Below are 127,940 nucleotides of genomic sequence, written 5' to 3'. Positions count from 1 at the left end.
TTATCCATCTATTAAGGTAAAGGGTAAAGGGACCCCTGACCATGAGGTCCAGTCGTGACTGACTCTGGGGTTGCGGCGCTCATCTCGCTTTATTGGCCGAGGGAGCCAGCGTGCAGCTTCCGGGTCATGTGGCCAGCATGACTAAGCCGCTTCTGGTGAACCAGAGCAGCACATGGAAATGCCGTTTACCTTCCCGCCAGAGCAGTACCTATTTATCTACTTGCACTTTGACGTGCTTTCGAACTGCTATTATATAGCCATAATAATTCCATCTATTATATCACCATAATTACCATAAATAATTCCACATTACAAGTGTCATTGCATCCCTGCCAAAGATTTTAATTGTTTACAGTGGTCTTTTAAATAAATTACAAATTGACTCCAATCTTTAGAAAATACTTGATCTTCCTGGTTTTGGATCTTCCCCGTCAGTTTCACCATCTCCGCATACTCCCATCAAGTTCATCTGCCATTCTTCTTTTGTTGGTATTTCTCCTTCCTTCCATCTCTGGGCTAGTAGCATTCTCGCTGCCATTGTTGCATACATAGAAAGTCTTTTATCTTCTCTTGGTAACTCTTCACATATACCTAATAAGAAGGCTTCTGGTTTTTTAACAAATGTATTTTTAAACATTTTCTTTAGGTCCTTATATATCATTTCCCAGAAAGCCTTTACATGTCCACCACATATGATAAAAAGTACCCTCCTTCTCTTTACATTTCCAACACAATTTTGAACTCGTTTTGTACATTTTAGTAATTTTACTCTGTGTTAGATACCAACGAAGCATCATTTTCATCTAGTTTTCTTTCAACGAACAGCATGCAGTAAATTTTATTTCTTCTTTCCAAAACTTTTCCCAAGATGAAAGTTGGATATAATACCCAAAATCTCTAGCCCAATGTATCATCACTGCCTTGACTTCTTTTGTAACCAACATCTTTGGCATATAGCAACTAGGAAACTGATGAAGGATTAGCAGCTGTTTTGCCTATTTTCAGGAGTCCACTTGTTTCCATAATGCTGTTGGTGGATTTGTAAATAGCCAGACACCACAAAGGCATCATAAGTCTCCCTAAGGGAGACTTTGGGCTGGAACTTGGTTTGAGGGGTACCCAGGCAAGGTCACCTCTGCATCTCTGCATCTTCACATCACCTGGCGGGTCCTCCAAAGTCACAAAACCAGGGGGTGAGGATGGTAGCAGGCGGCTGCAGGGATGGATAGCAATGTAACCCCTTGTTCTCCCTACCTGTGCTAAGAAGTGCTGGGCCAGACATTGGCAGCCATCTCCATTTTCTGTTCTTTTTTATAATCAATTTTCAATTGAGAGTTTTCAACATAGAATATAATAAAACCAAAATAATCTAGATAAAACTAAAACAGAGAGAAATGTCTTTCTCTGATCCAATATGATAAGTTTCTTTCCAAGGGTTCCAACAAATCCTAACAGCATATTCGTTCACAATTATTTACTTGTTATGTCTTCATTAAGTCATACCCAATCCCATATTTTCCAGTCCCATTTAAAAGAGGAGAGGTCCTTCTTTTTCCATTTCCCCCCATTCTTTTTCCAAACCAATCACCATAAGCTTAGAGGCTTTTTCTTCTGTGTTTACTTCAACTTGTGCACTCTCTGCCGACAGGAGGGTCAGCAGCTGATGACCATTCCTTGTGGTCACCACCAGTTTCATTTCCCCAGAAAACCTGTCAACCCAGATGCAGCTTTTCAGAGGGACGTGATGTTGTGGCTGAACCCACAAGCACAGGAAAGATGGTAGCATCTGTGGCTGCTGGTCTGACAGGTATTTTTTCCTCAGTATTGGGTCCTAATATACGTATTTTTAAAACAAATAAAACAAAACAAGGATACTGGTGTGAGCTCTGACCATGCTGGGCCTGTGCCCTCTCATTCACCCCCACTTTGAGACAGGGGTGGTGAACCTCAGGCCCTTGCCCTCAGGACTGCCACTGCAAGGCGTACCGCCTCTCTCCAAGCCACCCCCCCCCCCCCATTCTGCTCTTCACTGCATTAGTTTTGCCTGGCTGGAATGTGTCCTTGGACTCTTTTGCTTGTCTGGATGGAGAACTGTATATACAAACCCATCTACTGTCCAAACAATTTTTTTTACATTTCTTGCTTTGCCCATTCTTGGTTCTGGCCCCCCCTATCCCTGGCATGTGGCCCTTGGAAAGCTGACCAGAAGGGAGTGCAGTCCTTGGGCTGAAAAAGCTTCGCCATCCCTGGTTTGAAACCACACTTATTTAAACTAAAGGGGGAAAGTATAACATATCTAACTGGGTGGTCGACTTATGGTAAAATAGCTACGGTACTGCTCATTCTCAGGCTGGAGAGAATGTTGCAGGCTCCATGTCTTTCTTTCAGTTTTGTATTTCTCTGGAACCCAAAGAACTGTAGTCTGATGGATCTCTAACAGAATTCTTAGTGGCATTACCAAGCAATTGCATGTCAAGGTCCCCAAGCCACCCCCTAAATAAATCACAATTCACACAGAATTTTTTTTTTTGTGAGTGGTTGCTTAGGCATTGGTTCTGGCTATTTTTTTTAAAATGATATTTATTAGAAGTTTCAAAAATTACAGAAAAAAGAAAAAAAGGAAACAACAAAAAATTTAACAAAACATACATAACAATACATCAAAAAAGGAAAAAAACCAAAAAAAACCCCATAAAAATCAATACAACAATAAGAATAATAAAAAAACACACATCCAATATTCCATATCTTTATCTTTCATTTACTTGTTTCATCGACCTCCTCACACCTCCCTTTTTGTATTCTAGTTTAATTATTTGTTTCAGCAAAATCTTTCCATCTTTCTCAATTTTTATTGAGTAATTTGTTTCAACAGTCTAACCTATTAATTAACTCAGCAAATCCTTTCCATCTTTCACTATATTCTGTCATTCAATTTACCTTAATTTATTTTAACCTTATCTTACCATAAAATACCTTAAAGCTTAAAACTTAATATTTATTTGTACATAATTCCTTATATCATTTCTACTAAAGCCAAATATTTTCATTCCAACGTTTTTCCTAATGCTCATTAATTTTGCACTAATTCCCAAAATAATTTTTTTAAAAATTTTTCTTCCAATCTTCCTCCAACGTCTCTTCTTCCTGGTCTCGGGTTATGTCAGTCCTTACTGTCCATTCCATCTAGTCCATCAACCTGGTAATCTTATGTCCGAGGCTCTTAAGTCTTTTCCATGTCCCTTCTGTAGATCTTCTTCTTGTTTGTACCTGCACTTTACCTTGTCTTTTGTTGATCTCTTTCTTAATTTCTTTTCTCTCTCGTTGAGGAGTAGGTCTCGGGGATGTTCCAACTCAAAAATAACTCCGTCTCTCCTCAACAGATCAGCCCATTCCCCACAGTCCCATTCCCCACAGTCGGCTGTGTAGTCCAGAAAATATTTAAAAGCATGTTTCAAAGTCCCTCCAAAATTGAGGGCCCCCACATCTCCAGACCCCCCCTGGCCCACTCCAAATTCAGTCTTCAAGGATAGCGGCTTATGCTCCTGCAGGGCCTCGGGTCTCTCCATTTGTGTTACTTGAGGTTCAACAGCAACCTCCTCCATTATCTTCTGCATTTGCACTTGCCCTGTCAAAACAGGTTCCTGCGTTGGCTCCTGAATGGTTTCTGTATAAATATTCACTGTTTGTCCAAAATTTTTGACTGCAACAGTCATCAAATCCATCTTCTCATGCATCTGCTCCAACAAAGCACTTGTCTTGCAAAAAGCAAGCACCAAAATTTCTTCCAAACACATTTTAATTCAAGGTCAAAGTCTGGTCCCACGATCTTAATCTCCACAGCTGTGAAATCCCCAGATCGACTCCAGCAACAATTTAACAAGCTCCCTCTAGGGGAGACAATTTCTATTTGTATCCATCTTTTGACAGCAGGTCCAACAAAAGAGAATTACTTTCATTTTTCAAATTCTTTGTTTCTTTTAAATGCAAAAGGCAACATTGGAATCAATTTGTTTCTCTTCTTTAACTATCTGTCAAAAGGCGTTCCATTCACAGTCAATGAACTTCCCCAAAAATCTCTGTCTCTGACACCGCGTTCCCAGGTTTGAGACGGTGGAAATTTTCCTTTCTTTACTCTCTCTCCTGCAGGCTTGAACAATCAGAATTCCCCCTCTTTACTCCTGCTTCCAAGAGGGGTTTTGGTGGTTAAAATACGACTTTCCTGACTTTAGCTTGCACAATTTTTGCTTCAGTCTATTTACAAAAGTGGAAGGCGGACTTCCTATTTAGAACCTTCCCGCTTCAGTGCCAAATTAAAATGTTTCTTAATCCAATTTTCTGTTCTACTCACGGGTACTTGTTTAGAGTCCAATTGTCCACAGGAAAAAGTCAGCGCTCTCCGGCAACGGCTGTGCGGCTTCACTCCATAAAAATAGCGGTCGATTCAAAACACCGCACCGCTCACCTCACGTCGCTTTGGATCCCCGAAAAAGGGGTTTCCTTGCGAGTAGGGGGGGGCGCTCATGGTGTCAGCCGAATCCCACATTTCCAGGCTTCCTCCGCCTGGGATTTTTAAAGGGTGTCCGCCTTCGCCGCGGCGGCAAGACCCGATTTTCGCAGAGCGGGTTCCTCTTGATCAGAGGAATTCCACCATTGCCGATGGCGCTAACCCAGAAGAGGTTCCAGCTATCTGTCTCTGTCCAGGGACAGAACTGACTTCCAGATTCCAGCGAAAGCCAGTAAGGGAAAACAATATTGGGGAGAAAATGGAGCTGAGCCCCAGGCCCTCATCACCCTGCAGGCTCTCCGGGGCTTGCCGGCCCTAGCCCCATTCCAGGGATTCGGACGAAATCATGGCAAGCCCCTGGATTCCTTTAACGGAATTCCCTTGCAGCAGCAGCAGCATTGGAGGGGAGGCACTGCCAACCACATCCCCTCTACCAACCAACAATTAACCTTACAATGCCTAACTGCAACCTTACAAGTTGTGACAATTTGCTACGCAGTAGGCAAAACCAAATGGCACCAGCCAATCTGCCAAATGGACAGAATTCCTACTAGGCCCCTGCCCCAAAAGCAGACAACCCCATGGCAGGCATAGCAAGGTCAAATGCAACAGCCCTAAATTAGGGAGGGTAGGCGGGCGATGTGATGCACGCAGCAAAAGAGACTGAAAAAAGCTGTGTGCCAAGAATATATAACCTTCGGGCCAACCCTCTAAATGGTAACATCAAAATCTCCCCAACAACTCAAATTGGCCCAATCACAGTCATGGCCATCCAAACGGTCCTGCGCAGTAACCAAGAGAGGGTGACCTGTTAGATCCCACCGCAACACGTGCTCTCCATGAAGGAGAACACGCTTTCCCAGAATTCTTCAGGGGAAACCTGGGGCCTCCTCTCTGCTATTCCCCGAGCTAAACCTGCCCCAGAGGGTTGGGGAACCCTTTGGAGCAGATTTATGGGGTGGGGTGGGGAATTGCAGAGAGAGGAAAGGGAAGTTCTTTGGGGCAAGTGGGATGCCATTAGTGTCATGTTGAATACAGCCCTACAACAGTTAAACTGGTATAATGAAGATACAAGTTTAAAAAACTGACAAGGACATAGAGCTTTCAGACATTTCTGTTTTCTGATCAATGTTTATAACTTAATTATAATTATATTAATTGTAGCCGGGGTTTTTGTTCACTGACTCATACCACCTTGAATCAATATAGCCCACTTTCAAATGCGAAACTTAAATTATGCCTCACATGACATTAAGATAAACCCACATAAATTTCTTGAAGCGAAGCACATTCTGTTTACATGGCAGCATGGCAGATCCTTGCTTTGAAAGAAAATGGCTGACTAACGCAGCCTATCATCTGTTCAGATGACCTGTATTCTAAAACAGATTGTGATTTTGTTCCTGCCAGCCCCCCGCTAAAGAAAATGAATGGTTGATTTAAAAAGGGGGTGAAGAGAGAGATGTAACTGAATTAACCATACAAACTGTAGAAGATATTTGGGCTTTGTTTAGGAAACCAATTTATGGATCATTCAAGTACTTTAATAATACCTGAATAAATTTAAGACTGTGTGGCACAGTATATTGTTGGCTGTTTCTGCTGTGCAAAGTGAATCTGTGGCTTTTCAGGAGAGATTTAGTTAGGATAGGGCTAAATGTGTTGCCAAGCAACCATCTCTGGTGCTAAGGCTTATAATCACCGGGGGGGGGCGGTGCTTTAAAAGTTTGCCTTCCCCAAACAAAAGGGAACTGGTGAGTCATTTTCAGATGCTGGTAAATAGGAATTTCCCAGAAAATTGTTCTCTCTGTTTCTGAACTCCCATTTAGGATGTTTGGCACATCCACATCATCTCCTAATGCTGGATTGAATCAGATTTGCAGTCAAGATCATGAATCCTGTCAGGCTAAAGGCATCCAGGGTGACGCTATGGGAAGCTACCCTCCTTCAAGGCAGCAAGATGAGTGGAGTGAAAGCGCTGACTTTCCAGTGGTTTTCCCAACCGAAGATCCAGAAAACAGTGATGATGACAGCCAGGACAAAGTCTTCATGTGCGCTTGTACTTGGAGATGTTCTATTTAACATTTAGAGCCTTGAGATCCAGCAATTTAAAGCAGGTAACAGAAGCACGAAGCTGGAGGTTGGATAAGACTTTTGTTAATATTCAGCAAAATGTGGCTGAAATGAAATTGCTAGCTAGGCTTGGATTGTGAGTGGCCATTTCACATTAAGATACATTCTCTAATCATGGAAATAATGCTGTTCTTGTTTTATTAAAAGAGGCTTTTGTGGAAGCTGAAATAGTACCTCAGCAAACAGATGTACTCCCTGCAGAGGGCCTTGCGTATTGCCTGAAAAAGACTTTTAACATTGAACATTTGCAAAACAATTGATTACTATTAATTGGTATTTATTTTATTTGGGGTCACTTTTCATTTAGGACTGTTCTTGAGACAGTTAGGCAATTGCTGTACTAAACTGGAATGCTGTGTTGAAGTCTAATAAGTCAGCAACTTTAAGCATGGAAAGGAATGCAGAACAGAAACCTTTTTCTTTTTCAGCCAGGGCATATTAATTGAATGCTTTGATATATTTGATTATTGAGTAGGTAGTGTGTAATACAGATGGGTGTTATTTTGCCAATAATCTATAATTTGCTTCAGCTGTCTTATACATTCATTAAGTGGAATTCGTATTATATAGTACGCTATTTATTTTTATTTTTCTGCCAGATAGCACTTCTGTCTCAATCACATTGATCTCAGTGGAACCTTTCTTCTTGAGCTTGAAGTTGATTGCATCATGTACTGATTTTGTATAAATGGATAAAAATCTGGCTCTGACCTCCAGAAACTGGAATATTATTAAAAGAGTTTCAGGTTATTTATGCTATATAGATGAAATTTGTATGCTTCTTTCTGAGCGTTGCTATTCAGCCTGTTATTTGTGCTGGACTTTCTTGGGCACAGTTGCATCAAAATAAGGGAAATGGATTGTGGGGGGACTATATATATAAATATAAGTGGGCTGGTATTCAACCCCATAAAAATCCAGTGTGTTTCCACAGACTGCAAAATCTGTATGTATAAGAATGAGATTGGTCACTTGACTCTTCCAGCACTGGCAGAATCCCATGAGATGCAATTAGGTTTAGGGCAGAGCAGTGAAAAACAGTCTGAAAATGTGGCAAGAAGTGATGTTTGTTCATAAAAGTTTTGCAGATTCAAAATGCTTCTTTGGTATTGTTTCAAAGCCGTTCTATTCTGGGTTTGCTTTCAAATGAGAAACTTGTAGTTGTCTCTCTTTAAAATGATAAAACAGATACAAATCTCTTTGACTTAATCAAGCTGCTCACCAGTTGCAGTTTTGTGTCCTGTGGAGTCGTCTTTCTTCTTAGGTGCAGGACTTAATGCTGAAGAACACTTGTCATTGGGCATACAGTGACACGCATGTGTGTGCACACCATCAAGATGCAAGAAAAAATTGATTCAGTTTGCATTTAAAGGCAAGAATGTGTCATTCACATTTTCCAAAACAACACGAACCAAAACACAGCCATCCTTCAAAATTCACACGCCTCTCATTTTTTTAAGGCAGTTTGCCACCCAAGTAATGACTAAAAAATGTGTATACTATGGTGAAGTGTGCATATATTAGTGAAAATTACATACATGATGAATTTATATGGAGATTTTAGGAAAATCGCAAACTGATGTGGAGAATGTTAGGCAAGCCCCAAACAGTTTGGGTTTAAGTGCACATAACTTAGCCTTTGATTTGGTACCCAAAAGCAGATAAATACAATTTAGGAACATGTTACATATCCCTCTCCCCTCAGACTAGAATAAAATGGCTTTTACACAAATGAAACTCCTCAACATTATCCTCAATCTTCCCAAGGGGTGGTTGATTTAAAAAGTTGTTATTCTCTCATAGTACTCAGAACTGCAAAATAATTTTATATCGCTACATGCTACTGATTTAGAATTGTAGAATCATAGAACTGTAGAGTTGGGAGGGACCATAGACATCATATAGATTTGTTTCTTTTAGGAAATGAAAATACATGATAACTAGTAACAACAAGGAAAAAATGCTGTAACAACTTAGCAACCCATAAAACTAATTCTCATCGTGACTAAAAGGAAAAAGTGTCCTTAAGGAAAAATCCTTCTGGTTAACTCAAAGTCATAACCATAATCATTTTCATTGACAGAGCAAGTAGGCCAATCTACTCAAAGTAAATGCCAGCGATTTTAATGTGTTTTGTTTACTCCTTGGTAAGTGAGTGTTTCCTAGGTGCCGTGTGTTAGAAGTTATCAATGATAGCAAAATGACTATCCAATGTATATGTGACTAGGAATGTAGACTTACAGCACAATTACGTATTTATGCCTTTTAGGAAAGAAGTCTCATTAACTTCCAGGAATGTATAGATCTGCAGCCTTAATCTGTGCTAACTGTCCATGTTAACCAATTCAGATTTGTGCACCAAATGCGTTCTTACATTTTAGTATTGCATGCTGTAGGAATGTGGAAAAGGGGGAAATAAATGATTACAAGTGTCATGGCAAGCAATCAGTGTCAGATTTACACACAATTTACATAAACTACAATTTAGGATTTCAGATTATGAGTTGCCTCCTCATACAAAAAAAAAAGTTTCAAGTTTTACATTATAATTGTAGAGTTGGAAGGGACCGCGAGGGTCATCTAGTCCACCCCCTGCAGTGCAGGAATCTTTTAACCAACATGCGGCTCGAACCCACAAGCCGGAGATTAAAAGTCTCATGTTTTTCCAACTGAGCACACTAGTTTTTAGGTGCACCCTTGACTGTGTATGCAAATATTTCTATTTCTCTTTTTATTGTCATTTCAGTAAGAATAATATACATTTTTGGTAATACTATAGGGCTTCTTAAACTTGGGATAGCTTAGGGCCACATCATGTCTTCACCCAGCTCTGAGAGCTGTTCCCTGTATCCTGAGCACTCCTCCGTATGCTGGGCTCTCCTTCCAAAATGTTGTATATGATGCTGGAGGCAAACATTTGAGGAACATCAAAAGATTCACCACCTTGGTGTGTTCACTGTGTGATGTGAACTTTCGGGTTGATCAAAACTCCTGTTTTGATGCCCCTGAAAGAATATGAAATGAAAAGCTGTTTGATTATATTTTGAGTTACTTCTCTCCCCCGCTCTGCATGATAACAGCTGTTATTGGAAGTGAACAAACTAGAAGACACAAAGCAAAGTAAGAATGTGATATTTACTCCTACAGATACCAACATTTTGTATTTACAAGGGAATGATTTGTTAACTACGAAAAATGGCTGCTAGGCTCATGTGAGGGAGATATCCGTGGGAAGCCAGAACCGTCCCTTGACACAAAAGCTCACAACACTCAAGAAACAAGCTGCTATTTAAATGCAAGATCAGCCTGTTTTTTTCTGCAGTGGAAACAGGTGTGACAGAAATAGCAAACATAGGGTTGCCATATGTCTGGGAAATCCCAGACATATCCTCTTTTGGGGGGCCTACATGCCCTTCCAGGGGAATTTTACAATTCTAAGCAAATGTCCAGGTTTTTGGGGGGGGGGGTTTAAAAAGTGTGTGTACGTGGGCAGCTCAGGCTCTGGTGCGGACGGCTCTTGGTGGTAGCAGCAGCCAGTTGGGGGCGGCAACTTTGTTTGTCCAGATCTCCCCCCCCCCCCCGAAAATAGGTAAAAAGGGTAAAGGACCCTGGACAGTTAAGTCCAGTCAAAGGTGACTCTGGGGTTGCGGCGCTCATCTCTGCTTTCAGGCTGAGGGAGCTGGCGTTTGTCCACAGACAGCTTTCCGAGTCATGCGGCCACCTTCTGGATATGGAGCCCTAATTAAACACCTATCACTTCTTTGGCTGTGGTCTAAATTTACCAGGTCATAAATTTGATTCATTACCTGTTATACATTGATGATAAAAATGCTTTTATAGTCCTTGGTTCATCCAAATAAGAGCTACATTTTGCGGATGCGGGTGGTGCTGTAGTCTAAACCACTGAGCCTCTTGGGCTTGCTGAACAGTAGGTCGGCGGTTCGAATCCGCACACCAGGGTGAATTCCCGTTGCTCGGTCCCTGCTCCTGCCAACCTAGCAGTTCAAAAGCACGCCAGTGCAAGTAGATAAACAGGTACCGCTGTGACAGGAAGGTAAACAGTGTTTCTGTGCGTTCTCGCTTCCATCATCGTGTTCAGTTGCACCAGAAGCGATGTAGTCCTGCTGGCCACATGACCCAGAAAGCTGTCTGTGGACAAGTGCTGCTCCCTCGGCCTGAAAGTGAGATGAGCGCTGCAACCCCATAGTTGCCTTTGACTGGACTTAACTGTCCAGGGGTCCTTTACATTTTACCTTTACCTTACATTTATATTAACAGTGAGAATGTGATTATATGCATTTTTTAAAAATTAAACCAGAGTCCCGGTCTAGCGATATACAACTGTTCCATTGCACATGTGAAGAGCTTCATTCATTCCAATATACCATGGCTGTCCATAAATGGGAAAGCTCTTTTTGGTGAACATGCTTCTAAAAATTACTGGACCACAGTCTAGATTTCAATGATCTTGTTATTTGGGTTTGGATAATCAGTAAAATATATTTAAGCGACTATGTACTGCATTTCCCCCCTTTATCTTTGGTACAAGGACAATATCTGCAGTTTATTTAACTTTTTGGAGATCATTCACTGCAGCATTTTCTTGAAGGAAACCTCATTGTATTTTGTAAATAATGAAAATCTATGTCTGAAACTCCTGAGAATTTTATTACATTTCTTCTGAGTAAACCAAATTATGTTTTTCAAATTAATCTCATTCCTCCGTGTTTTGACTCCCTTGCTTTAATATTGCTGTATTTATATTTTGAATTTTTTTTTACTATAACTTCCTTCTGTTTGCATCAGTCTTCTATTTAATTACATTTCTAAATGCAGAAGTGTTATAGAATGGTTTGCAGTTAAGAAGCATTTTCCCTTCTACCATAGATGCCGAAGTTACTTAATCTGATAAATCTCCTAAATTTTTCTCACTTTTGTTACAAATTGGGGGTCTTTCTTCCTTCTTGTTGACCATTGGATGGCATGTCTTTGATACTGCGAACCAGAAGCGGATTGTGGGGTGAAACTGGTATGCTTGCTTTCTGGCAAGTGCGTTGCTGTTGCTTAGAAGGAGGTCAGCATGGCTCAAACTGGCTCTACTAGTGACTTTTCACCATCCTGACCTCCTCACCATCTTTCCCTTTCTGTCTCACAGTAAACAATAGCCATCCACTTGCTGGGAAGGCAAATGAGAAGCTCTGACCCACCTTCAGCCGAACACAATTTATCAATCAATCAATCAATCAATCAATCACCTTTATTGGCATACAGAAGATACAAAAGTATATAAAACAGAACATAAAATTGGCATCTGTTCCTAAAAGGAGTTACTTTAAGATAAAGCTAATACAGACATAATAATGTTAAAAAATGCCTCTCAAGTCTCATGGCGACATAGTTTCATGGCATCTCTAATAAATTTTGCTTCATTCTCCGACTGTTGAGTAGAAAGGAAACCCTGCAGAGGTCAGGACAATTTAACCTTTTTACAGCATGGAGTTTAAATGTTTATCATGGATTTTTGTGTAAAATGGGCAGCTAAATAGAACATGTGCAATGGTTTTGACCTGTTTTATGCATTTCTAAGTATGAATTTTTTTGAGAATCTTCCTTGCAGAATTGCTGATGGCAAGATGTTAGGATTTATCTAGATGGCAGGACTTTACAAGCAGTTCTGCAAGGTAAAATATAATTTACTGAGTTCAATGATGTGCCAAAGAGAGTGATCTGCTTTGCGTGCAGAGAATCCCAGCTTCAATCCTCAATATCTCCAGGTAGAGTTGGGAATGTTCATCAGAAACCCTGGAGAGGGGTTGTCAGCCAGTGTAGGTAATAGTGACCTGAATGGGCTGTTGTTTGATTCAGTATAAGGCTGTCCTCAACTATTTACTCATTCAATTTTCTTTTTCAGAAATTTGATCTGATTTGTGTGTGTGTCTTTCAGAGATTATGAGGAGTGGTAGATGGGGCTGAGTGCATCCTTTTGAGGTGCAAGAGGGGTTTTTGTGAATATCCATTATTATATACTACAAACCATCTCATTAGTGATCTGCAATTTTCAGCCTCCCTAGCTTCAACCAAAACTCATGACGCATTTCCAGATCAGTAAGTGTGGGCAACCAGAGAGGCTGCAGAGTGCTGGACAAATGTTAACTGGAAAGAAAAACACCTTTTGCCCTTGACCACTTTGCAATGACAGGCAAGACAGACAGGTGGAAGGTATCAAGGAATGCCCTGTGCAGTTCCTTATCTTGGATAACCAAGGTAATGTGTGCAGGTAGCACATATTAGCAATATTGGTCAAATGTGATATATCACCTTAACTTGGAACAAATATATAATGCCAGTGCTTTTTCGGGGGGGTACAGAGGTACGCATACCCCTAAACATTTTGTGAATCTAAGTTTGGCCTCATTGAGGGACAGTATTTCAATATGAGTAGGAAAATGAGAGTACCTCTAAACATTTTTTTTTTAGAAAAAAAGCACTGTATAATGCCATATTACATTGGACATTGGTGTGTTTGTGTGTGTGTGTTTGTGTGTGTAATTGATGAACGCTTAACTGGAATATGTTTTTCTATAATGGCTACAGATTTTCTAGTTGAAGCTTCAAATGCAGGGCCGTCTTTACCTGGGGGTGCAAGGGGTGCGGGGCACCTGGTCGCCGAATTCAGGGGGGCGCCAAATGCATACCTACTGTATACTGTTCCCTCTCGATTGGCAGCAGTGAAAAGCAATGGAGCAAAAGTCCCCACCCCCGCCATCGTTCTGTTACTCCGTAGCCTCAATATTCCCGACGAGTCAGGAAACAAAAGCAGGGTTTTTTCCGCTGCGTCGTTGTTACAGGTTTTAAACCTTGCATTTTTTCCCTTTCCTTTTCCTTTCCTCATTGCTAATCTGACCATAGTTTAATCTCATTTCCTCTGAAGTGTCATGACGGACACCATTTATTTGCAGGTGGCCTTGTGTTGTGTGATTTGTATACTGTATTAAAAAGTGGGGGATTGAAGTGCTGAGAAACCTGAGGAAAAGAGCTGCCGAAAGGAGGACCACTCACGCTGGGCAACCAGGCCACCAACGCCGCCTCGATCCCTGGGCCTGGGTGAGCGAGAGGTGGGTCCTCCTTCTCCGCCCCCCAAAGGGGCTGCTACCAGGACCCGGCGGCGCTTGGGCACAGGAGAAGGGCCAGCCAAGCCGTTTCTGTGAGGTGGTGCTGAGGCAAAAGCGGGCACTGGGGCTGCCTCCTCCCTGGCCTGTTCCTGCCGCGTGAGGATGGAGGTGGCGAGGCCCATCCGCCTGAGGCCGCCATGGCTGCGCCTGCCAAGCCCAACTGTGGGATGGGACTTCAGCACCCAGCAGGAACCTGTGGCAAAAAAGGACACAGCGCCTGCAGCTGCCTCGCCCTCCGCCCTCCCTCCTGTCTCTGCCATGGCTTCCCCCTCCCCCAAAAAGCTCAATAAAAGTTCATTTGGGGGCAGCTAAACTACATTTGGGGGCGCTGGGTGAATCTTTGCACCCCGGTGCCACATATGCTAAAGACAGCCCTGTTCAAATGCATCTCTTTTTAGAATATATGTAATTCCCACTCTTTGGACTTGGGAGTCAGAGCTTTCCTCTCATCTTCCCTCTCCTCTCTGCCTGCTTCCTATCAGAATGCTGGGAGAATATGATGAGAACGTCATTTAATTGTTGCGTCCAAATTCTACGCCTGATTTCAAAGTAGCATATTTCCTGATATGATTTTTGTAACACAGCTATAATTGTCCTAAATCCAAAGGAATTATATTTTTCTATACTTTGTAGAATATAAATCACATTTCTATATTTTTGCAGGGAAGTATTTATAGAAAGGAACCAAGCTAAATGCTTTAAAATATTTCAATTGCACAGATTGACACTTTTAATTTATATTTTACTTCATGAAATTACAAATATACAATTCTAATAATAATAATAATTTTTTAAAAACCATGGCTTGAATCCCAAGATGCATTCTAAGTGTAGAGGGATACCTTTGGATCCAAACCTACATATTTCTATAAGTTTTAAAAAGTAGGAAGGTGGTGTTTTTTTCCAAAAAGATTTATTGTTTTCCTCCCACTGTTAAACATATACTTAAAATTTAAAAAATTAAACAAATGCCATGACTAACAATCCAAAATGAAGATTTCTTACTATTCATCCCAGGCTACTTAAAGCTGTCACTCAATCTTTAAATAAAATAAAATAAAAAATCTGGATTGGCAAATGGGATGAGCAGACTTGTGTATCAGTGCCTGTGGGCTCTGCTGTGCCCCTGATCTAGTGGTACGAGGTCTGCGATTTCCAAACCATCCCAGACTTGGGAGGGAGAAACGCCAGGGAAATGTGGCAGGATGGGTAAGTAATAATCATCATCATAATTTTATTATTTGTACTCCGCCCATCTCACTAGGTTGCCCCAGCCACTCTGGGCGACTTCCAACATATATAAAAACATAATAAAACATTGAACATTAAAAAGTTCCCTATACAAAGCTGCCTTCAGATGCCTTCTAAAAGCTGTATAGTTCTTTATCTCCTTGTCATCTGATGGGAGGGAGACATCACTGAGAAGGCCCTCTGCCTGGTTCCCTGGTTCACTTCTCACAGTGAGAGAAGCTCCAGAAGGTCCTTAGAGCTGGACCAGAACGATGGGGGTGGAGACGCTATTTCAGGTAGAAGTCCCACTAGAGTCAATGGTGGTGGTGCAGTACTTGTGCCAGCTCCTGTCTTGGTGTATATTTCTGTTGTTTGCAGGCATGTTTGCACAACAAGAGGGGGTTAGGAACCAGCATAGGTGTGTTTCTCCCCTGTGCACCACACCAGACTCTGCCTACGAATCCAACCCATTTTTAGGGGGAGCATGACCAGCAGAGAGGCTTAGCTGGTTGAACCATCCTGCAGTGCTCACAGACATTTTCTTGGGTATGTTGCTGGTGGCTCTTCACTTCTGCTGATGCCAAGAGCCTCTCACCTCATTCTAATGATGACCTGGTGTAATATAGGACTGCACCTATACTCCAGGAAAATAGTTCTAAGGGGGTTGGAACCATATGTTGCTTTTTCATTATCATGCATATAATGGAGAAGGTACTGCATATGCCTCCCTTGTATACCACATTGATTCCTGTGCTGTGCAGTAGAGGACCTCCCATAGACAACATCCTTTCAGGAGGTTTGTTCTGTATAATATAGGAATCGGGCCTTTAGCGTTATGGCAGCAACCTTTTGGTATACTCTCCCATGACATATTAGGTACCGTTTTTGTTGTCTTTTTGACAAATGCAGAAGATCATCCTCCTTCAACAAGCCTCTTAAAGGAAGATCTTTATCCCATTTTGATTCTGTAGTGGAACTATTTTGAACTGTTTTTATATATTGAATTGTTTTTTAATTTTTGTATTATTTTATATATGGAACTGTTTTTAATTTGTCTTGTTTCATGGTGGCAACTGCTTAATTTGTTTTATAATCTCATATATATATATATATATATATATATATATATATATATATATGGTGTAACCTACCCTGGTAAAGGGCAGAAATCTCATAAATAAAAGACACCCCCCCTTATTTATTTGTTTCATAAACTTTATACACCGTTTGATTGTAAAAAAAACTACAAAAAGATAAAACAAGAAAATCTAGAAAAAAAATCCCAAACATATCTTGAGGATATAGAAGTTAAAATACTAAAGCATATTAAAATTACCTCAACTTTCTAAGCATCTGGGTAGATATTCTTCAGTCTGAGAAATACCTTGGAAATACCCTGTCTATGCAAATTTAGAAACAAACACTTGCATTTTTTGTTTTTGAAAAATCATTAACTCCTAAGTACTTCTGCATTACTCAAGTCTTTTGACAGATTAGTCTTTGAAAGGAGAAAATAAATAAGAAACTTCAGATACAGCAGCACACTTGGAAGACAACAGAAACTGAGGTCCCTGAAACAGAAACCTTTTAATAAGGAGTGGTGTAGAGTTCAGAGTTATCCATTTCAAAAAAAAATATTTGAGCATTCACTCTGTTTAAACTTTTGTTGTACCAACTTGGGCTTTTTTCTGAATTATTCGAAGATGTTAATTGGGGGAGTAGAGATTGTGCCTTAAGTGCCTTTAAAAAACAATCTACCATCCCAATGTGAATGCAGTGCTGCTCCCCACAATGCAAAACTTTTGTCTGATCTTCTAGAATTACAGTGACTATTTCTTTGATTTCTTCATTGAATTACTACCAGCTAAAAAAAATTAAGAAAATAGGCTCACTCAGTCTTTCCCAACCTGGTACCCTGTAGTTGTTGTTAGACTGGAACTCCCATTAGCCCCCACTAGCATGGTTGGTCATCAAGGATGCTGGAGCTCCCAGTACTGTGAGCACCAGGCTGTTGTGCTTCGACTTCTCTTAGGCCTCCTTTCTGCACTGGCAGGAGATGCTTGCTCTGTTCTGCAGTCCCTCCTCATCTTGGTTTTGCTTCTCATGTTCACAAAAGAGAGGAACATTGAATGCTTCATTATGGAGCATTCCTTAGTGGGTGGTGCTGGCCTTTGGTGCATAGTGGTGTGTAATGGTGCTCTTCTGATAGTGGTACCTCTGTCTCCTCAATGGGCTGCTGGCTAGTTTGGTACCCACACACAGTCACTCCAAGTCACTTAGGTCTATTTTGTAGAATACAAAAGTGGCTTGTGGTGAGAGGGTGGGGAGGAGGGGCTCTAGTCTGAGTTAGTATACAGTCATACCTCATGTTGTGTCCGCTTCAGGTTACGTGTTTTCGTGTTGCGTCCCGTGGCAACCCGGAAGTACCAGAACAGGTTACTTTCGGGTTTCGCTGTGGCGCTTCAGCTTGCATCAGTTCCGTGTTATGGACAGGCCTCCGGAACGGATCCTGTCCGTAACACAAGGTTCTACTGTATACTGATCCTGGAGACACTGCGAGGGGTTGACATCTTTATTGCAAGCAGGTTTTGGTGGTGGTGGCTGATGATCAGTAGTTCTTGACAGTGGTGGCCTTCACAGCATTGGCACCTGTCCCTATAATGTGATTCCCTGAGTGGGAAAAGGAGTGTATCAGAGAAAGGCATCATCCTGCATTCTATTTCCAAGCATTTGTTGTGGTCGAAGATCTCCGGTGGGCTAGGGGCAGAGGTGAAAGCTGTTTCCTGCTCCTGCTGGATCTCTCAGTGGCTTTTGATACCGTTGACCATGATTTCCTTCTGGACAGTCTAGAGGAGTTGGGAGCTGAGGCACTGTTATGCTGTTTATGTTTCTACCACCCAGTTGCTGTGCTGGGATGCGGGTGGCACTGTGGTCTAAACCACTGAGCCTCTTGGGCTTGCTGATCGGAAGGCTGGCAGTTCGATTCCCTGTGATGGGGTGAGCTCCCGTTGCTCGGTCCCTGCTCCTGCCAACCCAGCAGTTCGAAAGCATGTCAAAGTGCAAGTAGATAAATAGGTACCCATCCGGCGGGAAGATAAACGGTGTTTCCATGCGCTGCTCTGGTTTCACCAGAAGCAGCTTAGTCACGCTGGCCACATGACCTGGAAGCTGTCTGCAGACAAATGCCGGCTCCCTTGGCCAGTAAAGCGAGATTTGCACCGTAAACCTAGAGTTGTTCGTGACTGGACTTAATGGTCAGGGGTCCCTTTACCTTTAAGTTGTTCTAATGAGTTACATCATAGTAATTTTGAGAATCACTGTCTCCTGATCATTTTACATTGCTGCGGTAACATTTATCCCTTTATATATCTTAGCTGCGTGGAGTGGTCTGTGATCCCTTGACATTTTCTTCTACTCACAGTGCAGCAGCTGCAAAGCAAGACTGACTGTCTTGCAGTGGGATGTAAAATGGTCAGGAGACAGTGATTCTCAAAAGGTAAAGGTAAAGAGACCCCTCCTATGGACATTCTACAGTGTGCCCCCCCAAAAAACAATATGCATAACTAAATTACATGTCTGAGAAGGCTTGTTGAAATAAAGGTGTTTTCAGCAGGCACCTAAAACAGGAGATGCCTGCCTCATGCTAACAGGCATGGAGTTGCCAAGGTGGCTCTGTGAACAAGGAATGCTCCCTTGCCCAGGCACAAAGGCGATAAAGCTTCCCTGGCTTTGCTCTCATTACATCAGATCACCACAGTCACTGCCGAGACACAATCTTTTCTTCATGTAGTGCAATGACTACAGGAGGGAAGATTGGTTTGAGATGGGGGTATTTGGGCCTCCCCACTGTGGCAGAGGCCCCTCTGGTCCTGTCCATGGTGGCAGAGGGCCTTGTCAGGCCTCACAGCCTCCTTCCGACACACATGACATCACACGTGTGTGTCACACGTGTGACATCATGCACATTTGATGAGCCCTCCTAATTCTGTGTGGAACTTGGCGCCTCTGCTCAGCACCAATCAATTGGCCCTCAAGGAGTGGGAGAGGTAAGGATCCGTCTCACCAGCTCCAGTTCCCCAGCCCTGCTCCATAAATGGTATGCACATTTATCCCCTGGATATGGATACAGACTGTGAGGCAGGAAAAGGGGTTTGGCAAAATTAGAGGCTGGAAAGAGGAAAATGAGGAAAATGAGGGGAAACTGTGTCTCCCTCAAAACAGGCCATACTGTTAACTTTCAGAAGATGCAAAGAAGGACTGATTTAAAACTAGTTTCTTTTTTTAAAAAAGAAAACACGTGGAGCAAGTGCATCTGAGCAAATGAGGTAAAATGGCTATTCTAAGCAAGGATGTGTTGCAGTGGAAAAGTATCAATTGCACCTCCTGGTGGCAACCCAAAAAGTTTTCTTTAAGAGAAGTCAGGATCTTTTCTGCACAGGGAGGGTGTGTTTGTGCATATATATGTTGAAAATAAGCTTTCAAAAACACTATTGAAATCTCAAACTTGGCAAGGTGTATTTTCTTTTAAAATATTTTATTTAAACAAGAACATACAGTTCAATAACACAGAAGAACAAAAAGAAAAAAGAAAAAGCGGAGAGTTCAAGTAGGAAAGGGTGGGCGTAATCTGGATTCTCTTCTGCAGGCCGACCTGGGGGGGGGGCTGAGAGGGGAGGACCAGAATTGCACAGGGTTCCCGATCGTGTGGACATGGAGCACATGAAGGTTAAGAGCGGAGGGCTCGGGGAAGGCACGTGCACACCCACAACCTCTACTCACATTGACCCACCCCCATTATTTCAGTGTCCCAAGAGGGATATTTTAACAATATGTTGACACCCTGTAGAGTGTCCATAGGAGGGCAACCTAGAAAAGGAGTCCTTTGAGGAATGGTTGAAAGAGTTGGGAATGTTGCCTCACAGGGCAGGCCTAGAAGCAGTGGGTGCCTCCTGCGCAGAGCGGGGGGGGGGGGGACTTGGTGGCCTTTAAGATGCCCCTCTGTGAATGAATACATTGATTTCCCCACTTCCAGCTGTCTTCAGCTCCTGCTTTATCTTATTGTTCCAAACCATGTAAAGCAACTGGTAAAGCACATTGTGCCCAGGTCACATCAGTCAAGAAATTAAGATAGAATCATAGAGTCATAGAATCATAGAGTTGGAAGAGACCACAAGGGCCATCGAGCCCAACCCCCTGCCAAGCAGGAAACACCATCAGAGCACTCCTGACATATGGTTGTCAAGCCTCTGCTTAAAGACCTCCAAAGAAGGAGACTCCACCACACTCCTTGGCAGCAAATTCCACTGTCGAACAGCTCTTACTGTATATGACAGCTATAAAATAATAATAAAAGATTAATGTTCAACTTTTGTGCCTACTGCACCTGGGATATTGCCATTCGATATTTTAAAATGCTAAATATGCGTTACTATCATACCAACTCTAACCTGCATAATTAGGAGATAAGTGTCCTTATCTGATCTCTATGGGTAAAGTTCGTTTCCAAGTTCTCCAGCTCCCATGCTGTGGCATGTTTGCTGGATATGCGCCAAGGCAAATCTCTTTCCTGAAAAGTATTTGGTGGGTTATATAACCTGCGGAGAGAAGAATACGCAGAATCAAGACAGTATACCAGTGGCAACCTTTGTAACTCAGGCAATGTGTTATGTAATTGCCAGTCCCTTACTATTTGAAGAGTAAATATCAGGAGGCACCATGGATGTTCCAAGCAGACGTTAGTGCAGTCATAGGAATGAAAAACACACTCATATAACCAAAGTTTATAGGCAAAGTCTCATCTGCAAAGGAAAAAGAGGCAGCAGGAAAGGGGATTTTTCAAAAAGCCAAAAAAGTGGAGCCTAGCTGAAATCAGTGGGCCTAGACCATGCGGAGGCAAACTAAGGCCTGGGGGCTGGATCTGGCCCAGTCGCCTTCTCAATCCGGCCCATGGACAGTCCGGGAATCAGCGTGTTTTTCCATGAGTAGAATGTGTCCTTTTATTTAAAATGCATCTCTGGGTTATTTGTGGGGCATAGGAATTCATTCATCCCCTCCCTAAATATAGTCTGGCCCCCCACAAGGTCTGAGGGACGGTGGACCAGCCCCCTGCTGAAAAACTTTGCTGACCTTTGGCCTAGACATACAGCACAATAAGAAGTCCTACTGAACTGAGTGCGTTGAGTCAGGATTGCTGCCTAAATCTAGATCTAACCCAACATGCTCAAAATTATGTGACTACATAAAGACTACCATGAGGTTACCAAATGTCCCTGTTTCCCAGGGACAGTCCCCGGAGTTACAGCTTTCTCAGCATTCACATGTATGTAGTGAACAAGAAGTGTCCCCAGAGTCACTGAATTTTTTTGGGTAACCTGAGACTACCACCAGCCTGGTAAATATTTCTTGTAGGTAAAGGATGGAGAACTTCTGGCTCTCCCGTTTCTCTGGACCCCAGGTCCCCTCAGCTCAGCCAGTGTGGCCAGTGGGGGGAGTTGCAGCCCAGCCATGTCTGGAGGGGAAGGTGAATTTAGAAACTTGGATGGCAGGACTTTGAGGCACTGTGCTTTCTTTTTTCTTTTTTCAAAAACAGATTGAATTCTGTCCACGTTGAATGGGTCTTTCTACGTTTCCAGCAGCTCTTCTTTTGATATGGAAGTCGCCTTGAGTCCCGTCAGAGGGAAAGGCGGGGTAGGAATATATGATGCGGACGAGGATGGTCAGGCCATGCGAGAGGTTCCCGCGGGCACACAGCGCCCTCTCGTGGTCCGCGGGCAGGAGCCGCACGCGGCAGCGCCCCCCCCCCCCCCCGTTTCAAACGCGGCGGGGCCGGAGGCTGGCGGGCTGCGCTGGCGCCCTCTGCTGGAAGCAGCTGGAAGCGCCCTCGCTGGGCTTGCTGGGCGCGCGCGGAGGCGGCTCCGCAGAGCGGGAGAAAAGGAGGCGCGCGAAGCACTTCTGCTGCGCCCACGGGCAGGTGAGCCGCGGCAAAGGGGGTCTGGCTTGGAAGGGGGGCAGAGCAAAAGGGAAATGAAGAAGAAAACCCTCGCTTTGCTTTGGAGAAATGAGAAGGTGAAGAGCCGCGCCTTTGAGCATGTGCAGAGCCGCGTTTTGCAGGGGGCCAAGGGAGTCGGGCAAAGGCCAAGAGACCACGCGAGTCCCACGCGGCTTCTGGTCCCTGGCGGGGTTAGGAAGGCGGCCTGGAGGGAGCGGGATGGGCTGGGGGGGGGGCTGTCCTGGATATATGTGCCAAATGCCTTTTCCTCCCCACGGAGTGGCCACGATGAGTCTGTAGCCTCCCGAGGTTTGGACTCCAGCTGGCATCAGCCCCGGCCGGGATCCAGCCCCGTTGGAGTGTCAGATAAAGCCAAAATAAAGAGCTCAGAAAAAGGCGAAGGGTCCTCGCACCCAGGGGGACCCCTTTGCAATAGACAAATGTCTTCACAAGTCATCTCCAGAAAAGATACCTTTGACACGATCTCCCGTTTTCTCTTTTATTGAAGAACAGGATATTTTAGTGCCACCATCATCACAGAGGTGTCTGTGGAGGGGGTATATTGAATGAAAATGCATTGTATTGTAACTTTTGAATAAATGTGGGGGGAAGTGTGAAAATGGTCAAATACATTTCTGTCTCTTTCAACCCTGATATTTCTCTATTGGAAAACGTTGTGATAGATGTAAAACCCAAACATGTCTTGCTTTAGCTCTTTAGAGGAAAGCTTAGGTGTAGCTAGGAGAGGGGAGATTTAAACTACTTGTTTATATTTTGAAAAGCAATGAGTTATCCAGAAATACTGTCCTTAAATTAACTTTAGTTTCTTCACACGCCTCTTCATGATTCAGTTTATGGGAGAGAAGCTGAGACTGATTCCAGGAATTCTACATTGGAGAAGGGACAGTTTGCAGTAAACAATTCTTGCTTTAGAGGCACAAGTGGGGGAGCCAGAACTTGGTTCAAAGTGCACACTGTTGCAACACTGCCATAAATATTTTTAGAGGTGGAATTCAGCTGAATCATTGCCAAAGTCCAGACTTCTCCATCCATAAATTAAATAACGACATGTTCTGGTTTTTGGATTTTTTAAAAAGAAAATAGTTTGGGATGAATTTGCCACTTACTATGCTTTCCCCAAAACAATTACATCTCATTCCATTTCTTAAATAGCCAGCCTTCTGTTTTGCCTGCACACATTCTCAAAGGAATCACCCCATGTTGTTTGTTCTGATCATCTCATTTACAAGATAGCCGCTTTCAGCAGGTGATGGATGGTCCTCGTCTCCCCTGCTGGAATCCAAGCAAGTCTTATTCCACCACCATTGCACCTCCTAATATCCCCACTGGCACTGAAAGGCCAACTTACATTCTTTAGAGCCCGGGCTAAATCCAGCCTACCACTTGCAGATCCCTAGTCATGGTTTGTTTTCATGGAACAAGGAGGAGACCACGTTTAGATGACCAAATCCTGTCTAACCAGGATGTGCACACACTTCAGGCAGATTAACAGTGCAAAAATATGGGTTGGTATTTTGATGCTGACAGCATCGTATGGATGCTGTGAAAAGCTTGTTTGCTTGAGCAAGACTGATCCCGCAATAAGCAGCCATCCGGAGGTACTGCAGGGTTGCTGGCTATATATTAAGAAGAACTTGGCTTTGGTGAAACATTGCTGTGTTCCCCAAGAGACAGCTAAACACATTTAATTATTTGGCTCTTCTGTAAGTATTAGGGTGCTCTACTAGAAGAGTGACTAGTGGGGTGCCACAGGGTTCTGTCTTGGGCCCGGTCTTATTCAACATCTTTATCAACGACTTGGATGATGGACTCAAGGGCATCCTGATCAAATTTGCAGATGACACCAAACTGGGAGGGGTGGCTAACACCCCAGAGGACAGGATCACACTTCAAAACGACCTTGACAAATTAGAGAACTGGGCCAAAACAAACAAGATGAATTTTAACAGGGAGAAATGTAAAGTATTGCACTTGGGCAAAAAAAATGAGAGGCACAAATACAAGATGGGTGACACCTGGCTTGAGAGCAGTACATGTGAAAAGGATCTAGGAGTCTTGGTGGACCACAAACTTGACATGAGCCAACAGTGTGACGCGGCAGCTAAAAAAGCCAATGCAGTTCTGGGCTGCATCAATAGGAGTATAGCATCTAGATCAAGGGAAGTAATAGTGCCACTGTATTCTGCTCTGGTCAGACCTCACCTGGAGTACTGTGTCCAGTTCTGGGCACCACAGTTCAAGAAGGACACTGACAAACTGGAACGTGTCCAGAGGAAGGCAACCAAAATGGTCAAAGGCCTGGAAACGATGCCTTATGAGGAACGGCTAAGGGAGCTGGGCATGTTTAGCCTGGAGAAGAGGAGGTTAAGGGCTGATATGATAGCCATGTTCAAATATATAAAAGGATGTCACATAGAGGAGGGAGAAAGGTTGTTTTCTGCTGCTCCAGAGAAGTGGACACGGAGCAATGGATCCAAACTACAAGAAAGAAGATTCCACCTAAACATTAGGAAGAACTTCCTGACAGTAAGAGCTGTTTGACAGTGGAATTTGCTGCCAAGGAGTGTGGTGGAGTCTCCTTCTTTGGAGGTCTTTAAGCAGAGGCTTGACAACCATATGTCAGGAGTGCTCTGATGGTGTTTCCTGCTTGGCAGGGGGTTGGACTCGATGGCCCTTGTGGTCTCTTCCAACTCTATGATTCTATGATTCTATGATTCTATACCCAATAAAAGGTGCTTTTGGTTGTAATTTAAGAGTCAGAGTTGTATACGGATTCTTATCTAAAATGTAATGAGTTGGGAGTGTGCTTTGCCACTAGATAGATAGATAGATGATAGATAGATAGTGGTTTTACCATATGATATCACTAGATACAAAAGTGTGGGAGAAAGATCCTAGAATCACTTGTAGATGGAGAGATTGTGGCAACCAGAGAAATCCTCTGAATTGCATTGGGAAGGGGGGGGCATGGACATAATGCGCCACGAAGCAAATGGGTTCTATTGTGTAGAAGGGTCTGGAGTTGCAAAATGCCTTGCCGGAAATCTATGTATCTACACATGTCTGTAAGTTTTATTTTATTTTATTTTAAAGGAGTTTCAGTCTGCCTTTTTTATTCTCAGGTATTTTCTTATTTGAAAATGAATTTTACAGCTGAAGAAGTTTCCTTTTCAAAAGTGACCATTGCCTTCTTTACGGTGGCTTCCATTTTAATTTCTATACGAATTTTTATGAAGAGCAGGCAACCTCGGCCACCAGGACCTTGGTCTCTGCCAATTGTGGGGAATCTTCTCCAGCTGGGAGAGTATCCCTACATTTCATTTGAGCGCATGCGGAAGAAATACGGAGATGTGTTTCAGATAAAGCTGGGAATGGTACCAGTCGTGGTAGTTAATGGACTGGATGCAGTGAAACAGGTGCTGCTTAGAGATGGGGAGAGTTTTGCTGCCCGACCTGACATGCACACCTTTTCTTTTTTTGCTGAGGGAGAGAGCCTGTCATTTTCTGTGAAGTACGGAGAAAGCTGGAAGCTTCAGAAGCAAATTGCCAGCAAAGCTTTAAGGTCACTCACCAAATCAGAAGCCACGTCTTCCACTTGCTCTTGTCGCCTCGAAGAGCATGTTTGTGCTGAAGCTTTGGAACTGGTGAAAACCTTCGTGGAGCTCTCCAAACAGGCTGGTAGCTTTGACCCTGTTGCCTCCACTACCTGTGCAATTGCGAATGTTGTCTGTGCCCTCTGCTTCAACAAAAGGTATGACCATGATGACGAGGAGTTTCAAGGCATGCTTAAGGTAAATGATGATTTCATAAAAGCATCAGGTGTCTTCAATCCAGCTGATTTTATACCATCCCTTCGTTACCTCCCGCTTCCTGCTGCAAAGGCTGCTCGAGAGTTTTATAGGAAGTTCAACAACTTTGTGGCAAAACGTGTAGAAGACCACTACACCACATACGATAAGGTAAGCTTTCAGCCGTGGAGGCGGAAAACCCGGGGGGTGGGGGTGGTTCTTCAGGTAGCATGACACTTATCAAACCAAAGCATGGCAGGAGATCACGCCCGCCAAAAACATGGAAAGGGTGAATACAGGAATGCAGAATCTTTCTGTTCAAACACTGCATCTCTGCAGTTTGTGGCAGAGTAGAATGGCAACTTAGATCACATTTCTCATATTAACATTCCTAACATTCCAGACATGTGGAAGGTTGACATGTGTTTTAATCTAGTTTTCTGCTTATCATTGATTTTAATCACTTTTGAATGTGATAAATAGCTGTTTTAAAAATAATTACATTTTTTTGTAAACCACTTTGAGGATTTATTACAGTCAAGTGGTATATAAATCTTGTGAGGAAAACAGAACTATTATTTCCTGGGCATGCAGATATTCTATCCAGTTTCTCTAACAGCTAAAGCATATTCGTTTTCAACAAAATATTTTTAAAATTATTTTTACAATTCTGATCTTAAAAAAATGAAATGCATTGTAATGAAGTGGCTCACCCCTCCCCAAATAAAAACAACTTAGTTAAAGAAAACTCAAAATTAAAAACGCATTACAAATGGAGCAGTAGCAATTAAAAGAAAAAAAGAAGCAACGGGGCAGAGAAAAACAAGAGGCAGCAAATCAATTGGGCTTAAAAACCTCAAAGAGCCAGGTGTTAACTAGACACTCAAAGAGCAAAACACTGGAGCCCCACAACCAAAATGGTTGCATTCCATATGGGGAAGGATTCCCTGCCCCACCACTTGGGTTCCTAAACCATTTAGGGCTGTAAAAGTAAGAATCAGCATCTTGATTTGAGCCTAGAAAGTAATAGACTATGCAGATAATGGGAAGTTGGAGTAGTATGCTGTGTATGACTGTTGGTAGATGCTAATTGGGCAATAGCATTTTGCAGCAGTTGATGCAAAATTGTACCTCCAAAAACTGCTATGAGCTCTGGAGGGGAGACTGCACAGGCACAATGCTGGTATCCCTGCCCCCCCCATCTCCACCCCCTGGAGTTCTGGGATACTGATTTTGCATCAGGAAATCTGAGGAGAGGGAATGTTGCATATCAGTTCTTGGCTCAAAAAACATACCAAAGTACTGTGTCCACTTCTGGGCAACACAATTTAAGGAGGATATTGACAAGCTGGAATGTGTTCAGAGGAGGGCAAGCAAGATTATCAAGGGTCTAGTAGCTCTGCGATTCTATGATACCTGCTCCAGAGACTAGGACCTGAACCAATGGCTTCAAGTTACAAGAAAGGAGATTCCTACTAAACATCAGGAAGAAATATCTGATGGTAAGAGGTTGTCAAGCAGAGGTTGGATGGCCATCTGTCATGGATGAATTCATTGAGATCCCTGTGTTGCAGAGGGCTGATCAAGATGACCCGCAGGATCCTTTCCAACTCTACAGTTCTGTTTCTGTGTGCATTGTAAGGGGAAACATTTTGAAATGCACATTTTTATATACGGTGGTACCTCTGGATATGCACACCTCCGGTTGCGTATCCTTCAGGATGCGAATGCGGCAAACCCGGAAGTATTTTTCCGGGTTTCACTGCACGTGCATGCGCAGAAGCGCTCTACCATGCACAGAAGTGGCACCTCCGGTTGCAAATTCCTCAGGATCCGACCAGAGCTCCAGAATGTATCCCATGCACAACCGGAGGTACCACTGTAGTTTAAAACAGAAGTTACAGATTAATGTGACTTCTTTCCAGCCTTATGTGAGATTGGGAGAAGATAACACCCTTGTACTGTCAAGAGAAATACCATTAGCAGCATTCTTTTGTGTGTATTGACTTGGCAGTAAATTCCTGTGACTTTAATGTTACTTAGGCCAATAGCTTGCAATGAAGTCAGGCTGGGATTGTTGCCTAAGGAATTTATCACTATGCTTGACATTTTTAACAGCTGATACTTGCTGCTTTCTTTTCCAAAATAAATTTTGTCCAAAGAGTCTGAAGCCCTTGATTTGGCTGGGAGGGGGAAAAACAAGATAGACTCGTTATATGTAGGATTAAACAAATTGTAGGTTGCCAAGTAAACAGTGATTGGTTGAAAATAGCATCAAGGGTTTTGTTTGTTTCCTTTAGAACCATCTCAGAGACATCACAGATGCCCTCATTAGTGTTAGCAATGAAAAAAGAGAGGAGGGGAAAGCTGCCGCTTTATCTCATCAGAAAATAATAGTTACAGTCAATGACATTTTTGGGGCTGGTAAGTATGGAACATTTTTGCCACTCTGAGTTTTTAAACAGGACCCTTAAAACACAGCTGCCTGCTGTTGACTGACAGCTGATCTTTTAGGTGAAGAGCAGGTGAAATTTTTGTAGGCACCATATAAAGGCTCCTATCTTGGTTGGTGGGTAGATTAGTGTGACTTAAAATTCACGAGATTTTTAAAAAGTATACATTAATTAATTGTAGACCTCTTGCCCAGTGTCTTCTGTGTAGATGGATTTTGGCTTTTTTTAAAATAGTATTTATTGAAGTTTTAAGGTTACAAAAAGAAAAAAGAAGAAACACCAAATTAAACAAAAACAAAACAACACATCACATCACAATAAAAAACAGAAAAATAGAGACAAAAAACAACACAAAAAAAACAAATCGAACCTTCGCATAACTTGTCTTTCATTTGCTTGTTTCCCTGACCTCCTCACATCTTCCTTTTTTGTATTCTAAGTCAATTATCCATTTCAGCAAATCCTTTCCCTCTCTTCAAATTTTTATCCTGAAAATTTATCTTGATATTAATGTAAGTTTACTTTCCCTCCTTTCACCAATTAACAGTCTATTTTCTTAAATCTTTGTTACATTTTTGCTAGAATCACATAAGTTCATCTGTGTAGATGGATTTTGTGTCATTGTCAACATGGACAAACTTCAGCAAAGTGTGTTGATTTTTTCCAACACCTAAAATATGGAATTGGTTTCACCCCCTAAAATGAAACTCAACATAATCCACTTTAATGTTTGATAGGAAAGTACTGTATGACTGAACATTTTCTTGGGCCATTGCAAGGGGTAGAATTGCAAAATTGACTGTCAAACTGGGACTGGTTGTAAATTTCAGCAAAAATGGATCTGAGACCTGAATTAGGCATCCGACTAAATAAAATTATGGCCAGAAATTGAGGACCTGATGACAAAAACTCCACCCTACAAAGCATTGCAACTGTGGGGAACAGAAGCGTTGAGTTGTGCCCAACATTAGGGGAGTCTGTCACGCATACGTGATGTCCCATGCACGCCATCCCTCCCACCCGACCAGGGCGGCTCAGCTGCTCTCCCCCCCCCGCCCACCACCTTACCTTTTGAAAGGCACCCTGGCCATTGTGAAAGGGACGCACAGGGCAAAGACGCCTTACCCTTTCACAGCCCTGGCAGAAGATGCGTGTGGTTGTGGAATTTTGAGGGTGCCCAGCCCCCTCCTTGAAAATTTTGCGGGTCCTCGGCCCCCGTTACAGGGCACGCCTGGTGTGGAAAATGCTCGTGCAGGCATGGAAATATCCAGGACCTGGATTTAAGTGAACCATTAGCAATTACCAGTAGTACCAAAACATGTCAAATCATAACGATCTAGTCAATTTTATATGGAAATGTATGGATGTATGCATTCCATACATTCATGATGGAATATCTCTTGGGATTTGTGCATTATGCCTACAACGGATTTCAACATATAGAAATACCAATGTGTTGTTTGCAGAATAATAATTTAACCACCACATATCCTGACACTTATTTTATTTTGTAGGCTTTGCTACACTGTCAGTATGTTTGCAATGGATATTTCTGTACCTGATAAGCAATCCGGAAATTCAAACGAAAATTCAAGAAGAAATTGGTAATGTTCTTGATTAAATTGATTAAATGGCAAATTGAAACAATCCTGAGGTCCTTATCTGTGAAGCACATTGCTTGAAACATGTTCCATTTTGTTCTGTGCAGATGCAAAGATTGGAGAAAGACCATCAAGGTTTAAAGATCGAAAAGTTATGCATTACACAGAAGCTTTCCTTCATGAAATATTTAGGCATGCCTCCTTCCTGCCCTTCACTATTCCTCACTGGTAAGAAGCAGAGTTGGAGAGTGGTTTTGTTTCAGAGTTCTGCTCATAAGACTACTTCATGTTTTGCATGGTGCTGCCAGCACAGACAGAACTGCCAAGTTGCCTTAACTGACTGCATGGATTCTGCATCTTCCTTGCTACAAGGCGTGGGGTGTGGATGGTCAGGCATTGCGGGTGGATTAGGGTAGAGGTGATGGGGAATGAGGGGGTAACTATTTTGGGATTCAGTACTCATGGGGTTTGTTACAAATCTGCTGAAATACCTTGCCTTGTATATTTCTGACGGACTTGTAACAAAACCCATGTAAAACCCAAGAATAGTTAGCACTCTGCCCCCCCCCAACCTTCCCTAACTTCCCATCACTGGATTCTGCCTTATCATTAAATACTGGGGCTTGACCACAGAAGTAATATTCCAGATAATTTTTGCCGTCATCGATTGAATTCTGTGTCCAGTAGAGTACTGAAGACAGAAGTGTCTTATTTTATGAGGAGTTTCCCTAGCTTGTAGGTAAAAGATGTGGCTTAGGATATTTGTCCACCCTGCTACAGTTCCCTTAGATCCCCCAGCCATCCCCCAATACTATAATGCTCTTAGCCCTAAAGTGACCAATTGCAAGAAAGCCACTCAGGCAGAACTGTTTAAAATTCACCACCAGCACCACCAAAAAAGATTTATTTGTTTAAATGGCCTATATTTAAATTAAAATTAAATGGCCTATACTTCATTAGATCCCTTAGACCTATCCAATTACCGCCCAGTTTCAAATCTTCCATACCTGGGTAAGGTAATTGAGAGAGCGGTCACTGAACAGCTTGGTAGTTTTCTGGAGGAAACATCGGCATTAGATCCATTTCAGTCCGGTTTCCGTCCTGGTTTTGGGACGGAGACGGCTCTGGTTGCCCTAACAGATGATCTCCGTAGACAACTGGATCGAGGCGGGTCAGGACTGCTGATCCTTTTAGATTTGTCAGCAGCCTTTGACATGGTTGATCATGATCTTCTGGACCACCGCCTCGCAGACGTGGGGATACAGGGCATAGCCCGTAACTGGTTGTGCTCTTTTATCTCTGGTCGGGGACAGAGGGTGGCACTAGGGAGGGAAATGTCGTCGCGCCACTCCTTGGTGTATGGAGTGCCACAGGGCGCAATTCTCTCCCCGATGCTTTTTAACATCTTTATGCGCCCCCTTGCCCAGATTATCTGGAGCTTTGGGCTGGGCTGTCACCAATATGCTGATGACACTCAGCTCTATCTGCTGATGGATGGCCACACCGACTCGGCCCCAGACACACTGACCAGATGCTTGGAAGCTGTGGCTGGATGGTTTCGTGGGAGCCGATTGAAACTAAATCCTTCGAAGACAGAGGTCCTCTGGCTGGGTCGGGATGGCATGGGGATGAGGGACCAACTCCCTTCTCTTGCGGGTGCCCAATTAGTGCCATTGCCTTCCGTTAAGAGTTTGGGTGTAATCCTTGACGCCTCCCTTTCCATGGAGGCGCAAGTTACAGCAACAGCCAAGGCGACATTTTTCTACCTTTGCCGCATCAAGCAGTTGGTCCCTTACCTTTCCCGCCCCGACCTGGCCACAGTGATCCATGCGACGGTCATCTCCAGGCTTGACTACTGTAATTCGCTCTATGCGGGGCTGCCCTTGAAGCTGTCCCAGAGACTCCAGCGGGTACAGAATGCTGCAGCGAGACTCCTCACGGGGTCTCTGCCATGGGAGCATATTCACCCAGGGCTTTTCAAGCTGCACTGGCTCCCGGTGGAGTACAGGGTCAGATTTAAGGTGCTGCTTTTGACCTTTAAAGCCCTTCACGGCCTAGGACCCTCGTACCTACGGGACCGCCTCTCCCGGTCTGCCCCACGGAGAGCCTCAAGGTCCATAAATAACAACACCCTAGTGGTCCCAGGCCCTAAATAAGTTAGATTAGCTTCAACCAGAGCCAGGGCCTTTTCAACTCTGGCTCCGGCCTGGTGGAACGCTCTGCCTCATGAGACCAGGGCCCTGCAGGATCTGATTTCTTTCCGCAGGGCCTGTAAGACAGAGTTGTTCCGCCTGGTCTTTGGCTTGGAGCCAATTTGATTCCCTCCCTCCCTCTCTTTCTTTTTTCTTTTCCTTCTCCTCCTGCGATGAGGCTACATTTTAATATTTTAATGTTCCATTATTTTAATGTTGTATTTTATTTTTGTTTTTAAGTTGTTATCATTCATCTTGTTTTTATTATTGCTTGTAAGCCGCTCTGAGCCCGGCCTTGGCTGGGGAGGGCGGGGTATAAATAAAAAATTATTATTATTATTATTTATTTGTAAATAAAACACATCAATTAACAAATAATAATGCAGGGGTTGGACATCTTTAATCAAACAATTTGAAGAAAAAATGAGTGCCACCCAAATTCAAAATCCACCAGGATGAGAGTGGATCTTGTGCTTTCCCGGCTGAGCTGGGACTCAGACAGAGATATGCTAGCAAAGTCCATTACCTCAACTCAGCTGACAGTATTTAAGCCCCCCAAAATGGGGTGGGAGAGGGAAGAGAAACTTGCACCAATTCAAAATCAATTTTGTCATGTGACTTAGCAACCTTTAGGAACTTAGCAAATTTATAAAAAAGATTAAGTGGGAGAGTGAAATTTGAGGATGAAAGCAAGAACATGGGAGAATCAGCCGGTCTTGTAAGCTGCCTTATAAACTTCTTCTCTGGCAGCCTCACCAAGAACCAAGCTACATTCTGGATCTCCTGATGTTTTCAGCTCTTTACTTTAAAGTAGAGTTTGGGAGGAGGCAGCGCTGAATCACCCTCCCCACCCAGATCTCTGCTGTTAGCCCTCTCAGGCGAAAACTCCACAGGTGCATGACAGAAGCTTTGAGGGCAGTTTAGATGGAGAAAATGTTCATGTTCAGAATTCAGAAAAGCTGTGTTAAGGTGAAACCCAAAATGCTTCAGGAGATGTAAGCATGCGATGCTTATACTACAAACAGGGCAAAATAAGACACCATTGCTCAGCTCAAATGAAAAACGGGTTGTGGGGTTTATTTCTTTTTTCGTTCATCTTGTTTCCTTTATTTTAACAATGAATAAGGAAAACAGTATTTCATTCACATGAAATGTTCCATGACATTTGGAAAGCTCTTAAATCCCCAACTGGAGAAGCCAAGATCTGTAATGCTGGTACATAACAACATAACATCTAAGTGACCCTTTATGTCAGCAGTGATGGACCCAGGCCATTCTTGGTGGCTCCTTTTGTTTGTACCACGACAATCGTAGCAGGAAGTGTAGATCAGTCTGGAGCAATCCTAAATTATATTTCTGATAGGTGGGGCCACGGGTTGATCTCTCACCACTATCTGCAGATTGCTGTGAAGCTGTTGTGCAGCTCCATATCACAGTGTTGAACAAAAGTGATGTGTATGCGCTTGTGTGTTTGTTTCCAGTACCACCAAAGATGCCACTCTGAATGGGTACCATATTCCCGCAAAGACTTGTATCTTCGTTAATATGTATCAAGTGAATCATGATGAGTAAGTAACAATACTATTTTTAAGAAAAGGCATTATAGTCAGGGTTTTTTTCCCCTTGTGTCTGCCGTGCATAAGCTTAGAACGTAGGATGGAGAGGGCATGACGGAGAGGGACTTGTCTTGGGGGCATGATGCATTTCTGAGCATGGCAGCTAGAAGCTCCTATTGGACCATTGGGCAGTAACACACACCTGGTCTCCGAGCAGAGACATCCCTGCTGCTTTCCAGGCAGAGAGTGGAAGAGGAGAGGTGGCAGGGAAGTCAGTGCTGTGTGGTCAGACTTGCAGGAGTGCCACGTTGGCTGTGCTAGTGCACTGGCAACCCCATCCCAACCATCTTAGCAGCTGGCAAGCGTGCCACTACCAGGAGGCAAGGTGCACAGTGACGTCCCTCCATGCTGGCTGCTCTTGACTCCCACCTTGTGGCCTCTTGTCAGTGGAAGCCATGCATCTTCCCTGTTTGGTTGCTATCAGGGATTACCTTTGCTTGTTAGGGATATTGCCTGTGTCCTCTCTGGTTGCAGCACTGCAAGACCTCCTCTCCCAGCAATACAAGTGGCATTTCAAGCATCTCCCAGTCCAGGGGAGGGCAACCATTTTTCTCTTGGGGGCATATTGTTAGAGGACATCAGTGGGTCAAAGGCAGTGGTGAGCAGGACTGAAACCGAATGCTTTCTCTCTTTCTGAGCCCATCTCTCTGTGCCCCACTGATAGGAACATTGGAAGGTGCTTTATACCCAACTGCTCCATCGACTTCAGTATTGTCTACAGAAGGGCAACCATTGGTTGTCCAGATGTTGTTGAACTACAACTCCTGCGAGCCCAAACAAGCAGTGGCCTCGGATGACGAAAGTTGTAGTTCATCAACATCTGGAGGGCCAGAGTTTCCCAACACCTGCTCTGCACTGACTGGGAGCAGCTCTCCAAGCACATTCCCAGCACTACCTGTTGGGGGTTGAATTTGGGACCATCTGCATGCAAGAAGTGCTCTGCCACTCTCCTATGACACCTGCCTTTGTGTGTATATCCCATGGATGGGTGACCTAATCTCTACTTCCTGTTTGCTTTTGAGTATTTTCAGCAAATAAAGCTTAGGACTTTTATCAGTTCCATTTCAAATTCATCTCTGCCTCCACAAGGGACATTGTTTTTTTTTTCATTTTAAAAGTGGGCTTCCAAAAATTTGAATTAAAAATCTCAGTGGAATATTGCTTTCTTCATTGCTTAGGTGTGGCTAAATTATGTGAAGCATAACTTAAATTAAGTGTCCTACATTGACTACAGCAGCCAGCTTTGCTTCTTGTAGGAGTTGGGACCTCTGAAATATGGTGTGTTCCCCCCTTTTCACAACAGATCTTTATGGGAAGACCCTTCCTTGTTTAAACCAGAAAGATTTCTGAATGAAAATGGAGAGCTCAACAAGAGCTTGGCTGAGAAGGTATTGATCTTTGGAATGGGAATACGAAAATGTTTGGGAGAAGAAGTCGCCCGCAATGAAGTCTTTGTCATCCTCACCACCATCTTGCAGCAGCTGAGGCTGGAGAAACCTCCTGAAGATCATCTAGATCTGAATCCAATTTACGGGCTGTCCATGTCTCCTAAACCATACCGAATTAAAGTATTATTGCGCACTTGATTGTGATGAGGGCAACAGCTTTGCTTTCAAAACTCAATGATAATGCAGTATGAACTAATGCAGTGAGAACTAATCCATGAACCTTGTGCGACTATATTGCATCTGTCAGGAGAACCATGCTGGGTTTTTTGCTTATTATGATTTTTTAAAATCACTCTGATGACAGGTATGAGATTAGCTAGAGAGTGAATTTAATCCAGGCTCTTCATGAGGAAGTTGCCCATATATCTTTGATGTTTTGTCTTGCAGGGCATAGAACTATGGGAGGAGGGGACATGCAGATGAGTGAAAGGGTGAAAGGCTCTTCTGCAGTACCAAGACCCTGAGCTGGTGGAGGGAATTGCTGCTCTTAACTGGGTCTCCCGACAGGGGTGCCAACTTGAATAAAATACTGTGGGGGCCCAGGTAAGCCCCACACCGCATAATCGATCACATGATGCAGTGCACACACACCATTTGAATGGGAAGGCCCATCAACTTTGTGGAGCCCCCCTCAAATATTTTATTGTGGGGGCCGAAGCCACCACAGCCCCTAGGCGTTGGCTCCTATGTCTCCTGATGTTACATCTAATGGCTTCTGTAAGAAGGTGACCCAGAGGTTTTTGAGCCCACAGCTTGACGAACCACATTCTTTCTGTGGCTCCCCTGTTGAAGCCACTTACACTGGGATTCCATTACAGGAAGTGGGGATTTCCCCATAAGAGAGAGAACGAAGCTAAGAAATAAGCATAGGGGAATGTGTATCTAAGCAAAGAGATGAAAGCGAGAGGCTGTTGCCTAGCATGTGAAAGAGGGCAGAGAAAGAGACTGAGAGATCTTACTCTCGAAGATATTGGCACCATTCCAAAACCTGGTGCCTGTGCTGAGCTGATGTCAGCTGCAGTTGAAACCATCCGGGCAGCACCAGTTTGGGGAAGAGGTTGCAAGGTGTTTGGCCTCAGGACTCTTCTCCCCCCATGCCTTCTTCCTACCTTGCAGTTTTTCTCTGGAGAAATAGCATTAGCAAATGGATATACTTCCCCACATAAAAAATTCATTGCTCTTGTAACGGAACAAGGTAGCTGTAAACTGTTACCTAAACAACTTTCCATGGTTTCGTTATTGTTGCCAGAATCGGTTATGGCTGATGCAAGTCTGTTGCTTCTTGCATGCATCTGACAACGTGCGCTTGGGTCCTCTATAGGCTAGGCCCAGAGCTTTCCCCCCCAGGGGGTACTCAAAGATACGCAGTACCAGCACCTTTTTTGTTGTTGCTGTTAAGAAGTGTGACACTTAGTGTTAACAACTTCATGGTGACTACTTGCACCTATTTTTCTAGGAAAAAAAGCACTGGTTGGGCCAAAGAAATTTTTTAGATTTTTGAGATGCCACCAGTCTTGTCATTATTTTAAACTATGTTTGCCTTATTGTTTTACATTAGTTCATTGAACAATTGCTAGACACCAGGGCCCGCTATATCTATAATGTAAGCCTAGGGTATTCCACTATTATTATGCGGGTATTCTTATGAGGCAAAAGCCATTCACCTGGCCTGAACAAAAAGTTCATTTAAAAAGCAAGTAGGTGGCAGAGGCAGTCACAAAACACAATCTTTGACTTCAACCAGAATGAACGAGGAAAGAATTTTCAAGATAGCTTCTAAAATAAAATGTGTTGGCAGTTCTTTATCCTCCTGAGGCTTGTTGAATGCTTGAACCAGCCTTCCTCAACCTGCAGATGTTTTGGACAACAGCGCTAATCATTCTTAAATAATCTCTAACAAGCACTGTCTGTTTCCTTATGCTCTGGTTTGGATCACTGAGATCGTCTGATGGGGCACTTCTGGTGGTTCCCGATGCCCATGGAGTTTGATTGGCCTTTAGTAGGGACTGAGACTTTAGTGTGTCAGCCCTGCTCCGTGGAACTCCTTGCTAGTAGAGACTTGGCAATTTTAATTCCTGCTGCCTTTTGGATGTCTTCTAAAAATGATTTTAGTCAGACCTTTGCCACGGGAATTTCTTTTCACTAACCAGTATTGATGTTTTACCTGATGTTTTTATTGACATTTTTATTCTCCTTATTGTAATTCTGTATGCTGTATTCCACCTTCTGTCCTGCTGTGGAAGTGTAGCCTATAAATATTTCAATAAATACACAATTGACAATGCTGGCTGTGGCTGACGTGAATTCTAATTCAAAACACCTGCAAGGCACCGGATTGGGGGAAACTTGCCTAAGTTTAGGAAGGGGGTAGCAATTTGGGTGGGGGAGGAAAGTTTGAGAATAGCTTGTTCTCCAACTCCAAGGACAATCCTTTTCAGATCAGAAATTTATATTCATTCTCAGCAGACAGGGACTGTTATCAAGAACTACTTCACATTAATTTTGAAAGGAATGAGCTGAGAGCTTCAACGTCCAAACTCATGTTCCATTTGTGTGAGCCCAGGTGGTGGGCAGGCTTCTTTCAGTCCACACTTGAAGCAGTAATGCAGAAAAAGGAAAATTCTGTAGCGATTTTCTTGAAACAACATATTGAAACAACTTGAACATCTCTTACAGCAAGTTCTTTTCTCCAACTCAGCTGAACTCTTCTGCTTTTAAATGCTTTTCTATATATTTTTAGCTTAATCTCCACTCCTGAGTTTCCTGCTTTGTTGAACTCCTGGCACTTAACTGTCCCTGGAACTGTTGCATTCGCTGTTTTGAAAAATGTGGGGGAAATAATGTTTATTACTTTGTACATTCAAAACAGGCATATTTCAGTGGATTTCTTTTCTTTCGGTGTTGTGTGGTTTGCAATTTCACATGAAGGCTCTCATCTCTGCTATACTTTCTGTGCTTAGAACATAGAATCATAGAATCATAGAATTGGAAGAGACCACAAGGGCCATCGAGTCCAACCCCCTGCCAAGCAGGAAACACCATCAGAGCACTCCTGACATATGGTTGTCAAGCCTCTGCTTAAAGACCTCCAAAGAAGGAGACTCCACCACACTCCTTGGCAGCAAATTCCACTGTCGAACAGCTCTTACTGTCAGGAAGTTCTTCCTAATGTTTAGGTGGAATCCTCTTTCTTGTAGTTTGGATCCATTGCTCCGTGTCCGCTTCTCTGGAGCAGCAGAAAACAACCTTTCTCCCTCCTCTATGTGACATCCTTTTATATATTTGAACATGGCTATCATATCACCCCTTAACCTCCTCTTCTCCAGGCTAAACATGCCCAGCTCCCTTAGCCGTTCCTCATAAGGCATCGTTTCCAGGCCTTTGACCATTTTGGTTGCCTTCCTCTGGACACGTTCCAGTTTGTCAGTGTCCTTCTTGAACTGTGGTGCCCAGAACTGGACACAGTACTCCAGGTGAGGTCTGACCAGAGCAGAATACAGTGGCACTATTACTTCCCTTGATCTAGATGCTATACTCCTATTGATGCAGCCCAGAATTGCATTGGCTTTTTTAGCTGCCGCGTCACACTGTTGGCTCATGTCAAGTTTGTGGTCCACCAAGACTCCTAGATCCTTTTCACATGTAGTGCTCTCAAGCCAGGTGTCACCCATCTTGTATTTGTGCCTCTCATTTTTTTTGCCCAAGTGCAGTACTTTACATTTCTCCCTGTTAAAATTCATCTTGTTTGTTTTGGCCCAGTTCTCTAATCTGTCAAGGTTGTTTTGAAGTGTGATCCTATCCTCTGGGGTGTTAGCCACCCTCCCAGTTTGGTGTCATCTGCAAATTTGATCAGGATGCCCTTGAGTCCATCATCCAAGTCATTGATAAAGATGTTGAATAAGACCGGGCCCAAGACAGAACCCTGTGGCACCCCACTAGTCACTCTTCTCCAGGATGAAGAGGAACCATTGATGAGCACCCTTTGGGTTCGGTCAGTCAGCCAGTTACAAATCCACTGAGTGGTAGCATAGTCAAGACCACATTTTACCAGCTTCTTTACAAGAATATCATGCGGCACCTTGTCAAATGCCTTGCTGAAATCAAGGTAGGCTACATCCACTGCATTCCCTTCATCTACCAGGCTTGTAATTCTGTCAAAAAACGAGATCAGATTAGTCTGACATGACTTATTTTTCAGAAATCCATGCTGACTATTGGTGATCACAGCATTCCTTTCTAGGTGCTCACAGACTGTTTGCTTAATGATCTGCTCCAGAATCTTCCCTGGTATTGATGTCAGACTGACTGGGCGGTAATTATTTGGGTCCTCTCTTTTCCCCTTTTTGAACAATTTCTGTCCTTTTCGCAAAATGGGTACAGTGCATATTTTCCTAACAAGCTTCATTAATTAATCAGCCAAAAGCATATTCCATGTACAGTAACAAGCACAATGTAATTCTGAGAGAAAAATGGCAAAACTGGTAATGAAATAGACAGGACAGCAAGAAAGGTCATTGATAACATTGAGAGGTAATGAATGTTGATGGCAAGGACCTGTTCTTAGTTTACCTTGCTTGAAATAATATATCAAATTCTCTGTTAGACTGCCAAAGTTGTTTGACTGTTACGCCCCGGGAGGGATGGGGATTGGACAGATCAGTCTCTATCATTTTTGCACATCTTCATCAATCCTATTCGCCCTCTCCTGTTTTTCATCAAAAAATTAAGAATGAAAATTATCATATTTTCTCACAAAATGTGCAGTTCTAATTTTACCACCACCGCCCCCCTTCTCACAAAATACGCAGTTCTAAATCCCCCTGGCTCTAAACTAAGTATTTTAAATGTATATTTGCTGCTTTATTGAACCAAGAACTGAAACACAAAATTTGGAGAAGTGCAAAATGCAAAGCATAACTATGTTCTGATCTGCACTTTAGTGTGGGATGTGGTGGCATGAGTTAGTTCTCGCTGGAATTCAGAAAGATTTGCTACAGGATCAGAGTTTCAGGTGGTAGGTAAGAGGGCAGGCACTGTTGCCTGGATGCCTCTCACTAGAGGAGATGGTTAGTTGAGGGAAAAGACCAGCCCATGAAGACTGGCTCTTTTTCTCTCATCTTAATTCCAGCCTGGGAGAACTCTGGCCAGCTGCTTCTCATCTCACTTTCTGGAGGCCTGATAGGTGGCACAGCACCATAACAGGAGGGAACAAGACAGTTGCAGTCTAAGCCGAGGCCAGATCCATGAAAGGATCCCAAGTATGCAGAGTGGACAGTGTGGGAGGGAGGACTGGGTAGAACTAGTACAGTTGGGCAAAGGGCAACAAGTTAGAATGAAAACAAGGCATGGAGCCAAGGAGCTCTGTACCTTTACTGCACAAACTGCCATCAGGAAGAGAAAGTGTGTGTGGAAAGAGCAGATTTTACATGTTCAAAGTAAATAACTTTAGCTAACTATATTTGTTTTAAACTTTTATTTATCAGTGCTTGAATCATCATTTTAAGTATATTTGCTTTTTAATTGGTTTGTGGATTTTAGCTATATGTTATCTACAGTTTTATTTGTACTCTGCAGAGTTCTTTGATCAAGCAGCTTATCAATCTTATGAATAAATCTTGAAAATGGACCTTCTTAGTAAGTGATCATACAGAGAATATGTCAGCAACATGCTTTGTGGTGGGAAGTAGGATTTTAAAAAATGTAACAACCAGTATCTTCAGCTTCTTTCTATTCAGACAACAATCATATGTAGACAAAATGTGCCATGTACTTATAAGAAAAAGATATCACTTAAAAGTGGTCAGTTTTGAATCCCTGTGGTATGTTTTGACTATCATTTCATTTACTTTTAGTTCTAGCCAATAATGGCATTCATGAGTTATTTTCACATCATTCTTCCTGTTTAGCAGAATGAGCTGCAGCTCTCACGCCTCACAGGAGAAAAGGGTTCAAAAAATCTCATTTCTGCTTTTGATTAGCCACAGCTTGCTATGTTATTTGGGCCTGGAACAGTGGTTAATATTGATTATTATAAGTTTATACAAACTCAGTCAGTAGAGCAAGAGACTCTTAATCTTTGTGTCATGCGTATGGGGCAAACAATTCCTGCATTACAGGGGTTGGTCCTCAGTCCCTCCCATCTCAACAATTCTATGATTCTAAGCTGGATTCAGTAACAGTGGTTTGAAGCTGCCTAGTTTGGAACAAACCACAGTTGGCAGGCCGTGACAACCGATGGCTAAGGAAAGTAGGGCAGGAGGGGTGAATATGTGAACCTGAGGTTCACGGTAGCTCACTAAGCCAGAGATGACCCCTTTTTGGACCAAGGGCTGCACTGAACTGTACCCAATGCTCTGGGCGGCACATGTCAAAGGGGTCCTGGCCCCAGAACAAACCTGGCTGCGGCCAAAGGAGGTTTTAAAAATGGACACATCTGGGGGGGCTTTGGGGGACGCAAAAAACTTTTGGAATCACAACCTCACTTTGGGGTACCTGTGGAACTAGTCAGCTTTTTTTTAAATGGACAAATGTGGGGGTTGGGGTTGGAGGACAACAAATATATTTTGGCACCACAGTGTCACAGCAGGGGACCTTTGAGTGCTGTCAGTAAAACTAAACACGTTTTATTTTTATCTTTAAAAGGAAAAAGATGAGGTAAATGTTCTGTAAATGTTTGTACTACACTAGGATATTTCATATTGTTATCAGCGACTAACCTGCTCAAAGTTTAGTAAGTCAAGGTACCTAGATATCTGTAGGCTGACACGGGCCTATTCAGTTTCCTTACTATGAACAGATGGATATATGATAGTACGAAGAGCAGCAAATTGCAGCAGTCAGATAAGACTGGTTAGAGATTTCAACAATCTGGGGACAAATCAAAAACCTCCCCCCTCCTATTTGAGAAAACATAAAGAAGGCATATCAAAAATAAATATAAATAGCATTTAATCTAAGTCTTTATGTCTCTCTGTATAGAACATTGAAGCAGGTTTTCTGAGAAATTTTGAACAGGATAATTTTCCTGTGCAAATTAGGCTAATTTGCATTGGGTACTTTGCATTGCAAAATTTTCAGTTGTTAAAGTGCTCCCTGGTCCTGAATGGGGTGACTGTGCCCCTGAAGGACCAGGAGCACAGCCTGGGAGTCATTCTGGACTATCCATGGAGGCACAGGTCAATTCTGTGTCCAGGGCAGCTGTTTATCAGCTCCAACTGATACGCAGGCTGAAACCCTCCCTGCCCGCAGACTGTCTTGCCAGAGTGGTGCATGCTCTAGTTATCTCTCGCTTGGACTACTGCAATGCGCTCAACGTGGGGCTACCTTTGAAGGTGACCCGGAAACTACAACTAATCCAGAACGCAGCAGCTAGACTGGTGACTGGGAGTGGCCGCCGAGACCATATAATACCCGTCTTGAAAGACCTACACTGGCTCCCACTTGGTTTCCAAGCACAATTCAAAGTCTTGGTGCTGACCTTTAAAGCCCTAAACGGCCTCGGTCCAGTATACCTGAAGCGTCTCCACCCCCACCGTTCTGCCCGGACACTGAGGTCCAGCACCGAGGGCCTTCTGGCGGTTCCCTCGCTACGAGAAGCCAAGTTACAGGGAACCAGACAGAGGGCCTTCTCGGTGGTGGCACCCGCCCTGTGGAACGCCCTCCAGATGTCAAAGAGAAAAATAACTACCAAACTTTTAGAAGACATCTAAAGGCAGCCCTGTTTAGGGAAGCTTTTAATGTTTAATAGGTTATTGTATTTTAGTGTTTTGTTGGAAGCCGCCCAGAGTGGCTGGGGAAACCCAGCCAGATGGGCAGGGTATAAATAATAAATTATTATTATTATTATTATTATTATTATTATTATTATTATTATTATTATTATTATTAAAGGCATGGGAAGAGTAAACTCACTGAATCTAACTTAGTCATGCTTAGTAATTTCATTGGGTCCACGCTCACAGAGCTGGCCCACCGATGAGGGAGGGGGAAGCACCTGCTTCAGGCAGTAGACATGCAAGAGGCAGCGCCCGCCTGCCCCACTGCTGCCGCTGCAGCACCCCCTCCCAGGCAAGAGGGAGGTGTTCCAGCACGTGACATCGCTGCTCATCTTCCCATCCCCAGGGCAGAGAAGACAAGCGGCAATGCTTTGAGGAACACTCTGGCTCTCACCCAGTTCATGGAGATGTTGAGGGAGCAGAACATTCCTGTTTCGTTTTAGGGCAGATCCACACCAAACATTTAAAACTTTAAACCTTCCCTCCAAAGAATCCTAGGATCTGTAGGGTGTTGTTGAGGGTGTTTGGAATTGTAGCTCTATGAGGGTAAACTATAGTTCCTGATATTATTTTGGAGAAGTCATGTGCTTTAAATGTCTGGTGTGGATCTGTGTTCAGAGACCAGTTTTGCTCACTATTAGAGACAGACAGTGTAAACTAAATCCTAGTCCAAAGAGCATTTAGGATAGAAGCACCAGCCCATATCTGGTCTGTGTCTTAACTAAGCAAATGTATCTTCACTAGCTAATATACAATAGACTCTGTCAACAACATATCTGTAATTTGAGAGTTACACCAATGTCCATTTTGCAGAAGTTCACTGATCTCTGTCTCCCGTTTGTGTAAAGACCCTTTGACCAGCTCCAAGGTGGTTTTCACTTCCAACAGAAGTTTCTTTTGTGGCAAACCATTATGTGCTTCCTCCATCTCCACCTGAGGGAGAGGAACAAATCTTGATCACCATCTCAGACAATTGAAGTACTGTACCTGGCATAATGTGCGACAATGTATCTAAATTACCAAGACAGGCTGAAACTACACTGAACCTTCTAAACCTTCTAAACCTTGTTTAGAAGGAAATGAAATAAACCACACACTATTGTAATCTGAAGTAGCTCTTTCTTTGACTGCACTCTCTCAGGACTTTCCCAGATTTTCAGGTGTACAGTGCAATAAATAAAGAGTTGGAGCTTATTATTTGTGTGAAATCCAAATATATTCCTGCCTGGAAGAAAGTACTTCTGTTTTAAGGGTGCCACATTTTCCTTGTATTCACCCCTAAATCTGAGTCCTGGCTCCGGGCACCAGTGCAATATGACGGGCAGTCTGGAATGTGGCTGCCTGAGTGCAGTCAAGATCTCTGCATAGTGCCAGCAACATCACTGATTAGGCACAGCACAGATCCCCAGCCAAAATCCATGATGGGACCCAAATATCCATTGCTTGGCCTGAAAAGAGGAGACTCGTATCAATACGCTGAGCCTATTTGTCTAAAGAGAAAGTCTGGTGAAGCCACCCTCCTGTCCTCCCAAATCTGTTTCATTACTGGTTTTAAAAAAAAAAGGTAAAGGACCCCTGGACGGTTAAGTCCAGTCCAAGGCAACTATGGGGTTGCCGCGCTCATCTCGCTTTCAAGCTGAGGGAGCAATATTTGTTCACAGACAGCTTTCCGGGTCATGCGGCCAGCATGACTAAACCGCTTCTGGCACAACTGAACACTGTGACAGAAGCCCGAGTGCACGGAAACACCGTCTACAGCAATAGGCTTCATGGAGTGGTGGCCCTGCACCACTGCTCTTCCATGAATCTAAAGTAAGATGACTCAGAAACCCTGCGGGCTGCCCTGTTCATGGGAGAAGGGCACCCACGACACTCCTCCACCCTGCAGAGCTTATCACTGGGACAAGAATCTCTTTGGTTAATGAGACCAGAATCTTTTTGCTGTGATGCTTGAGCAGGACTTGCTTTTTTCAGATTTTACCCATGACACTGCAGTTTTAACTCCCGTATGAATCCCATTTTTGAAGGCTGAGCATGCCAATGTGCTGTACTTCACTTAGCAGATATGAGGTCCAGGCTCTTGAAGCAACAAGAGCAACAGAAGTGACAAGCAGCAAGTTTATTACTCCTGCACCAACCATATTGCCATGCATATCTGTGATTTAATATGTTCTGGCAAAAGGAAAGTGGATGGAAGGCTTACCACAACAGATGTAGACCTCTGAGCAAGCTCTGTAGTCTCTGACTCCTGTATTGTGACATTAGACTTTTCCACCCCTGCATTATGGTCTGTGATTCCTTTTTCTGTTATCTGAAAGAAATTTGCTTTTTTACACATTCCAGTTTAATCACACCCGTTTTGCAACCAAAAGAACATTTCCATTTACTGCTAGTATAACTGTTGGCACTGCAGAATGGAATTTTGCCTCCAAAGGAATATTTGACATAATATCTGCTGTTTTTCTCCCCTGATTTCAATCAGATTTGGGTGAACAAAACAGAAAGTGAGCTTGGTGAAGTTTGCAAACTGAATCCATAATCAGCCCACATTAAACTCATATATTTTAGAACACTCCCAAATCATCTGCAATTGAGTTCTGCTACTACAGAAAACACTCTAATCCATCTCTCTCCCAGTTAAGTGATTTATAAATGGATCAAATATGTAAAAGGAACTTATTTTCAAAACAGAAAAACTGACCATTTATTCTATTTCATCATCTGCAACACAAAGAAGTTTACCTCATCTGATATAATTAATGCCCTTCGTTGATCACAGGGTAAGTCCATTTGAAAATCTACAATTTTCTCCACTTTTTCAAGGTTTACTCTACTCCGCTGAAGTTCTTCAATAGCTGGGAGGGGGGTGAAAGGAGAATGTAACAACAACAAAGATAACTTCTAAAGGGGAAAAAAACAGTTCTAACAAAAGAATTGTAATAATAATTTTGAATAATTCTCCAGAGTTGTACACTTACTTGCCTGTAGCTTCTATCATAGCAAATAGAACTATGATCCAACACCATTCACACAAAGAGCAAGTGGTATATTGTCTGGTTTGGGCTTTGCGATGCACACAGGCATGTGAAAGACAGCATTTGGGGGGGGGGCTGCAGCATAGTTTGCATGCTCACTTATCAACCAGGGCTTCTAAAATGTGATAAATGAAACCTTGTGCTTTGGACATTGTAGGAGTCCTTTTGTCAACTCAATTTTTCAATTATGACATGATTAAAAGTCCACTGAGACTTCCCATTGAGCAAGAGACATTAGTTTGGAGCTACAAATGAAATGCAAGGAAGAAATAAAGGGCACGTTGTCTGTAATTCATTCAAGCAGTCATTCTTTTGAAGGGAAACACTTACTTAAGGTGTGCTGCTTATGCAGGCAGTCTAGCTTTTGAGTGGTGCTCCTGAGCAGCCAAGCCTGCAAAAGATCATAACTCTTCAGTTCTCAATTCTTTTGCAGATCAATAGAAGGATGTCTCATATATATTGTGGTTTATTTATTTATTATTAAAATATTTATATATTTCCCTTCATTTCACACTTAAATAGTTTATAAAATATAGTACAATGTATTAAAACAAAAATAACACTGAAAACCAACACAAGAAAACACCATGGAAAAATAGAACAACATATTACTAAAGGTTAGTTTTAAATCCAGGAAGTCCTAGTTCTGATGTCACCTGCTCTGAAGCTTCAGGGCAGGATGGGCTTTAATATAAATCACTTATAATACTGCTTTGCAAATAATACACACTTTAAGTGAGGAGAAGAGCAATGCTATGTGCTTCTCCTGCAGAGCACCAGAGAATGATGATGGCTGCTAGGCTGAAGGTCAAACATTGGCCCTAGAGGTGCAGGGACCTGCCTATTTACAGTATGTGTCACTTTCACAGGTATTTATTCATTACTTTGTTCTGACCAAATTCCAAATTAAACTCTGTTTGCTTGTTTTTTTTAAAAAAACCTCCATGGAAATTCACATATTTGAACATATTTTTCACAAAATATGCATTTTTTGGTAAGCATTTAATCAAAAAATGCCAACTTGCCCAGACACCCCCTCCTGCTATTGGCATCAACTGCTTCTCTTGCCAGCTCAAGACATTTTTTTTATTCACCTGAGCTTATGGTGGACCTCGTTAGCCTGCTCTGATGTTGTAGGATTGCGTTTTACCATGATTCATCTGTTATCTATTGCTTCAGTGCAACTGGTATATTGTGCAGGCATCTCAGATTAACTAGGTACATTTAGGCAGGCATGCTTCCCCTGGGTCAGCGCCACTGTGACCAGGAAAGTGCTAGATTTGGCAGGGATCAATGTATTTATTCACCTGATCCTCAAAGCAGAGAGAACATTACTTTGGTTGAAATCAGAAAATGCAATGCCAGTGGACTAATCTAAGGACCATTACTTTAATTTACAGGTCCTAATTACATAATCTATGTGTGCAGACATCTGTTTAAATTTGCTAGTCAAAAAAGGAGAAAACTTCATACAATTTCAGTTGGGTTTTTTGAAGTCAAATTACTCCAAACTACTTCTGAGTTACCTTTTCATCACCCCATTTTTCCTTCTGCAGTGTGATCTGATTTGCCAGTTCTTCTTTCTCTTGTCTCAGTATTCTATTTTCTTCCTTCAGTTTCTGGGTGTATAATTATACAGAAATGAGACTATTATCTTAACCAGACTGGCAAAGAGAGAAACCTGCTTGCTTGCTCTAATTGCTACAGTAATCATACTGTAGAAATGGAACCTATAACAAAAGGTTGCAGTATACCTGGAGGGGCGTCTCCGCTCATTCAGCCTGAGGTCCAAGTCCAAGGGCCTTCTGCTGGTTCCCTCACTGTGAAAAGTGAAGTTACAGGCACCCAGGCAGAGGGGCTTCTTGGCAATAGCACCCTCCCTGTGGAACACCCGCCCATCAGATGTCAAGAAGAAAAAGATCTACACAATTTTTAGAAGACTCCTGAAGGCAGCCCTGTATTGGGAAGGTTTTAGCATCTGATGTTTTATTATATTTTTGTATTCTGCTGGAAGCCATCCAGAATTATTATTATTATTATTACAGATCGAATAATAGCTTCTCCGCAGGACTCCAGCCACCCCCCCATTCAGTTTCTGTCTCCCCCTCCCAGCAAAAGCCAGTCAACATTCCATGACCACAGAGCACAATCTGGCTTCATTGGGCTGCCCCCCCGACCACCATCGTTTCTTTCAAAAGATTTTTTGCACATCTGCAAATATTGGGTCACAAGTTCATGCCTGTGAAGTTGTGATGGTGGCAAACCTCACAGGATCTTCATGGCTCATAAGAAATGAAAATGTTTTTGTGCAAAGTGGCTTACCTTTTACTTCCTTAATAAAGAGACTAGTAGATCAGCAATCTGCAATTGCACATTTGCCCTTTATTTATAAACTTAAAGGGCAAATGTGAAATTGCAGATTGCTGATCTACTAGTCCTAAATATTGTTCATATAGCCTCATGAAGTTTTAGGGGGAAAGTTGTATCCCATCCATTCAAGGTGACAGTATTTTCCTTTTTACCTTTGTTGTGTCTTGCCAGTATTGGTTTTTCTTGTCTACTGTCTCTTGGTAGACCTCCAGCTGAGCTCGCAAGTTCTTCATTTTGTTGCTATACTGATTTTTCAGAGCCATCATAGCTTGTTCCTATCCAAAATATTATGATTAAGAAAATAAGCTAGCTTTAAAGGCAACTAAAAAAGGAGTAGCAGGTATAAGCCAAAACCTTTGAATCATGGTTCTTGATACCTCTCCACCTTTCTATGTTAGTTTTCTTTACTTGGTTGAAGCTTAGGGCATTGACTTCAGCTTTGAGCAAATGCTAACAGGAGTTCATTGGTTTCTGGATTTTTCTGTACTCAGCATAAAGACACTTGATAGCCTCTAATTGCTATCTAATTGCTAATTGTTTGGATATAATGCTAAAGTTTAGCAGCCAAGCCATGGTTTAGCATTGCAACAATGAGCCTCAGAGAGCTCTGGGCTTGCCTGCTGCTCAATCCACTCTTCTTTTCTAGTGGCCATGAGGAGGAGATCAGAAGGCTCTGTTTCTATTTTAGACTTACTAAAATTTAGAGTGCCATCTGAATCCTAAACTATTGCTGGTCTTAACTATGGCTGATTCGAACAAGCAAACTTCATTAAACCCTAGTCTGAAGTTGGCTTGTTTCCACCAACCATAGATAAGATTAACCATAGTTTGCCAGGTTTAGTCACTCTAATGGTTATAATGGAGGAGCAGGGAAGGAGAGATGCACAAGCTACTCTGTGGGTTGTTCTCATAAGAGTATTACCTTTAAATAAGCCAATGAATTGGACAAGAGGGCAAAACAATGATCACCATTTTACAACATTTTCATAATCAATCATTTCAAGAATAATTAAAACAAAGGGTTGAACCGTCAATGAAAAAATGACAGGAATAAAGCTAGCCTACATCTTAGAATGAGGGTGTGATATAGAGGACCAATGATGAAACAGTTATATGTCAGGACAAGGAGTCAACACAGAGCAATTGTGTGAAGGAAGAATTGTGTTTGGCTCAAGAGCTGATAAGATTTCTATGGCATCAGTTTCAAATGGCATCTACAAACAAGTTTGCATGTAAAAGGTAAAAAAGGATAAAGGACCTCTGGATGGTTAAGTCAAAGATGACTCTGGGGTTGTGGCACTCATCTTGCTTTTCAGGCCAAGGGAGCTGGCATTTGTCCGCAGCCAGCTTTCTGGGTCATGTGGTCAACATGACAAAATCGCTCCTGGTGCATGGAGGACCATGACAAGTGCCAGAGTGCGTGGAAATGCTGTTTACTTTCCTGCCACAGCAGTAAGTCAAACTATGGCTTGGTGTGATCACACAAATGTGTGGGCTCCCAGAAAGGAACTCACAACCACTTTGCCCCTCCCATCTCAAGCTGAGCTAAGCTAAGGTTTCGTTGGGAATTTGAGGTGAGAGATACCCACATGGTGGAAGTTGTCCTAGTTCCAGTCAACACAAAGAAGCAGAGTAAGGTCCAAAATACTTTACTGCTGCAGAAGGTAAGGCTCAGTAAAACAGTTCTGGGTGTAGAAACATATATACAGCTTGTAGGCTTTTGCAAAGACAGATAGCTAGCTAGCTAGCTAGCTAGATGATAGATGATAGATAGATGATAGATAGATAGATAGATAGATAGATAGATAGATAGATAGATGATAGACGGATAGATACACAGAAGTACAAAGTATCTCTGTTGCTCCAGCAATTCAATGCATAACACAGACTCTGATTCACAGACAGACTCATTCACTCACTGACCTCAGACAGACCAACAAGACTGACTAATGAGCTGGCATGCCTTAATCACATATATAATTGGCACTGGGCCATTGCTGTAGCAACTGGCGTGGCTGAACAGGCACTTGTATTAGCTCATCCATGGGCTTTTTAATGCTTATGAAAGAAATCAACCCCTTCCCTAATTTTAGTTACTCCAACAGGTTTAGTTTAGCATGTTGAAGGTGTCTCCTCATCAACCATGAGCTATGATGAAGAACAGACCTTGGCTACAGTCTGTGGTCAGTGAGGAGAGAACTGAACCATGGCTTGGGGTTCAATAGGGCTATAAGAAGGCACTGGTTTCCATTCCAACCCATGCATGCAACACTATTTCCATTCTGCTGCAGTTTGTCTTCTGAAAAAAACAAAGTTATTAGTGATGTGCCAGAATTTATGCAGCTAATTACACTATTATTATTATTATTATTATTATTATTATTATTATTCAACACCATTCATTTAAATGCAAATGCCATTTGTTTCAATCCAAAGGAAAGACAGTGGAAATAGGAGTGAGTGGGTGTCACTGTTAACATAAAATTTGTGGGAAGAAAAAAGCAGCAGCAAATGCTGGATTAATTTCTGTTCTAGACATGAGACAAATAAGCAAACTCTGGCAATTTCTGCTCCCATGCCTGTTTTCAGAGAAATTGTCTGACATCCCTATGGTTCTCCAACCTAGTTTCTGCTAGGTTCTAAAGGATCTCTGAATGGTGTGGATCAAGAGACATAACTTATGTTGCTCCTCCAAAGACTCTCTCTCCCTCTTTCTGGTTTTTTGCTTGGGCCAGGAGCTCTGTACTCCACTGATACCACACAGCTAAGTGACAGAACATTTGCTTTGTACTTAACAGAAGGCAGTTGCCTGTTGCAAATTTAATCCTTGCAACTGCTCTGATTTACGCACCTAAAACACCACCAGAGGGAGCTACCATCTAATACAAAAACTGTTTTAAACACTGCCATGTAAATTGCACTTAGCATTCAGCCGGGTGTTGGAAGATAGCAAATACAGCATTTTATATAGAATAAATGCAGATTAATATAGTGGGGACTGGTCCACTAGGGGGAATGGGGCACTGACCCACCAGCCTAATCAAGTATAGTGTCCAGATCAAGATCAGTCATATTCTGCCTTGGTCAGACCACACCTGGAATACTGTGTCCAATTCTGGGCACCACAATTTAAGAAGGATATTGACAAGTTGGAACATGTGCAGAGGAGGACAACCAAGATGATCAAGGGTCTGGAAATCAAGCCTAATAAGAAATGGTTGAAGGAGCTGAGTATGTTTAGCCTGGAAAAGAGGAGACTGAGAGGAGATATGAAAGCCATCTTCAAATATCTTAAGGGCTGTCACATGGAGGAGGGAGCAAGCTTGTTTTCTCCTGCTATGGAGGGTAGGACTCGAATTAATGGCTTCAAGTGACAGGAAAAAAGATTCTGACTAAACATCAGGAAAACTTTCTGACAGTAAGAGCTGTTTGGCAGTGGAACAGACTCCCTGGGGAGGTGGTGGACTCTCCTTCCTTGGAGGTTTCCAAGCAGAGGTCGGATGGCCATTTGTCATGGATGCTTTAGCTGAGATTCCTGCCTTGCAGGGGGTTGGACTAGATGACCCCTGGATCCCTTTCAGCTCTAAGATTCTATAATCTATGATTATAGGTCAAAGCAAATAATTCCATCTGCTCATCCAACATATATTTAAACCACCTGAGTTCCCTCAAAGAATCCTAGGAACTGTAGTTTCTCCATTACAGAACCACAACTTTCAGCACCTTCAACAAACTAAGGTTCCCAGGAAATTTTGAGGGAAACCATGTGCTTCAGCATGTGCTGGATGTGCTTTAAATGTATGGAACTGCCCAAGTTCAACTGAACGCATTCTATTACCTTCCCAACTGCATGAAACATGAATAGCAAATACACCCAGAAACCAGGCTGTGTGTTGTTCTTTGTGGGCTTTCAGAGCATGACATTTCATTGTGCATAAATTCCTTCTGTTTCTGGGAAATCTACTCAGGTGTGGATCAACTGTGTGTGCATCATCAGGTATGAAGCGAGCACAGGTGATGAAACAGGTGTGGTGTCATGAATAGACAGAGAGTAGGGCAGTATAAGTTGTGATTATTCCTTTCTTTCCTATTCTGCATGATTGTTTACTTCCTAGAATATTTATGAAGAATAGACAAATACACCTGTTTATCTAGTGTTCATCTTCACACTTTCATAATAAATCTGACTTTGCACACATTTTAAAAAGGAAGCAAGACTATTGTAGAAAGTTAGCTACACCTATGCCAAATTCAACAAGCTAAATCTATTTTTCAACAGGCTAAGGGATGTCCATCTCTGCATATAATGTAGTTTAAAATATCCTTAATCTTAGGGTGGCCATCTTGTATCATAAAAAATAAAATTAAAATTAAAAATGAGAGAAGGAAAGGGAAAGAAAACTCAAAGCCAGATTTGCATAAAAATTACAAATTCTAGTTTATATGTAAAGATGTGCACTTAGGAAATAATTACTATAATTTACAGAGCAATACAAAACATCTCACCAAAGTGGGGGCCTGTATGCCTGCTCAGTCTGTCCAGGCACTAAGTGTTGATGGGCAACTTCAAGACTCCTCCTTGCCCTTCTTATGGTTCTTGATCTTTCATCTGGACTTGGATCTGACAGCCCGTCCAACAGAGGACTGTCCTCTGTAAAGCTGGATAGAAGCTACCCTTGCAATCATAAACATGTCTACCCAGAAGTAAGTCCTATTGAGGTAATTGTGTGTAGGACTTCTACCTGAACAAATAAATTATCTCTACCTCCCCCCACACTACCCTCTTTGATGCATCATGTGTTAGTCAAACAAAGGTAGAACATGGTTTGCTGAGCCTTGTTTGTTCTCACAGTAAATGGAAGAATTGGACCCCTGGAGTTTATTTGCAACTTTAGAAAAATCACCTGGTTTTCTTTTCCTACATGCTCCAGCTCTTTGATTGCCTTCGTGTACCCAATTTTCATCTGATGCATGTCTTTAGTAATCTAAAAAGAAGAAGAAAAAAAGAAAGCAGCAACAGATTGGAACATTTTATTCATCCCTCCCAATAACCAGCACTTACTGCAAAGTAATAAACAAAGTACAGTAGACAGATGCAAAAGAAGGCAGACTTTTGCACCTTTAACAGCTGTATACTCAAGGAAATTTCAGCAGGAATAGTAGTTTGCATGACAAGCTGTACCTAGGAACCCCCCTCTAACTAACAAGTGATAAAGGTGGACGAACCCTGCCCTCTTTTTCATGTGTCAGTGCAAAGAATGAGTGTGTTGTGGACAAACATCCATTTAAATGTTGACAGTAGTATAAGAGAAGCAATGAATGAATAAAGCTAAAGCACTAAAACCAATCTGTAACATCAGAATAATGAGTCTGTTTTACCATGCCATATAATTTAGGGTATTTTATAATACTGTCCTTTTCTGGGTCAGTGTCTGATTTTTAAGATTTTGAAATATGCATTTCATTCTTTGATGTTAAAAAAAGTAATGGTTTTAACAAGTAGCTGTTGTAAGCAAAAGCTGATCATATGTCTGTTTATTCAGAAATCAGATCCCGCCAAATTAATTGAGAATGATTATTATATATATGTGCAGGAATGCAACCTTAATACAACCTGTCCAGACCTTGGACAGGTAATTGCAGTCACTTTGGCATGCTGTGCCATCCCTTTAATCCCATAGGATGGTGAGGCTCTGTATGGGCTTTGTTGTTTGTTTCTGAAACTGGCAGGAAGATGTGAAGTGAGGCCTGATAAAGAGTGTGGGTGAAGTGAACAAGACTTTTATTAGAGTTTGGGAGGTCACTGCCCCTCTGGCAGAATGCGATGCCTGCTGCCAAATTCTGGTTTAAGCAGACACTGGTGTGCTGTGGGAAGATATTTACATGATGTCAGGCTTCGGGGAATCCGATCCCTCCCACGGTAGCAGTCAAGAAGCAGAGAAACAATTAAAAGTTCTTACCATGTAATTCATTAATATTCACAGAGACAATGGAGAATTGTTTGCTTTCTCTTGAGTCTTAGCTTCAAGACCTGGGGAGCAATCCCAACCCCTGGCCAGGATAGCATGGCTGACCAAGGTGGTGGAGCCATTTCACACCGAAAGCCCTGCTGCTCACACTGGCCAGGGCAGAATTGTGTGGGAGACCATTTTGTCCCCCTGTTTTGGCTGCACTAGCTCTAAATTGGGCCCAGCACCAGTAGCTGGAGCAACTGGGAAGAGAGTGGGGCTGGATTGCTCTCCTTTCCCCCATTTAGGCATAGTTTTATATATACCTTTCTTTGGATGAAGTATAGCAACTGAGGTTGCTATACTCTACTGAGGTTTCAATTATTATAATATAAAAACTATGAGAAGGTTGCATTATGGTATTATGAACTTTGCTGAGAAAAAAAGAAAGCTTATTCATACAGATAACTTCAATCCATCCTCAATTCTTATGCAAACCAGAATGCATGATGCTATATGGTGGGTGCCCAGTCTGCTCCTTCTCTGCCTTGTTTAGCTTGGAACAATGTTATGACAGAAGATGTCTCTTAGTGGATGAGCACACAAAGCCACCCTTCTCATCCGACCTCAGATGCCCTGATCCCAGGACAAATGTATTAGTTTGGATAAGCACAGTGTATTGGATGCAAGCCAGGCTTCCACCAGAGTAAACATTAAAAATGAAACAAAATATGCCTTGCCAAAGGATCAGGACCTGAACATATTATCATGTTTGAACAATTTTAACAGTCAAAATTATTGCGATTATTATTTTTACTGTATTATTATTCCTGAGGAAATTGAAATAAACTTATATTTTCTATGTTTTCTAGGGACATCACTTACAAAGCACAAAAACTGGTAAACATCTGTCATGGCTAACAGTGCAACAGACAATTTCTCATGTTGGCCTTCCCTTAAATGGAGAAAATGATTTAACAATAAATTAATTACCTGCCCTAAGAGAAGTACCCTCCAGTAGGAAAAGTAGATGAAAGACTCTTTTCTCTACATTAGTGTGTTTATAAAAAGAAGTAATGCATTAGCAGTTATTTATCTACTGAAGTCAATTCATATCAGAAATTTCTTTGTTTGTTTGTTTACCTTGGTAATATATAATTTTGCTAGTCTGTATGGAATGTAAAGCTGTTCTTCTTTGGACAGGCATCCATCCAGTTGATTGTCATGAAAGAGCACTCTAGGAGCACTGGGGTGACCTGTGATATGTATATATAAATATAATTCTTGACTATGTAAGGCATGAAGCAAAATGAACCAGAAATGCTCATAGCTGAAAACTTCCTCTACCATTATCCAATCCCACTCAATATTAACCACTAAACATAAAGAATGCATTATTATGCACTCACCAGCAGAGAGAGGACAAAAGCACTTTAAGTAAGGTGAAGTCAGTCAGACCATGCAAAATATGTTAGAAATCCTGACATAGCACAGGAATTACTCAAATTTGGCTAATTCGGGGATGGGGAACCTAGAGGTGCAGCAGATGTTGCTTGCTTACAACTCCCATGGTCTCTGATCATTAGCCATGATGGATGGGCTGATGGTTGCTGGATTCCACAACATCTGTAAGGCCACACGGTGACTTATGAAGGCCCCAGGTTCACCAGTCCTGACCTAATGTGTGTAAAGTTAATGTTGGTGTGAATTCTGACTTAGTGAAGCTTGATACACAAACTCCCACACTTATGAGACAAGCATAGATACTCCAAGATTTGCCCCTGGGCTTGGTTTGGACCATATTGTATTTATTATATTTCATAAAATTTATATACCACTTACCATGCAAACAAAAGACCTGTACTAAGCAGTATAGAAAAGACAATATAAAATGTTCAAATAAAAAATCTTTTAAAATGCTAGTAAAAACAAACATTTAAAGCAAGTTGCCTGTTCTTTTAACAGTTCTTTAAAACAATTGTACTTATTAAAATCATATGTTAAAACTGCACACTAAAGTTACATACCTGGGTAGGTTTGCTGAACCAAAACGGGTTTTTAGCAGATTATGAAAATAATACAGTGAAGGTACCCATGTAATGTTAATGGACAGGTTAGTTGTTGTCTAAACTTTAGGATTTTCAAATGTTTGAATGAACATTATGTGGACTTGTAAATGTGCTAGTTCCACAGATCTAAGCAGGCGGCATTGCTGCCTGCCAATCAGCCTCTGTTCTTCCTTCAGCGTCTCATTTCCTGCTGCCAACCGCATCCCTTCTTCCCAATTTGCAGCAGGCAAGTCACAGCAGTGGCAGCAAGCTCTTTCCCTGAACTCAGGAGCCCATGGCTTCCTAGGAAATTTAGTTCTCCAGAACTCCTGAATGACTACTGGGGTCACAGACACAAAAATGAGGTGAGTCAAGAGGAGTTTACACTTACCACAAATAGGATATATTTCTAAGGAAACACCCATGTCTCACCGTGGGAATTGTACAATGGAATGTATGTCAGGCAGAATATATGCTTCAGCCTATGTTGTCGAAATACCTTTTTGTGCAGTTTTGTTTCCTTTCCTTTCATTCAGGCATGTTACAAATGAGAGCTTGTTCTTGTTGAAGCTCAGTTTGTTCAACCAAGATTGGCCTTGCCCAATTTCACCTGTAAAAACAAGCCTTGTGTAAGAAGCCGGAAACATTCCTTTTAGGAATTATAACAAATGACAACCCAAAAGACATGAAAAGAATCTTTTTATATGCAACAGCTGCCGCAAGGTTACTGATTGCAAAAAACTGGAAATCAGAAGAAGTACCAACATTGAAAGATTGGCAAAATAAATGTTTTGAAATGATTGAATTAGCAAAAATGATGGCAACAATTAGAATGCAATCTAATCAAAATCTCAAACAGGAATGGAAATGTTTGGAAGAATACATGACCAAAAGATGCTCCATCAAGAATTTATTGATGTGTATAGACTGATTTCACAAAGTTAAGTTAAGCTAAGCTAAGCTAAGCTAAACTAAGCTAAGCTAAGCAGATATATAAGATTAAATGTTTAATTATTAAGATACAAAATTACAATCTCAATAATAAAGTTACAAAATAATAACAAGGAAGTCACGCACGGGTGGAGGGAAGACACAGGCCAAGAAATAAGAAATGGATAAATGTTGGTACATAATGAAATGTGAAAATGTGAATTTACGAATATAATGTATATGTATCACTATGTAAAGATTTCATATATGTATTGCAACATTAAAAATAAATAAATTAAGTGCAAAAAAACCCCAAGCCTTTTGTGATTCTGTAGTGAATTGTCACATTATTATTGAATGGAAAGATCCCTTTGGTTTTCCAATCTCTGTTCTTTGGGTTAGAGTGTGTTTTGTCTTTGGCTTAAACAGAAAAGGGGGGAAATGCACTCAGACATTTTTGTTTGCAGTTACATTTGAGAATAAGCGTTCCTCTGAAGTTTGAAATGCTTATCATGCATAAACTCCAGTGCTGATGAAGCCAGCGAGGTCACCTGCAGAAGCTGCTGGACCCCAGCTCCCACCAGCCCCACACAGCCGGGCCCACGCTCAGGGATACTGAGAGCTGCACTCCAGCAACATCTGGAGCTCCCCACACTGGCTTCTCCTGCTCGAGGACTTACAACTTTGGAAAGAGTTTAAGGCTGATATACTTGCCAGTGACATTGAGTAGCCATGATAGTTGGGGTCCAGACTGATTGACCCATTGCAACGAAACATGTTCTCAAAACAAGAGACACCATTGCTGTCAATATGAAGTGCTTCCCACTTGGGCTGCTGTTGATAACAGTCAAACTCCTGTGCACTGTGGAGGAAGAGGAGTGTGGGGGAGCGCACCGTCCCAGGCAGCGCAATCCCGGTGGGGTGCCATCGGAGCTGTCCCCCCCCCGTGCTGGGCACCATGCCCCCGCAGGCGCCACACCACACCCCCGCGGGCAGCGTGCCATGCCCCCAGGACACCCGCCAGCCCTGCCCCCGCTTGCTCTCCGCCCCTCAGGTGCCAGAGCATTAAGCTCTGCCACTGGTCCTGTAACACCATCTCAAAACCACATTAAGGACAGAAGAAAAGCTCAGCTGAATTGGAACAAGATCCACCTATTGCAGCATCCTGTTTTCATAGCAGCTAAATAATAGACACCTCTGGGAAGGCAGCAGCTGAGTGCAAGGTCATTCATCCCACTTGTGATTCTCAGCAACTTTCTTTTGTCTGCCCTGAAGCTCCCAACATTCAGTTTCATTAGATGACCCTGAGTTCTATTATCATGAGAGTGGAAGCAAAGCAGCTCCCTCTCCACTTTCTCTACATCCATTGAAGAATGTGGATTCAATGCTGCCTCTGTCTGGTAGCAACATAAATGTACAGTGGAACCTCACGTGACAGCAGGGATCTGTTTTGTAGGGCCCGCCATAACCCGGAAATGACACATTTTTGTACTCATTATTTGCTTGGAGAACTGCATCACAAAATTGAGAGAAGTGTGCAACAAGGGTTGAACATATTCTTCACAGGAGGCCGGGAGGAGGCTAAGTGGAAAAACAAGTACAGTGGTACCTCGGGTTACAAATGCTTCGGGTTATGTGTTTTCAGGTTGTGGACCACGGGAAACCCAGAAGTACCGGAAAGGGTTACTTCTGGGTTTCGCCACTCATGCATACGCAGAAGCACCAAATCATGTCACGTGCATGCACAGACACAGCACTGCAGGTTACGAATGCTGCGGGTTGCGGATGTGCCTCTGTCACGGATTATGCCCACAACCCGAGGTTCCACTGTAAAGGCCATGGCAAGAGGTACAGTCACTGCATAAACTAATTGTGTCTTACTGTATTAACATTCATATTAGGTTCTCCACATTGCAACCTGGCAACCTTATCTATATGAATGTATTTCCAAGTTCTTTCATTGCACACAAATGTATCAAACGATGGCATCAATGTACTGTATCTTATTCATTATGTGATACAGGGTAACAGCCTAATACTTCACTCTTCCCTGCTGATACTTCATTGGGTTCTGCAGAATGACTTTAATTATGGTCATAGAAGGTTCCCTGTGAGAATCTAAAATAGTTGCCATGACTGGGAAATCTCCACCTAAAGGATTATGCAGATCTGCATGAATAATGATGAAAAATATGGCTGAATCCAAAGGAGCTTCAGCCAATGGAAGAACACTCTGGATCCAACCCATCCAATCCATGGACTTCAAACATTTCTTGGTCATTTGTGTCAGATGTTAAGGGGCTTAATGTGTACAATACGGAAACAAATTGTGCGATTTTGTTGGTGTCAGGGACAGAATGCTTACCACGTCCAGCTTCCTCAACAATGGCAGCGCTTTTTGCAGCACATGGAGGATGCACTTGCAGCTCATCCATGTAGTCCATAATACTGCCCGGCAGAGGGATAGATGAGCTGATGGTTGTTTGTGATTTGGGCTCAGCATCACTTCTCAATGACTCCTCTGTCACTTGGGAGCCTGATGGGATAACTGTTTGCACCCAGGCCTCTGGAACAGCATGACATGAGTCATTCATACAGAAACAGGAGCAGGGCTATAAGAGGAAGGCTACAACATAAAGAGAATTACAGTTTGCTAGCATATATAAACGAGTATGTTTCAGACCGTGGCCATAGTAAGATGCAAAGATGGACCTGCCAAAGCTCCCACTTCTACTAATGAAGCCCTAAAGTTCAAAGATTGGCTCCGCTGGCTTAAGGCAGGGCTGTGACACCCCACAGCCCCAGGGCCATGCCTGTTGCTGGATTTTAAAGTTGCAGGCTTTTCAGTTTTCATTGGAAACGCCTTTTACCTTCCCGCCGGAGTGGTACCTATTTATCTACTTACACTTTGACGGGCTTTCGAACTGCTAGGTTGGCAGGAGCAGGGACCGGACAATGGGAGCTCACCCTGTCACGGGGATTTGAACCACTGACCTTCTGATCAGATGCAGGTGGTGCTGTGGTCTAAACCACTGAGTCTCTTGGGCTTGCCCATCGGAAGGTAGGCGGTTGGAGTAAGCTCCCGTTTCTCTGTTCCAGCTCCTGCCAACCTAGCAGTTTGAAAGCACACCAGCGTGAGCAGATAAACAGGTATCTGTGGTGAGAAGGTAAACGGGGTTTCTGTGCGCTCTGGCTTCCATCAAGGTGTCCTGTTGTGCCAGAAGCAGTTCATTTTCTCCTCATTTTCTCCTGGCTTTTTTGCATTGTTTCCCCTTTGTAACGTCAGAACAATTGTAAATTCAGAACAGCTATTTTATCAGATAAAGATATATTTATGTTTAAGAATTATATGGCTTTGCAACAGTAACAAAAGGCTCTGTTGTTTTAATCAGATGGTCAGGTCATGAGGCCAGCCATGTCTCTTGTAGTTCATGTCACGGCAGGATTCTTAACTATATGACTTGGTAACATTGTGATTATCTTGCTTCTTGAAGGAAATATTCAGGGTTTTACCCCTCTGCACGGATTTTCATATGTGGAATGCATGCATAAACCCAAATTTGTTCATAATCCAAAACATACTTCCCCTATTTTGGCTCAAATCCCTTTGGGAGAAAACTACTTGGGTTATCTAATAGAAAAACAGGCACTCCACACACAAAGCATCTATTATAATCAGAGTTCATATGCCCCAAAGATTTTTAGATGACAGTAGAAAAAAATTCATAGGTTTGGAAGAAGAAATTTGGAATTTGATGTAGCTCATAAAGTAACCACATCCCTTTCTGCTTTACAAGTGAGACTGAACAATTTGTAGAAATTGATGTTCTCAGCTTGGGAATTAAAGATGTGTGATTTCTGACTTTCTTGCTCCCTATTCCAATATCCCCATTAAAAGCAGAAGCCTACCGAATGTCCCTTACAAGAAACTATTAACTAAATTTTGAAAGATGTACATTTTCAAATACTAAACTTACAAAATGAAAATGATATAATAATAATTGAAATCAGTGGAACTAACATGATTATGCTCATTAACTTCAATGGATCTGAGTAAAACTCAACGTAACATTGCCTTCAAATGGTACTTGCAGTGGTAAAGTCTCATTGCAAACAGGAAAGAAACGGGAGAGTGAGAGACACAGCCAGGACAGAAGGGGCCTGAGAGATGAAGAGAGAAGGGCAAGAAAGGAAGAGGCAAATGAGAGAGAAATTAGCCAAGAAGAAAAGGTGGGTAAAAAAGTGGGGGGAGGAAGAGCTGAGTGAGTATGGGGTGGGGGAAGAGATGGGCCAGAGAGGATAAGAAGGTAATAAATGGAATACATGTTGAGAGAAAGAAACAGAAGGTGGGGTGAAGAGAAGAAGGTGTGCATCAGTGCATATGAGAGAGAACAATCTGAGTACAGATGAGAGAAAAAGAGAAACTCCCGTGGCTCACTGAGTAAGCACCTAGATGGTATGAAAGATTGTTCAGGAGTTTATCAGCCAAAACACTGCCTGCAGATTATTCTTCAGTTAAATCCATAGTGAAGTTTTGGCAATGAGGGCGATATCACAGGATTGCACCACTGCCCCCAAATAGATTCAGGCATGCAGCAACTATACTCCCTTGTTATCTTTCTCATGAAGCTCTCAAAACATTTACTAGATTCACATGGGAGGACTTTAGATGGAGAGAATTTGCTGTCACGATTTATTGTTGCTAGAAGCCAAAATTGCTCTTATACTGTCACAGCATAAAACTGTCTAACCTTTCAGTCACCAAATATACCATGGAAATAATGGCTTGCCTTGTTACTACAGGAATGCAAGAGATCTATAGCTTCCCTTCCCCATAAATCTAATCCTCATACTAAGCTCAGTACTGGTTTCTAGCTTCAAATTGTGAAGTTCATTCACATATGTTGTGTAACCATGAACCATTACATTTCCTGGCCTGTTCCATTTTCATCTCCTTGTTGCTGCTCATCTCCAGCAGTCTGAGGGCTGCAGCCTCCACAATTGCCCTCCTCACAATCTTTTCATTCTGCTGCCTCCCAGGAATAGAGGCTCCCATCACTAACTCCTGAAAACAACCCTCATTCCAGGACCAAACCATACATAGAAAGTGTGCTGAAAGCACATTACTTTGCCCAAAGAATTCTGGGAACTGTAGTTCACCCCACATAGAACTTCAGTTCTCAGCATCCTTAACAAGCTAAATCAGAGGGCCTAGCTGGAGAGAGAAATTTCAATGTGCGAATCGCACAGGTGGCATGGTTAATTGGGCAGTATGTAAATGCTATAGATGAATGAATGTAGTGAGCTCCCCCTGTATTGCTTCATGCCCTTAGTTTTTGAACTCTCTCTCTCTCTCTCTCTCTCTCTCTCTCTCTCTCTCTCTCGCTCTCTGTGTGTGTGTGTGTGTTATGTACAGTAAGGAGGGATCCCTAAATTCACCAAAGAGCCATATAACATAATTTATTTGCTTATTCTTTCCACACAATCACAAGCATTGTAAACAGTAAAGCTTATTTGCATTGAGGCCATCGGTTGTGATCCTATGCATGTTTGTTTAGTGGTAATTCTGTTGAACTCAATGTCTGTTGTTTTCCAAGAAGGTATGTTTATGACCATGATATAACAGTTTCTTGCTGTCTTCGGGTTTCACAATTTCCTAACAGTCATTTTGTAACTTTGCAACTATGAGGTTTGGAAAGACACTGGGTTAATTCGTACCTGTTTTGTTTTGGCTTTCTGCAGCAGGGAAGACAGAATTTCTTTTTTTCTTCAAGAGCCAAGACCGTGAAGACATGGGGATATGTTCTTGAGATGTAAGGTACATGCCTGAACAGAAATAAAATACCTGTATCATTTTTACAACCATTCATTCATTTGAATCTCTGTTTATCATAATGGCCATTTGAATGAGAAACAATAATCCAGACCTAGCTAGTTAGCTTGACTGAGACATACATGTTACTTATAATCTGTTTTGCAGTTAATACAGAATAAACAGATTAATGAGCTGCACATCAGCTTGATGTCTGAAAGGTTAACCCAGATGTTAAATATCCAGAGTCTGTTAGACCCTGAGCAGTTTCTACGTTCTGACAAAAAGCAACACCTTTCTGCCAAGAGAGCCAAGGCAGTTTACAATGTTAAAAATATTGACACAAACAAATAGTACAAAATATGTAACGGTGCATGTTGGACTTCTTGGGTTGCTCTGGTGGAAGAGACAGCCAAGAAAACTCAATGGATGCCACAGACACAAAGGGGGGGCTCCATAGTCCTGCCCCCACCATGCTGACCACTCCATTCAAGCCTCCTTTCAGGAGAGCGGAGAGGAGACAGACTCCCTGCCAGGTTCCTGCTGTGTGAAATGCTGGCCTTGGCGTTTGCTCTGGCTAAGGCGGCCTGTTTCTTGCTGTTGCTTTCCTGTCTCAGTTTTGCAGAGGAGGAGATGGAGCAAATGCCATCAACACAGATGACTTGTGGAGGCAGGAAGAAGCTATCCCTCCATGCGGCATGTATGTATGAATGTATGGATTTTTATTTATTTCATGGCAATTATATACAGCTTGATTGTAATAACATCTCAAAGTGGATTATGAAAATATGAAAGTATGGTTTGGTTTTGAAAAAAAATTGATATAAACTAAATCTAGAGGTTTAGAGTAGGATTAAATTCAGGTGGAGGCAAAACAGGGTATGTTCCAGGCAGGGCAGAACAACCAACCAAGATGAGGCATGCCAACAACATGGCTGGGGAGCGGCAGAAAGTTCAGGGACATTCCCACAGAGGGAGCAAGCCAGCAAGAGGCAAAAGTTTGAGGCTGGTTTGAGGATAGGGCTTGTGACAGGCTGAGCATGGCCTCTGCTTGTTTCCAACTGCATGGTCCCTGGCAGAGGGACCTGCTTGGATGCTGAAGGTCCCAGGTTCAATCCCTGGTGTCTCCAGGCAGGGCGGGGAATTGTCCCCTGTCTAAAACCCTGGAGAGCAGCTGCCAGTCAGTGCAGACTGAGCTAGATGAACCAGTGTCCTGACTTGGTATGAAGTCGGCTTCCTATGTTCCTGTGACCAGTGAAGTCAGGGGGAAACCAAATGAGCTTTCAGGTGTGCTCACTAGAGCAGGTGAGTGTGAGGGAGGAGAGGGGACCTCAGTTTGCAAAATGCACACAGTGTGCCCAATGTGCCTCTAGCAACCTGACAGGACAGACAATGATGATATAACATAACTACTTAGTTTGTACAGCTCTATATGCAGGTGCAATGTTATTTCTGTACTGCCTGCCCTAGACCTCTCCTCTAGCATCTTGTAAATCATTAGTCCTCCTTCCTTCCCCAGTTTTCAGCCACTCCTTGGCACTGAGCATCATTTCCCTGTCCCACTGACTGTACAAACCTGTAACACAGGCCCACCTCTGCCTGACCTTGATTTGTACATATGATCCCCTTAAAAAAATAAATAAAATATTATTAATAGTGGGGAAGACACTTAACTGAATATTAAAAACACAATGCAACATTAAACATTAAAAACTTCCCTAAACAGGGCTGCCTTTAGATGGTTTTTAAAAGTAAGACAGTTGCTTATTGCCTTGACATCTGATGGAAGGGTGTATGTGTGCCTGCTCAGTCTGCTGATCAAATTGTTGAATTTCCCCCCCTGTTTTGTATCCTCATTGTCTAACCAGCATCCTATGCATAAGACAAACCTCTTTACCTTGGCCTTTAACAGCAGAGGTATTTCTTTCAGACCGGCTTTTATTCTCCATTTAAAATGCATTTTTAAAATTTTATATTAAACATTGGTTTTACCTAATTTTAATTGTACCATTGCTTTGCTGTAACCTGGACTGGGACCTTTTGGTAAAGGGTGGAAACCAATCAGGAGAGATTCAAACACACAAATCAGGGTCCAGTAAAAGCCTGGACAAAAGGAGACGTCTTGACAAGCCTTCGGAAGCAATGGATGGTGTGTCATGCATGGCAAAGGGAAGGGGCTGTAGCAGAAAATGCTCATTTTCGAGTCACGTTATCCTGAAATACAAACTCCTTAAAGATAAGTCCCTTATCTTCAAACCATATAAGTTTGCAACATTACCACACAAATATACATTAAGACTTTCTGTCTTCCTCCCAAGCTCAGCTGAAGCAATATTCTATTGCCGCCACATTATTTTACATATAATTTGTTTTCCACTCTTTTTTAACCACATAGTTTCTTGACTGTTCAGGTTCTTGGGCAATAAGGTTGCCTAAAAGCATCATCCAACTGTGTTCTTTATCATATCCCTCTGAACTGTTTCCAAACTCATAGCTAGCTGTTGGGTTTTGTAAAAAAAAAAAAAAAAACCCACAAAAACCCACAGAGAAAACACCATATGCCTTTAGGGCTGACTGCCTTCTTATTCTTACTTTTATGATAGTAAAAACAATTGAAGGCAAATTTATATACAAGGAGTGATATATGAATACAATTAACAGATAAAGCAGAACAAGAGCATAGCAATTAATACCTCCCATTATTACTTTCTGTAATTTATTATGCTTATGTTATTTCTGAGCCCTTTGGCAGCACTGCGCTGTGTTCCAACTGATCAAATTAAAATTAAACATGTTGAGGGAATAAATTTCAGAACCGTTCTAGCTGTCCAATTTACCCTAACAATTATCCATGGTATATTGAGTGGTGGTGGGGAGGAACTTGTTTTACTAATTAGAATATTGCTTAAATTATGTTAAGGATTCTTAACATTTCAATACAGGTGTCAGGTGTTTAAAATGATGCACGGATAATTGACCTCCCACAAACCTGAGTGACAGTGAGACTGCAGTGTTATGGTCCCAGGGCTCAAAGGATAATATGGACCTCCCAGTCTATGCTTGGAGAAGGAAGTCCACAGGCAGAAAAGGAGGTCTGTCCCTGTAGGTTTCGTCCTTTAGCACATGGAGTCCTCTGCAGCTGCCATTACTCCTGTGCTGTCAATGCTCCAAAAGCAGTAAGAGTGGAAAGAGTTCAATAGGCATCAGGGGAGGGTCAGGAGAGGCACTGAGCAGCAGCAGAGGACTCCCATAGGGGCAGGGTGCACCATGGGGCCTCTGGAGTCTGCCTGCCTCCTCCCACTCAGCCGCCCTACAGCTGGGGCGAGAGGCAGGGGGCGGACCGTTTGGGCAGCAATGAGCCTGCAGGAGCCCAAGCCACCACATCACTCCCAGGAGAGACACGTGGCTCGGGCGCGCTGCAGGCCCTGCGGTGAGTGCTGCCCAGCATTTTGCCACCCCCTCAGTGGTGACACACAGGGTGGATCGCCCCCACTGCACCCCCTTCCTCCGCCCCTGGCACTGAGTCCATTGGATCCAAAGCCTCTCCTTTGCTGGAGTCCTAAGCCATAGTCACACTATACTTTAAAGCACCATGGGACCACTTTGAACTGTCATGGTTTCCCCCCAGAGAATTTTGGGAACTGCAGTTCCTTAAGGATGTTGTGCATTGTTCCCCTTACATTCCCTCTTTCCAGGGAACTCTGGGAAATGTAGCTCTGTGAGGGGAAAAAGGGATTCCTCTGCCCAGTACACTAAGGAAGAAACAAGCCTGGTCCACTGAACACAGGGGGATTTCCCTCTAAATAAACATGCATAGGATTACAATGATTTCTTGTTGTGTTTACTCTGGATTTCTCAGTCATAAATGATGGCTTATACATAGCAGATTTGCTCTTTATTTCTTCAGCAAATCCTACAGATGCCTGAGGAATAGGATCTTTGTGAACTGTGCTCTAAACTGACCTGATTTTGTCCTCCCATACAAAGTATTTATTGCCTAGTAAGTAAAGTCATGGCCCGTTTAATTCAAAATACCCCAATATTTTTTTCATTCTTTTTTCTTTGATTACTGTTTTGATTCCTTTCTTTCAGTTTTGCACCATATTTGCAAATACCTGCTTAGAGACCCACACAAATTAAGAAAAAATCCTACTTATATGGGTTTAAAAAGAGTTTTCAGCACTACTTTAAATTGTACAGCCCTATTAAAGTGTATTATTTCTCACCCATAGAACTTAAATTGATGACTTCTGTTCATTGAATACTGTTAAACAAGACTGAGCACATTAATGGAAATATCAGTCTGATACACACCAGTGACCAATCAGGATGACAAATGTTGCTTTCAAATTGGAATGTAATTTGAGTTTTGTTCTCTGTTAATGTGTGCCCAGTGCTGAGGCCATTAAGGGATATTCTCTTTGATCTCCAGTTCTGTACACAGGGACTACCACTGATCTATGTGCAGCTTTTAATTTGATAATGATAATACAGCTAATATAATTTTTGGAACAAAGTATATTTCATTGATATTTACTAGAAATATTTGTTATATTCACTAAATATCATACTGGAAATGATGCCTTATGAGGAACGGCTAAGGGAGCTGGGCATGTTTAGCCTGGAGAAGAGGAGGTTAAGGGCTGATATGATAGCCATGTTCAAATATATAAAAGGATGTCACATAGAGGAGGGAGAAAGGTTGTTTTCAGCTGCTCCAGAGAAGTGGACACGGAGCAATGGATCCAAACTACAAGAAAGAAGATTCCACCTAAACATTAGGAAGAACTTCCTGACAGTAAGAGCTGTTCGACAGTGGAATTTGCTGTCAAGGAGTGTGGTGGAGTCTCCTTCTTTGGAGGTCTTTAAGCAGAGGCTTGACAACCATATGTCAGGAGTGCTCTGATGGTGTTTCCTGCTTGGCAGGGGGTTGGACTCGATGGCCCTTGTGGTCTCTTCCAACTCTATGATTCTATGATTCTAGGTATGGTAAGTTATTTGTAGTTACTTTGGCTGCTTCCACACGATGGTCCTTTAGTTCTTTTGATACATTAGTTTTCTTCTGTCATCTGGAAATGGCAATAAAACAGTGGCTCCACACAGCTCTTGAAATAGTGCTGTATCATCATCCTGCAATGCCAGTCTATAATGTTTATTCAGAAGAAAGAGCAAAAATCTCCTGCATTTTTTATTAGAAGCTTTCTCCTTCCAGAATCTGCCCTGAATGTCCCTTAATGAGACGGCTCATGTTTCCTGCCACTGTGTTTTAAATGAAATATATTAAATCTAGGAATCAAGAAATGGCCAATTAAGATGCAGTTGAGGTTATTAGTAACGCTACTGCTCCACTGAACAAGAAGAAATTATAGGGGCAGAAAGGAAAAAGAAAACTACTAATTAATGCTGCAGATTCTTTTGCTGAGCAGGACTTCCTGTTGAGTAAACATTATAGAAATACGGTGACCATTGGGATGGGAATTCCTTGATAAGACAGTGCTGTATTAAGCATCATGTGGAATCACTATATTATTATTACTACTACTACTACTGAACAAGAATGAATTTCAGGGGCAGAAACTGTAAAGAGTAAAAGCAACCTTAGACTACTTATCTGCTCCCCATCAAGAATAGATAAATTGCCTACTTCCTGGGCTTAGGAGCCCCCTACCTACAAGGCCTCCATCTTAATCTTTTTGGTCCTCATCCAACCCACCGGTGCATCCAGGCACCTGATCAGGACTTGTGTGGCCACACCTCAGATGCGACAAACATAAAGTGCTGGGTGATTTCACTGTGCTCCAGATCTCCTAATGACTGCTCCCAACAGCTTATTGTTGGGAGGAGCATAAACACTGCAAAACAGTGCCTACAACTCCCACTCACTAAAATGGTCCAGTAAGATATGAAGATTCTGTCGCTCTCCCAATCCATCAGGGAAGTCTGATGGAGTCCCTTATTCAGGCCTGAATCCATACTGAAATGGGTTCAGATAAATTGTTTTCTCCAAGGGTGTCTGCAGCTGATCTGCCACCACTCTTTTGAGCACCTCATCCCACAAAATCTGGTGTTGGTGACCATACGGGAGGGAACTGGATGGAGAAGTGCATCAGGCACTTCACTAGTCAAACCTGTAACAACAACAGTATTCAAGTTATCACTATTAATGCCTCTTCAAACAGCTCATGGAAGAGCAGTACCTCAAGTTCTGATGCTGGCTCTGCAATTCTGTGTATGTTTTAAATGTCCTCCAAAGAGGAAAAGAGGATGCAGAAAATGCCAAAATGCAATGGATTGGCAATAATATGATCTGGCCTTGCTTGAAAAAATGACTGAGTGGAGAATCAGATTACATTTATTCAGTCTATGATTTAGTTCACACAAAAGAAGTCCTGGAGCAATTATGGAGCAGTTATTGTATGGTACTGGGTGATTTTTGTGGATGAGCATTTTTAGTATATTACTTTTGTTTTAATTTTTATTGTGTATTGTTATTTTATCCTTCTAAAAATTAAAACAAAAATAATATACTAAAAATGCTCATCCACAAAAATCACCCAGTACCATACAATAACTGCTCCATCCACACAAAGTTGAATACTAAAAACAAACGACCAAAAACTGGATTGCTAGCACTGTCCAAATACCTGGAATTGCAATTTCAGATAAAATTGTTAGCATGGAAACAATTTGTCCAAATCAAATGTTGTAGTCAACTGAGTTCTACTCAAAGTAGACCCAGGAAAACAAACGAACCTAAGTTAGACATGTCCATTAACTTTAATTGGTCTACTCTGAGATGGCTAGCACTGAATACCACTCCAAGACAGGTAATTAAAAAGATACTAGTCCTCTTCAGACATTCTGGCAATGTTCTACCTGTGTGGTGTAGTGGTTAGTGTTGGTTGAGGACCTTGGGACACAAGGGTTCAAACCAGCCCTTGCCCATGAAGCTCACTGGGTGATCTTGGGCCAGTCACTGCCTCTCAGCCTAACCTGCCTCATAGGGTTGTTGTGAGGGTAAAATGGAGTTGATGAGAACTATGCATGTCACCTTGAGCACCTTTGGGAAGAAGAAGGTGGTATATAAAGGCAACAAACAAATAAATGTCCCTATTATGTGGAAAAGGTGCCTATACACATACAAATCTATGAGAACAAATATTTCTACACTGAGTACATTTTTGAATGTGTGGAATACCACTGGAATGTGGGAAGAGGGCTTTTGTTGCTGCCAGCTTTGTAAATAGAAGGAAGGGTGAAAAAATTGCACACCTTTGTGCTGCAGTGTGAGAAGGATGGGAAGCTTCTCCCATCTTTGATCTTGCAGTGTCGGCAGCAGGACATCACCACACAAACACCTCCCTGGGCTTAAACCCCCAGCCAGTGGCGTAGCGTGGGTTGTCAGCACCCGGGGCAAGGCAAGTAATTTGCGCCCCCTAACCCGTGGATTTGCGCCCCCTAACCCGTGGATTTGCCCTAACCCCAGATGTTGCGCCCGGTGCGGCCGGCCGCCCCTGCACCCCCTCGCTACGCCACTGCCCCCAGCGGAGGCTAGTTTCACCATCCCCTCAGTACACCTCTGCCCATGTTGTGTCTCACCTTTCCTTTAAAGGCCAAGAGATATGCTTTAGCTTTATAGACACCCTGTGAGGAAAGGGTGTGTTTGTGTGTGGTGTTGAAACCAAACCACCTAGTGATCTATATATCTAATCAAGGAACTGGGGTTTAACCATCATCAAATCTTCTGCTCTAGTCCTTACTACTGCATCACACCACTTCTGTCCACATCTGTTTACCATCTAAGGCCAGGAAGATGCGTCAAGGTCATTTGAAGCAAGGAGCAGATGATACGGATGGCACCCACCTCTCTGTTAAATCCAACATCTGGCTGTCTGAGACAGTGTCTTTGAAATTAAGGCTACCATTCTAGGCATTAGTTTTGACCTTTGAATGCTTACTTCACTGTTTAGTTCTACCAAGTGCCTTTTGTTAACACTTTGGGCAACTCTGCAGTTAATTTAAAGCTAGTTTGATTTTGTTGTGCCAGTATTTCAATATACATTTAAAGCTGAAAGGTCTCCAGTCTGCCCTGCTCTCGCATTATTTTACTAAAATACTTTGGTTGTTGCTTACTTATAAATCAGATGAAATACCTCACTGAACTTTTACCAGCATTTTTTGCAAATAGAAAATTTTGCTTGGTTTCTTGCCAAGTGGGCAAACCACTATTTCTGTAGATGTTCATATTTCATCATTATTGTTAAGCCATAGTGCAAATGCAACACGCTTGTCTCTGACCAAAGAGACATGGAGGAATGGATTGCAGCATTGCTGGTTGGGGGGAGGAGATGGGAGGGGGAAAGCACCGTGCAAAGTGACCTTTTGAAATAGTTTAAGCATATTTCAGATTAAGGAGCAGCTTTATTTTGGAAACATTCCAGTAGATGATAAGGGCTGGATGTTCTCCCACTAAATCAATCTGAAATTAACGCCTTTCCGAATACTAAAATTATAAAGTCCTTGCAAAGTTTAAACAAAAGTTTAAACAAAACTTGTACTTTTGTTTAAACATTCTAACTTCCCAGTTTTGGTGCTAGAAAGGGCAAAGTTCCTGTATTTTTCTCTCTTTTTCTCACATCTATGCAGTTGGGAAGTGTGGCTCAGTCTCCCCCCACCCCAGCAGCAAATTAATGTTAATTTAAAATATAGGTAATTGTATCTCTCTTTTTGCTCCTCTGAGTATGAGAGCAAAATCTACATTGTTTTATGAGCCAGTTTCAAGCATTTTATAAACAAGCAATCACATTTAAGCCACTGAACAAATATTGATCATGCAGGTCACATTTGCCACTCCCAGGAAGCCTTAACCTGGCTTAACAAAAGATTTACTTAAAAGAAAATAAAAACTTGAGCAAATTTACCTTCTTCCATGGTGAACAAACAGTAGATTCAGGATAATGAATTCACTCAAGAGCTTTTTTGTTTTGTTTCTTTAAGAACAAGCTGCTTCATGTGGAAGAATCTGACACAGAGCATGTTTAAAAATGCAGGAGCCTTTTGACATGGACTAGGATATGGTTTCCTGTGGAAATGAAGCCATGCTTCTGATAGGGAATCGGGTTTCTTCTTTGGCCAGGAGTCAGGCCATTAATTAAAAGGGCATCACTGCAGCCCTGTGTTTCTTCTGTACACCCTAGGGGCTCATTCAATTCAAAGTTCACAAAAATCGCACGTGGGACTTAGGGTGTCTCAGAAGTCTATCCCCAATGCTGAAATAAACATGGCCAATCCCTGCTTGAGTGATGCTCCCCAAGGACAACAGAGCCAGATGGAGCAGTGTCTGGACTAATGCCTGCCAGTAGGTGACTCCTGTGCTCTTGCCCTGGCATATATGTCAGGAGCAGGAGTGTAACATGTTGTGCCAGTAAAAGGAGCGCATAATGCAGAAGAAGAGAACCCACTGGCAATGTCGTTCCTGCCAGGATGGTGACTGTGTCTGACTGCAGTTGACCATGCCTGCAATAAAGAATGTTATCAGACAAACAGCACAAGGTTATGTTGGTCTCAGTGTGCCCCCAGAAGCACATAGAAGCATATATTTTTAAAAATAATATTTTATTAAAGTTTTCTTGGTTTACAAAGGTATGCTCAATGTCTCTTTTTAAAAGTTACATTTTCCATAGGTCAGTTTCATTTGTTGAGACATTAGGGTTATATTACGAAGGAAAAAAGGGGAGAAGAGGTGGAGGGGGCCATGGTGGGTGGGGGTGGGGTCGGGATGCGATATTCTATTTTGCTTAATGTATGTGGGGGGTTTTGTGTCAGTGTCGTTTGTGCAGGTTCTCTTTTCTATTCGCTTGTGTTCCTTTGGTGGTGAGAGAAATGGTGGTTGGCCTAGGGTGCGGTTGCTTGTTTGTGATTGGCTGTGTTGAACTTTGTTTTCGTGTGTGAGTGGGGTGGGTGAGTGTTTTTGAGTCAGGTTAGCCATGTTGATTCATATGCTGTTGGTGGATTCTTGTCATTGTCTTGTACATAGAAGCATATATTGATACAGTATATGGGCCATTTGTCTAACAGTGCATTTACATATGCAAAACTTTCCAGGAATAAATACCGTATTTTTCACACGATAGGACGCACCGGTCCATAGGACGCACCTAGATTTGGGGGGGGAAATAAAGGGGAAAAAATTTATTCCCCCCCCAGGCGCGGGGCTGGGGCGGGGGGAAGCCCGAGCTTCCCCCTCCCCCAGAACGGGACCCAGAGCCATGCCGAAGCTGCGCGCAGCTTTCCCATCGCTCTGGGAGCTTGCGGGACTGGGGGAGGAGGAAGCCCTCCGCCAGCCTCCAAACCATGTCGGGAGACAGCGGGATGGCGCGCTGCGCCTCTCCCGCTGTCCCCCGAGTTTGCAGGGCTGGCGACAGGGAGGAGCAGGCTTCTCCCCGTCGCCAGCCTTCTAGCCAAGTCGGGGGACAGCGGGAAGGGCGCGCTGCGCCTCTCCCGCTGTCCCCCGAGTTTGCAGGGCTGGCGACGGGGAGGAGCAGGCTTCTCCCCGTCGCCAGCCTTCTAGCCAAGTCGGGGGACAGCGGGAAGGGCGCGCTGCGCCTCTCCCGCTGTCCCCCGAGGTTGCAGGGCTGGCGACGGGGAGGAGCAGGCTTCTCCCCGTCGCCAGCCTTCTAGCCAAGTCGGGGGACAGCGGGAAGGGCGCGCTGCGCCTCTCCCGCTGTCCCCCGAGTTTGCAGGGCTGGCGACGGGGAGGAGCAGGCTTCTCCCCGTCGCCAGCCTTCTAGCCAAGTCGGGGGACAGCGGGAAGGGCGCGCTGCGCTTCTCCCGCTGTCCCCCGAGTTTGCGGGGCTGGCGACGGGGAGGAGCAGGCTTCTCCCCCCCGCCAGCCTTCTAGCCAAGTCGGGGGACAGCGGGATGGCGCGCTGCGCCTCTCCCGCTGTCTCCCGAGTTTGCGGGGCTGGCTACGGGGAGGAGCAGGCTTCTCCCCCCCGCCAGCCTTCTAACCAAGTCGGGGGACAGCAGGAAGGGCGCGCTGCGCCTCTCCCGCTGTCCCCCGAGTTTGCGGGGCTGGCGACGGGGAGGAGCAGGCTTCTCCCCCCCGTCAGCCTTCTAGCCAAGTCGGGGGACAGCGGGATGGCGCGCTGCGCCTCCCCCGCTGTCTCCCGAGTTTGCGGGGCTGGCGACGGGGAGGAGCAGTCTTCCCCCCCCCGCCAGCCTTCTAGCCAAGTCGGGGGACAGCAGGAAGGGCGCGCTGCGCCTCTCCCGCTGTCCCCCGAGCTTGTGGGGCTGGCGGTGGGGCTCTCCTGAAGCCTGGAGAGCTAGAGGGGTCGGTGCGCACCGACCCCTCTCGCTCTCCAGGCTTCAGCGAAAGCCTGCATTCGCACCATAGGACGCACACACATTTCCCCTTCATTTTTGGAGGGGGAAAAGTGCGTCCTATAGTGCGAAAAATACGGTATTCAGAAAGTTCAGCTTGTCACATGCTAAGTAAGAAAAAGGTAAGAAAAAATGTACTTTCAAATATACTACCTTTGACATAACAGTCAAAGTTGCAAGTTTCCTGGCACTGTTGATTGCCCCTGTTTGGGAGGCTTTTCAGGCATCCATTTATGGACTATCTCCCTATAAAGCCAGCAATTGCTTTCTTCTGGCAGTGCTGCAGGGCAGATCATTTGACCACAAGGAGCTTCATGTTTTCCTTCCTTTGGGGCCTATGACGCCATCCAAGTCAGCTTTCGCTGGAAATTCTTTCATAACTGCAACTAGGGAAGAGCACATCCCACACAAAGAGCTATTTTGCAACCAGCCAGAAAAACTTGTAAGGTTTCTGTAGGCACTCTGAGATGCTATCATGTCATGCCTAAACCTCTAGTCTATAGCAACCTGTGATTATTATTCACCACATTTTTTTTTTAACCTGGAGGGCAATGTTGCTGGTTTTGACCATAAAAATGGCCAGATGTCATGAACGATTTAGCTGAAGTGGTAATTCATGTTGTTGTTGTTTAGTCGTTTAGTCGTGTCCGACTCTTCGTGACCCCATGGACCAGAGCACGCCAGGCACCTCTGTCCTCCACTACTTCCCGCAGTTTGGTCAAACTCATGCTGGTAACCTCGAAAACACTATCCAACCATCTCGTCCTCTGTCGCCCCCTTCTCCTTGTGCCCTCCATCTTTCCCAGCATCAGTGTCTTCTCCAGGGAGTCTTCTCTTCTCATGAGGTGGCCAAAGTACTGGAGCCTCAGCTTCACGATCTGTCCTTCCAGTGAGCACTCAGGGCTGATTTCCTTAAGAATGGATGCGTTTGATCTTCTTGCAGTCCATGGGACTCTCAAGAGTCTTCTCCAGCACCATAATTCAAAAGCATCAATTCTTCGGCAATCAGCCTTCTTTATGGTCCAGCTCTCACTTCCATACATCACTACTGGGAAAACCATGGCTTTAACTATACGGACCTTTGTTGGCAAGGTGACGTCTCTACTTCTCAAGATGCTGTCTAGGCCTGTCATTGCCCTTCTCCCAAGAAGCAGGCGTCTTTTAATTCCGTGGCTGCTGTCACCATCTGCAGTGATCATGGAGCCCAAGAAAGTAAAATCTCTCACTGCCTCCATTTCTTCCCCTTCTATTTGCCAGGAGGTGATGGGCCCAGTGGCCATGATCTTCGTTTTTTGATGTTGAGCTTCAGACCATATTTTGCGCTCTCCTCTTTCACCCTCATTAAAAGGTTCATATAAACCTGTTAATTATTAGCTGCTTGCCCAATATCTGAAACACTTTTTCTGTCACCTTGAATGAAATGGTAGATGACTTAGGCAGACATGTGATGTCTGCAAATAACTTCAAATTAAGCAATTTTAATAATTTACCTTCTTCTTATGCTCTTGCTAGTACGGTAGTTCCTACGCTCAGAGGAGCCAACTCCATGGAGCCGAGGGGTCTTCACACCCCAATAAAACATTTGAGGAGGCTGGGGGCCCACAAAGTTGATGGGCATTGCCATTCAAATGGTAGGTATGCACCACATCATGTGATCAATTATGTGGGGCGGGGCTTACCTGCTCCCCCAATATTTTATTCAGGTTGGCACCCCTGGCTATGCTGCAGCTACACCAGTTGCACAGGCATAACATGGGTGTGATCTTATGAACTCCCAGCTGCAAAGTAGAAAGCAAAACAACGCAAGTAGAAACAAGACAGAGCATAACAGCATTGAAAGACATCCTTGCAGCTCCCTCGATCAACTCTCCAACAGCAACCAATCACGGTGCTGCATGCTGATGCCTTCCACCCCAGCACCCATTTATTTAAGGCATCAATCAGCATGTGGTGATGACATCAATGCCATCATGATATCCACGTATTCTCCCAGGCAAAATCTTTAAGCAGACCTGATTCTGCAGCACTTCCCCTACCAGGGGTCTTTCCTCAGACAGGGGTTTGACTGCAGTGGCAGATGAAACACAGCAGCCAGCAGCCTTGACACTGAAAATGGCTACAGGATTGCACTGCAGTATCTCTTCTGGTTGCTAGATAATGGGAAGGTTTTCATTTGCAGAAGTAGCACAGGGAATGATCCATCTAGTTTGTTACTTTTCCCTCTCTAGTTTCACAGGACACAATGCATGTCATCCACACACTCACAATAGACTGGACTCCTAGATCTCAGCATAAGAAATGAGCTACGTAGACACTAAGCCTGGCAATAGCAAGAGTCTGATGGGCTGCAAAGATGAGCTGGCAAAAGGAATGCTGGAATGTGTAGCAGACCAAAGAAAGCAGTTTCTTATTCCCCCAGAAGGAAGGAGAGGCCGTGGGGGAGTGCCTCTGAGTCACAGATGCTGCTCCTTGTCAGGGCCAGGCTAAAGATATGCAGATTGTTCTAAGCAGAGTGGAAACTTGCTCTGATTTCTTATTCTTATTCTATATTTGTTGCCCGCCCTTCACAGAAACAATGCAACAACAACAACAACAACATAATAATAATAATAATACAATCACACCTACATTCTGAAAGCATTAAACAACAATCCAAGTAAAATAGTACAGAACCAGTGAAAATTCATATTCAGCCAACCCTATGCCACCACATCTCAAATCTACAAGTGGGGACAGAATTTCTAACAGAGCCTCCCCAATGAATGCAGTTTGGTTGGTATGGGTGGAACTGATCTTCCAGGTAGGTTTTCTTCAGGATCACCTGCAGCACAAATCTAGGCTAATTTAATTGTAAGCTCCACTGTGCTCAATAGCACTTACTTCCCCAGTTAAGTGTGTATAGGATTGTGGTCTTTAGCAGAAAAGATATGGATTTTTAAAAACCCTCCCAGGAGCAGGGTTGGGCAGATAAAGGAGACAGCATCTGGAGACTTAACTCTTTTGAGGGGTGCAGTTGTGATCATTTTTTAAAAAATCAACCACCACCAAGCTCTTCTTAACTAGAAGCTGATATGTCACAAACTAAAAGTCTTGTCTCCCTCCATTTTGAGTGAGGTGAGTTAGTTCTCGTGTGTGTGTGTGTGTGTGTGCGCGTGTGCGCGCATCAACTGCCTCCTTCCAGGCTGCGGCCCTGCAAACAGGAGCATGGGGCAACTGGGAGCATGGTGGTTGTCTTAAAGCCTTTTGCAAGTTTTTCTTTTCTTTTTTTTAAAAAAGATATTTATTAAAGTTTTCAAAGTTAATACAATAAAAAAGAATCAAAAAGAAAAAAATAACAAAAATAAGAAAAATACAAAAAAGTTTAAAAACACATAAAGTTCACAATACTTATTTTTCATTAACATATTTTCCCGACCTCCTCGTATCTCCCTTTTTTGTATTCCGGTTCAAATTGTTAGTTCAGCAAATCCTTATCAGTAATTTTTAGCCTATTTCTGCACCTTTCCCCCCCATATCACTCAAAACATTACAGCTGGAAACCACTTAATTTCTATCCGACATCATTCTAACATTCATTAATTTTACAATATTTCTGTAAATAGTCCTTAAATTTCTTCCAGTCTTCTTCCGCCGACTCTTCTCCCTGGTCAACTCTTCTCCCTGGTCAAGTTTTCCCCCTCCCTCTTTAAGTCTCTAGTGTCTAAGACATAAAAGGGAAGTGGAAGGAGACTTGAAAAGGGCATTGCAGGTCTCTTCCCACTTCCCCTTAAGCCTTTGACATTGGAGCACAAGGGATTTTTACAGTTGGGCAGCCCCACCCAGCTGTCAAATTAGGCCTGAGAAGCAGCTCCTGATAAGGATCTGGCCCATGGAGCCTAAAAGGTTCCCCAGCCCTGAATTAAAGGGAGGCTCTGATGCACACCCTCAATAGCTTGGTCACCCTCAATAGCTTAAACTGAGTCAAGGTGGCTATGTTGCTTGGTATGGCAGATTGGTATGGCAGAGAGTGACTGCAGGACTGAATATAACATTTCACTAGCAGGTGTTGATCTGAGGCAACACCTGAGGAGAAATAACAGCCCCCAAGAGGAGAGATGCTGTCAAGAGAGCATTATTGCTTGCATACCCCTTAAAATTGCTACATTAAGCCCAGAAATTTCAACACCTGTGAATAGGGTGGAGAAAGTGGGTGTTGGCTCAACTTGGGCTAGAGTGCATAGCAAACTGATCCTGGATTCTACCTGGGTGTGGGCAGAAAACAGCAGATGGGGAGACTGCAGCTGTTCAGTGTGTGGAAACGATACTCTGTACATACTCCTGTATTTTGGGACCCAGCCCTTCTACTGAAATGGGCTATCCTAGCATATCACATCAAGTGGAGGGGTAGCGGTAGGGGACTAGGTAAACTGTTGAGCCCAAATGTCCCTCCGAATTGTGTTGCCCTATTCACAGGAGGTGAAATAGTAGCAGAGGGCTATCACTAGAGCAGTCTTGGCCCACCTGGTGCCCTCCAGATGTTTTGAACAAGCTGTGCTGGCTGGGGCTGATGAGAAATGTTCCAAAACTTCTGGAAGGCACCAAGGTTGGCAAAGGCACACTTATCCAGAACATGCTTGCTTCCAGATGGCACCTCCTTCCACCACCATAAGAAGTCCCGCTTCATCAGATGGTATCATTGTGTGCACACATAGCATGCAACAATTATTGAGTACAGTGGTACCTCGGGTTAAGTACTTAATTCGTTCTGGAGGTCCGTTCTTAACCTGAAACTGTTCTTAACCTGAAGCACCACTTTAGCTAATGGGGCCTCCCGCTGCTGCTGCACCGCCGGAGCATGATTTCTGTTCTCATCCTGAAGCAAAGTTCTTAACCTGAAGCACTATTTCTGGGTTAGTGGAGTCTGTAACCTGAAGCGTATGTAACCTGAAGCATATGTAACCCGAGGTACCACTGTACATGGATTCACCACAGCCTGAAATGTGTAAACACCTGAATGTACTTTTATATATCCAGTACAGAAAGCTGAAGAAAGACTTCAAATAATTCAGGTAATATACACAGCAACGGCTATTCCATTGCCAATGATGTAATTGCGTGACCAGGCATAGCCCCCCCCCCCCGGAGCCATACCTCAGGATCAAGGAGTAGACATGACAACATATTTGGGATTAAAATGACCACAACTTTATTACATTTCAGATGTAGGAAACCTTGGCTTAGGCCAGGCAATGCCAAACTTGGCCCTCCAGCTGTTTTGACTCCCATCATCCCTAGCTAATAGGACAAGTGGTCAGGGATGGTGGGAATTGTCCCAAAACAGCTGGAGGGCCAGGTTTGGCCATGCCTGGCTTAGGCATTGAGCGTGTATCCCTCTCAGCCCCTTACTGGGAGTCTGAGGCAAGACAGGGTCAATTGGGAATATGGGGACATTGCAAAACATGCATTTACACAGCTGGCCCCCTTCCAGATTGCTGAGGAGAGTTCTATAGCCCACTGCTGTGTGCTTGTGGTCAGAGACTCCCCTCAGAACCCCTCTAATGGGGAACCCTGATATCACCGCCACAAAAGGGGTGAGTCACCACATCACCCCTTCTTTGACTGTTAGACTAAAGGATTCCACCCAAGGCCTTAAATTGCCAAAGCTGTGACAATTGCTACAGGAAAGGCAAAACCCGCAGAGCAGGGGATATTCCTTCCTGGCTCTGAGAAAAACAGCAACCATCGTCCGACTGTAGTAACGCCCATGGACCTGGAAAGGAGAAAGGTTAGCCTGTAAAGAAGGATAAAATTAGGAGGAGGGCTGGGTGGGCTCTGGGGGCCGACTGCTCTTCTGGCACCAGCTCTGGCCCTCTTTCCCACTTTAGGAGCGGACCAGAGTGAAGCCTGCTCCAACACAGTCCACTCCTCTTACCCTGCCCCTGAAACCGCCGCGGATAGGTCAAATTTGAATTTTGGGTTTGGCAGGAACCCCAGCAAGCATCGCTGTGACCAAGGGAAAGGAGCAACAGCCAGTGGAGTGGTGTGCCTTCAAGAGGATGGCAGGGCTGGCGCTAGGTCGCGAACCTTGCCCACCAATGAGTGGCCATTGTTGACCAGTTTAAGCAAGTGAGCAAACTGCTTCAAAGGGTGCTTTAGCACAGGGCTTTAATCCTGCTCAGCTGATAAATAAGGATTCAATTCCTGCTGTGCCACCTTGTTCCCTGCTGATTTCCTCAGTAACATCAAACATATGGATCATTCTTGTTGATGATCTAGAGAGGGGATTATTTAAAGAAAAGTCATTCTAGTAAAAATGTTTCTCCCCTACCCATTAATCTGTCCAGTCTATTCATTCAGGTGTCTAGTATCTCACTTGTTTGCATTTGACTCTATGCCTGTGCTCACAACCCACACTGGCTGGATCTTTTCCAGAGGAAGGGCTGAATGGCTTACCAATCATCAATATCCTTCTTCATGTATGAAAATCATAATGGGTGGATGCCTTGAGCCAGCCATGCATGTAGCAGCCACTTATGTACAGTGCAGGTCCATCCTGGAACAGGATGGTGTGAACCAGCCTATGGCAGAGTGTGCATGCATGTGGCATATTTCTGTGCTCATTTGGGTATATGAACCATGACAATAATGGCAGTCTACAAAGAAACTGCTTTTAACAGTACAAAAAAGAAACTGACTTTGACATGGCAATCCTAAACGGGTTACCAGTTTGAGTAATCTGTTAATTTTTGAACAGTTAAGAGTGTCTAATTTGCAGCTTAGTTGTTAACACCATTGACTTCAATGTCTCAGGATTCAGCCATCTCAGTTATTCATCTGGTTCTAGCAGTTTCAGCATTAGCTCACTGATCTGTTTCTTCACTGCAGTGGACAGTTTGTTTCCAAAATGTTTGGGTGTGAGTTTTGCCTAGATTCTTAGCCTTCCCCCACCAGGCAACCAATCATTTGAGTTGTAGAAGTAAGCATTGGTTGCTAGGTGTGGCTTCCTGGTAGCTTTATAAAAACCACAAGTCGGCAGCCTGATTCTTCCAGTCTGTAGTTTTCCAGAGCAAAAAAGAGTCTTTCTGAGTTTGGAAATCAAAAGGTATGGCTTCTTCATTCCTTGCTCTTTACTGCTTGTTAGTTGTAGAAATGTGTAACTTATGGGCTGACATCCTGTGCAAATTTACTTTCAGGTATTACGTACTTATTTTCAACCAAATGTGCTTAGGAACAAGGCTTTAGTCTGTTTAAAAAAGTTGTTTGCTTGCTGTATTTTTTCGGGGGGGGGGATTGTGAAAAAGCAGCAATACTTCTAAAGCTGCCAATGCAGGTTTTTTTTTTTAGTTTGTCTAAAACTAGCTCTTTTAGGACTGGCTTTTGTGTGGATGTGTGTGACCATGGAAAACTGAATTATTTTTAACCACCAAAGAGTGAGTTAAGAGGGGGGGAAATGTGACTTCCTTGTATGGAAACTTTTTTTGAAAAACATGCACCCTGTGGTTATGACGTTGCTTAACTGTTTTAATAACAGCCAAGTTGTCACTTCTTGCAAACATTACCTAGGTATGAAATTAAAATGTGAGCTCTCCTTCAAGAAAGAAGGCAGGGGAGCCAGTAATTAGTCTCCTTCCTTTTTTAAAATTGCAGACTGCTCCTCCTGAGGGTGTATGTATGAGTAAGAGCTGCAGAATCTCACCCCTAGTCTATTCATACTTTCCACAACTGCTTTCAAAAGAGGGTGGGGCTGTTTCTTTCTGCTTGGTAGTTCTTTTGAGTCAAGGGACAAGTTTTTCAAGATTTTGATGCATTCTGGACATGAGGGGAGATTGCCTATGGGACATGAAATGCCCAAAATAGCTGTGTCCTTGTGAGAGTACTTTGATATACTTGATCTGGTGTATGCCTACTTTTGATAAAGTGGCATTAAACATCATATGATTTATTTCTTAGTAAACACGTTGGAATGTTGCAAAAGAGGCTCTTTGAAATATACTTAAGCCTTTGTATCAGGTTACATTTTTGTAGACACAGGATTATTCCTCTTGTTATGCAAGTATTGCATGTGAACTCTGGTTTTTTGCAATGATCCCCAAAACATGGCTTTGGAACTCTTGGTTTTATACATCTAACTAGCTGGATTTGTGTGTTTGCCAGCGCTGCATTGAGGGCAGCTGTCTTGTATAAACTGCAAAGCATGCAGAGCAACTTCCGACCTGGCTGGTGGCACAGGGGGCAGCCAGACATGCAGAGCACTGCATTACTTTTCCTGATTGCTAGCACTTCAGTTCCATTTTCTAACACTCCTTTCACATGGCAGTACTATGGAGCCATGGCTTTTTGACTGATATACCAGCAGGTTGAGCTAAATTTCACCAGTGATTCCTCTCTGATTCACTCATGAAAATAGCAGGAAAGACCTATATACTGTACTGGTGGTACATTGTCTAGCCCCACTTTATTCTCACAGTTTTCTGGGTTAATGGGCTTGCAAATGGATTAACATGGAAATGAGTGCTGAGCTTCCACCATATTCCACTAGATTTCCAGAAGTGGCCTTTACTGTATGTGTTCTGCAGGGGTGGCAACTTGAATAAAATATTGGGGGTGCCTAGCAAGATGTGACACATGCACACCATTTGAATGGCAATGCTCATTAACTTTTAACATATGTTTTTATTTTCAGTTTTCAAAAGTTTACAAGTACACACCTTGCAAACACATACATCCAGTACAATTATATATATGACTCCCCTCTCCCACTTTTGTGGTTTCTTTTCTAATTTAAAATTTTAACACTGCATTTTCCACTTTACTCCATTTTTAAGTTATTCTTCCTTTTCTCTTAATGATAATTTTAACTACTTGATTTAAGTTAACCCTACTAATGAACTTACTTGTGTGCCAGAATTTTTCAGATGTTCCCCACTTTTTAATATTTTGTTTTCCTCTTGGTTTCTTATTACACCCACCCATTTTGCCATTTTGGCATAGTCCATCCATTTAGTTAGCCCCTCTTCTTTGTTTGGTACAGGGCAATGCCCATTAACTTTGTGGGGGGGGAGGCCTCCTCGGCCCCAAGGAGTTGACTCCTGTGGTCTTGTGGAACATAACATGGAGATTAGCACTTAGGGGACTGGGGAAATGGAATAAACTGTCGTGTGAAAACCACCAGAGAGATGAGATATAAAAGGTTATTTGGTGGTACCTTCGTGGCCAGTCCCTGGATACATCCTGCTTACTTCCGGCAAACTTTGCATCACTGGAACGCCCTTCAAGTAGGCCACTGGTGACAAACTTTCTAGCTGTCCTATTTTTGGAATTCAATGGGAAATTAGTCTTTCACAAAGTACCAAAATAAATAAGTAACACTAAAAGAAGGACTTGGCTGAAATAATATCTGAATGGAAATGTGATTGAACCAAGAAGATTAAAAGTATTGAATCTTGATTTCTTAACCTCTCAAATCTTATCTCAGCCCAGCTTAGTGGTTTTGAGTAAGTGCTTCTGAGCCTGAGTTCCTCCTCTGTTGCATGAAGCTGAGGATTGTTTTACTACCCTATTACTGCCTCCCCAAACTCTAGTGATACGGTGTGTATGTGTAAGAAATAAGAATATACTATGGGTTGTATCTGATTAAATCATGCCAGGACTATACCTAATTAAACCAATGGACTAACGGTGGTTATAACTAACTTTTGCCCAATGATTTCAATGGGCCTTCTCTGAATATGCCTTGTTTGTGTCCCTAAGGAAGGTCCAGCGTGGGGATGGCCTTCTGGCGGCCCATGGGTCTCTTTTAGTGAACCCCTGGCTTCCTTCTGCCTCTCTCACTTCATCTTAGAAGTGGTGTGTGACTCATATGCTATGTTTGGGCTGGGCACTTCCTCTATGGAAGTAGCACTGCCAAGAAGGGATGGGGGAGAAATTCAATTCAGTTTGTATTTAAAGGCAATCATACAAAATTCAGTGAACTAAAACACAGCCACCCTTCCAAATCCGCATCACTCTGAATTTTGCAATGTAGTTCTTAGCTGCGTGATGTGTACAAAATTGCATGTACTGGAGTAAACTGTGCATATAAATGTATATATTAGTAAAAATAAAATACATAACATGCACCATACTACAAAAAATTGTTTTGCAAAAATGTGTATATTGGGCAAAATATCATGCCAAAAAATGTAACATTAGGAGAAATTCTCACCCAAATGCTGATGAATTTTCTAAACTGAGAACTGAATTTAAGATTGGAAAAATGAGAAATTGAGAGAAACAGAATTTGACCCCTCCACCTATCCCTTTGTGCCAATGCTAAAATCAGCATGTGAGAAGCATATGTGATCTTTTTGACCTAGTCACCCTCCTCCCAGTATAGAATGAGAATGTCATAGTCTCATTTGCTTCAGAGGGCTGTTGGGAAACATTAATCTTTTCATGGCTTTCAGAAAGCCCTGACAATATAGATGATTATTGACCTTAGAAAACATGAAAAGAGACTGCTGTAACATTTCATTATAATCCTTGCTTTCTCCCTGCAGAACCTTGAAACAACATGGCTTTTGTGCAAGAGTTTCTGAAACAGGCCTGGTTTATTGAAAATGATGAACCACAATACGTGGTAAGATTTTTCAAACAATATGTGCATAAAAAAAGAAAAGTAGAAGACAGAGTTAATCACACAGGGTCTGCAACAAAATGTTCCAATGTGGAATATGCTGCTGTTCAGGATTCCTGCCAGCCAGCCATCTGTACCATTTTCCAGAATGCATTATCCCCACTCCCACTGCCAGCATCAGGCAGCCATTGGTCTATACCCACTAAACAATGCTCAGTCTTCATTGGGGTGTTTTTCCTTAAATATATTTTATACTTTTGCAAACCTTGGAGTTTCCCTAAGTTTGCAAATCCATCCCTCTTTGTGTGGGTGATACCTTTTGGCCTGTGGGAGAATGAATTCGTATTAGGGTGTCAACACAAATAGATTTCAGAACATGGGTGTGGCATGTCAAAGTGTCTTGACATTGCTGCTTAAGCAAGAGCCCCTTTCATGCACTGTCCATCACTTGTTGGCCACACCCCCTTTGTCATGTCCCTATTTGCCTGTCTTTGCCACCTTCTATGCACTGGAAGGGAAAAGCTTGTTCTATGCATGTAGGTTCTTTGTACATGATCATGCTTCTACATTATACAGGGGGCCTTCCGTTGTAGAGCAGGGTCTAAGTTTCAGGTCACTTTCCCCAGGCCATTTTTGAGCTTCTTTTTAATGGAAAATCAGCAACATGGGCTGCCATACACCTGGATTTTCCCGGACATTTCACCGATTTCCGCCCAGACACTGCTAGAGACAGAAGTATTCAGTATATGTCCAGACGTGGCAACTCTAGTTAATATGGAATTAATGCTATCCTTGGTACTCATAATTGTCCCTTAGATCCGAGCCTTAATTGTCATTGAAAATGTAGGGGCAATATGTCAGTGGAATAACTGTAGCATGCTATATATATATATATATTATTTTGCATATTTTGGTAATTTATACTTCAGTTACCTGGTTCTAAATGCAATTCATCCTGAACCTCAGAGGATAGAAAATTAAAGCAAATGTAAGTTTCTCATTCAGTCCTTTTGTTTCATTTAGAAAAACACTAAAAGTGGCTCTGCAGTTCATGCTTATCCTAGCTTCGATCCATCTGTTGATGCTGCCGCCCTGGAAAAGGCCATAACAGCTAAAGGTAAGATGGGCCTGTTCATCATGCACATGGAAGCAGTTTGAAACTGTCCTCCACTGACATGTCCCTAATATAGTGAGGACTACTATTTTGAAGACCAGATTAGATCACCAGTCCTTTTTCCAAGTTTGTCAATGGAAACTGATTTTTCATTCAATTTGTTACCCCAGTCTTCTAAATTGTTCTGGTATGTCCATCATGGTTCATGGGATTCAACGATACTCCTTTATCTGACTGGTATGTGTGAGATTTTTCCTACAAACTTCAGCCTCTGGCTGGATAGTCTCCAGTTCCAAAGTTTGGTCAAAATTAGAAATCTTAGTTGGGTGGAAAATTAGGGCTCAGTTGACTTCTTTCTTACAGTTAAAAACCCCCAAATTTTCCTAATCCCAATCTGAGTTGTTGGAGAATTTCAGTCTTCACCTGGAGAATATTCAGCAAAATGGCCTACCCAATTTTGGCAAAAGTGTGCATTAAGTTTAAATATTGTTTCATCTTACACCAAAATTGCTGAATAAATCAATGGGTTTGACTTCCTGTTTTCTCCAGCCTTCTCCTTTCTCTGCTGATTGCTATTAGGATGAAGGAAGTAACAGCTGATCAAGCCAACATTTCTCAGGAGAGGTTTCTGCGAAAAACTTTTTTTAACATTATTTTTATTTGGTTTTACAAATACAAAGTTATAAAAATCCAAATATTTATTCATTCTGCCTCCTCCCTATTCCAATAATTTTCAGTGGAACCCCCTTCCACACATGCCTTCCCTACACTCAAATATCATTTTTTACTAACTTTAATGAAGAATTCTCCCCTTTAAATAGTCTGTAAACATTCTTTTAAAAATCTGTCATTATTTTCTCCTGGCTGCTGTTTCTTCCTCTTTTGCTTGATGCCACCCGATGAAGTGTTGTGAAGGGGCTGATTTCACAGCTCTGCATAGGACATCAGATATAGCAGCATGATTATAAAATGCAGGGCAAGTAAGGACAAAACATAAGTGAATGGCTTAAGAATGAGTAGTGAAAACCCATCTTTTCAGCACCGCTGAAAATGTTCATGAAAAAAGTGACATGGGCCAGTTATGGCTGAAACTTTATTTGTCTCTCAGTATTATAATTAGGAAAAATGATCTGCACACAGTGATACAACAGCTTACAAATACTTCTTTGCATTTCAGGAGTTGATGAAGCAACCATCATTGATATTTTGACCAAGCGAAACAATGCCCAGCGCCAGCAGATCAAAGCTGCCTACCAGCAGTTAAAGGGAAAGGTACAGCTGCTAATAAAGGATCACCCTGAAGAACTATCTTGTATATACATGTTTGCATCATGAAGATCATGATGCATCATTTCAGAAAAAGGAAGCGAGATTTTAAAATCCTCATGGTTTTTGGTGGTTTGAAGAGGTGGATGTCAATGTGTCCCAGATTTGGCATGGGGGAGGGATATTGGCCCCCCCCCCCAGCACCATGGTTCTGATTTGAATGGAGGGCCTTTCCTTGGCTTCTTTGTGTTTTTTTAATAAAAAAAATCTGAAAGGGATAATGCCGTGCCACTTTCTAACCATAAATGAATGATAAATGAATCAGGAACAACTGAAGGCAGATTCCATCAGCACCCGTGAGAATGGGGTATAGAGAGGAAGCTATGGCCAAGTATATGGAGTGTTTGACGCTTGAACAATATTCTTCTTGGCAGAGAGGGAATTGTTCTCAAAGGGGGGAAGTAGATTAGATATTTATTTTATAATCCAAATAACTCTTTAAATGGGTAGTTTACACTGATGTTGCTTTCGGTTACAGCCCCTGGAAGACGCTTTGAAAAAAGCACTTAAAAGCCAACTAGAAGATGTTGTCCTGGGTTTGCTGAAGACTCCAGCCCAGTTTGATGCTGATGAGCTCAGGTACGCCATGAAGGTAGGTCTCTCTGCTGACTGGGATAAGCTGGGTCTTGTACCCAAGCAAGAGCTGGTCTTCAGCATTATTGAGTCAAAAACAAATCTAATAAATGTGTATAACCTCAAGTGTGAGAGTGGAGCAGGGCCAAGAAGTTCATTGGCTCCACTCATGTACAGGTCAGTTACAGGCAGAAATATTGTTGTGTAAACTGCATAGGTAGATTGTGGCTGACCATTTCTTCTTTCTGGTCCCTGTGGTTGTTGCCCAGCCCTTCACCATGAGATTCCAGGGTGATTTACAATAGTTTATAAATACAATAGTAAAATCAGTTAGAACAAATTACAGTCAAGAGAATAGGGTGGGTCCTAAATATATACCTTTTACCTTTACCTTACATACAGTGCTTTTTCTGGGGGACGCAGGAGCAGTGGCAAAGCTGAATGCTCCGCTACTGGGGGCGGAGAGCAGGAGGGGGCGTGGTGCGCATCCTGGGGGCATGTCACACTGCCCATCCCAGGGCGTGGTACACCGCCCGTGAGGGTGTGACGCGCATTCTGGGGGCATGATGCACTGCTTGTGAGGGTGTGATGCCTGGGGTGTGTGGGGGGTGCACAGTGCATGTCCGGGGGGCTGTCGCGATGGCACCCTAGTGGAATAGTGGTACCAGGGGTGGTCCGCTCCCTCCGCACTCCCGTTCCTCCGCCAGTGCGCAGGGGTACGCATATCCCTAAACACTCTGTGAATCTAAGTTTGGCCTCATTGAGGAGCAGTATTTCAATATGAGTAGGAAAATGAGAGTACCCCTAAACATTTTTTTTCAAGAAAAAAAAGCACTCCTATATATATATATATATATATATATGTCATAGCTTGGTTGCTGAACACATTGGAACTCGTATGTTTCGGCTCCCAAACATCAAAAAACAGAAGTGACTGTTCTGGTTTTTGAACGATTTTTGGAAGCTGAACATCCGGTGCGGCTTCCAATTGGCTGCAGGACACTCCTGCAGCCAATCGGAAGCCGTGCCTTGGTTTTTGAATGGTTCCGGGAGTCGAATGGACTCCTGGAATGCATTCTGTTTGAGAAAGGTCCAACTGTATACATGTACGTATACATGTCCATGTGTATGTATTTCCAGTGCCAAAGTTCAGGGTATGGAAACTACAGAATGAAGGAGCCAGACTGATGTCTGGGGTGGTGGATTAAATAGCTTAGGGTCTACCACAGAGAATGTTCTATTTTGGGCCAGCCCCACAAACTTCGGAGAGGCCCCCTCTCTGCCAATCCTACTGCCTGAGAGGGATTATAGGAAAGGCAGCAGTCTTTCAGATATTATATATTAGGTCCCATGGACTTTGGGTCGCCAGATGACATTGAACTCAAATTTCCATCATCCCTGACCATTGGCTAAGCTGGCTGGGGATCACGAGAGATGTAGCCCAGCAACATATGGGCATCCAAGGTTGAAGATAAACTCTTATTTTGTGAATGCATGACATGGCTGTGATTTTGACTGGATATACCACCTGTTCCTTTATTGTTCTGGGTCCTTTATGCACTTTTTAGATTAAAGTCATTTTAGAGGAATACATATTATTGACTTACTTCCATACAGGGTCTTGGAACTGATGAAGACATTTTAATCGAGATTATGGCATCAAGGAACAACAGAGAAATCAAGGAAGACACCAGAGCATATAATGAAGGTAACTTAGTGTTTGGGTTTGTCAGTTTAATATAAAATGCTATGCAAGGGGGAGAACAAAATGCTCGGAGCTGCTTTCTTTGTCAATGTATCTTAAGATAGAAAAATCAACTTCTTGCGTTTTGTTCAGGGTATAGAACTAAGAGCAATGCATGTATCTGGCCTTGTGCCATTCTTGGAACACAGACAGCAATCTAACAATCCAGTGTTCCATCCACTGTGATCATGGCTTGTAGGGAACTAGACTATATGCTGAACTCTCCTCTCCCCACTCAACCCTTCAGTTTTAAACTGTGAGGCAAAGTCGTTGAACAGCTACTAAGCTGCAAATGTTTGTCTACATGGATAACGTTCCACTAACTCTATAAAAATGTGTGTGAAAATTATGCCACATCAACAAGAAAATAATGTCTGGGTATGCATCTGCTTCTGTAATTGGTGATATTACCTTTCAAATGCCTTGTTAGAAGGATCATGTAGGCAAATCACACCTATTCCCCCCCCCCGTCCCTCTCTTCTTCTTGCCCCCCCTCCCCAGTCTCTCAAATGAAGGAAGCACTGGGACTCTTCACACGTCATTTGCAGGTCCTCTTTGCAACAAGACAGAAATAAAAACACATTGAGGCTGCGATTCTATGCAGCAGCAGCTCATGTGGTGGAGGGAGCTGTAGGGCTGCCCTCCTGACTTACTGGCTACGCAGGTGTTGTGCTCGTAGGAGTTTTGAATTGGCTCATTCAAAAATGAGCTCACTGCCACGGTAAGTTTAGCAGTGCCTGGGGTGGGGGCTCCTAGCCTCTGCTCCACCACTGGACAAAGTGAGACATGTGTCTAAGCAAGCATGCATAGGATTGTGCTATAGGATTTCCAATGGAAATCTGTCATTGGGTGTAAAACATCAGTCAGTTAACTATGGAATGAGAGAGTTATCTCACCACAATGAATATTTTGTTGTTAAAAAATGGATTTCAAAGGTTTATTTTAATTGCTTTGTACTTTTTGCAGCTTATAAGAGGGATCTTACCAAAGACATTGTCTCAGATACATCTGGAGCCTTCCAGAAGGCTTTGGTTGCCCTAGCAAAGGTATGCACAATTTGATTTTTTGAGAACTAGAAGTTAATGTTTGTTTGCTGGTAGTAAGCCAGGATTATAGTCTGCAAAGTGGTAACAGGTGAACTCGATCTTTTGCAGGGTGACCGTGATGAAAACCCTCATGTGAATGAAGAGCTGGCCGATAATGATGCTCGGGTAAGAGCTGGCTTGTGTCTATTCTGAATGTCCTCCCCTCCATGCCCACAGAAGCACAAGCTTTTCCCTCTTGCCAAGGACTAATGAGAGCACCAGATCTATTTCATAGTGCCAGAGCTCTGTTATCTATCCAGCCACTCCCCTCAAAGCCCCAAATATTTTATTAATTTTTCATTAATAAAATCTCAGGACTCACAAAGAGATGGTTCTAACGTAGGGTTGACATATTTCAAAAGGTGAAAATCTGGACACAAAAGTTGTTGAATTTTTTAGTTTTGCAAGATCTCAAAAATAAAAAAAAATGTTTTTGAGCTATTCTTAAGGGAGTTCACCAAAATCTACACTTCCAACATGGGTTGCGCTATGTCTGGATTTTCCTGGACATTAAAGCAATTTCCACCCGGACACTGTTTCTGACAGCCGAATCCTGGCAATGTCCAGGAAATTCTGGAATTATGGCAACCCTAGAATGTAACGGAAAGAACTAGGTTCCACATGACACCCCCCCCCCATTAAACAGTCCTCCCCCAAGTCTTGGAGGAAAGGCAGGGCTGGGCCTGACTGAGGCATGGGCCTGCAGTGATCTGATGTGAGGCAGGGCTGGGTCTCTTCCCTTCTGTGTAGCCTTTGTGCCCCAGGAGTTCATTCATGGGGGGAGGGAGAAGATTGTTCTAGGCCACATGCCATAAGTTTCTATCTGGGCACAACATGGCTTAGTATTAGGTGCAAACAAGGGTAAGTGTGTGTGTGTGTGTGTGTGTGTGTGTGTGAGAGAGAGAGAGAGAGAGAGAGAGAGAGAGAGAGAGAGAGAGAGAGAGTTATACGAGTGGGGAAATGGTCAGCAAGGAAATAAGCAACTCCTTCCATTCCACCAGCTCTCAGCCATAGTGTATATGTGATTCTGTGGTTCACTTAACTGCAGGAATTCTAAGGTACTGTCAATTTACAGAATGGACAGAAAATCATTTGACCTGCAGGTTGAATTCTGCTGTGCAGTTGTTTGCTTTTGACTGAATCGGATTATACACAATATTTTGGACTCCCACACTACATAATCTAATTTATTCCCACAGGCCTTGTATGAGGCTGGAGAAAGAAGAAAGGGGACTGATATTGATGCTTTCATTAAGATCCTCACTACAAGAAGCATGCCACACCTCCGAAGAGGTAGGTAGAAAGCCATTTAATCCTGTATTCAGTCAAGAATTGCTTCAGCCACTTTGGTGTTCTGCGAGGACAAAGCATAACAGCAAAGTGCAAAATAGTGACCGCTTAAGGATAAACAGAGGAGCCCCCATAGCTTTGTTAATAAGTCTGCATTTCTACACTACAGTTGGCTGCTTCTAAAGTAACAAAAGCTGTTTTGAAAGAGTAACATAGGACATTGCGCTGTCAGCATTCACAGAACATGCATGAAAATTGCATATCTCATGGCAAGCACAGCCTTACATTTCCCCTCACACCTTTGTTTTCAGTTTTCCAGAAATACACCAAGTACAGCAAGCATGACATGAACAAGGCTTTGGACCTGGAGCTGAAGGGAGACATTGAGAACTGCCTGACAGCAATTGGTATGTGACCCTGTTCCACAGTTAAAACTCTGTTTCTTAGTTCTGTCCCCCCTTATATAAAAAGTATTATTAGGTGAACAATAGTGTGATCCTGTCTACTCAGAAGTAAGTCCAACTGAGCTCAGCCTGACTATATATAGTAATTTGTGAAATTCACATTACTTGCCTAAAAAATTTCATGGAGGATGCAGTGGGTGTAGGTGTGCGGAGACTATTATTATTATTATTTATTTATTTGCATTTACATATCACCTTTCTGTCAAGGCACCCAAGGCTTGCAATTTGTGTTTAATTAACTCCCAATGGTGACTAAAGCCCAATGAGTTTGAAGTCTTCACAATCTGTGCCTGTTCTTTCCCTCATATCTTGTTTCTGTTATTTTGCTGTCATAAATAATCACAGTTCTGTTTGATTTCCAGTGAAATGTGCCACAAGCAAGCCAGCTTTCTTTGCGGAAAAGCTCCACTTGGCAATGAAGGTAAAATATACTTTAGTGGCAGAACTCTTGTTCTAAAGGGGTAGGCTAAAATCAGAGTCCCTAGGCAAGGAAGCCCAAGGTCTGGCCCTCTTTATGATGAAGGGGGTAATTTAATCAGTGGAGCATTCCCAATAGGACCGGCCCAATATAATATAATATAATATAATATAATATAATATAATATAATATAATATATTACTTAGGCAAGTAGTGTGTGTGTGTGTGTGTGTGTGTGTACACACACACACACACACACACACAAAATACATTTGTGATGTATCCCCGCACCCTGAGAATATTGATCAAAATAGTCCCCCTCCCAGCTTCTGACATGTGAATCAAGTTGACAATGTCTGGAACAGCTGTGGCTCCAGTCCTAGTTGAGCTGAAATTTATCAAAGAGAACGATAAATTATTGGTGATCCTGGGCCTGTTGTGGAATTCTACTACTTCCAGAGAACATCTGGTGAATCCCTCCCACCCCAATTTTAATGCTAGCATGTGGGGAGCTCTGAAATGGGGCTTTTGGGGATGCGGGTGGGGTGCCAGTAGTTTATTCAAAGAATATGGCCAAAGGACATTATTCACTGCAGAGAAGCAAATGTCCTTGCACCTTCACTTTAAAAACTGATGTTACAATGTGTTCATAACACCATTTTGAAAAATAAATATGCAGGAACATTTGTTTGCCTGCAGTGAATGCCCATGAAATATCCTTTATCCTTTTAAGAGCTGTGGTGATAGAACCAGGAAAGTCTGGCGAGCAGTGCTAAGCCAACTACAATCAAAATGCCTATATTAAAGTTTTATTTATTTAATTACATTTATATTCCTCTTTTCACCCTGTCATGGACCACTGGGAGGCATACATGTGACTCCCAGGCAGTAACCCATCCAGGCACTGACCAGCCTCTTGTTTAGCCTTAGGATGGTGCTGGCCTCATCTGCCAACAGACTACAGTATAAAGTGAATTTACTTCCATTTATTTTTAACAGGGTTCTGGAACACGCCACAGAACTCTGAACAGGATCATGGTGTCACGTTCTGAGATTGACATGAATGAGATCAAAGGATTTTACAAGTCAATGTATGGCAAATCCCTCTGCCAGGCCATCTTGGTATGTAACTTTTAAAAAGTGCAGTAAACTTAAATTGCACTAAACTTGATTGAGTGGCTAAAGAGTTAGGTCTGGAGCTCTGACAGGTTGGCTTGCAAATGTAGATCCTGACTTGTTTATGTATATATATTTATCTATTCCTGTTGACAAACTACTTTCGGGGCTTCCAAACAATTATGTAGCATCAAGGCTGCAATCTAGGCACATTTATCTAGAAGTCCCATTGAACTCAGCGGGAATTGCTTCTGAATAGATGCACACAGGGTTTTGCTGTAAGACTCCCTTCAATGTCACACAACTGCATCTTGTAGGTATGCACTGCATTCTGAGTAGCCCTGTTTAAGAAACCTAGCAGTCCTTCCTTCTTAGCTGTTACTGGCTGGGCTACAATAGGATTTTCACAGCTTGGGTACAGTCTCTCAACATACCGTATTTTCCGCTCTATAAGACACACCAGACCACAAGACGCACCTAGTTTTTGGAGGAGGAAAACAAAAAAAATATTCTGAATCTCAGAAGCCAGAACAGCAAGAGGGATCGCTGCGCAGTGAAAGCAGCAATCCCTCTTGCTGTTTTGGCTTCTGGGATAGCTGCGCAGCCTGCATTCACTCCATAAGACGCACACACATTTCCCCTTACTTTTTAGGAGGGAAAAAGTGAGTCTTATAGAGCAAAAAATACGGTAGCTCCAGAATCTCCACCCCCCCAAACTTGGGAGAATACTCCATTGCTTTCAGTGGAGCAGCATTAGCAATGATGTATGTTCAGTGCCATGAACTCTGGGATGAGCCAGGACACTTTCCTCTTTGTGAAGCTGCCATCAGCCCCATGGAAACAAGCCCTCTTCAGCCATTTGTTTGTTCACATTATTGAAGTCAGCCCTCCATCAGCATCCCTGCTGTCCTCCATGAGTTGAAGAGGAGCCACTTGTAGCAGGGCTCTTCCTCTACTCATGTAGCCTCCTTGTGATGTTCTGGATCTAAAACATCACATGAAGAGGTCAGAGGGGGGAGGTATTGTGTGATCATAGCAGGAAAGGTCTTATTACTGTACTTCATTATATTATGTCTAGCAGTAGCAGACTGTTTTCTTGGTCACATAACATGATTCTTCTTTGTTCTTCCACATGTAGGATGAAACAAAAGGCGATTATGAAAGTATTCTGGTGGCTTTGTGTGGTGGTGACAACTGAGCTCCATCTCTTTTGGATACTCTCCAGCCTCTGCCTTGAGGATATCATTCCTTTTAAAGTCCAACTGTTAAATATATGTGTACGTAATGAAGGCGCTTAGAGTAATAGCCAAGTTAGACTATTGTTCAGTCTTGATACCTTGAAAAACTGTAGCCTGGGAAAATACTCTTTGTTGCTCTTAATTTCTGAGGCATTATCATCTTTTTAAATATTTATCCTAATCCAAAGAACAGCTATGTTTGCTTTTACATACCTAGCCAATGTAAAAGGTAAAGAAAGTGCCTGAACAGGCCTAAGTAACATTCCAAATAAAATTAACCTGTGATATACATTGTTGGGCTTTGGTCTGTTGTGTTTTCTTTAAGCATCCTTCTAGTATTTAGTTCAAGGGAAGAGGGCTCCACATAAGGGCTGTTGAGTGGAGCTGTGATGCTGGCCCTGCCCCCGGAACATCCATCCGTTGGTGCAGGTGCTGGCAAGATGCTTAAGCATGTGGAGTTGCTTATGCCTTAGGCTTTTACTAAGCAAAGACTCCCAAGGCAGGAATGGAGCCCTCAGCGTTGCCCCATTGCAACAGTCACTGAGTGGAGCCCATTCATACAGTGAACACACAAGGGTGGGGGCCTTACAATTTAAAATATTAATGCTAGGATGAAGCTTTTACAATTCTCATTTCACACATGCACACATACATCCACAAATGCATCCCTTATCCCAACTTAGCTGTTCCACTTGAGTTACATCCTCTTCTTCCAAGCCAAATTGCTATATTTCATCAACAAATGCAGAAAGCAGTATTTTGGCTTGAGCAATGGCTGTTAAGGGTAGCCCAGTAACCCATGCCAACTCACCTAGGAAGCAACAATACCGATTTACTCTCCTCTTTCCTTACAGAGGAAATTAAAAACATATTTGGTTGCAGAAAATGATATTTTCACCTAGAAAAACATTCCAACAGCTAGATAATTCCTGAAGTCATGCATAAGCAACAAATGTTTTAACTTTGCTTAAACTCTGCCCTACCATCTTTATGGAGTAAATAATCTCTCTCAGATAAAATAAAGTCTCTCTTAGAGTATTGTGGTGGATGATCTTTGCTCCCAAAAATATGGTCAAAAGTAAAGGGTTCAGACCAAATTCCATAAAATCATACACAGACTTTACTAAAACAAAACTCTACAAGAGAGAAAAACTCCAAATAATTACACAGATTAAAATAGCTCAGAAGGCAAGAAAACAACAAATAGTAACTTATCCAGCTAATTAACATAAAGGCTTACACTTAAATCTCAGTAAGCTGAGCAATGGAACAAGATGCTGTCAAAAGCCCAAATAGATGCTGACCTCAGCTTGGCTAGATGCTGAGAGCTCCCACCAACCCCGCTTTTATGGGGGACTTAGACCATGGGCGTTCACCTCTTCCACCCATTACCTGTGACACCAGCCCTGAAGCCTTAATAGGAGACAGCTGCATGTAAGCTAATTGTTTCTGAGGTTCAGTCGAACCTATTCCCATAAACCAGTCTTAAAGGGGCGATATCACCACAACTATGTATTGCTACCTGTTTACCATGTTCATATTTATTACTCAAACTATTGGAATTCCATTGCTAGAAAGATTTGTCTACACTGTTGATGCAGAAAGATACTTCAGCTTCATTGTCTAAGGTGTGGTGGGATCTCTGGCATTTTGGAAGACGTAAAGCAATTAATGCTGTGAATCCCCTGTCAGCCTTTCCCTTTCTCATATGGCCATGTCTGCCAATGGTAGCAAACTGCACCCCTTCCCTTCTTGGAAGCTTGCGACTGGCCCCCCTCATGCAGGAAGGAGATTCCTGCTGCTTTCTGCTGCTTAGGGCGCATTGTCTTAGAATGTGTTTTCAGTGCGAGAGTTTAGCCCTGGGATGTTTGGAAAACAAGAGTACCTCTGAGCATGTCCAGAGATTCATTCCCATCAGAAAATAAATAATCATTAGTCAGTTAGGACTAAAAATCAGAGCTCTGTACCCTAAAAAAGTTTAAATTATGTGCAAAGGCCATCCAGGTTCTTCACCAAGAACAGATGACTCCTGGGCATTGTGTCTCTTATTCTGCCTAAGTTGATTATGGCTTTGCCAGTCATTGGGAGGGTTGAGGAGCAGTGGAAGGCACAGCTGCCCTGCCCCTCAGCTTCAAGGGAGCAGCTGCTGTTCCTAGAAGAGGCCTTGAGTGCATCAGAGAAAGGTGGAACACGCATTCAATTATAATCATAATTCTCCTGGGTTGAATCCAAAAGCTCCCTTCCTTTAACATATAGTCTTTCTACACATGGAAGGAATCCTTCCAATAGAAAAAACTCCTGCTGAAAGAAAACAACCTTTGGATCCAACAACATTATCAATTTACAGCTTCTGAGATTTCAGTCAGCATTGCCTACAGACCAGTGGTGTAGCATGGAGGGCCAGGGGGGCCACTGCCCCGGGTGCACAATTGCGGGGTGCGAACCTGGTGCCCCCACCCCTGAGATCCTGTTGTTCCCTGCCGGCAGCGAGGCCTGGAGAGCACAGAGGGTGAAGATCACCTTCCGTGCCCCGCCCCCACCCGGCGAGCGAGTGCCTGCCTGGCAGCATCCGCAGCGAGGGCTGGATGAGTGTGCTTTGCACCCGCCAGGGCCACTTGCCCTCGCACCCGCCCTGGGTGCTGACAAGCAGCACTGCGCCCCTGCTGCAGACTGTCAAGCATATCTACACAGCAACAAGAGCTAGACACTTGCTTTCAAAGAAAATCACCTGCAATTCTTAGGCAGTTTTCTGTGCCTGATGCAAAATTCTGCCCCCCTGCCCCCCATTGGGATCTGTCTGTCTCGGGAAACAATAGAAGAGTGTGCCTTTGAGTGTGAAGTCAAACTGTTGGAAGGTTACTGTGCCTGTAGAGACCAGTGTGGGAGTGATGTGTTTTGTTGCAGCTGGGACATTGCTTTTCTCTGTGCTCCTCCTCTGCTCACTCCTATGGATGAACAACCTGATCTCTCTGTCTCCAGGCTCTGTGATGATCTGCAAGGGATTCCCACACAGTGGGGGTGATGCTGCCAGCCTTCATGTCACATTTGCAGACATCTTTGCAATGCAGAGCTGGTCTGCCAACAGGCCTGGTGCCTGAAGACAGCTCCACATAGAGCACATCCTTGGGAATCCTGCCATCTTCCATTCTGTGGATATGGCCAAGCCATAGACGTCACTGAGACGGGAGTGTGAACACGCTGGAAATATGGGCTTGGGGGAGCACATCTTTGTTAGAGCTTCTGTCCTGCCATGTGCTACCTAAAATCTTCCCAACACAGCACATGTGCAAGACTCCTGGTGGTTGTAAGTTGCCCACATCTCATTTCCATAAAGCAGCAGGCTCAACATGCAAGCCTGGTAGACCTTCATCTTGGTATTGGTTGTTAGTGTCACTTTCTCCCATACCCTTTTGGACTCCCCTGTGGTCCTATAGAAATGTAGATTATACACAGCTCTCCTAAATGCTTGCAGGGTCACAGGACGGGAAAACCATGTCATACCTGTGTTCCAGGACTTCTCATTTCCAGGGTACCTGATTTCCTGGAACATTTGAGTTCTATATCCTCATTCTCACTGCACACACCTAGTTTAATGTAATCTGTTTCCTAGTTATGAATGATTAATAAACCCATAAGATATATTTTCAGCTTCAGGTCTGTGCTTGCCAGTGGGAACAAACTAAGATCTCAGACTTTTGATTTGTCATCACGATGAATGTTCTTTGCCAAGTTTTCTTTGTGCGGTCAGGTGTGGGAATATAAACTTTGCTGCCATTGTGAGGTTTCTGGCACATATTAGTGATGTAGAATGGGTGCTTCCCTCTAATGCATTGGAAACCTATGAGTAATAGAGCAAATACAAATGTCTCAACTGACTGTCCTTTGCAGAGGAGGAAGGTAAACGGAGAGTTTCTGTGCGCTGTAATTAAAAGCTTAAGGGAATTATGGGACAGCCACAGCAGTCAAGAGAATGAGCTGTGATGTGGGTGGTGGCTGGTTCAAATCTTACCTTGCCACAGAGTCACTGCAAGGTCTTAAGCAAGGCACTTTCACTCAACTTGGTTTGTTAAACAAAAATCAATAAAATCCAGGGACAGACCACAAGGACTTAAGCAGCAGGTACAGGAGAGTTCAGTACCTGGACAAACCATGAGCCATAAAACATAGGCTAAACTATGGTTACAGCTCATGGTTGGTCTGGAGACAGCTAAACCACAAGTCCAGGATGACATGCTAAGCCAAGGTATTGCTTAGCTTGACAAAGCATGGCAGCAAAATGATGGGTGGATGGGCCAAGCAGCTGTGATCTATGCTAGAGAGTGTACCCTGGAGGATCTGGGCCAAGCCACTATTTGCTTTTTAGTCTATTTACGGACAACCAGGTGCTAAGTGCAACTTGTTTGGCAATAGTCATGAGGCCAGGTGAGGTGGTGGCCTTAGATGGCAGGATCCACAGAGATAGCAGATCCCAATGTAGATCTTTATTCCCTTGTTCCTGATGTAGATCTTCACTCATCCCTGGTGCCATTTTGTGGTTTGCCTCAGGCGACAAAATGTATTGGGCCTGAGGATAGTGATGGGTTTCAAGGAGGCTTTGGAGCTGGGAGTGTCGCTAACTCTAGTGGAAGCAAACAAAGAGTGTGCTTTGGACACATCAAGGCCAACATGTATCCTGCTTAGATAACAGCTCTCCCATTCGGAGTTGGAAAGGCCACTTTCTGCTTGGAACCCTAATCTGCCCACTGTGCTTAAGAGCTGAGCTACATATTGGCAGCTGCTTGCCAAGTAAGGCCTTGTTTTGCGTTCTGAATGCTAAGGGCTTCTTCCAGAAGCTGCCTTATAGCTCTAGGGTTTTCTGGGCAGACTCAGAGGAGCACTTTCTCAGCCCTCCCCATCATCCTGCAGTCTCTGGAAGAATGGCAGAAGGCATTGTCAGATTCAGTCTAATTTTTAAAAATACAGCTACAAAAGATGTTTTGCTGAGGAGGGATTTAATTGTGGCTCCTTTCTGAAAGTGCTGGGAGAGGTCAACAATTCACTCTTACTCATCTTAACTTCCTTGCAGGGAAGAACAGTTTGTGCAGGGGATCTTCAGAGTTCCCAATGAGCAGAACGCAGCTGCTCATCAGGAGAGCAGCATAAAGTGAGGTGTGTCTCCAGATTCCCACCATCAATTTCATCTTACTGAGGCTTCCTGAACCATGCTATTTATGACATCGGTTGATGAAAGAAAACTGCTTTGCAGGACAGCTCCTTTCACTCCTAGAAAGCTTTGCTAAACCCAAGCCACTTACAGATCAAACCAGCCATTCCTACTTGATATGGGAATTGAGAGTTCCACCCACCACAGTGTGTGTCATAGGGTGGAGGAGATTGTCTGCATATATGAATAGGTATGTGCCTGAAAAAAGACTTAAAGACCAATGCTAAGCATCGCTTTCAGTGGGATGGATTTTTCAGCGTATATTGCTATCCTCCTTGCAGTGCAACAGGTCCCATGTAAATAAATATCCATTATAAACATGACTACAGCTGGATCTCACAGAATGCGAATTAGGAGATTTTAAGAGGGGAAGAGGAGATTATTAAATGATATCTTGAGATCAGCCAAAGAAACTGCAGATATTTCATATTCTTCCTATGGATGCAAATGCCTGTCACATGAGGGTTAAAGTCTACATGTTCAGAATGTTTCAGACCAGCGAAAGCATCTGGTTTTGTTTAGCTTGGTCTTGGCTAGCAGGATGGAAAGAACTCTTCAGCTCTTTCTTATGAAAGTGAGAATAAACTCCATTTTACATAAACTTAACTCTCAGCAGACTGGAAAAGCGAATGGAAAAGGAATGCTGGCATTATGAGTAAATAATTTGCGCAGATATTATCTATGTTAAAATCTTAAGATTTAGGGTGTTCTCAATTGTAAATGGGGAATCAAAAATACAAGATTAGAACTGTCTGAGGTGTTCCATCTTGCTATTTAATCTCCTGAAAAGAATACCTGGGAAGCTCAGAGAACCGCAGCTCTGGACCCAGACATTTTGCTGCCCGCCCTGGGCAAAGAAGAAGAGAGCCTCCCCCCACTGCACATACATAAGTCAACTGGTCTGGCAGTTGAAACTTACTTTAAAATTGGTGATGGGACAGTGTTCTCCACTGCACCTCAGAACAGAGTAAGATGCAGGACACACCCAGCTCTGGCTCCAACAGAGGACAGAGCCTGCATGTAGTTCAGCCTTACCATCAGCCTGAGGAAAATCAACATCCTGGGTCAGAATGCCACCAGCACTGCACACATCAGCATTAGTGACCACACACTTGAGGTGGTAGAAGATTTTGTCTACCTGGGCTCCATCATAACCAGCAACCTCTCCATCAACGATAAGCTGGACAAGCATATTGGCAAGGCAGTTACAGCAATGGGTTGCTTCTGCAAAAGCGCTGCCATACATCCGGGGTTTCCCAGACCTATCTGGGATTTGGACGTCAAAAATGGCATCCAGGGGGATTTCCCACAAGTCAGCAAAATGTCTGGGAAAACATGGACATATGGCAACCCATATTTTTCTGTCCAGATTTTCACTTTTTGAAATATGGCAATCCTAGATAAAAGAATGTGATACTAGCAACCAATACCAAGATGAAGGTCTACCAGGCTTGCATGCTGAGCATGCTCCTTTATGGCAGTAAGACATGGGCAACTAACAACCACCAGGAATGGTGCCTCAATGCCTTCTGCATGTGCTGAGTCAGAAAGATTTTGGGCATCACATGGGAGGACAGAGTCTCAAACAAAGATGTGCTCTCCCAAGCCCACATTTCCAGCGTGTTCATACTCCTGTCTCAGTGACATCTATGCTGACTTGGTCATGTCCACAGACCTGAAGATGGCAGGACCCTGCACCAGCAGAGCTTTACGCCTTCATCTGCCCCAGCTGCAACAAAACATGTCTCTCCTGTATCGGTCTCTACAGCCACAGCAAGCGCTGTAACTCTCCAGAAGTTTGTCTTCATCCCTGAAGGTGCACTCTTCCATTGTCTTCCGAGACAGATGGAAGCCAACCATTCTTAATCATAACTGACTTCTATTTTATTTCATTCCTACATTCATTTAGTACATTTATATCCTGCCTTTCCTCAAACAAGCTCAAGGCAGCATACATGGTTCTGCTTCACTGAAACTACCAAGAGGGCCTCCTCTGCTAGCCCAGAGGGTTTGTAGGGGAGGAGGTGCTTTATTTTTATGCAAGTTGTTTTGAGGGAGCTTTGCCCTAAATCATGACTGATAAATTCTCATAACAAGGAAATATAGACGATATCAACACAGAATGCTTTCCAATCAGTTGAGAGGGGATCATGTGCCCTACCAGAAGAAAATGTTGCTGTCATGTGACTCTTCATTGAAGATAATTATTTGGTAAAGTATTCTCTCTCTTTGCACAGTTATTTCTACTAAAAGTGGCTCTAAAATTCTAACACATTGAAATAAAGACCTTTATCTCATGACTATCAGCATTACCAGCAGCATTTGGCAAAAGTACAGTAAATACACCTTGCTGAAACCAGCCCCCATTTTCTAGGCTGCACTGCCACCTTGTGGGTACGTTTCCATTTAGAAAAATTGGAACTAAAAAAAAAAGTTCAATTTTCACTGCTGCCAAAAGGTCCAAACCAGTGGTGGGGAGGAGAGAAACCCCAAACAACCTCTTCAACAAACATTTTTGAAAACAAGAAATGTAGTTTAGTGTGTCTTGAACTCCTATGATGATGGAAGAATGTGCTAACTGTAAGCTGTCTATAGAGACCTGTGGTTTTGATCTAAGTAACATTGGAGATTATAGTGACAGCACATTTCTGAACAGAAAAGAAAACAGTATGTATGTATGTATGTATGTGTGTCTGGATGTGTGTGTATGTATAATGACTGAGGACAGTCCTCTGTTTGAGTGCTAGTGAGTCCAAGTCTGGTTTAAAGATAAAAAGAAAAATGCAGAAGATCTCTAGCAACATTTAGAAGGGTAATATGCATTATAGGTAAAGGTAAAGGTACCCCTGCCCATACGGGCCAGTCTTGCCAGACTCTAGGGTTGTGCGCTCATCTCACTCTATAGGCCGGGGGGCCAGCGCTGTCCGCAGACACTTCCGGGTCATGTGGCCAGCGTGACAAGCTGCATCTGGTGTGCCAGCGCAGCACACGGAACGCCGTTTACCTTCCTGCTGGTAAGCGGTCCCTATTTATCTACTTGCACCCGGAGGTGCTTTCAAACTGCTAGGTTGGCAGGCGCTGGGACCGAATGACGGGAGCGCACCCCGCCGCGGGGATTCGAACCGCCGACCATGTGATTGGCAAGTCCTAGGCGCTGAGGTTTTACCCACAGCTCCACCCGCGTCCCAATATGCATTATAGTCCTGCTTAAATTATAGTGATTAATTCTAAAACTGTGCTTATACACATAAATTACTGTACTCAACTTGGTGTCCTCTCTTTTTTTGGCAATGCCTAACTGGCCACCCTATGCCTTCTGCATCAGACAAAATCAAGCAGATAAGAACATGTGGCCTATCTTTGCAGTTGAACCTCCTGGTGTGAGTGACCTGCCCTCTTGAGGACTTGAGTCCAGGGTTCCTGCTGGTGTTTTCTGTGCACAGGCAGCAGAAGGCAGCAGGCATCACTTTAGGTGGGACAAGCTGTACATCGTAACCTGGGAAGTTGAGATCCCAGGGACAGGGGAGGCCACCCAGGACTGGGGATAGGATTTAGTGGCCCCACAACAGATGTGAACGAGGGACTTGGGCCTTACTGAAGACGTGCCAGTAGGTTCCATGGACAGAGAGCAGCGTAAACGAGTATGCATACATGCTATAATACCATGCCTGACAGTAGATGGTAGGTAGATAGATAGATATAGATAGATAGATAGATCAGGTGGCCTAAAATGTAAGGGGTTTAAACAAAAGGAACATAAATAAGCTAAAGGCTATTAACTCTTCAGTTTTTGAAAACATACAAGGCCTTTCTCCAAGGTATCCAGATGAAAAAGAGGGCAGAGCTCCTGTACCTTTAAGTTGTGTAGAGGATTGAATTTGCATGACAAACTACACTTGCTGAAATCCTAGTTTCTACACTACTATTAAAGGTTCAGGAGCTCTGTCCTTTTTTATTTTTTGCCTAAACAGGGAGGGAGAGCACAGATCATTCCTGTCCTAAATACATGCTGTTTTTGAGTCTGGACTGCTTACTTTGGCTGAGATTTATTTGAAGTTTAACAAAATATATGAAGTCTAGAGCTCAGCTTTTTGACCCAAGGGGTTTGTTACCCATCAGCAGGTAACTGACTTACAGCGCAATTTTTACTCAGAAGCAAGTCCTGCTGTAATCAGTGGGCTTACTCCCAGGTAAGTGTGCATAGGATTACAGCCTTAGACGCACACCCTCCAAGTGTCCTGATTTTCCAGGGAATTATGAAAGCCATCCTAGCTTCTGATTTGATCCAGGAATGTCCCTATTTCCCCCACCAGTGCCGCTGCACCCGAGCTCAGGGAGGAGGAGGAGGAGGAGGGGGAGGAGGTGGCGCTTGTCCTGAGCAGGGGGGGCTGAGACTGCAAGGGAGCATCTGCTGGCCTCCTCCCTTGGGCAGCTTGTAGCGGCTGCTGGAGAGAGGAGGAGCAGGAGAGGCTGCCACTGCCAAGGCCCAGCCCCGTGGGATGCACTGGCTCTGAGGGGCAGGCAGAGGGCAGAAAGAAAGGGGGAACAAAGTGTCTGTGCCTAATCTTGGCCCTTTCTAACCTTTATTTATTGGTGTGTGTTTTTCTTTCTGTAAATCTGCCAAAGAATAAAATAAAATTGGGATTAAGAGGAGAGAGTGTGTGCTGTGTCCCATTGTTGTGGTGGTGGCACTTGGCCCTCGGGGGACTCTGCAGGTGTGGGGGACAAGAAATGGGGGGGTCAAGGAGGGTCAGTTGGGGGAGTGAGGAATGTCCCTATTTTCATCTGAGGAGTGTTGGAGGGTAGGTAGATGTGGCTCACAAAGACAAATCCACTTCTGAAACATCAGATGATGACATGTGTGTGAATAAGCAATCAGATACAACTTCGGCCTTATAATGGAACTTTAAAAAACACTCAAAAAACCTTTACCAAAAACCCAGAATCCATTTTCTTGGGGATAATCACAACAGAAGTTACAAAAAAAGGAGAAAAAGCACAAAAATGGATAACATACCAACAAAAGAAGAGTGGCATCTCAAACTGAATATGTAGAGTTAGCAGGCATGACCACTAGAATAAGAAACCAAAATGATAAAATATTATTATTACTATTATTATTATTATTATTATTATTATTATTATTGAATTTATATACCACCCTATACCTGGAGATCTCAGGGAGGTTCACAGAATAAAATCAAGATATAAAACCACAAAATACCCAATAAAAATAAAAACAACAACCCAATAGCCTCCCTTCCTAAAAAAACAACAACACATTTTAAAAGGGCATAGGAAGTAAATTGGATCACCCAAAGGCCTGGTATTTTAACCAGGACCGTTTTCGCCTGGCACCGAGAGGTGTACAAGGAAGGCACCAGGTGAGCTTCCCCAGGGAGAGCATTCCTCAGAGGGGGGCCACTGCAGAAAAGGCCCGTTCTTTTTTTAAAAAAAATAATATTTATTAAAGGTTTAAAGGTTACAGAAAAAAGAAGAAAGAAAAAATAAAAATTAAATAGAACAAATCAATACCTTATAATACATAGGAGAGAAAAGAAAAAAAAAACAAAAAACAATAGAGCAAAACAAAAACAAAAACAACTAAAAACACATCCAATATTTCTATATCTTTGTCTTTCATTTACTTGTTTCATCGACCTCCTCACACTTCCCTTTTTTGTATTCTAATTCAATTAGCTATTTCAGCAAATCCTTTCCATTTTACTCAATTTTTGTTCTATAATTTATCTTAACACAATCTAACCTTAAATTTCCACTTTGGCCCATTAACAATCCATTTTTACTTAATTCTTTATAACATTTCTGCTAAAGCCATATAACTTCATTCCAGCATCCTTCTAACATTCATTAATTTTACAGTATTTCTGTAGATAGACTTTAAATTTTTTCCAATCTTCTTCTACCAACTCTTCTCCCTGGTCTCGGATTCTGCCAGTCATTTCTGCCAGTTCCATGTAGTCCATCAACTTCATCTGCCATTCTTCCCGGGTGGGTAAATCTTGTGTCTTCCAATGCTTTGCGATAAGTATTCTTGCTGCTGTTGTAGCATACATGAAGAAAGTTCTATCCTTCTTTGGCACCAATTGGCCGACCATGCCCAGGAGAAAGGCCTCTGGTTTCTTCAAGAAGGTATATTTAAATACCTTTTTCATTTCATTATAAATCATCTCCCAGAAAGTCTTAATCCTTGGGCATGTCCACCAAAGGTGAAAAAATGTACCTTCAGTCTCATTACATTTCCAGCATTTATTGTCGGGCAAATGGTAGATTTTTGCAAGCTTGACTGGTGTTATGTACCACCTGTAGATCATTTTCATTAGATTCTCTTTTAAGGCATTACATGCCATAAACTTCATACCTGTGATCCATAACTGTTCCCAGTCAGCCATCATAATGTTGTGTCCAACATCTTGTGCCCATTTAATCATAGCAGATTTCACCGTTTCATCCTGAGTATTCCATTTCAACAGCAAGTTATACATTCTTGACAAGTTCTTAACTTTGGGATCTAACAATTCTGTTTCCAATTTTGATTTTTCCACCTGGAAGCCAAGTTTTTTGTCCAAATTATATGCCTCCATTATTTGATAATAATGGAGCCAGTCTCACACTCTATTTTTTAATTTTTCAAAACTCTGCAGTTTTAATCTGTCTCCCTCTTGTTCCAGAATTTCCCAATACTTCGGCCATTTGGCCTCCATATTGAGTTTTTTCTGAGCCTTTGCTTCCATTGGTGACAACCATCTTGGGGTTTTATTTTCTAGCAAGTCCTTATATCTTATCCAGACATTAAACAGTGCTGTTCTGACAATATGGTTTTTAAACGCTTTATGTGCTTTCACCTTATCATACCACAGATATGCATGCCAACCAAATACATTGTTGAAACCTTCCAAATCCAACACATCAGTATTTTCAAGAAGCAGCCATTCTCTCAGCCAGCAAAAGGCGGCTGATTCATAATAAAGCTCCGTTCTTGTGTTGCCACCCTCTGGGCCTCTCAAGATATAAGGACTGGGTATTATTTATTATGTGAAAAATTATTATAAACAGCCGATTAGCCTATCAAGGTTGTAATATTTTCAGCAGAGTTAATGGGAGGAGCAGAGAAAGATTGGGGAAACTAAGAAAATGCGAGGGGAAGTGGAAGATAAAAGGAATCAGAGAAGGAAAGGAACGGAAGTCTGTCAATGACTGTGTGGTGTTTTTTTAATGTAATAGAATATGTAATACAGTGGTACCTTGGTTTACCAACTTAAATCAGTTCTGATGTCTGTTCTTAAACCAAAGCGTTTCAAAACCAAGGCCTGCTTTCCCATAGAAAGTAAGGGAAAACGGATTGATCCATTCCAGACGATGAAAAACAACCCCTAAAGCAGCAATTTAACATGAATTTTACTATCTAACGAGACCATTGACCCATAAAATGAAAGCAATAGACCAGGCTGCAATCTACTACCCAGTATAAGAACCCCTACGCTGCCCGCGCCGCCCTGCGCCCTGAGAGGGAATTGCGCAGCAGTCACTTCTGGGGCCAAGCTGGGCAGCGGCAGAGGGACCCAGAGGCGGAGCAGGGGGTCCTCGATGCTGCACTTCTGTGTGGGACAAAGGAAACCCGCGTTGCTGGAGCGGGAATAAGCGCTGGGCTGGAAGTGTGAAAGCGCGCCTGGTTTCTGGGGAAGACCGAGAGAGACTCTTCTTGTTGTGCTTCCCCGGCAGAGCGGGAGAGAAGCGTCTTGGCGCTCGGGTACCTGCGGCGACCGGGCAAAGGGCAGCGGGGCTAGTTGCCCAGCACCTCGCCAATGGGTGGCTGGCGGCGCCATTCATATTGCTGGGCCGGTGTTATATTCAGCTCAGTTCGTGACAGCCGGGAAGGCGCCTCGCCCCCGCTCCCCTTCGCCTTCAGTTCTCTGCGCCTCCCCCCGACTCCCGCCCCGGTGCGCCCTCCCCGTGCAAGGAGAGTCGCGAGGCTTCCCCATCCTCCCCCAGCCTCCCCTGGGGGCTGCCGGAATTCTGCATGCTCAGCAAGGCGCGGAGAAGGGGCCGGGGTCCCTGATGCCGCGGGGGCTGGGGGCTCTCCTGCCCTCCAAGCCCCAGGTGCCTTGCAGAGTCCCCAGAAGACACTTCCAGCCCAGCGCTTATTCCCGCTCCAGCAATGCGGGTTTCCTCTGTCCCACACATAAGTGCGGCATCGAGGACCCCCGCTCCGCTTCTGGGCGACGCTGAGCAATGGAAGGCCGTCCCGACAAAACAGAAGTGCACCCCCGAATGGATCATGTTCGCAATCCCCCCCCCCAAAATACGCAAGCCGGAACACTCATTTTGAAGTGTTCCTAATCCAAAAAGTTAGTTGGCTAGGCTGTGCATAACCCGAGGTACCACTGTATGTAATTTTCCTTATCCTATTTTCTATTACCTTCGGGGTGGGGTTTTTTTGTGTTGAAATCAGAAGTGCATTTATTTTTTAAAAAACAAAAACCCCAGATACAACTTTGGCCATCACCAATAAAACACTAAACAGAGTGCTTTTCGCTTTTCTCCCATCACCACAAACACAATGTTTGCCAGCAGAATTGATACCCACATTCAGCTGCCAATCATCAATAACAAAATAATCAAACCTAGAGAAGGCCCATGTGTGCAAGACCCAGCTGTCAATCAACTTAGCTGCCTGCAAACAAATTATTGGTTGAATAGTTCAGGCACCAACTGACCCCAAGATTTGCACCCACTGCTACCGGCACCACCAAGCCACAGAAATGTTTCTTCTTTCATTGCTTCTGCTAGTATTAATGTTCCATCTGTTTGTGAGCTTTCCATGGACATCCGATTGGCCACTATGAGAACAGAATGTTGGCTTAAGTCATGGGTAGGCAGACTAAGGCCCCGGGGCTGGATCCGGCCCAATCACCTTCTAAATCCGGCCCGCGGATGGTCCAGGAATCAACATATTTTTACATGAGCAGAATGTGTGCTTTTATTTAAAATGCATCTCTGGGTTATTTGTGGATCATAGGAATTATTTCATTATTATTTTTTTCAAAATATAGTCCAGCCCCCCACAAGGTCTGAGTGATAGTGGACCGGCCCCCTGCAGAAAAAGCTTGCTGACCCCTGGCTTAAGTGGACCTTCTCCTGTGTACTAGCCTTCCAGCAGTTTAGGAATGGCCAAAGCAATATTTAGGCGGGATCAGGTTTTATATTGCAGAGTGACATAATTATTTATAGCATCAGACACCAATAGTAATAAGTACAATTAAAAGGAGAAATGTTTTGGTCACCTCATGAGAAGAGAAGACTCCCTGGAAAAGACCCTGATGTTGGGAGAAGGGGATGACAGAGGACGAGATGGTTGGACAGTGTTCTCAAAGCTACCAGCATGAGTTTGACCAAACCGCGGGAGGCAGTAGAAGACAGGAGTGCCTGGCGTGCTCTGGTCCATGGGGTCACGAAGAGTCGGACACGACTAAACGACTAAACAACAACAAAACAGAGAGTCTTAAGCAATCTTAAATAAGTGAGTTTGTGTATTTGTCTGTATTGTTTGTTTGTGTATTTGTCTACATTGGATTGTGGGCCAGAGCTTGAAAAAAAACCCCTGCTATTGTTTATGTGGAATAGAAAATGTTATAGATTCAGGTAGGTAGCCGTGTTGGTCTGATGCTGTCGAAATAAATAAAAAAATAAAAAAAATTGTCCAGTAGCACCTTAGAGACCAACTAAGTTTATGGGTCTGGTGACTTCTGTCACTTCTGTTTCTGTTTATATGAAGAAGTGTGCATGCACACGAAAGCTTATACCCACAACAAACTTATTCGGTCTCTAAGGTGCTACTGGGCATTTTAATTTTTATTTATTTATTCAGAAAATGTTATAGGCAGTGCTTTTTTCTGGGGGTACGCAGGGGTACGCATACCTCTAAACATTTTGTGAATCTAAGTTTGGCCGCATTGAGGGGCAGCATTTCAATATGAGTAGGGAAATGGGAGTACCCCTAAACATTTTTTTAAAAAAAGAAAATAGCACTGTTTATAGTAATGCATCACTCTCTTTAATATGAAGTGCTGAGTGCTAATAGGATTGGAGTCAAAACAACCATTGAGGAATAAGAGAGAGAGATCAGCATGCTTGGGAATATTCTAAGTTTTGCAGAAGTATAAATAAAATTTTAAAGCAAAAACTAAGGGCTGAAAAAAGGCCTGTGACAACTAAGCATGCTTTGCAGTCATGACCGTCAGTTGGGGAAAAGTTTCTGTAAGATGTACAATCACTTCCTCAGTTGAAAATATTTTACTGAAGCATCAAAATGCTTAATCTATTAATTCATATGCATAAAATAAAAGGTGTATTCTTGCTTTTAAGAAACTGCATGACATAATACCACTAGATGGAGCTGTAGATATTTGAGCAAGGCTGTTCTTTTGCACAGTGGCACATTTTCCCCTTCAGAAAAGCTCCTGGGTGATATGTCAGGGGCCTTCAAATGTGCTTGTGTCAGCCACCCAAACTCCGCTTACCAACCGCATCCAAAATAAACTACAGAAAACCCTTGTAGTCCCCAGTGTGCAGAGAAGGAGAGTGCCAAGTTTGAATAGGTAATAGGGGTTCTCATAAATTAGTAATCAGCCCTGGTACAAGGGTGTTTCAAAATAAATTAGGTTATAGATTTCCAGCTCTCAGACTGACACTGTAACTACAGTGTGGCTGGGAGAGTGCAGGTTTCTGTTGCAGCATCAATGCATTTTACATGTGGAGGATATAGCAGTAATCCGATCAACGGCAATTGCCACAATACCAGACGGATCCCTAAAAATAGAAGCCCCATGGTAATCTGTCTGGATTACTGAATTCAATGAGTACTTGGTGACAAATCAGGAAAATACTCAGTGAACAGGATTTGGATACATACATAATGTTGTATTTGCATTCAAGGAGATGTGCAACTTCTCCTGTCTTCAGTGCCACGGAATATGTGTGTGTGTGTGTACACTGTGTGTGTGTATTATATTATACAACTATTTGACGTTTAGAAGACATCTAAAGGCAGCCCTGTTTAGGGAAGTTTTTAATGACTGATGTTTTAATGTATTTTTAATCTTTGTTGGAAGCAGCCCAGAGTGGCTGGGGAAACCCAGCCAGATGGGCGGGGTATAAAAATAAGTTGTTGTTGTTGTTGTTGTTGTTGCTGTTGTTGTTGTTGTTGTTGTTGTTGTATATTACAATATTTCTTTCTGGCTTTTCTCTAAAGCAAAAAACAGAAAGGCTTTTAAGTTGTGGTCTTGTATCTTAATTGTTCACTAACCCATTTTCCTGGTATTATGATCTATCCTGCTCAGTTCCACCTCGGGAATTATATGGGTTTACGCTATTTTGGCACTCCAGTGCATGGCTGGGCCATGGACAATATGGGCTATTAAACTGCTTTTGGTGATGGGAATGAATTTGGAGGGGAAATGATTTTTTAAAATGTATAGACTGCTTCAAGGGACGCAGGTGGCGCTGTGGGTAAAACCTCAGCGCCTAGGCCTTGCCGATCGTATGGTCGGCGGTTCGAATTCCCGTGGCGGGGTGAGCTCCCGTCGTTCGGTCCCAGCTCCTACCCACCTAGCAGTTCGAAAGCACTCTTAAGTGCAAGTAGATAAATAGGTACCGCTTTCTAGCGGGAAGGTAAACGGCGTTTCTGTGTGCTGCTCTGGTGCAGCTTCGTCACGCTGGCCACGTGACCTGGAAGTGTCTCCGGACAGCGCTGGCTCCCGGCCTCTAGAGTGAGATGAGCGCACAACCCTAGAGTCTGTCAAGACTGGCCCGTACGGGCAGGGGTACCTTTACCTTTTACCTTTATAGACTGCTTCACAACTTAAAGCCATTGAAGTGGTGTACAAGATAAAACACATTGAAACACAAGTTCTAAAAACAATAAAATCAGTTCAACAAACTTAAATAATAAGGGGAGCTGGAGATATCTTGACAAGTAGTCTTTATTTACTTACTGCATTTATCTCCCACCTTTCCTCCAAGGATCCTAAGGTGGCCCACATGGCTGAGCAGTGTGTTCAACCCTGGCCTCCCAGGTCCTGGCCGGGCACTCTAAACCCTGCAGCCCAGGGAGTCCTGCTATGGAAGTCTAGGCAGCTGCCTTCACTGGCCTTGCCCAGAATGTGGCCATTGGTGCTGCAGGGCAAGCAGAGAATTGAATGGCAGTAGTTACAACAAAAGATAAGCCATGGAGCCGCTGTTGCCACTAGTATTAAAGTGACTTTTAACTTGTTTCCAAATCCTATAATTCTTTATGAAGAGAGAAAGTGTTTACCAATCTCACTATGGAAATCTCATGTATTTGACGGGTGAACTGCTTGTGCTTTTCAGCGTTGTTCTTTCCATGATGAAAATCACAGATGTCATCTACTCCCCACTTCAGCACATTCCTCCCACCCCTTTGAAAATCAAATTATAGTTCTGGCAGCAATAGGAAGTGGTCAAATCAGTAATGGGAGGAAAGTATGTGGATTACTTCAGTGAATGATGAGTTGGCTGTAAGGATCTTTCCCTCATGCTCTTGATTGAAAGATGGTTGATTGTTTGAGAGATTTTGTATTGGGAGAACTGCCCACATCTGTATTGTCTGAGGTCTCAAAGGTTTATCAGAAACACTGATTAGGAGCCACAGCTCAGGCCACCCATAATTGGGGGGTCCCATGCCCCAACATTGGAATGATTATTTTGTGTTCACATCCACCACCCCATCTTGATTCAATGTGCTTTGTACTGTCGTATCAATCCTGTTCTTTGTCTGAGTTTACTTCACAGAGAACACTCCAGCTTCTTGAATTGCTCTGGATGGGTGAGCCAATTGTGTCTCGCGAGTCCTGTGTGGCTTCTGGGGAGCACAAACATGACTCCAGAGCAACAATTCTGTTTAATTCTGAAACACAATTAAAATACAGTCCTTAGCACAGATGGAGTCTAGGGCCGGGTGAATCTAATTATTTTGCTTCCTCTCATTTTCTAGTCTTAAGTCTGGTTCTCTACATTTTCACATCGGAGGTGCCAGCCTCTCTGGAGGATTGAGGGGGCCCAACACAACATCAGGATGTTGGGCGTGGGGCTCTCTGAACATTGAGGAGGCTCGGCCCCCTCAAAGAAAGATTGGGGGACCCACAGTGCCTTGGCGCTGGTGCCCTTGCTTTGGATTTTTTTTAAGTGCTCATGGAAATTCATCAGCATTTAGCTGTGAATTTCTTTTAATAAACACATTTGTATGAAATTTTGCCTCACAATCACATTTTTGCAAAGCAGTGTTTCCCTTTTTTTTTTTTTGCATGTTACTGTCACTGTATTTTATACACACTTTACCTGAGTATATGCATTTTTGTAGATGTCCCTTGTCTGGAGAACTACATTGTAAAGTTTGGAGAAGTATGGCTTTCAAAGGATGGCGGTATTTGAGGTCACATGCTGTTTGGGAAAATGCAGACTGGATTGATTCACATTTAAATATGAACTGAATTGAATATCTCTCCCATACTTAATGGAGCTGAGGGCAGGGGAAGGAAACTGCAGATAGATTTTTGTAAAGTGATATGGGTTTCTGGATCCTGATTGTTTTAACAATAGCAACAACTGTGGAAATGAATAAATCTAACCAGAAGCTAACGCTTGTGAACTCAAGTTTAATTTTGGTAGAGAAAATGATTTGTTAGACTCAGAGGCACCCTGTGCTTTAAGTCTGTCTTTTAACACAAGGCTTTCTGGTTGGTACTGTAGATCTTGTGGTTCTAGCAAAAAGAAGGAAGGAAGGAAGGAAGGAAGGAAGGAAGGAAGCTACCCACTCTGGCCTAGAGTCATATCTGAGGCAATCCAAGACCTTTCTTTCCTTAATAATATGGGAGAATATGCAGCAGTGACACAGGAAGCATCAGCATCAGGTGCCAGCGGAAGCTCATTGGAGTTTTTATTATTAGTAACAACATATATATGTCACCCAGTCACAGTGTTCTACACTGTATACAAACAATACTGTAAAACATTAAAATATACTAAAAATGAGCAAATCCCAGGACTAAAGCTCAGCAGCAAATAGTAAAGCAGTACAAAAAATTGTGGGATCGGTAAAAGTATACAACACATGCGAAATGCAAGGGGTTCAAAAGTTCACATTATTGAAAATATGGGGAAATGGACATGTCTTCTGTAGTTGTCATCTGTCGCACCCTGCCTGGTGGAGAACCCCTTCAAGGAGGGCCTCTGGAGGTCATCTCAGGGTCTCCAAAAATCATTCAGATCATCTGGTCCCAAACATTTTAGGCTTTCAATTGGACCTGGAAATGGCCTGGACACTGGTGCAGAGGGTAAATCACTGGCAGAATATGATCAAATTTTGGAGATGCCATTAACAGTTTTACCACACTATTCTGGGCCACTCAAAGTTTCTGAGCCGTTTTATAGGACAGTCATGTGTATGATGAATTGCAGTAGTCAAAGCAGGAGGTTAGCAGAGCCCAGGTAACTGTGGCAAGACTGGCTGCATCAGCGCTAAGGAGAGGCCATCCAGTCAAAGGTTTCTGCAAAGGGAAATGGGAGAGTATCAGGGTGGTGGTGACAGAAGTATTGCCCCCGCCCCCCAATTTGTGTTCCGTGCTAGGGTCTCATGTTCAAATACATGATATAAGAAGAAATTGTCCTTCTCTTAGCAACTGTCCTTATGAGGAAAAGGGTTTCTAGGTGAGTTCCTTTAATTTTTAATCTGCTGCTGAGGGTATATCTTTGGCTGTCATCCTTTGTTTTCAGATCTACCACTGGCATAAAGAATTTAGATAAAATAACTTATATGTAACTGGGGGGGGGGGTTGATAATCTACAGCAGGGGCCGCCAGACACTGAGCTTTCCTTTTTCCTTTCCTTTCCTTTCCTTTCCTTTCCTTTCTTTCTTTCTTTCTTTCTTTCTTTCTTTCTTTCTTTCTTTCTTTCTTTTTTTTGAAGCAAGTCTGCAGACCTCCAAAAAGAAAGTTATGGGACAAAATGTGTAGGCTGTGTCTTTTTCCTGGTACTGAGGAATGCTCCCTGTTGCTTTCAAACACCAACAGCATTGGTGTTTTTGTAAAATTGATATTATGTGATTTCTGCAGTCAGGACCAGCAGGACATAGCTGACTTCCCATGATAAGCATAAGGTTGGGGGGTGGGGAGAAGAAGAGAGCTGTCTCTTTTGTGTTATGCTGTGCTCCCATGGCGGCCATTTTATGTTATGGCAAATGCCCCAGCACTTTCTCAAAATTCAGAATGTATCCACTAGTCCAAAAAGATTGGTGATACAGGGAAGGGCTGTAGCTCAGTGGAAGCACATCTGCCTTGCATGCAAAAGGTCCCATGTTCAACCCCTGGCATCTCCAGGCAGGCTACCTGCATGCTTTTTGCTGCTGCTTCTTTTTGCCGCATCCACATGATATCATTGGCATTAAAAGGCCTGTATATATCATCTCCCCAGGTTAATCTTTTCCAGGCAAAATTCAATAAGTAAAAAACAAACCCTGTTGCCTATGTCCCATTTGCAGGAACTCCACAACTTCTTTGCAAATTAAGCCCCCAGCTGGAAGGACCCTTGGTTACCATAGAATCACAGAATCGTAGGGTTGAAAGGGATCCTGAGGGTCATCTAGTCCTGCAATGCAGGAATCTCAACTACATCATACATGATAGATGGCCATCCAACTTCTGCTTAAAAAGCTCTCCAAGGAATGGGAGTCTTCCACTTGTGGGAGTCTGCTCCGCTGTCAAACAGCTCTTACTGTCAGAAAGTTCTTCCTTATGTTTCCGAGCACAAGTCAAAGTGTTGCTACTGACCTTTAAAGCCCTAAACGGCTTTGGCCCTGCAAGCCTGAAGTAGTGTCTCCACCCCCATTGTGCAGCCCAGACCCTGAGGTCCTCCTCTGAGGGTCTTCTGCTGATTCCCTTACTGCGAGAAGCAAGGTTACAGGGAACCAGGCAGAGAGCCTTCTCGGTAGTGGTGCCCACCCTGTGGAACACCCTCCTTTCAGATGTCAAGGAAATAAAGAACTATCTGACTTTTAGAATACATCTGAAGGCAACCCTGTATCAGGAAGTTTTTAATGTTTGATGTTTTAGTATGTTCTGTGAGCCACCTGGACTACCTGGGGTAACCCAGTCAGCTGGGCGGAGTATAAATAATAGATGATGATGATGATTCAGAATCTCCTTTCTTGTAACTTGAATTCATTGGTTTGGGTCCTAAGCTCCAGAGAAGCAGAAAACAAGCTTGCTCCATCCATCATGTGACAGCCCTTGAGATGTTTGAAGATGGGTATCATATCTCTAGGACGCGGGTGGCACTGTGAGTTAAACCACAGAGCCTAGGACTTGCTGATCAGAAGATCTGCAGTTCAAATCCCCGCGACGGGATGAGCTCCCGTTGCTCGGTCCCTGCTCCTGCCAACCTAGCAGTTCGAAAGCACGTCAAACTGCAAGTAGATAAATAAGTACCGCTCCGGCGGAAAGGTAAACGGCGTTTCCGTGCGCTGCTCTGGTTCATCAGAAGCGGCTTAGTCATGCTGGCCACATGACCCGGAAGCTGTACGCCGGCTCCCTTGGCCAATAAAGCAAGTATCTCCTCTCAGTCTCCACTTTACGAAGCTTAACATATCCGCTTCCCTCAACCGTCCCTCATAAGGCTTGGTTTTCAGACCCTTGGTTGTCCTCATCTGCACACGTTCCAGCTTGTCAGTATCCTTCTTAAATTGTAGCGCCCAGAATTAGACACAGTATTCTAGTTGTGGCCCGACCAACGCAGAGTAGAGTGGTACTATTACTTCCCATGATCTGGACACTAGGCTTCTGTTGATGCAGCCTAGTAGACCATTAGCTTTTTTTGCAGCTGCATCACAATGTTGATTCATGTTAAGCTTGTAGGCTACTAAGACCCCTAGATCCTTTTCATATGTACTACTGGCAATCTAGGTGTCCCTCATCTTATATTTGTGCATCTGGTTCTTCTACTTCACAAGGGGATTGAAGTGAGAGACTGATGCATGAATATCTGAAGACTGATTGAAGAAGCCACTGGTCCTCCAAACACATATCCCCCCCCCCCGCCCTCAAAAGATAATTAAATGTGCTATTTCCTCATTCAAAGTTTTTACTTCCTTTCCTGTCTTTCTTTTTTAAGTCTCTCAAAGAAGATTTGTCTCTCTCCTTTTTGCGGTAGAAAAATATATCTAGATCTTAGATGGGCTGAGGGTAAGAACGGAAGGAAAAGATTTTTGATCCCATGTCTGCACCCAAGATCTGAGATGTTACTAAAAGAACCACGCAATATGCCTGAAGAAAATCTCTCTCTCTCCCTCTCCCTCCCCCCCCCTCTCTCTCTCTCTTGAAAACTTGAAGGAAGCATTGCATCCCATGTGCCATAGACCAGCCTAAACAGTTCTGCAAGGTTTGGAAACAGTACAGTAACCTGCACACCTTTGCAAGAGAAGAGAAAGCGTAATGAGTGTGGATGCCACCAACAGCCCAATGGATGCTTGGAACTGAGGAGCAGAAGGGACTCAGTTTGACAATGGAATGAGTGGTTTTATGTTCATGGAGGACAAAGTTAGCAGAGGAGCAGAGAGAGTGAGAAGGGGCGTGTGGGCAATGGAGAAGAACAGATAAACAAGTAGAGGGAAGAAAATGACACAGTGAGCTCTTCTAGCAGGGGTGAGTCCAGATTAGTTTGGGGGAATAAGGAGATTGCCAAGACCATTATTAGGGGAGCAAGGATTTAATCTGCTATATAAAATGTATATAAAATATAGGATGTATATAAGTCACATTGTGACTGAAAGCCAGGGGAGTGAATGGGGTTGCATGAAAGACTGTGCTGGAATGCCCACTAACTGTCTATGCACTAGAATCAAACGGACATAGGATGCTGCCTTAGGTTCCTCTAGCAATTGGTCTATCTAGCTTGGTACAGTCTACTCTGACTGACAGCAGCTCTCCAGGGTTTCGGACAGGGACTATTCCCAGCCCTGGAGGTGCCGGCAAGTGACTCTTGGGCCTTTCTGTATGTGAAGCAGATGCTCTGCCCCTTCCCTTAATGCAGGGGAGCAAGAAGAGCTCTCTGCTTCTGATTTCTCCTCTCTTTGCTTACCCTTGTAAAAGTCCTATGCTACTGTTTGGGGGGCCTTCCTTACATGCAGAGTGAATCTAGCAAACTAGTGTATTTCAGCTGACTGATTTCAGAATGCCCAATCCTGTGCAACATGGATAGTTATATATTGGCTGTTTAAACTTGCATATACTGGTGTGAGCTCTTCACAATATATTTCTGTTGTGCCCGGGTCAACACAGCACACGCTTATTTGCTTCCATAGCATTAAATCTGGTACTTCTTATTTGTCTAATTAGTAGTTTATCACAGCTAAAGTAACAACCATTGAAGCCTCAAAGAGTTCCCCTTCTCCACCAAAACACTCGGAATTACAGATTCAGCACCATTTGTGATGCCTTGAGCATGACCAGCCCTATTGACCTCTTCACATGCATGGTCCATAATACATAATAACACCATATGGTATGTTGCCAGGTTAGGTGACTACTCATTTTTCCTTCCAGCTTTGACATCTCCTTTTCATTATTAGCTCTTTATTAGAGGGAATCCAGTCCCTGTTCCTTGTTCTAGAAAGCAGTTATCAAAGAGAGACTGCACCAAGCCTTTTGGTCATGTTCAGAAATGTTTGCATATGCATTAAGGGAACTGTGAAAACATCTTTTAAAAGCAGTTTGCCTCTTTGGCACCAGTATTTATGGGAGAGGGGGGAGGGGAAGGGGGTTATTGTTTTGTTTTTGCCCTTGTTTTTATTATGCATTTTGTATTTATTTGTATTTTAATGCTGTGAACCAACCTGAGCTCTATGGGTGAAGACTGTATACATAATAATAATAATAATAATAATAATAATAATAATAATAATAGTGTAAAGAGCACAATTTCCTTCCGTGTAAATTACTTTTTTTCCTTATTGTGACCATAACTTGCAAACACAAGCTTGCGGGCAACAAAACATGTATTTCTGTATTTCATGTGGGTCTTTCTTATCTTGTATTGAATTTCTAGTTATGAGACCATGCTTCTTTATTGGTATAAATATCTTCTTCCATGGAACTAGAAAGTTCCATTCCTCTCTACCATAAAGATTAAATGCTTCATTTTGTCACTAGGTGCTGATATTGTGTTGTGCAAATAGCACTATAGTGACACCTAGTAGGCATTACAAGTATTACAACATGACAAGTAACACAGAAGCCAAAGGGAGCAGGGGGAGGAAAGAGAATGCACCTGTGCATCTCATTCCTATATGTATGTCTATCCAGAATCTGGTACCCTTAAACCAACAACAACAACAACATGCACCCATTCACACATCTTTTACATGGAATGACCCTGACTTCCATAACATTCAGAGAATAAACAGATCAATAGATAACTACTTCATTTTTCCTGAAGTGGTGAAATTCAAAGGCTGAATTCAGAGATCCATAATATAGAACATTATATAACCTCCAGACAGACAGCATAGTAAGCTGTTTACTGGATGCCAGCCTTTGTGACACCTCATTTTGAGTAACAGCTCTTTAGCACACTGACCCTAAACATTTTCTATGGCTTCCAATCCCTTTAAAAAAAAACAAAAAACTTTTGCTGATACACAGCACATGTCTAAACACTTGCATATTCATGCCGTAAATATTGGTTTGAATTGTTAAGATGGAACATCTTCCATTTGACAAATTGGGAAAGATAGTAATAGCTATGCTTCTAACTACTGACAACATATGCTGTTGATAATTGAAAGCATAATTGTCAATAGTTATGAGCACATCACAAAATATGCGGATGTGTTCAGCTAAAAATAAACACATAATAAGTGATAGGCTAATCTTAGGGGTCATTTCCCTAAATGTTGCTTGTGTAGGCCACTGAAAAAGATCTAACCTGTGGCAATGCTGCACATTTAAGTGATCATAGTGAAAACACCATACTTCTGACAGTGTGCATCAAAAATAACACATAAACACTAACAGTATCACTCTGTTGTTGGCTGTGTGGTGGGAATACTTTGAACATAATTAATATTTGGCTAATGCAAATAAAGATTCTTCTTCTTCTTCTGGATAACGTAATTAATTTTGGGCAAACCTTTCCTAGCTCATCTTGTAATGCATGAACGAGGGATTTTTTTTCAGTCCAAGGGTTGGCTTCGCTTCTGGGTCATTTTTTGAGAGCCACTTGCCTGCGTTGGGTTGGGACAGTGAGTGTACATGTTAGCTTTGTACAGCAGGCTAGTGTCTACACATGCTCAAATGCCCCTCTCTATCCTTTATTGAGACAAGCAAGAGTCATTATTACAGGTCAAGGATATATTCCAGTTAGGCAAAAGCACTTAGAATGCAAAGCTTGCTGGAGAAGCCTTGTAGATCTTTCCTTAACAGTAACAAGCTGTTTGGTTGCCTAATGTAATGGATGAATATAAATGGTAACTTACAATGTCATGGTAACATAAAATGTTTCCTGCACCCATGTTGATTAAAAACAAAACAAAACACTCCAGCTTCCTTTGATTTCAGATACTTTGTGGATATGTAGCAATGCTAGTGTGGAAAGGAAGAATCGTATTTGCCCTGCTTTTGTGGTATATCCATGTAGACTAGGCTGCACAATTTGTGACCCACCAAGCAGTGGCGGAGCTTCATGCTCCGGCACCAGGGGGCAGAGAACAGGTGGGGACGGGGCTGGCGCGCATCCTAGGGGTGGGACGTGCCACCTGCGGGGGCTTGGCACCTAGTGCGGGTGGGGGGGCAGCCGCGATGGCACCCTGCCGGGATCGCGCTGCTGGGGACGGTGTGCTCCCCCCCCACTCCTCTTCCTCCGCCAGGGCCACCAAGCCAAACACAGACCATCGGCCAAATGGTGAGGCCAGACAAGGGCTTGGCAGCTTCCCCTGCTGCTGGAGTTCTAATCAGGCACAAAACAAAACATTTAGCCAAACCTTGGTGGTTGGTGGGCCATGGTGGTGGGCTACAGAATTTTCAGGTCTCATCTAGTGGAAGGGCACCGTCCAAGTGGCTCGTATGCTGCTATGGACATGTAAGTATGTGCTCCCAAGGTCTAAAATAGCCCTGGAACACTTGCATATGAGCAAGAACCATTTGGCCCTGTATAATGGCACCAAGGTGCCAAAGACCTGGTCTGCGTATACTTTGTTCCGCCCTGTAGTGCCAAACCCACTGCTAGTTTACCCCCTAAACAAGGACCAGGAAAAGTGACATGCTAATGACAATTTAATCTTCCAGAGGGCTGGGAGGCTTCCTGTTGTCCAGCCTTGTATATGTGAAACTGTGCACTTGAAACTCTGTCCCATTCAGCTTAACTGCTCCCAATCGGAAGATAGAGTTTCCTATTCAGTTATTACGTTGCTTGAGTTTCATGCTGATAAAAGTCAACTTCAGATATCCTTGGCGAGGCAACAACTGAAACGGTCCCCTCCTCCTCCTCCTCAGTCCAACTGAGCTGCACCAGGCAAAATGGAATAATTTAAATGGTGAATAGCTTGCCGGTGAGTGGGCTGCTCTGTGAGTCTGCTCCCTGTCTGCTTCTGCCTCCTGCGTCTCACAGTGGCTCCAGCATTGTCATTAGGAAGCACAGAGGCAGAGACCCAGGCAGCCAATATGAAAACATTTTTTGCTTTGAAAGTGCAAGTTTGTTATGAAGAACTATTTCCGTGGTCTTTAGAATAAAAGGGTCCTATTGCTTTTTGTGCAAATCTCACTGCAAATGGAACTGGGGAAACTACTTGCTTCAGACAGCCTCCATAAAGCATCCCCCTGGCAGATGGGGCAATCAGCGTCACAAGAAATTGTTATTTCCTTGGTTGGGTTAAAAGGTCGCTGCCTCCTTTGAGCTGTTATTCATTTCAGCATTTTATCCTCTTGATTGGGGAGCTTTGAGGATTTGATTTGAGAAGAGGAATATTGATTGTAATATTGTTTATTTGTGCTCTAGTCTAAACATCTCTCCCTTTCTCTCTCTCTCTCCAGGGTCAAAATATGTGGATATAAAGTTGTTATCTCTAAGCCATTCTTTGGTAACCCTTTAAATTTAGGAGAAATAATTGCATGGCTTAATTAAGGAAGCTCAAGCAAAATTGCTTTTGAACCATTGAAAAGAATGGATTCTAATGGAGATATCTGTTACTTTTTAGCAGCAGTTGCAGCTAATTAAGGAGCCCCAGTTGTAGATGTTAATTGCTTAATTTGGAGGCACTGCAATATCAAGCTATATAAACATGCCTGTGTCATGCCTCACCCTTTCCCTCAGAACATTTCGGAAGGAGGTCATACAAAGTTGTGGCAACTCTGCCTTTGTGCCAGAATTAATCATGGCACAAAGGTGAAAATTATTCCGGAAGAAGGAAGCCTTGCCAACCTGTAAGACCAAGGACCAAACCTTTAGCAGTGGGCTTCAGATACTTGTGTGCCAGTGACATCTGGGGAGCACATTACTGTCCAGAGCTCTCTACAAAAGTCTGCCAAGGCCTCTACACGCCATAAAAATGTGGATTCCATTAACCATCTAGCTAAAGAGCATTTCAGAAGCTATATGCGTAATGCCTACACTGAAATTCGGTGGTGATGGGATTTCAAGTAGGATTTCTCTTTCCCAGGTGAACCTGTGGCTCTCCTGAAGTTGCTTGACTACAACTTCCATCATCCTTGACAACTGGCCATGTTGTTTGGGACTGGTTGGAGCTGGAGTCAGCCATACCTGGACAGCCACAAATTATTCACCCTCTTTTATACTTTACATAGCCCTCATTGCCAAGGCACATTGCTGGCCTTGCATGCAGCTGGTTGAGGGACCCTTTGTGGCTGGATTGCTGAATGCAGGAATTGGTGCTGAATTGTCTAGCGAGACATTTTTAAATGCTTGGCTGTAACAGGGCACCATTTGGGCTCCATCTTGGGCCAAACTTGGCAATGAAACTGTTGTTTGGGCCAAAACAAACAAGATGAATTTTAACAGGGAGAAATGTAAAGTATTGCACTTGGGCAAAAAAAATGAGAGGCACAAATACAAGATGGGTGACACCTGGCTTGAGAGCAGTACATGTGAAAAGGATCTAGGAGTCTTGGTTGACCACAAACTTGACATGAGCCAACAGTGTGACGCGGCAGCTAAAAAAGCCAATGCAATTCTGGGCTGCATCAATAGGAGTATAGCATCTAGATCAAGGGAAGTAATAGTGCCACTGTATTCTGCTCTGGTCAGACCTCACCTGGAGTACTGTGTCCAGTTCTGGGCACCACAGTTCAAGAAGGACACTGACAAACTGGAACGTGTCCAGAGGAGGGCAACCAAAATGGTCAAAGGCCTGGAAACGATGCCCTATGAGGAACGGCTAAGGGAGCTGGGCATGTTTAGCCTGGAGAAGAGGAGGTTAAGGGGTGATATGATAGCCATGTTCAAATATATAAAAGGATGTCACCTAGAGGAGGGAGAAAGGTTGTTTTCTGCTGCTCCAGAGAAGCGGACACGGAGCAATGGATCCAAACTACAAGAAAGAAGATTCCACCTAAACATTAGGAAGAACTTCCTGACAGTAAGAGCTGCTCGACAGTGGAATTTGCTGCCAAGGAGTGTGGTGGAGTCTCTTTCTTTGGAGGTCTTTAAGCAGAGGCTTGACAACCATATGTCAGGAGTGCTCTGATGGTGTTTCCTGCTTGGCAGGGGGTTGGACTCGATGGCCCTTGTGGTCTCTTCCAACTCTATGATTCTATGATTCTATGACATTCTGAAATATATCAAGAAATCCAAAATAAAAATACTCCTGTCCAATGGTTAAGTATTTTCACTTTAATGCTGAAATGGTCCTTGTGTCTCATATTAGGAAGCACTTGATCTTAACATGTGTAATTTTAACTTGCTTTAGTATTTATCTTTTGTATATACATATTAAGTATGGTTGCATTTTTTAATTTTATTGTTTTACATTTTTGCCTTGAGGTTTTTTTTGTTTTACAATCAAATGTGTGTGTGATTCTTCCACTGATTAGAGCTACTTGTGAGACACAATAGACCTGAGATACATTGTTTCTTGTCAGACAAATTAGCAATGTAAATATTTGGTGTGTGTTTTTATTTTAAAAAATAAGTAAGTCAGGACACTCATCTGACTCCTCTCTGCCTTGGAGGGTGAAGAGACCTGAGAGCCAGGTAGACTGGTCTTAAGGGCCACGTTTGGTCCTGGGCCTTGCACTCATACATCTGGCACCCAGCTACTGAGATGTGCAAAATAATAACAACAATAATTTTATTATTTGTACCCCACCCGCCTGACTGGGTTGCTCCAGCCACTCTGTACCTTAATGCCATTTCCCTCTTGATTTCTCTTGAAACATGCTTCACCTGTGACACTAAATTCCCTTTGTCACCAGTTTTGTTTAAAGAGAAGTTCAATCTAGGGAAGTGCCAATCATCCCCACAACATTTTACTGTCCCCTTGAAGTTCCAGAGAGGTGTCTACTGAGAATTGTCTTTTTTCTGAGGTGAAATCTTTGTTGCATTTCCTGTTACTGCAGGGGCTGGCAGAAATGCTGCCCTGGTCCCAGGAATGTCATGGCTTGCTGCCTTGTTCCTTGATTCTTTGCTTTGCCCAAGAAGTTTATCTATGGGAGCAGATGCCCGAGGAACAGTCAGTACTGCTTGCTCAGTGGTTAAATATTACTATACCATGTACCTACTAAGTGGGCTTTTAGCAGTGAATACTGACCCCCTCTTTCATGCAAGTCTAGAGATGTCCTCACTAGTTATCTTATTATGCTATCCCATACAGTCTCAGAGCAATGCCATGCCTGGAAGTGGGACAAGCCTTTAAAGAATTTACCAGCTGCGTCTTTCTGTATCTTATAGCGCACAACCTGCCTTGATCGCTTCCATCACAGCTTTATTTACAGGACAGAGGGACTTTTGAGTGAAGGAATGGCAAACAGTTAATAAAACATTTGATGGGTATTAATTACTTTCCACTTAATTACCTGCCATGTGGATCTTGTTGAGCTATTGATTACTGGCAAACATACATCCCACTGGGGATAGTGTGATTTAACTTTATCCAAGGAGTCAATTAGCCCAAGTAACACTGGGAGAGCTGGTGCTTTGCCTCACTAGCTGGGGGTGCTTGCCAAGAATGGTAGATAAGCCATTTATTTGTTCATTAAAACACAGTACTACTGTCAACAGGAGGCACTTATTAGGTGTAATTGAGATTGGTGAAATGTCACTTCATTTTGTCATAGATTAGCTGCATCTGAGAGCCACAGAACTGGCAAAGGGGACCTTTCTCATCCGAGAACGTAAATTACAGTGATGAGGTCAGGATGTTAACCCTTACTCATATAGCTGGTCGTCTGGGGGAGCTTGAGGGAAAGGGCTGCAGCTCAGTGTAGAGGGCATGATCTGCACTCAGAAAATCCATGGGTCAATTCCAGACTTCTGCAAGTAGGGCTTGGAAAGACTCATTCCAAAGCCCTGAAGATCAGCCACTGGTAGAGCTGCCAGGTTGCCCCCAAGACCGAGAGGGCCCGGCGTGTGTCTGTGTGATGTCATGTGTGCATCGTGCGCCACAATGTTGTGTTGCCTGGAGGATGCCAAGCGCTCTGAAGTAGCCAGCTGCTGAAGCTACAGTACGCGATGTTCAATGCATGCGATGTCATGAATGTGCACCACATGCCAGGTCCCCTTCTAACACATATTGAGGGTGCTCCTGGTCAGTAGGCAGATCAACAGTCTGATGCTGTAATGCAGCTTTTTATGTGTCTTAGTTGGAAAAAAAAATCAAACTGGGATCCTGGGATGCTGTTTTCACCATCATTTCTCTGTGCAGTTTGTATAGGAAGGGGTCCAAATTCTAAAGGTTTTGTTGCTGGGAGTCAAGATAGAAATGGTTGAGCCTCCCCAAGTATGGGTAAAAGTATGTAAACTGATAGATGTACAAATACAATTAAGTGGAGAGAGGGAGCCTCCTTGGTGAGAATGTGGTTATTCCTTTCCAATTCCCAACTCCTAACAACAACTGCTTCTATATATCAAACAATATAGAATTATTATTTATTATTTTTAAAAGAGGTGTCATCACTTGTCCATACTTGTCTGGTTCTAAGCAACTGAAGGTTCTTAGTTTACAGAATTAGAATAATAAAGTGCATCTGAATTTTTTACAAAAGAAAATTGTAGTTCTGCAGGTTGCATTATAAATAAAGTGCCTAATATATTTAGGCAGTCTACAATGAGTCATAAAGCAGAATGCTATCAAAGACTATCATGAAAAAGCTAGATGTAAATTCTAATAAAAGTGTCAGAACATGGAATGGCAGGCAGTTACCCTTATTAACATAGTGAACGGAGGAATTTGAAACTTTCATTGAGATTAATTTTCTTGAGAAAATATTCTTCCAACATTTAGGAAGCTGTATTATCACACCCCATTGTGCAGGCTTTAACCCTCACACCTTGATAGGCCATGCATTGGTTTAAAAGGTTATATTTATTAAGATAACAACTAGAACCTACCGTATTTTTTGCACCATAACACTCACTTTTTTCCTCCTAGAAAGTAAGGGGAAATGTCTGTGCGTGTTATGGAGGAAATGCCTATGGGTGGCATGCCTACGGACTTTCCTCCTCTAAAAACTACGTGCGTGTTATGGTCGGGTGCGTGTTATAGAGCGAAAAATACGGTAATTAGCCAAATTCAGAAAGTATGGACAGGTGGGGTTGTGTATAAGTCTGGTAGGGGTGTATCTCTCTAAGCCCCTGGGCATATTCATAGCCACAGTCTGCCTTTCTCCAGCCAAGGATTAGGAGCAAATTACTCCCTACTTGCTAAACGAGCTTTGGACATACTGTACAAACCCAACGTGCACATGGGAAGTGCTGATCCAAAATGCACATGTCAGGCATAGAGAAGCCACCATGCCAAAGGCAATGACAGGTGCCTAAGGGCGCCCTTAACCCTGCAGTGCCTCAGTGTCACATCCTTTGTGTTCTTAACTTCCTCACTTGCCTGCACTAACTGCCAAACCACAACCATCAAATTAGTGCCACCCCCAGAAAGTCAATTAAAATTCCCAGAACTGTGGAGTAGGTTTAAAAGGGAGTCCTAAAAGCCAATCAAGGAATCCCCCCCAATTGCTTCTCAGCCCCTAGAAGACACAAATGGTGAGCCCACACTGTTTTAGAGGGGGCAGGGA

At 43.1% G+C, this 127,940-nt stretch overlaps 3 protein-coding genes across 4 annotated transcripts; 2 read left to right on the top strand and 1 right to left on the bottom strand.

The window, feature by feature from the left end:
* The first annotated feature begins 6,254 nt into the window (after nt 1-6,254).
* LOC128423266 (cytochrome P450 1A1-like) lies at nt 6,255-37,433 on the top strand. 2 transcript variants are annotated; one of them, XM_053408228.1, is made up of 7 exons: nt 6,255-6,624; nt 25,174-26,010; nt 28,140-28,263; nt 29,807-29,896; nt 30,001-30,121; nt 33,567-33,653; nt 35,005-37,433. In XM_053408228.1, exons 1-7 carry the CDS (start codon nt 6,577-6,579, stop codon nt 35,285-35,287), a joined length of 1,590 nt encoding a protein of 529 aa, XP_053264203.1. In that variant the 5' UTR covers nt 6,255-6,576; the 3' UTR covers nt 35,288-37,433. The 2 variants fall into 2 exon arrangements, with proteins under 2 accessions (XP_053264203.1, XP_053264204.1); XM_053408229.1 differs by lacking the exon at nt 6,255-6,624 and adding an exon at nt 21,964-22,012.
* A 5,606-nt stretch (nt 37,434-43,039) lies between these two features.
* LOC128423298 (uncharacterized) lies at nt 43,040-72,682 on the bottom strand. Its single transcript, XM_053408298.1, has 12 exons — nt 71,989-72,682; nt 62,974-63,081; nt 59,621-59,821; nt 56,825-56,935; nt 55,421-55,533; nt 53,234-53,314; nt 48,482-48,604; nt 47,486-47,578; nt 46,290-46,350; nt 45,667-45,779; nt 45,128-45,235; nt 43,040-43,857 (listed from the first exon to the last, which is right to left on the bottom strand). Exons 1-12 carry the CDS (start codon nt 71,996-71,998, stop codon nt 43,669-43,671), a joined length of 1,311 nt encoding a protein of 436 aa, XP_053264273.1. The 5' UTR covers nt 71,999-72,682; the 3' UTR covers nt 43,040-43,668.
* An 8,720-nt stretch (nt 72,683-81,402) lies between these two features.
* ANXA1 (annexin A1) lies at nt 81,403-95,700 on the top strand. Its single transcript, XM_053408299.1, has 13 exons — nt 81,403-81,530; nt 84,967-85,046; nt 86,067-86,160; nt 87,335-87,429; nt 87,962-88,075; nt 89,674-89,764; nt 90,767-90,846; nt 90,955-91,011; nt 92,085-92,178; nt 92,487-92,582; nt 93,002-93,060; nt 94,057-94,179; nt 95,312-95,700. The coding sequence occupies exons 2-13, from the start codon at nt 84,981-84,983 to the stop codon at nt 95,369-95,371; spliced, it is 1,029 nt and encodes a 342-aa protein (XP_053264274.1). The 5' UTR covers nt 81,403-81,530; nt 84,967-84,980; the 3' UTR covers nt 95,372-95,700.
* Nucleotides 95,701-127,940: the final 32,240 nt, after the last annotated feature.

The sequence above is a fragment of the Podarcis raffonei genome, chromosome 11 (assembly GCF_027172205.1).
Source record: "Podarcis raffonei isolate rPodRaf1 chromosome 11, rPodRaf1.pri, whole genome shotgun sequence".
In the NCBI taxonomy this organism is placed as follows: domain Eukaryota; kingdom Metazoa; phylum Chordata; class Lepidosauria; order Squamata; family Lacertidae; genus Podarcis; species Podarcis raffonei.
This window is presented reverse-complemented; position numbering and strand designations above follow the sequence as displayed.

Excerpts from the sequence above, each read along its gene's own strand:
- LOC128423298 (XM_053408298.1), bottom strand. Across the intron at positions 56,936-59,620 it reads TGTTGAGGAAGCTGGACGTG|GTGAAATTGGGCAAGGCCAA; the intron begins GTAAGCATTCTG and ends TTGTTTTTACAG. Across the intron at positions 45,780-46,289 it reads GCATAAGCAGCACACCTTAA|CTATTGAAGAACTTCAGCGG; the intron begins GTAAGTGTTTCC and ends CCCCCCTCCCAG.
- ANXA1 (XM_053408299.1), top strand. The coding sequence starts at position 84,981 with ATGGCTTTTGTGCAAGAGTTTCTGAAACAGGCCTGGTTTATTGAAAAT. Across the intron at positions 86,161-87,334 it reads AAAGGCCATAACAGCTAAAG|GAGTTGATGAAGCAACCATC; the intron begins GTAAGATGGGCC and ends TTTGCATTTCAG. Across the intron at positions 90,847-90,954 it reads CTTTGGTTGCCCTAGCAAAG|GGTGACCGTGATGAAAACCC; the intron begins GTATGCACAATT and ends GATCTTTTGCAG.
- LOC128423266 (XM_053408228.1), top strand. The coding sequence starts at position 6,577 with ATGTTCTATTTAACATTTAGAGCCTTGAGATCCAGCAATTTAAAGCAG. Across the intron at positions 28,264-29,806 it reads CAATGACATTTTTGGGGCTG|GCTTTGCTACACTGTCAGTA; the intron begins GTAAGTATGGAA and ends TTTATTTTGTAG. Across the intron at positions 29,897-30,000 it reads GAAAATTCAAGAAGAAATTG|ATGCAAAGATTGGAGAAAGA; the intron begins GTAATGTTCTTG and ends TGTTCTGTGCAG.